The sequence below is a fragment of the Pogona vitticeps genome, chromosome ZW-PAR (genome assembly GCF_051106095.1).
Source record: "Pogona vitticeps strain Pit_001003342236 chromosome ZW-PAR, PviZW2.1, whole genome shotgun sequence".
Taxonomy (NCBI): Eukaryota; Metazoa; Chordata; class Lepidosauria; order Squamata; family Agamidae; genus Pogona; species Pogona vitticeps.
Genome location: NC_135800.1, coordinates 618,073 through 756,136, shown reverse-complemented (window position 1 = coordinate 756,136; position 138,064 = coordinate 618,073). Strand labels below are relative to the sequence as shown.

At 50.9% G+C, this 138,064-nt stretch overlaps 6 protein-coding genes, 2 long non-coding RNA genes and 2 other non-coding genes across 13 annotated transcripts; 4 read left to right on the top strand and 6 right to left on the bottom strand.

The window, feature by feature from the left end:
• Positions 1-22,119: 22,119 nt before the first annotated feature.
• Positions 22,120-31,402, top strand: EGFL7 (EGF like domain multiple 7). Its single transcript, XM_072985192.2, has 10 exons — positions 22,120-22,399; positions 24,095-24,168; positions 26,827-26,990; positions 27,392-27,514; positions 27,655-27,770; positions 28,729-28,824; positions 29,205-29,372; positions 29,982-30,052; positions 30,774-30,939; positions 31,137-31,402. Exons 3-10 carry the CDS (start codon positions 26,911-26,913, stop codon positions 31,157-31,159), a joined length of 843 nt encoding a protein of 280 aa, XP_072841293.2. The 5' UTR covers positions 22,120-22,399; positions 24,095-24,168; positions 26,827-26,910; the 3' UTR covers positions 31,160-31,402.
• Positions 31,370-46,969, bottom strand: AGPAT2 (1-acylglycerol-3-phosphate O-acyltransferase 2). Its single transcript, XM_020794887.3, has 6 exons — positions 46,540-46,969; positions 37,729-37,862; positions 36,607-36,782; positions 36,145-36,240; positions 35,080-35,152; positions 31,370-34,789 (listed from the first exon to the last, which is right to left on the bottom strand). The coding sequence occupies exons 1-6, from the start codon at positions 46,770-46,772 to the stop codon at positions 34,623-34,625; spliced, it is 879 nt and encodes a 292-aa protein (XP_020650546.3). The 5' UTR covers positions 46,773-46,969; the 3' UTR covers positions 31,370-34,622.
• A 3,959-nt stretch (positions 46,970-50,928) lies between these two features.
• Positions 50,929-55,821, top strand: DIPK1B (divergent protein kinase domain 1B). 3 transcript variants are annotated; one of them, XM_072985092.2, is made up of 5 exons: positions 50,929-51,122; positions 52,950-53,084; positions 53,799-53,906; positions 54,189-54,365; positions 54,723-55,821. In XM_072985092.2, the coding sequence occupies exons 1-5, from the start codon at positions 51,069-51,071 to the stop codon at positions 55,533-55,535; spliced, it is 1,287 nt and encodes a 428-aa protein (XP_072841193.2). In that variant the 5' UTR covers positions 50,929-51,068; the 3' UTR covers positions 55,536-55,821. The 3 variants fall into 3 exon arrangements, with proteins under 3 accessions (XP_072841193.2, XP_020650590.3, XP_078238835.1); XM_020794931.3 differs by lacking the exon at positions 50,929-51,122 and adding an exon at positions 51,823-51,900; XM_078382709.1 differs by lacking the exon at positions 50,929-51,122 and adding an exon at positions 51,824-51,926.
• Positions 55,822-56,728: 907 nt separating this feature from the next.
• LOC140703004 (small nucleolar RNA SNORA17) lies at positions 56,729-56,861 on the bottom strand. Its single transcript, XR_012082287.2, has one exon. It is a non-coding gene; the product is annotated as a small nucleolar RNA SNORA17 (small nucleolar RNA).
• A 703-nt stretch (positions 56,862-57,564) lies between these two features.
• LOC110079676 (uncharacterized) lies at positions 57,565-59,041 on the bottom strand. Its single transcript, XR_002300660.3, has 2 exons — positions 58,917-59,041; positions 57,565-57,710 (listed from the first exon to the last, which is right to left on the bottom strand). It is a non-coding gene; the product is annotated as an uncharacterized LOC110079676 (long non-coding RNA).
• Positions 58,111-58,250, bottom strand: LOC140703003 (small nucleolar RNA SNORA17). Its single transcript, XR_012082286.2, has one exon. It is a non-coding gene; the product is annotated as a small nucleolar RNA SNORA17 (small nucleolar RNA).
• A 1,174-nt stretch (positions 59,042-60,215) lies between the features above and the next one.
• On the bottom strand, positions 60,216-62,842 carry MRPS2 (mitochondrial ribosomal protein S2). Its single transcript, XM_072985093.2, has 4 exons — positions 62,776-62,842; positions 61,943-62,068; positions 61,393-61,522; positions 60,216-61,000 (listed from the first exon to the last, which is right to left on the bottom strand). The coding sequence occupies exons 1-4, from the start codon at positions 62,825-62,827 to the stop codon at positions 60,376-60,378; spliced, it is 933 nt and encodes a 310-aa protein (XP_072841194.2). The 5' UTR covers positions 62,828-62,842; the 3' UTR covers positions 60,216-60,375.
• Positions 62,843-62,858: 16 nt separating this feature from the next.
• On the top strand, positions 62,859-65,209 carry PIERCE1 (piercer of microtubule wall 1). 2 transcript variants are annotated; one of them, XM_072985095.2, is made up of 4 exons: positions 62,859-62,946; positions 63,698-63,876; positions 64,327-64,405; positions 64,752-65,209. In XM_072985095.2, the coding sequence occupies exons 1-4, from the start codon at positions 62,941-62,943 to the stop codon at positions 64,938-64,940; spliced, it is 453 nt and encodes a 150-aa protein (XP_072841196.2). In that variant the 5' UTR covers positions 62,859-62,940; the 3' UTR covers positions 64,941-65,209. The 2 variants fall into 2 exon arrangements, with proteins under 2 accessions (XP_072841196.2, XP_020650579.3); XM_020794920.3 differs by lacking the exon at positions 62,859-62,946 and having other exon boundaries at positions 63,597-63,876.
• An 881-nt stretch (positions 65,210-66,090) lies between these two features.
• PPP1R26 (protein phosphatase 1 regulatory subunit 26) lies at positions 66,091-72,793 on the bottom strand. The gene is made up of 3 exons (XM_072985091.2): positions 72,722-72,793; positions 67,519-71,266; positions 66,091-67,406 (listed from the first exon to the last, which is right to left on the bottom strand). The coding sequence occupies exons 2-3, from the start codon at positions 71,205-71,207 to the stop codon at positions 67,385-67,387; spliced, it is 3,711 nt and encodes a 1,236-aa protein (XP_072841192.2). The 5' UTR covers positions 71,208-71,266; positions 72,722-72,793; the 3' UTR covers positions 66,091-67,384.
• Positions 72,794-73,356: 563 nt separating this feature from the next.
• Positions 73,357-75,137, top strand: LOC140702981 (uncharacterized). The gene is made up of 3 exons (XR_012082261.2): positions 73,357-73,677; positions 74,665-74,792; positions 74,934-75,137. It is a non-coding gene; the product is annotated as an uncharacterized LOC140702981 (long non-coding RNA).
• The last annotated feature ends 62,927 nt before the right edge of the window (positions 75,138-138,064 follow it).

Below are 138,064 nucleotides of genomic sequence, written 5' to 3'. Positions count from 1 at the left end.
CGCTGGTGAAATCTGGGTATTTGCCCCTTTGTAGATGGCATCACGTCGTCTCGCCGAAACAGATACGGAAAACTGGAGTTATCTAGAAGCAGTCCAGTCGGACTTTTGAGTCCAATGGTTCGGACTCAAAGGAAGCCACCAGGTTGGGGGGGGGCTGCAGAGCCAGGAGTCCCCCTCCCCAAAGAGTTGAAGCCCTCTTTGACAGCCTGGGGTGGGTTGGAGGAGAGAGAGAGAGAGACAGCGATAGCCCACTGCAAGGCCATCTCTGTAGAGGCATGCCTCTCTAATTACAACATCCGAGGCAAGAACAGCAAATTGTTTGAGAAAAACGTTTGCTGGCTGCTACAATTACCCTAATTCCCCCCCCTCGTGATGATGATTTCCCCCCTATTTTTTAAAAGAAAACACCACCCACCCCACTCCCTCCAACGTTACAGTTACAGAGATGGCCCGGAGCCGCCCGTGTTCATGCGGGGCGAATTGGCACGCGGATCCCGTCTGTTTGGACTCCTGTGGGAACCTGGCACCTTCTCCTACAGGTGAACGAACGGCTCGCCATCCTTTCCCAGGTCTGCGGATCTCACCTCGGGGCCCAGAAAATTAAAAACAGTGCCCCGTCTCCCCCCCCTTACCCATCTCCAGGAAGAAGAAAAGAGGCCCTTGATCTGCACCGAAGGGCATACAGTCGGACCCCCGTAGCCATGGGTGGTCAGCTCCAAGCCCACCCACCCCCCGCGGATGCTGAAAAGCATGGCTTGTGACAGATACTATTTTAATAGTATACACTATCCACAACATAGTCTCTGGGTCCCTCTGGTTTTCCGGTAAAGCCAGCTTTAGAACTATATATCTTTCTAGGATTTTTCTTTGAACATCTTTCATATTCCCAGACCGTGCCTAACGATCCCGCGGATACGGGGGTCCTATTGTACGTGGGTTAAGGGTATGGGAAACGGTCTGTCCTTCCCCCACAAAACGGCCACGTCTCTCTTCCACACGGAGAAGACTTGCTTTGCCTCTGGGGATGAACCAAGGATGCCCGCAAAGGGAACCTTTCAACTTCGGCAGTCCTTCAGAGGGAGAGCGATCTCCTTCTCCTCCTCCCAAGGAAGACGCGCAGGGCCCAAAACGGAGCACCATTGATCTGTTTTATCAGCTCAGCTCTCGTGGATCACGCCGGCCGGTTCTCCCGACACCTCTGGCTTTCATTACCCTCTACGAAGGTATTCGTGGCTAGAAATCATCCATCGCCATCCTGCTGGATTATTGATTATTGTTATCGTCCTTATTATGCACGGCATGGCATGGACTGTACGGATCAGGCGTTGTTGTCCTCGACAAAAGGGCCTGTTTTAGAAATCTGTTCATCTCTAAGGCGGCGCTGCATTCCCGCTCCGAGTTCTGCCCTGCTGTTGTCACGTAAGCTGGAAAGCCGAGAAGACGGAGGCGCGTGGGAAGAAAGACGGTTCCCCGAGGGAGGCTAATTGCTTTATTGTCACGCACGGCGCACGCTTGAAAGCTGTAGAACTCCTTGCCACAGGGTACGGGAACAGGCTGCCTACCTAACAGGGCGGCTTCCAGGCCTGCCTCTCTGCTTTCCGCTTTGCCTTTTCCCTCACTGCTGGGAAATTAAGGAGACAAAGCAAGACGCAACTTTCTAAAGGCCAGTGTGAGGAACACTCCCTTGGGCGGTCGGTTCAGTCCTCCACAGCCACACATGGTTTCCCCACATCTCTTTTCTAGATCTACAGGTAGATTGGTCTGCTGCTTCCTTCCTTCGCGCTCTTCATTTCCTGCTTCTTTCTCCTCCTAGCTGGGGGGTATGTGTGTGGGGGGGAAACACAGATTCTCCACAATGACTTAGCCAACCTACATACGGAACAGCCTGCCCTGCTTGCGCCCACAAACGGTGGCTGCCCTCGAGTGCTCTGGAGATGCTATCTTGCCGCCCGTGGGGAAAGGAAGATGCAATCGCCCGCCCAGCCAAGCTCTGTTCATGGAACGTTCCCGCTTGCCCTCGGCCTCAGGCGGCAAAACATCTGAGGCGGTGCCAGATGCAGCGAAGGCGAGGAAGCCGGTCTTCCCCCATCCCGGCGAGGAGGAGCACACGTTGCGTCACCCCCCCTTTCAATAACGGCCCTTCAGGCCTCGACGTGCAGTGGTTTCGGCTCTCACGAGGTTTCTGTTACTCGGAGGAAACAAAAGGGAAGAAATTAAGCAGAAAACCAGAAGACGCCAGGGCACGTTGGGGATGACTCAGGCGTCCTTTTGTGTTCGGCTGCGCTGGGTGCCCGCCAAATATGAGGGGAAACTAGTACCTCTCAGGGTTTGGAGACTATACATTAATTAAAGCATCCAAGAATCGCCTTGGCCTTTTTTGCAGCCACATCGCCCCTGTGGGCTCTTATTCTAGCTGGTGATCTACAACCCTTCTCGTTCGTAATATTACTAAGCCAAGTCTCCCCCATCTTGTAACTGTGCATTTTGGTGCATGTTTTTTCTCTCTCTCCTAAGTGCAGAGCTTTGCACTTATCTCTGTTCCCTGTCCTTCTGTGGTTTTCGGCCCAGTGCTCCAGATCTGTCAAGATCTTCTGGAATGCTCTTCCTTTCTTCCAAAGGGATCAGCTCTTCCAGCCCAGGGAGAGGTGGGCTTCCCGATCCTGCTTGGCCTTTTTAGGGCCGCTCCCCTCCCGCTGCCCTCCAAGCTGGGGCCACGATCCTCCGGGCACCTCTCGAGGAGCTTCTGAAGAAGCTTCCTGGAAAGAACAGGCTGTTCTTCCTCGCCTCCACCCTCAGCCGGTTCGCCCCGTGCGAGCGAGCGAGCAAGCGAGCCAGGCGGCTGTGTCAGCGGAGGGAAGCGTGACACCCAGGGAAGACAGGCCCTGCGGCCCGGGTGGGGGCCAGGGGGTGTGGACCAGGCGCCTGGCAGAAGACGGCCCGAGCTGGTTTGGAGTCTCGCTGTGGGCACGAGTCTCCCTCGTGAGGTAGCGCAACGCCCAAACGCCGCGGCCCTTTCTCCCGAGCGGCTCTGCCTCGTGGAGCCAACAGAGTTCTGGACGGCAGGCGCTGTGTTGCAGCCACGTGTATGCCGGTGCTTGACAAGAAGGCTGTGGGTGATGGGCACTGTAGTTAGACACCACTGGAGGTTCCCTGGGTGGGTGCCTTTGAGAGGAAGTGGCCTCGTCCATCCGGGCGCAGCATCTCCGGATGAGGCCTCCCCACCCACCCGAGAGGGTGCCGGTGTGGTCCCCTCTGGACGTAGCTGGGCAGACCGTGTCAGCGTGAAAGACACGCCTGTGGTGAGGGAGGGCTGGCGTTGACCCAACCCCGGCTGGGAAAAGGAATGAGGTCAGTCAGGGGCGTGTGATGTCCAGAGGAGGCAGAGCAAAAGAGAGGCAGGCCCCCGTCCACAAGGCGAAATGTGTATTTCTTACAGTACTGGAGAACTTTGCCAGGGCATGCCCGAGCATCATCCTCCCCCCAGTCTTTCAGCCACAGCAGGTGGGGAAAACATGTTCGTGACCAGTTCTGACAACTGGTTCTCTCTCGACAAGAGCTCTTGGGGGTGGTCAAGATGGCGCCCGGAAGGACCTTCTGGAGCCCGCCTTTCCAGCGGATGTGCAGCCGGTTCTTGGTGGGTGGCGTTGACGGCTTCCTTCTGGGCCACAGCCCAGATGCGCTCCTTCTGGAAGACACATGTTCTGATCCGAAGGGCTTCCCTTGCTGTGGACCAAAGCCACGGAAAGCCACTCCGATCCATTATGGGGGAAACCCCTCAACGAAGTGTCCCCTTGGTTGGCTTAACCTAGGAGAGGGGGTTCCTTAAGTCCTGAAAAGCACCTGATGGGCGCGGTATGAACTTCTGGCCTCTCCCCTCGTTTACAAATCAGCTTGTTTTTGTTTTGGGTTCAACTTAATGACTGGGTGGGTTTTTTTCACACTTATAATAATCAGAACTGCTAGAGTTGGAAGGGACCCTATAAGATCATCCAGTCCAGCCCCAGTCAAGGAGGCCCACTGGGGGAATCGAACTCCCAACCTTCGCAGCCAGAAACCTAAACCACTCAGCTGTTCAGCAGTTCTTTGCCCTGTTTTTGCCACCTCATATTATTGTTACTCGATATTTGTAACTATTTTATGGTTGTTGTTATTCTTTTTTCTTCTTCAGTTGTTTGCTCTTTAGACATTATGTTTCCTTTTCGCCGTTTGCGTGATTTATTTATTTTTTTCCATCGGGTTTGTTGTGTCGTTGTGGCTTGTTTGCCACTCGGAGGAGTTGGACGGGATGAAACTGTGAAAATATAAAGAAACTCATAAATAAATGAGATTTGCTGAGCGTGGGCAAGAATTTGAGAGCCACAAGCAACAAGGTGCCGGATTTTTAAAAAAAATTCCCCAGTCCGGTTGAAGAAAGCCCGTAATTGGACACAACCAGCTTTCGAGGTGGACTAAGCTTCGTAAAGAGAGATCCGAAGTCCTGCAAAGCTGGAGGCGCACCGGCCCCCAGCGCTGCGACTCGGTTTCTGCGGAGAGAGCAGCCTCCGCAACTCCTGGGCATGTTGTGGCTGGTTCTTAGACGGAGGAACCTCGGAGGGACACGGAAGCCGTACTGCGCTCGTTAGGCTTCGGGCTTGTTCGGGCCGGTCCTTTGCTGATTTACGAATCTTGGACAGTTCCCAAGACTTGTTTGCTCTGGGACGCTCCGGTGGAAGGGTGGAAAGCAGCCGGGAGGGTTGGCTTGACCCCGCAGGTGGCTTGAGTGTCATACAGACCCCCCCCCCCCTGAGCTGCCTTTGAGGTGTGGCTGTTCCCAAAACACTGCCCTTTCTTTAAAGGGAACGCCTTCCGGTTTTGTTGCGGTGACTTTCCCCAAGTCCACGGGGAAGGGGGCGCTGAGCGCCCCCAAAAGTATCCGACCTGTTTGGGTCGGAGTCTTTCAACTGTGTTCTGGGACTTCCTTGGAATAGCAGAACGGGGGACACGGGCCTGGCTGGATTGCTGTAAGATGCTGTACCTGGGGCTGCCCCTGGAGACTGTCCAGAAACTTCAGCAGGTCCAAAATACGGCAGCCGGGAGCCTCTTGCTTGCTCTTCCAGCAGTGCAACCCGTTTGCCCTCGCCGTCTTGCTTAAAGGCACAAAGACAAAACATGGCACACGCCTTGCGGGGACTCGCCAACGCAGACGGGTCTCTTCCCTCCGCGACCCCGTTACCTTTTCCCTTTCTTCTGTTGGTTGATGAGCGAACCTTTCTTTGCCCTTTGTGTGTGTCCCCCCTCCCCCAAAGTGACTTAGAAATGTCGCTTTTAATTCCCTGCCATACGTGGGCCGGAGGAGGGAGCGTGGGTCGGAAGGAACTAATTATCTCAAGCATTCGCCACGGCATCTAAACAACGCTGGGCGCAAAGGAAGCCATGTGCATTCAAAAATATCCTCGTTCCGTCTCTAATCCCCCCCCCGGTCCCCCATGTAAGGGGGCTCAGTGGCTGCCCTTCAGGAAGGCTGCTCTCCCAGACCGTCAGCTCCTTCTTCTCCTGACCTGTGATCTGATGATGAGCCTTCAGGATCATCATCCTCCAGCTGCAGAGCAGGAAGGGACCCTGTGTAGATGATTGAGCCCAGCCCCTGCTGAGGAGGGACCCACGGAGGGAATCGAACTCCCAACCTCTGGCTCTAAAGAGCCCTTTGGGGGCTGGGGTTCAAATCTCCCCGGTGTCTCCTGGTCGAGAGGGGTGGATGGGGCCCGGGAAGGTTGAGGTGCGGCCTTGAGTCCACCACCTAGTCGCAGAGCGCCATCCAGAGGAGGTACTGAGAACATTGCACCTTGGAAACCCTTGGAGCGCTGCCATAAATCAGAATCAATCTGACGGCACATACCCGTATTTTTCGCACCATAAGACGCACTTTTTTCCCACAAAACAGGGGGGTGGAAAGTCTGTGCGTCTTATGGAGCGAAGAAAACGGATTATATTTTCCTGTTTTTTTCTCCTAAAAATTGGTGTGTCTTATGGAGCGAAAAATACGGTAATTATTAGTTACTTTTAGGAGAAGAAACAATCATTTCCTCTTGACTCGCGTGGGTAAAGTATAATTTGGAAATTTGGCAAAGGGTACCGGGGTGCGTGCGTCCCCAGACTTTTCCCCAAGCACAGGATTCGGGTCAAAGGAGGCAGACAGAGGAGGCATACCGGAATAAACCTAATCTTGCTGTCTTGACCGGGGTTGCTAGCTCTGCCGGTCGGACTCTGGCTCATCCTTCAAGAAGACTCCTCCGGTGATGGGCTGCTCAGCTGCCACCCTTTCCATAAGCATTTCCCGGAAGGACCTCCTCGGGAGCCATTGTTTGACACCCAAGTAACATTGACACTTCCTGATTCAGAGGGAAGGGAAAAGAAAAAAAAGAAGTCAAACGGAGCCTCCTCGTTGCACAATTGTGCTAAGAATAAACACCAAACAGGAGCCAATTAATCACAAGGCTGCTTTGTGGTTAGGAGCCTCTGAGAGAGCGAAAGAGCTGATTAACAGGCGGAGAAGATCAGGGACGAGCAGGAGCCTTGCTCAAAGGGACGTGATTCTGAGTGAGCCGAGGACGCTGCACGACTCACCGCCGCTGTATGACTCACCGCCATCGGGACGCTGAGCGGAGGAAGGGCCCTGTCCCCTCTCCCGCCCCGAGTCGGGGCCAGATCCTGGGGCTTCGGGGGGCCTTGAGCTGTTTGCAGGCAGCTCCCCCCCCCATTGCTCCAGGCGGCATCCCTAACAGGCACCAAAAGGGTCCTCATCATCTTCATCATCCTCATGCAACTGGGCAGGGGACCAGACCGGCCCTTTCATGTCAGCCTGGGATCAGCTGAACAGGGTCTGGCCCAAGGCCACCCGGGCTGGCTCTCCTCCTGGGAGGGATGATGGTGGGGAATCAAACTCCCAACCTCTGGCTCTGAGCCATCCATTTAGCCTCTCTCTCTCTCTCTCTCTCTCTCTCTCTCTCTCTCTCTGTGTCTGTGTGTGTGTGTGTGAGAGAGAGAGTGTGTGTCTGTGTGTGTGGTCATTTCACCAGTTCCAACTCCCCCAGATCTCCAGAGTCCTAGTTCTTCGCTCTATCCACTAGAGGAGACCACCCTGGGAACCCCCTATAATCTATAGCTATAAGGGAATAACAATAGGAATCTTGTGCACCATCCAGTCAGTTCTCACTTTCTAGGGTGTTCCAAATAGAGAGTAATTGAGCAGTGGTTCCCCCCCCCACTTCCCTTCCTTTGGGGTTAGCCCTCAGATCCTCGCTGGGCAGCTTTTGTGCAACCCCCCCCCCCCAGGCTGGCTCTCCTCTCGGGAGTCACAGACGGGGGGGGGGGGGGGGAATCAAACGCCCAAGCATTTCCTTCAGATCTGTGCTTCCTTTCAGTCTCCTTTTACTGACAACGCGTTTTCCTGGTCGCCTGCCATCCCATTTCTTTCGGGCCTGAAGAGGGTTAGGGTTAGGGATCCTGTCCGCCCCCCCCCCAGCAGCCCCATTTCCCTTCTCTCAAGGGTGCAGACAGGAGCTGGGTCTGTCTTTAGCTGTGGGGGTCTGTGGGGGGGGGAGAGGAGAGGTCTGCAGGTGGAGGGTATCAGCCTGGACCTCTGGAGGAGGAAGAGGAGAAGAAGAAGAGAAGAGAAGAGGAAGAGGAAGGAGAGGAAGAGGAAGAGAGGAAGAAGGCAACCCAGCCAGCCGCCCCCTCCCTCCCCCCCCTCTTGGAGTGCCATTAAAATGTCAGTCATGTTGCTCCATCGGGGAGCTGCCCCATCCTGGTATTTTCTCACGCTCGGCTGCTGGCAGACGGTGTGCAGGCAGCAGTGCTGGGACTTGCCCGGCCCTCCCTCCCTCCCTCCCTCCCTCCTTCCCTGGCTCTTTATCTCCTCCATCCAGGCCCCCCCAAGCTGGAAAAGTGGCGAGCAGGGACTTGGGCTGCCTGCACAGCGTTGCAACGGGGGGGGGGGCAAGGAGCGCCTCGAGGCGCCTTCCCTCCTTCTCTCTCTCCTTTCCTTTCCTTTCCTTTCCTTTCCTTTCCTTTCCTTTCCTTTCCTTTCCTTTCCTTTCCTTTCCTTTCCTTTCCTTTCCTTTCCTTTCCTTTCTTTCTTTCTTTCTTTCTTTCTTTCTTTCTTTCTTTCTTTCTTTCTTTCTTTCTCCCACCTGCCAAACCTGACTCTGCATGGCCACGCTCCTGCCATGTGCGGGAAGGGGGGGCTGCCCGGTGTCCCCCCCTCTCATTGCCAGAAATAAAATCTTTACACCCCTTGCCCCCCCCACCAGCACCTCCACCTCTTCTGAAATACATACATTTGTTCTGAAGCATCAGAAATTCCTCTTGGGTCCTTCCGAGGAGCAGAGAAAGAGAGAAAAAAGAACTGCTGAGTAGCTCAGTGGCTTCGGTAGGTTGGGAGTTCGATTCCCCCACAGGGCCTCCTGGAGAGGAGCTGGACTGGATGATCTCGCGGGTCCCCTTTTCTAGCTCTGCAGTTCTATAATGAGGATTAAACTATGTCATGTTTTGAGGTGGGTGCAGCACATCTAGCTCATGACAGTCCTTTTTTAATTATTATTTTTCAAAATGATTTTTGGCCACTAGAGAACACGAGCATTTCAGTTTACAATGTATTTTTTTGTAATAAAAATACTGGCATGGAAAAATGGTGGCCCACCAAGGCCCAGGACAGATTTGTACAGCCCCCTGGACCTCTGAAGATTGCCCATTCCAGCTTTACATCGTCTGACCATTTTATTACAGGAATATATGATTTAAGACAAGATGTCCCTGAGATTGCGCCGAGGGCCTCTTTCCTTGCCGCTACAAAGATTCAAAGCATAAACAGAGACAGCCTGTCATTGGGAGAGGAAAATCCTCAACTAACAAAAGCATCTGAGTGTCCCAGCAGGAACGCCTGCCATTTCCAAGAGTTTCCAAATCAGCTTGCTTTGGTTTGGCGATTGGTTGTTTGCAAATAAAAAGGAGGTGCCTCTGAATCCACGTACCTGGCGCTTCAATCGCACGCAGGCGGCATTAATGAGAATTCAGCTCTAATTATAGACTATCTTAAAATGTCTATTGCTGAGAAAGGAAGCATCACCTCTGTGAAAGCCGGAGGGCTGGATTCCCTAAAGGATTTCTGCTCTAGTTATTTCTGAAGACTCAGACCTCGAGATAGCTTCCCAGTGGATAGAGCAACAGACTTCGGAGTCAACTTATAGCAATCCTAAGAGGACTTTCAAGTGAGATATTTAAGGAGTGGGTTTACTAGTTCCCCAATGAATTCGAGCAAGGATTCGAATCCAGAGTCCTGGTCCGTTACTCCACTCCACCACATCAACTCTACCCATTTACGAATTGACCGAGATCCAGAACGTGAATAGGACCCAGGTGAGGCCAAGCTGGGAGACTTTTCGAAGTCTGGAGTCGGCCTCCGTCCTGAACCGGAGGGCCCGACGCACCTCCACGGTAGACCTGGCCTTCTCCCAGGCTTTCCTGCTGATTTGCACCGGGAGGGAAAAGAGCTGGAGAGGACTGTTTGGATGGCAGAGGACCAAGCGTCGCTCGGCACCCCCTGACCTCCATTGTCTCAGAAAGAAGGCCGTTCGGGCACTGGGAGAGTCCGATAAGCGCTGTCAACAGGAGCAGAGGGTCACCCCTCGGAGGGTCAGTGTCCGTTGGCCTCTCTGCGTGTTGCGTTGGCCTCCTCTCTTTCCTGTGCGGAAGAGCCAAAACAAGACTGCATCGCAGCCCCCAGCGATACTGTCCCAACGCCACCTCCCAAAGTCTACATCTTCCCATTTTTTGCCCAGTGGATGTTATTTCTGGCCAGGCTGAAGCCTAAGACAACACGGGGGGGGGGGGGGGGGGGGGGCTGGAAATCTGCAGCGGTTCAGATGCTACAAGCCAGAGAGGTGGGGAACTTCCTGGACACTCGTTATCTTAAACGTGGAAGATGAAAAGGCAACAATAAAAGAAGAGGCAGAGATGCATCGCCTCTTGTGGAGGCATTTGAAGCTCCGATGCGTTTTTTGGCACGCATGCCTTCTTCAGGAGCTGTATGTGGAAATAGAAATAAATTAGTTTGTAAACAAGAAGCCCAAGGGCAACTGTTACTCTCTAGAAATACCCACGAAAAGTTGGTATATAGCCTGAGGAAGATGAATTAGCATTGAAAGCTTGCTTAATTTTTTTTGTTTTATTTCTTAATGGACTAATAAAGGTATCACCTGTTCCCGCATTTATATTGTCTATAACTCTTAGTCATGTTCACATCCATTCAGACAACATTGCACGGATGCATCTTGCACCAGTCTTTCAAAGCATGATCTATATACGCTTCTTCTCATAGCGATGATCAGCCAATAGGCATCGATAGCAACCTTCGCGATGCATACGAAGATTTTACAGAGGGGAAGCCAGGGCCGAGAGGTGAGGGCGGGCCGGCACGGAGTTAGGGGAGGATTCAGGATTCGAACCTGAGGCCCGGCCACAGGTTCTCCATTTTGCATCGGGGGGGGGGGTCCTCCGGGCTTTAGAACATATCCTCAGGCAGTGGGGATCGGGGTTTGGGCACCTTGAGATGATCAAGGACAGATCCTGACCCTCCTCTGGAGGGCAGCCTCTCAAGTATTTAAAGAGTGCGTTCCTCTCTCCCCTGGGCGTTCTTTTCTCAAGTCTATACCTGTCTTTCCTCCGAGGGCTTGCTTTCTGCCCCCCCCGATCCTCCAGGTTGCCCTCCTTTGAACTTGTTCCAAATTTTCAGCATCCTTCTTCAAGAGTTTATCCAGAACTGGACACAGGACTCCAGATGAGGCCTCACCAGGGACAAATAGAGGAGACCTAGTCTCTCATGGGATTTGGAGACTAGACTTCTGTTAATGCATCCTAAAATAGCATTGGCCTTTTCTGCAGCCGCATCACGCGGTGGGCTCATCTTCGGCCACGTGAAGGCTTTGCGGGAGTCTGGCAGCACATGCCTGGGGACACATGAACTAGTCTTATCTCCGTACGGGCCACACATCCCTCCGCATTCACATGAGGCGTTGGCCGATCTGGTCTTGCTCCCGATACGCCCGGGGTTCAATGCAAGCAAAAGGTCAACATGATCAAGATGGCTTTCTGAGGAGACCTGGATGCTCCGGCTGTTTTCAGTTTGTGGAAAAACAGCCTCACGCCTGATAAAAAGAGCACCAGTTAACGCTGGAGCCCTGACAAAACATAAGGGTTGTCGTAGCCTGTTTCAAACTTCAAAGGAGAGGCAATTAAGGCGAGGAGAGGAACGAGGGGGGGTGCTAATCTAACAGCTGGCTAGTCTGATGGGCTCAAGGAAGTGTTTGCTCTGGTCTGGTCTCCCCTCCCTTCTGTTTTTATTGGGGGGGTTTCCTATGAGAACTGCAGCGATAGGGACCCGGCTTCGTGGCCTAGGAAGCCGACCTTTCTGTCAGCAAATAAAAAATGTGATTGAAACGTCCCCTCTATAAAACCATTAGGCGAGATGGAAACACAACAGAGGCGGCTTTACGACCAGCTCCTCTCCGCTGGGTTATGATACGTGATTATTGCCCCGTTTGTTTGCCGTGGGACAATTATGAGCAAACAGCAGGTGAACGTACCTGGAAAGCCACCTGAAATATTTATGGCCGCTGATCTGAGGATCTCGTGGGAGCCTCCTGATAGCGACGGGGCTGGAATAGGACCCTAAATATATTATATTGGAGGCTTCCCAGTGGGGTGCCTGCCAAATGGACTGGGCTACGACTCTCCGTGTCCTCGGTTGGGCATGAGGGCAGTTGTAGTCCAAGATGTGGGGCTTGGAAAGTCTACATTGTCTTTGTGTCAGCATGAATGAGACTGGCGCATGGCCGCCAAGGGTCCACCACTTTTTTTCTTTCCCTTTAGGGAGCTGCAGATCTCGTTCTCCTGCTGAAAATTGTCCAGAAAAGCAAGCAACTTGAAACTCACCAACTGTCGCCCGCTGGAGGCCTCAGAGAGTGACTAGTGAGCATTTGAGTGCATGAAAGGGTGTGTGTGTCCCAGAACCTTTGAGGATGCCTCTGCCCTGCCGACCCTGCCGCGGAGCCGCCTGAAGACGGCGCTGCTGCCTAGACCAACTAGACCACTTTTGACTTGGGCTGGTGTGCATGAGTCTGCTTTCCACGCAGGCCCTTCGAAGAAACCTCTCTGTTACACTCGGCTTGCTGGGCTGCTCCCCCCCCCCGGCTCATGGGCTCCTCCGAGGGGGCTTGAGGTGAGCCCCAAAGCTTCTAGGGGAGGAATAAGGGCCCAAGCGTGCAGGCTGTGCACTGCCCTTCGCACCCTGCCTTCGTTGCTCCAGGCTGGGCGGACATCTGGGATGTAAAAACATTCCATTGTTCTCTGAAGCTTCCCTTTTGAAGCGCTCATTCATCCTCCCGGGTCTCGGCATTGATTGGCGGCTTCGGGAAAACACATCAGTGTGTGTGTGGGGGAGGCTCTCCTCCTCCTCCTCCTCCTTCGGCTTCATCAATGCCTTTCCCACATCAATCCACCTGGTCCCTGGATAACCACTCGCTCATTATGTGCTGCTCATTTGACTCCGGCAGGTGGCGGGGGAGGGAGGGAGGGAGGAGGAGGAGGAGGAGGAGAGCAATTTGGCAGCTCCATCTGGTGAAACCACTCTGGTGGAGGGGGCAAAGTGTCCCAAACTCAGCCCAAATCCTTCTGGCAGGGTGAGAGGACATCCTAAGAGTGGGTGACGTAGAAAGCTAGGGTGGGAAAGGTCTGCACCAGGGATGCTGGCAAGTCTGTGGGTCCAAGTCCCGAGTTCGAATCCAAGTTTTTGGGTCTGAGTCTCAAGCCCCAAGTCCCTATTAAAAACAAGGTCCCCCCCTCCAGAAAAAAAGGGAAGGGTTTAGGTGGGTTCTGAGTTGTGAGTCTAGTCCGAATCATTGGGGGGGGGAGTCAAGTCCGACTCGAGTTGCAGAAGTCTGACTTGACAATGAACCCCACGACCGGAAGGCAGCTGGTTTCCATTTATTTTAAATATTTCTACCCCGCCGTTCTCCTTCAAAAAGGGCCCGAGGTGGCTCACATCACTCAAAGACAATATTTAAAGCTAAAAATGGCAAGTATACGAATACAAAAAAAGGACCGAACAAACGCCAAACTTAAAAAAAAGGTAAACCAAAGCGGCACCCCCCAAAAAGACACGTTCAAATCAATAAAGGTGCCACCAGCCATTAAAAAAACCCCACTCGGGGTGGGGTGGGGGTGGGTGGGCAGGCGCTCAGGGGAGGCTGGCCTGGGTTGAAAGGCATCGGCCCTCGGTTTTCAAACCACCTCCCCAACATCAGATCTATATATCGACCTATACAAAAAGTGTAATTGCGCCCTCCACCCCCTGATGCCCGTTCTGCAAGCAGCGTTTCCCCCTAGGAAAAGACTGAAGAAGATGCTGGCTTTGCAGAGGGAAGGGGTGGATCCAGCTGGGAGCTTTCCCCAGGCTGAGTCAGCAGCCAGCCCAAAGTGGAAGGAAGCCCTCCTCCAGTGGTCCGATGCTGCCATCTCGTGGACAGGCTTCCCAACGGCTCTGAGCGGCTCCGGTTTAGAGACCTGGAAGGTGATCGGGAATATCAGAAGGCGCCCAGATGGGGCAGAGAGCTTGCAATTTGGTTCGCTTCTGGGTTTGGTTCGCCGTACTTTCCAGCGACAGCATGTGTTTGAAGCCGAAATGGGTGTGAACTCAGAGGTTCGTGCCGGTTCGCACTTTTGTGCGAAGAGGTGTTCAGCGCATCCTCAGCCCCGACTCCTCTGTTGGGCGCCCACTCAGAGGCAGCGCCCAGAGGAGGCAGGGCTGGAAAGCCGGGGTGCTGCCTTTGAGCGGGCGCCTGCCTGAGGAGGCAGGGCAGAGAAGTGCCCAACGCCAGTTCGGAGGAAGTACGAAACGGCGTGAACCACCAGTTCGTGCCCACCTCTAATTTTAAGCCAAAGTGACCCATCCCACTCCTTTGGCCAGCTCTTCTGCTCTTTTCTGGCACAGCGCTACGGCTGCATTTTATTGGGAACAACTGGAAGTGCTCCCGATGATCCCGTTCTGCCGTCTGTGTGATTGCTTAATTTCCTCCCAAACAGAGCGATGGGTGACATTCTCTTCATTGATGACCTGAGGGGGGTTGTGACTGTGGGAAAGACAGGGAGGAGACCCTTGGCTCCATTTTCCTCCCCATTTTTAAAAAATCTCCCCCTGCATCTCTCTCCTGCACTCGTCCGAAGTGCAGGCCACGCACTCTGGGCTTAAAAATCACCAGCGAAGGAGATTTTCCCCCAAGTTCTTCTGGTTACCATCCCCAACGCGCCTATAGAAGCAAACACGGTTCTCCGCTTCCCCACGTTCTCCTGACCCACATTTTCCCCCACGGCTGACACTGAAGTGTAAGGAGAGCATGATGTTTGATTGCTCCCGGTGGGTGCCCCTTGTGACTTCTCAAGCTCATTTGTGTGCATGTGTGCGTGTGTGTTTGTCTCTCTGTGTGCTGGTGTGTGTGTGTGTGTCTGATTTGCTACGGACACCCGGGCAGCTGTGTCGGGCATGGCAGGTCCATCGCTAACTCAAAACATCTGGAGGCCTCTTTCTGGAAAGGGGGGGCTCTTGACTTTTGCAGTGTGTGCATGTTGGGGGGCTGGCCCATGAACCAAGGAGGCCCCGCTCCGTGGGCTCTCGTGGGGCCCCCCCCATTTCCTCCCCGGGTGAGCCACAGGCCCTGAGATATCAGTGATTTATGAAAGAAGCCGAGGGAAGGGCGATGCTGGGAAATGCGAACGGAAACGTCTGCTGAGAGAGATTGGGTCCCTCTCCAGCCGGTTTCCCCTCCACAGCCTTCAACTCCATGCACCTCATTGTTGCTTTTTGGGGGGGGGAGGTGGGTGGAAGGGGGAGGGTGACATCCTGTCTTTTCCACTGCCTTGGGGGGGCGGTTTGACGGTGTGGGGTGGATATCGAAGGGTTGGGTTCAGTTTTGCACAAAAACGATAGTCGAACCTACGATTTAAAAAGTGAGGGTGGGAGCACACAACGGAATTTTATCTATTTATTTAAAATATTTCTGTCCTGCTTCTCTCCCCCAAAAGGACCCTCTTATATGCCCACGTTGGATCGTAGCTCCATGCTGCAGCCACACGACGCGCGGCCCTTCGCGATTCATTTCGCCAGCCGGAGGGGTAACTGTGGTTTAATTCCCACTCCCCGGGAGGAGATGGCTGGAGCGAATTTTAGTTCTCAGGGCTATTTCACCCTGTAATCTTTGGGTGTGGAATGGTGGCTGGAAGATCCAGCCGAGAGAAGGATGTTTATGTCGGCACCTAGCGCCGAGCTTCCAGCTTCTTATTCGGTTTAAAGAGTGGTCTTTTAGACCAGATGGGCGGGGTATAAATCAAATCAAATCAAAAAATAAATTTATCAATGTTTCTTGCTGATTCCCCCCCCCCCCTTTGTTTATCTGTGTTCGCTGACCAGATATGCTGACTCTCAAACGTTTATCTGGGTTTTCATATTATAACTCTCTGGGTTTAAACCTTTCTAAATCTTCTTACAAGCCGACCGGAATCTCCACTTTTGAAGGTGAGAAAATGGGATACGGACCAAATAAAAATATAAATAGGCCGCAAAGCCCCCACCCCCCAGGAAAGTCCGACAGTCTCTCTCGTCCTTAATGAGTTATCCTTCTTCCTTGGGGTGAGCGCGGTGGTGTCAACCAAGGGAGGGCAGAAGTGGGCACCGGCTTGAGCAAAATATAATAACATGATAATCCTGTAGATGCTACCGTAGGCTGGATTCTGGTGTCATCGCACTGTAGCATTGGTCACTTCACGAAAGCAGAGGAAACATCCAGCTCCTTAGCCACGGTGGCTTTTAATTTAATTTTCTGCCCTTGGGTTGTTTTTTTAGGAGAAAGGTGGGGTCAAAATATTTGAAATAAATAAATTAAACAAGGCAGGGCTCAGACGCCCGCTGGCCTCACATAAGGAGCAGCATCGATGTGCTTGTCTCTTAAAAGAAAACAAGTTTAGGTGGGGCAAAAAAAGTTGCATTTCAGGCAGCAAAGGCCTCAGGGGCGAACGTGGCCGACCCTCCGGCCGTCTGCTCCTCGGCCAAGTGGGGAAGGAGCCACCAGGCATTCAGGCCGGCCGGCCGAGGTCCCCGCAGCAGGAAATGAAGCTTTTTTTTCCATGGCTCTGGATGCAGTTGAGCAGGAAGGCCTGAAAAAACCCCAGGACAAAAGGCGGAAAGGGGCCCGAGGATGGCTCAGGGAGTTATCTCCGGGCTGCACTCCCCGAGGCTGTTGGCCTGACAGGATCTTTGGGCTGTTTCGCTCCAGAGAGGCAGGAAAACCTCACGTCTCCCCCCCCCCCCCAGGCTCTTCCTGCCTCCGCTTAACGTATACAGTGAGGTTTGCATGGCGTGAGGACGGGGGGGGACCTCACCAAAGGGGCTCCCGCTTTATGCTGCTTAACCTGCAGCTTCAGCCCCATGGCAGGCGAAGGAAAGATCATCACCCTCTTACAACGGCCGAGCTGGAAGGGACCTGTGAGGTCATCCAGTCCAGCCCCTGTCAAGGAGGACCCAGTGGGGGGAATCGAACCTCCAGCCTCTGACTCTAGAGGCATGAACCTCTGAGCTATCCAACCAGCTACGTGACTGAATTATCCCAAATTTGGAGGTTTCTTGTTTCAGCCAGGTTTGCCAGGGAGAAGGAGGTCCCTTTTCTGCCACGATGGGTTTCAAGTGTCCTGGCTTCATGTCACAACGGTCGCCCTTCGGGTAGGATGTTTATTGTGGACAGAGGTGGGGACTTAGGGGGAGCAGAGAGGAAACACTTCGCCCAAAATAACGGGGAAACCCACACTCCTCAACCCTCTGAACGACGTCCATCCTTTCTAAGCTCGGCACAAACTTGCTCCAAAGGAGAAGTGCTCAGGAAAAGCATCAGGGATCGGGGCCCTCCTCCACTTGGTGGCCTCTTTCAAAGGGAGGTGGGCGCTCTCCTCTCGGTCCCCAACGGGGTCGAAGGAAGAAAGCGTCAGGGTCCTAAGCACCTCGAAAGCCAAAGACCGGCCTCGCCCTGGCATGCGTGCGTGCATGCATGGGAGGATCCTGGTTCGATCCACGCCGCAGCCCTGCGAGGTGGGCCAATGTGACGGAAGTCCTTTTAAAGGAGAAAGACAGGGTGAAATTATTTTTGAATGAATGAATGAAGGCGTGGGCTGCCCAAAACACACCCGGCAATTTCCCGGATTTTGACATCACTCTTTGAGGCGGCTTCTCCCAAGCTGATGTCCTTCGAGAGGACTAGAATTCTCATTGTCTCCAGCCTACATGATGGGAGTTGTAGTCCAATGCATCTCGAGGGGGCCCAGTTGGTAAAAAGCAGCTTATGGTCGGAGAGGAGGGGATGGGACGGGACAGGAAGGGACAGGAAAAGATGCTTCTGGAAGCAACCCTAGACAGAGGTGTTTCCTCAATATTCAGATTTAGGCTGAATATTAGGAAAAACATCCCAATTGTTAGAGCAGGAACGCATGACCTCCAGAGACGGTGAGCGCTCCAATGCTGGAGAAAACTGGACATCCCTCTGTCTGATGTGCTCCAATTTGGATTCCTGCCTTGAGCAGGGAGTTGGACTGGATGGCCTTCAAGGCCCCCTTCCGGCTCCAGGATTCTGTGATTCTATGATTCTAAGATGGTCACGTTCAGAGATGCGGGGAGTTTTAATCTGGTCGTATCGGGGGATCAAAAATGGGGACCCAGACACCATGAGATGGTTTCTCTCCAAGCCAAATCCCGACTTTTGACCAACGTCTAACGGGCAAGGCGCCTTGCGTTACCCCATGAGCTTGTGGGAACTGTCCACACCTCGGGGACAGCGTGCCCCTGACGCTCCGAAATTCTGTGATTCAGCGTGGTGGCTAGAATATTCTGCCGAGTCAACCCTTCCCTCCCGGTCTGGCGTTTTCTGTCGTTGACAAGCAGGGAAAGAAATCTCAACATCCTTGACGCAGCTGTTGATTTTCCCCAGCCGCGGTTTGGGGGAAATCTAAGGAAATATTTTGCTTGGAAGGAAAGAAAAGTGCTAAAAAAAAAGAGAGTTTGTTTGCAGTGGTTGGGAATAATAAATCAAGCAACAAACTCCTTCCCTCCTTCAACAACCCCAGACCAGCCAGGGAGAGCGCTCGTGACTTGCTGAGCTTACAAGGGAGAGGAGCTCTGGGCGTCTGTCCAAGGCCTCGCGGGAGGAGAACCCGTAGAACTAACAATTGGGGTGCAAAGCATCAGCATCAGTTGAGTTACATCAGGATAGTTCCTCTGTTTTACCCAGGGGCAGCTGAGGGACACAGGCAGCCGTGGGGCCTAAAGGTACCCAATCATGGAGTACAACAGTCTCCTGGTGTAGGGCAAGGATGGGCCAAGGGACCTCCCCAAAGTCGGAAAGCTTGCCTCCAGCTCCCGAAAGCCCTCCTTCCGTAGTTGCAAGTTTTCAAGGGAGCAAATTTGGTTTCGGGACGGTCCTACCCTGGAGTAAACGACAAGCGTAGAACGAAGAGGAGAAGGGTTTCGGCAGCTGGCGGAGGGTGGAAAGCAGTATTCACCAGATTATGGTCTTCTGGTTAGCTAAGAAAAGCACCATCTGTAGTTTTAAAAGCTGAAATGGACATGATCCATGAAAGCTCACATTCGAATATAATAGCCTTTAAGGTTGGTCTTGTGTTTTTTGTTGTTGTTTCTTTCTTGTCTGCTGTTTTTAAAATCCGGTTCCCTTTTCCATCAAAGTCTCCAAGCACCGAACATGAAGCTAGTGTCGGATTCCTTAATTAAACGGACCCGTCTCCGTTTTGCAAACAGAAGGCCTGGTGAGGAAACCGCTTCCTTAGGCAATGCTTCGCGTCCGTAAGAATAATGCTGCTTTATGAACAAACAGAAAGGGGGGTGGGGGTGGGATGAGGAAAACGGGTGTCATTAAGACCCCAAAAAGGGTTGATTAGGATCGCTGAGTGGTTTAGCGATCTGGCTGTGGAGCCGGAGGTTGAGAATTCGAACCCGCCACTGGGCCTCCTTGACAGGGGCTGGACTCGATCCGTAGGGTCCTCTGCAGTTCTAAGATGATGATGATGATGAGCCTACAAAGCATTTAGTTGAGATCCCCAAGTGTAAAGGTTGAGTTTTGCTGCTGTTCACCAAGAGGTGACATTTTTGTAAGAAGTGGCCGTGTTCTGTTGTGTTGTTAGTGTCTTACACACTGCAACCCCTGGATCGCCCAACATGGCGGTCCCGGTTGCCAAGCGCCCCCTTGTTCCAGGAAAAAGGCCTTTTAAAGCTATATTTGTGGAGGCCTCCACCGCCGGCCAGCAAAGGTTTCGCTCCCACTTCCGTTGCGAAGAACGTATGTGTGGGTTGTGTGTGTGTTGTTTTTTTCCTGACGCAGTTCCCGCTTCCTCAACGATGAGATTTTCATTGTTGTTCCAAATGGGGTCCCAATCTCCCTTTTGCATTCGCTTCCTGTTTCCTGATGGAGAAAGGAAACAGATTTCCGGCACTGTGGATCGTAAATGCTTTAATGGAAGGCTGAAGAGGTTGGGCGAATTTGGGTATGCGCTACACGAATCCGTTCCTTCGCTTGCAGGAAATCAACAGCCTCAACAACCACAAAGTTTTGAATGAAGCATGGCAAAGATTGTGATGATTCCCCCCCCCCTTCCAGCGTTGTGAGCCTTTGCATGGCTTCTACTCAACCGACCCTACTACGGGGGCCCCTGGTAGGCAAGCTTGCTTGCAAATCAGGAAGTGTCCATTCCCGAAAATAATCATTGTTAAAAATACTAACTCTGCATTCTTGAGAAGAATGGACTCCCGGGGGGGGGGGCATGGCGAGGCGAGATAAGGGGTTAAAACCCCAGTGACTCATCCAGTGGGCATCCGTGAGATCCTTCCTATCATAAACCTTGGAAAGAAAGAGGACAGGGCTGAGGAGCTATCATCGGTGGTTGGGTGATGGGTTCTGTCTTTCTTTCTCCTTTGGGTTGCCATTGATTTTTTTTAACTTCCTCCTTTGCTATATTTTAAGGCCGAGTTCTCCTTCCATTGCGAAAAGTCAGCAGGAGGAATTTTAAAAAAGGGAACAGAACCCGCTTGGTACAGAACTTGGTGGGCCGGTGAAAAAAAATGAGAGTTTACTTCTCTTCCAGGTGTATGGGAGAGAGGGCCAGCGTCCCCCAACGACTCAAGTCCTGCTCTCGTCCGGGGCTGTCTTGGTTGCTGTCCCACCATCCTGGGGATAATGGGATTTGTGATCCACATCACTAGAGGATGCCAGGTTTTGAGGGAGGATGCTTCCGGCGGTGCCTGCTTGCCACGCTCCCTTGGCTTGCTCCGCACGACACTTTTTTTGGAGGGGGGTCTAGCTGGCATCTTTTGATCGCCCTCCAGGCCCATCTAAAACTTTGAAAAAGGGGAGGGTTTTTGATCAGGACGGTCTCTGGTTTGGTCCAGAGATTCCGAGGAAGAAGACGAGGCTGAGCTGGCCACTTGATCTGATGGAAGGGGCTCATCCTGACAGCATGTCACTGACTCTTCTTATTTCGAAAGGGTCAGCCCCTTCTTTGAAAAAAAAGTGAATTCAGTGGGGAGCCGGACAGCCTTTCCCTCTAGAGAGAGGGAGAAGGGGGAAAGGTCATCCGACTAGGGGCCAAAATTTCCCTTACCTAAGCGATTCTTCATTTCTGGCTGCATGGCAGTTGTGTAACAATCAAGGAAGTGGTTTCTCGAGAGACGTAACCATGCATTTACTCTCATTTTCTTCCTCTCTGTATGTGTGTGTGTGAGAGAGAGCGAATGGAGAGAAACAATGAAGGAATGATGATGATGATGATGATAGGTTAAACTTTGTATCTATTATATGGCCAGTCAATGCTTTTAAAATTTTGATTGACTGTGCCAATAATAATAATAATAATGACAAACCTTAGAAGGGCAGAGCTGGAAGGGGCCCTACCGAGACCATCCAGTCCAGCCCCTGTCCAGGAGGCCCCGTGGGGGAATCAAACTCCCAACTTCTGGCTCTGCAGCCAGATGGCGAAACCACTGGGCTATCCAGCCAGCTAAATGACTGACCGCTAAAAAATTCTGTGGGGTCCGGGGTAGAAATGAACCAGTTTGGCCCACTGACCACTGGAAGGTGTCTGACCGGAGGCTGGAAAGTTCAGTGGTTTGGGTCTCTGGCTGTGTAGCCAGAGGTTGGGAGTTTGATTCTCCCACGGGGCCTCCTTGACTGGGGCTGGACTGGATGACCCCAGAGGGTCCCTTCTAATTCTGCAATTCTAAGATTATTGCATTGTTATTGACACACACACACACACCCCATGGTTCTCAGCCCATCTCACTCAAGGGACCTGGTCTCCGTCAAGAAAAGCCAACTTTTCCAGATTGTGACAGATTCCAGCGTATGCGGCTTCCCTGGAGGCTTTCAAGAGCGGCAGGATCTGTCCTAGATCGTCCCAGAGTACAGGACACACGAGAATCGTAGCCCGAACTCAGCTGAATCTCAGGGAAAACTTCTGAAAAGTTAGAACAACATGGCAACGGAAGCCATAACCTCGGGAGGTGGCGTGTGCTCTGACGATGGAGGCCTTCAAGACCCATGGGAATTGGCACCACGGACCCCTAGCCGGCTGAGCCCATGGATCTAAGCAGGCTGGTCTTCCCTACGCTTAACAGCAGAAGTTCTCCGGTTGGGAGGGAGGGAGGGACTCTTCTCCAGCGTTGACTCTTGGGCCACCTTTGCCTGGAGGGGCTTGGGGCAGAATCGGGGCCCTCCAGCCTGCAAAACGGGTGTGGTTGCGCTGAGCTTTTGGGGTGAAATTTGCCCTCCCCACCTTTTACTCCCTAGCGCCTCTCCTTCCTTTCGCCAGTGGCCTGCCCGCCCAATTCCCTCCTGGGCCCTCCACGTGTGTAGGGCTCGGGCGTTGTTTGTTCTGCTCACCCCACCTCTTATCAGCCTGCAACACCCGCAGGACTTCCTGTCTGGAGGGTCCATCCCCAGCCCTGATTTATACAGGAAGGAGGGCATAAAAAGCCACCCTTCCACCTCCAAGGGGACCTCCTGCCTCCAGCCCATCGTCGCCGCCAGCGTTGGCCGACCTGGGGGGGGGGGGAGAGGCGAAGAAGAGTGCAGAGAAGCAGCCCCGGGCTGGGGAGGGGAGAGGCCTCTGGCACCATGGAGATGGGTCCGAAACCTTCGCCAGAGTCAAGGGAAGGCAGACTCCAGGAGCGATGTGTGGGGAGAGGGGAGGAAGCCCACCACCCTCGGCAGCAGCATCAGCATCAGAGGGACCCGGCCAGCTGACGAGGATGCAGCAGAAGCAGCAGGTAACGGAGAAGGCTGGGAGATTTATTGTAACTGGACCACTTCGCAAGATGATGGTTTCATGGCAGGTTGGGTTTCGGCTCCTTCTTCCTGGCCTGCCCCACCTTTGGAAGGCCATGCAGAAGAAGCCGATGCCTTCAAGAAGGAGCCTCTGGAGGGCTTGGGAGGGCGGGGTGGCCGTTTGGAAAAGAGGACCGGGCTGCTGTGGGGATCACGGTTGTAGGAAAGGAGGCCCTTCGGCAGGGGAAGCTTGCAGGAGGAGATGCGCCCTGCTAGAACGGCCTCTTCTTCACAACCACGAAAGGCGCAGGAGAATGGAGACTTTCACCCCCTGGCTCCGTGGTCAGGCGAGCCTCCGGCAGGGCCGGCCTCCAGGGCTGCTGCACCTGAGCCCCGGCCGCAACCCGGTTGGCTTAACAGACCCTAAAGTCAAAGGGGGCATGCTTTCATTTCCTTGCGATGCTGTTCCCAGGGACGGTCCCACAGCCACCCAAAGTGGCCGGCGCTGTCGGGGCAGACGGTCTGGCGCAGAAGGGACTGGACCGCGGAGCATCTCCGGACCCAGCCTTCTCCACCGATGTGTCACAGAGCAAGGTGGCCCTCGGAGGGTGGGTCAGAAAAGGCAGGGACGAGAGGCAGGAATGCGTCCTTTTAGAGAAAAGACCCAAGGAGGAGCCGAAAACAGTGAGAGCGAGACCTTGTGACGAAAGGTCCTCCGGGCAGAGAAAGCAGGGCAGAGGGGCTGGTGGAGATTTGGAGGTCGGAGAGGGACAGCTAGAAGACCAGAGTGGGGCCCACGGGCCTTTTTTAGCAGCAGGGGGGCAGAAGGCATTTCAGCCGGAGGAGGAGGAGATCCTGGCTGGAGAGCCCTCGGCCACATAAAGTTGTGAAAGGTGCCGGCACTTTGCAATTTGCTCTCCGTGTAGGGCCACCAGGTGAAAAAAAGACGGATCTTGTTCCTGCGTGGGAAAAGATCTTCCAGTCCTCTGGTATTGAAAGCGACCCCTGCGGAAAGATCAACTCTTTTGGGGGTTCGGGGTCCTGTTTGTTTCCCTCTCGCGACATCATGCCGGTCAATTTAGGGGGATCACTTTCTGTGCTTTTATCTGTATCCGTTTTTAATTTTGCTGTGATTGCTCAGTCGCCCTGTTTTGGGAAGGAAGGTTTTTTGGGGTCCAAGGTTAACCTGACGCACGCGGAAGGAAAGCTTTGACCGCCAAAGGGAGGGCGGCTCCTGCCTTTCGCATAACCCTGTGGAAACGGCCACAAGGCTAAGAGGCGATTTCCCCTTTCTGGGCTGCAGGCTGGACTGGATGGCCTCTAGGACCCCTTCCAATTCTTTTACAGTTCTGTCATTTCAGGGTGGAACACCCTGGCTGCTGGGACAAGAGAAGGCTATTCCCTAGCTCAGGGGGTTTAGGTCGGGAATTCGATTCCCCCCTGGCGCCACTCCTGGGCAGGGGCTGGACTGGATGACCCCACAGGGTCCCCTTTTCCAGCTCGCTGGTTCTAAGAGGATTAACATTTATATTGAAAGGGTCTGCAGACCCTGAGCTGCCCAGGCACAGACAGGATCCTGGCCAAAAGCCACGACGGACTGAAAGGAGGACCCGCCCGCAGGAACGGGGGCCTCATCCTGCAAACCTTTTCCGGGCGGCGTCTCTTCTCACTCCCGGTGCTTTCTTTCGCCCCAGCAGTAAGAAGCCGAGAAGCCGCCGGAAAGGATCGGGTCCCTGTTGGCGACCAATGACCGGCCGAGACGAGGCATCCGGTGAGTCCCGAAGGCTCGACAGAAAGGCCTTCTGCGTGGGGTTCCTTGGCCTCCCCGCAATGGGGCTCTTTGTGTGGGGCGGCCCACGGCTCCTGCCGTTCCCGGCCGGCATGATGGGGTTTGTAGTGATGGCTTGGCTGGTACTCCTGCGGCTTCTCTGAGCAGCCGCGGCGACCGCGTTTCACTCCCGCGCACGCGGTGGCCGGAGGGTCCCCGCTTGCGACCTCTCGTTCACACGTGCACTAACTAACTCGGCCGAGAGTGCACGTGCGTAAAGCGAGCCAGGCCTGGGGGAGAGCGGCCCCCCATCCTCTCTGTCCCCCGCAAATACAGCCCTCTCGCCTTCCCTGCCCGGGCAGCCGTAGCCTAGCTATCTACTTCCTCCGCGTTTTAGACGGCTCCAAGTTCCTAGTCCACAGGAGCCCTCAAATGCCATTCATCATTCCTTCAGATCCGTGTGTGTGTGTATTTGTGTGAGAGTGTGTGAACTCAGGGGGTGGGGAGGCGAGGCTTAGGGTCCCCCTCCCTTCTCCCGCAGGTTGCCAAAGTGGGGGGGGGGGGGTCTAATCCTTTCCGCGGAGATCCGGAGATCGAAAGGAAGGGTTTCCCCATCTCTTAAGCCCCAGAGGTTGCAAGGGAAGAAAGCATATGGGGCGGGCGGGGGGGGGGAAGAGATGAAGAAGGGTAGGGAGCCTCCCTCCTTCCTTCCCTCCCTCCCTCCGCGCCATCATCATCCCCCCCAGCGTGCCTGCGCGCCTGCCTGCGGAGCCGGACCAGCAGTGAGTAGCTGCCGACTTTGCACCAAGCAGGGAGGGAGGGAGTTAGCGGGGGTCCTGGGGTCGCCCCCTCCCCCGTTTAGTCTCTTTGCCCCCCCAGTCGCCCCCCCCCCGGAGGGTTTGCAAAAGCCAAGCCCGGTCGCTTTCCAAGTTTTTTTGACCATCCAGGATCTGCCTGGAGTAGCCGGCGGGGGGGGGGAAGCAGAAAGTGGGGGGGGGGGGAGAGAGAGATAGATAAGAGGGTCCCGGGGAAGGGGCGAGGGGGGGGGGAGAGACCCGCAGGCTGCAGCATTTGCTTGCCTTAAGCAAAGAAGCCCGCCCGCCGGCACAGGGGACTCGAGGCGGGGAGGGGGTGCAACTCTGGGGCGCCGCGGGGGGTGTCCGCAGGCCGGCCACCCCCATCCCCACCCCCCAGGCGAGGGTCTTTCCCAGATTCCATGCCCAGGAGCTGAGCAGGGGCCCTTCACGCCCGGCTCCCCCTTTCCTCCCTCCCCCCCCCCAGTTTTGCAGGAGTTTCCAAGGTGTTCCGCTTTCTTCTTTTTGCAAAAAAAAAAAAAAAAGGGGGGGGGGAAGCCAACGGCAGGCATCCACCCCCACCTAGTGGCAGCGGGAAGCAAGGGACATTGAATCCAAGCTGGTCTCCTTTAATTTGGAGGGGAGCGCGTCTTTCCATTCTTCTGCCCTTTGAAACTAGCCCGCCTAGGGCCGCGTTTTGTAGCGCTTTTTTGGGGGGGGGGGTTCTTGGAGAGTGAAGGGCGTGGAGGGAGCGGGTTCGAGAGCCACCCAGGGCTGCTGCCTTTGGCCCAGCAAAGGGCCCCCCGAGGTTGGCCACGGCTTGGTTGGCAGGCTGATTGTTTGCCACCAGGCATCGCCCACCCACCCCCCGGGGGTGATTCTGCAATTCGGGGGCTGCCCACCCTTAAGGGGAGGACATGGTTCCGTTTTGGTTCACCTCTCTGTGGGTCTCCTAAAGAGAAGGGAAATCTGCTTTCTTCTGGCAGAAGTGGCTTTGTTCTTAAGCGGCCTGTGATTTCACCCATCTGCGACTCAAAAGGAAGCCCTACCCAAGGGTGGCATTAGGCCAGGGGGTTCCCATCCTTGGGTCTCCATGAGATGTTTTCATTCCCTCTTAAGATGCGCGGGGCGGGGGGAACCCCTCTTCACCCTGTAGTAGTGTTTTTCCCTTTCTCTTTGGACAAAGGTGTTTCGAAAAGTTCTGAGTGTTCTTTCGAGAGAGTCAACACAAAAGGAATTGGGAAGAAAAAGTCGTTCCCAAGTGTTTTGCGCTGAGGGCGAGGGTCACCGAGGAGTTAACCCATCTTGGACGGCAAAGTTAAAAAACCAACCAGCCCTAACGGCTACTTTTCGAGATGGCCCTGGACGAAAGCAGGGACGTCCCCCCCCTCCTCCAAAGAAACGCCGATGAAAGCCCTTGAGCGTTACCCTGACGGAGTGGGCAAAGTAGCTTACCTTGTTGGTCTGAATTGGCATATTGTTTGTTGCACGTGGGGAGACCTTAACAAGAAGAAACACACAGCCTGCTCTGAGCTAGAAGCCCCTTTTGAAAGCAAACTTTCGCCTTGTTCTCTGAGTAGTTTTACAGGAGTGCCCCCCCCGCGGAGGATCGGGTCCAAGCTGAAAAATGTGGATGATCACAAACTCTGTTTCGGCAGCGTGGTCTCTGGCTCCCTGTAGTGGCCACTTCTGAGATCTTCATCCTTCTTCCTAGGATTTTTCTTTTGATATATTTAATGTTTCCAGACCACCGGTGTGAATCAGCGGATATGGATCCCGTGGATACAGGGATCCTCCTTTACTCGGTCTGGGATCTCTTACTCCCAGCTAATTTTGTTGGTCTTTTACCTGAACTTTTTCGTTCTAGGTTTCACGGAACAGGCTGGAGTAATCAAGTCTCTGGTCCTTCCTGCGTGTCGCCGTGGAGCGTGGCAAAGGCAGAGCATAGGAGATGTGGGGGGTGAGCTGCCCCCTGGCTGGGTTTCTCCTGATCCTCGTGGCCACCAACGTAGAGCGTTCTTCAGCATCCAGGTGAGTCCTCGGCTTCTGTCCCAAGTTCCCAAAGGTTTGGACTGTAATTCCCAGAAACAATATTGAAAAATTAAGGAAAATAATCTGTCTTTAAGAAATCGCTCTTAGGTCTTGTGGGAGGAAAGCCAAGACGGGGCCAGGCGGGCCTCCAGTGGGAGGGAGTTCCACCGTCTACAATCAGCCACCAAAGAGGGCCCTCTCCTCTCCCGGCTCCCCACCAGAGGCGTTTGTGAAGGGGGTGGGACTGAGAGCAAAGGGCCACCTCCCCTGAGGATCGTAAAGCCTGGTCAGGCTCACAAAGGGAGACCCGCTCCTTGGTGTCGCTTGGACCCAATCCATTGAGGGCTTTGGAGGTCGGAACCAGGATGCGGCGGGATCTGAGATCGCTTGCTCGCTTGCAGGCGCCGGGTGTGTTCCATGGAGGTGAAAAGCCGCACCGTCTCCTACCTCTCCTCTCACGCCCAGCCCGTCTACCAGCCCTACCTCACCTTGTGCCAAGGGTACAGGTTATGCAGTACGTACAGGTAAGGGGGCCTTCCCGGGGCGGCGAGATGGGGGGGATCCTTCCCCCATTGGACGTAGCTCTTCAAACCTGTTTATCCATTCCGTTTCTCCAGGATTTATTTTTTAAAATGTCCTTTTCCTCGCCCTGTAATTCCCCCAGAACTACCTACAGGGTCGTGCAGCGCCCAGCCTATCGGCAGCTTTCCCGACCCACGCGCGTCTGCTGTCCCGGGTGGAGGCAAGCCGCTGGGCGCCCGGAGTTTGGGTGCAATACCGGTAAAACTCTTGATTTTTAAAAGAAATTATTTTTCCAGAGGGGAGCCATTATAATTGGGAGTCTGTTACAGGAAAAAAAAAACTGGAGTCTGTGGCTTTTCCCAATTCAGGTATACCCACACTGAATCAGTTACCAGACAGGACCTCTACACTGTGGTCAATCCCATAGATTTAGTGGGTCTCCTCTGGTTGGGTGTCCCAGCGAGATCCAGGACAGAGATGTGTTGTCCCTTAAAGGGTTCAGCAGTTTTATTTGACTTCAGTCCCTGTGGACCCCAGAGGCATTTTTTAAATGTTTATTTACATTTACACTTAGTAAATATATGAAGTGCTTAAGAGCTTGGGGGTTCAGACATCTGGCTGCGGGGCCAAAGGCTGGGAGTTCAATCCCCCCACTGGGCCTCTTTGACAGGGGCTGGATTAGATGCTCTCTAAAGGACCCCTTCCAGCATTCTAGTTTTAAGAGGGTGATGAAGATCGAGCAAAACTTTTCTTTTTTTAAAAAAAATCACGTGTCCCTGTTGTGTGTTACACACACATTTCTTATGTTTTATTTGACATGCTTTATTAGGAGGGGGGGGAAATAAGCCACATTTGATTCAGTTTAAATATTTTTTTAAAATTGTCTTGGGAATTATTTGCATGAGCGGTGTGTAAATATGGACGATCACGACTGCTCAGAAGTGTCCGCTTCCCCCACATTATTTAGAGGTAAAAAGAAAAGGGAAACCCCCTTTTAAAAGTGCTAATTTTGGCAGACCCCAGATTTGCAAGGATTTGAGGACAGTTATTTTCAGAATATTTCTTGCGAGTTCGGAACGGTCCTGTTCGGCTGACGTGGCATCTCCTCGTGACATTTCTAACGTCTGTGAAGGAGTACTTTTTAAAGAAAACTCAAAACGGGATCGTGAAAACGTGCCTTCGCGGTCTCTGTTTGAATGCTGACTTTGTTTTTCAGCCGTTTGCCGACGGCGGTGCCAAAATGGCGGGACGTGCGCCCTCCCGAACAAGTGCGCCTGCCCTTCCGGGTGGACGGGAAAGTGCTGCGAGGCAGGTAAAGTCTCCCGTGGAGGTGTGCGGTTGTGTTTGTTCCCTTTGGAGTGCAGCTTTGTAGAGTGGGATCCTCTTATCCGTGGGATCGGTATCTGCTGATCCACTTATTGGCGGGCTGAAAATACCAAATCGAAACCCTCAGAAATACCTATTGATCTGTATTTCCAGGGTGTATTGACCAGAAAAGGCCATGCAAGGGAGCCAGAGACCATGCCATGTAGAGTGTTTGATACATATGTGTTTTTCAACATCCTTGGGGGGTTGGAAGCCACAGATCCTGTACCTCCACCCGGGAGTAGCCAGATGTGTTCTGCTCCGCTGATCTGATTCCTAGGAATGGCGAGGTCCTCTTTCCTCACGCCTCTCTCCCTCCGGTTTCAGATGTGGATGAATGCGCCGGAGGAAGACACGGCTGCAGCCAGGCGTGCCTCAACGTGGCCGGGAGTTATCGCTGCGCCTGCCAGCCAGGTTACGCACTCCAGGAGGACGAGAAGACCTGCCGGGCCCTGGAAGTGCCCACGGAGGCCCCCGCCACGCTTTCTGGCACAGGTGAGGTCAACCAGGACCCGGCGGTTTCGTGGGAGGAGAGAGACGCAGCCTGCTTGGACGGTCCCCTGCCGAGACCCAAACCCCGCCTGTGTCGCCCTCGTGGGACCCCCCCCCCCGTGGCGCGCGCCTTGCAGAAGAGACAAGGACCCGCCCACGCTGCCCGCGGCTCATTATTACTTTTGGTACGCGCTGTGCCACTTCAAACTCGTACCGTGAGTAATAATGCGCGGAGGGCCAGCACTGAACGCCGGAAAGACGCGAGCCGTGCGTCGGCTGCAGCTGCCGTCGTCCGCCCCATGGAGCATGGCGGGCATCGAGCCACGAGGGGCCTTGAACGGGAGGAATTAAGGGGCCAGAAGCCTCCAGAAGGGCCCCCCCTCCATCCTTCCGGACGGACAGGGTCTAGGATCCACACCTGCGCCATCTGTGTTGTGACAAACTCCAGCGGAGCACCTTGAAGGCGACTGAGGGTCACCCTGGATAAACTTCCACAGGGGGGCAGCCCCGAACTCTGAGACGCCTGGGAAGGGGGGGGGAGACCCATTCGAATCACGGGGGGAACATCAGCGTCTCACACGGGACGTTTCTGCTTGCTGTGAATTTGTGCAGCTGGAGCCGCCAACCTGAGGGTGCAAAACGAAGTTCAGGAGCTGAGACGCCGAGTGGCCGCTCTGGAAGAAGTGAGTCCCCCTCCAGCACGGGAGGGGAGGCGGTGGGGGGGGGCTGGGGTGGAGAGAGGTTGCTCCCCGGAAGCGCCCGCTGGCCAGAGATTTCGAGAGGGCTCCCGCTTAAAAGAGGGCGGCCGGCACAACGAAACGAAAAAGCATGCGAGGTGCGGTCAGCGTTTTGCTAAGCAAGGGCCACGTTTTCCACCAGGGCATAACCATTGGCACATGGTCAACGGTGCAGTTGTAGCCTGGGGGGTGGGTGGGTGGGGTTTGTGTCACCCTCCCCAAGAGGAAACCACAGGGACTTTGGGGTGGCCAGCTTCCCCCCACCACCTTACAGGCTTAGGTTAATGAAAAAATCAACATTCCTCCAAAAGCATCCTTTAAAAATACAGTAGGACCCCTTTATCCGCGGGATTAGTATCCACTGATTCACTTATTCACGGTCTGAAAATATTAAAAGAATCCTAGAAATATATATTTCTAAAGGTGATGTTACAAGAACCAGCCACTAGAGGGAGCCAGAGACCTTGCTATGGATAGCAATTCATTACTAAAATAGTGTTTGCTATAATCTGCGTGTTTCAGCATCCACGGGGGGGGGAGACTTGGAATTGATTCCCCCCCCCCCCAAGAATACGAAGTGTCCCACTGTATTCCAGGCAGCGCTCAGAGAGGGAGGCAGGATCAGTTCAACCCCTCATCTTAGTTTCTTTCCCCCTGTTCTTGGTAGAAGTTTCAGCTCGCTTTGGCCCCCTTCCTGAAACTGGAGACGCCAGGATCGGAGGGCACTGCCCACGTGGACCCCATTGGGCTGCTTGTCCACTCCTTGCAGCAACTGGACCGGATTGACTCCCTCAGCGAACAGATCTCTTTTCTGGAAGAGCAGCTGGAGACGTGTAAGTAGGCGCAGCAGGATGTATATGTGTGTGTGTGTGTGTGCGTGCGTGGCCCCCATCGAAAGCAAGCTACTTTGCAACTTCTAAAGCCCTGAAATAGGCTAGAGAGTAAATGCATGTCTTTTACTGTAGAAGATAGCTCTGCTTGTCATTGCAAAGCTGCCTGCTGCATCTACTCTATTTGCATCTTTGTGCAGGTTCGTGTAAGGATCGACGCTGAGGAAGATGAAGGAGCAAGGAAAGGACTCATGGTGCCTCCCCCCCCCGCTATCCCGAGCTGGCAGGGCGGGGGCTTTGCTTAAGCCCCAGAGGTGCTGGGCTTTTCCCCGTGGAAGGCAAGCGGGGACTTAAAAGCAGCGGGCAAGGCTGTCGTCTCTCCCCTCCCCCCCCAGCACTTCACGAAAACAGACCAACACACAGGAGCCACGGACCTCGTTAAATAAATTTTGCTTTATAAAAACCAGTTCCACATAACGCATTTTGGAAACATCAAAAAACCGACAGTAGGTAACGACCCGTTTTGAAACAAGGCACTTTTGGGCTTTTCGTCTGTGCTCGACGTGCGTGTCGGGGGGGGGGGGACACACACACATATCCATGATCCACCTTGGGAGGAAGGGTTATGTGGGGGGGGGGCTTGAGCCACTCTCTGGAGACCAGCCTGTGATAAAACAGGGGCGAGTGCGTGCTACATGAAGGTCTGTGCAATTTGAAGAGTAATGTCCCTTCCCTTGATGCCGAAGGGGAGAAAGGCTTTCCTCCTCCACTCCTGGTACATAGGAAAGAGGACCACCCTGGCCTTTTCTCCCAACAGAGTGCGGGGTGTTTTGTGGGTGTGCGTGGGCGTTTTTTGGAAGAAGCTTCTGTGGTGGCAGAAACAAGACTGCTGGTGGGGGGTCCCCCCTTCGGTCACCTTTGTGCTAACAGCAATGGGGAGCCCTGCCATTCTGGAAGGCCACAGGGTCCCCCCCCCCATGCTGCAGAGCATGGGCCTCATCCGTGCTTTACTCTTGCAAAGGCACCCGCCCCCCGAGACGCTGGGGTGAAGCGCCCATTGTATCACAGGCCCTGGACAGAAAGCTGCCTAGAGTCCTTCTGGAGAAACCCGGGACTGCATAGCCCATGTGCCACTTATTCCAGCTGGAAACAGTGATGAGAGGGAGAGATCTGAGAGGGAGGCCGTCTGCCCCTCCTGCCCAGGCAGGGCTTCAGCTGTTTTGCTCCGGCAGGGTCTTCAAACCCAACACAAGAGCCTCCAAGAACTGGGAAATATTCGGCCAGCTTCCGACAGATCTCTGGATGGTTCAGACTGTTTCTTCCCCCCCTCCATTTCCAGATTTTCTGGCCCCATGAGCTGTCTTGGCTGTAGCCGTGCAGCTTTGGCATGAGGCCAAGGGGGGCAAAAAAAAAAAAATCAGTCCCAAATCCACTGGGGCGTCTCGGTACCCCCCACTTCCTCTCCATGCTGGAAATGGAGATGTGGTCCTCTCTCTTCCAAAAGGGCCCACGGACCCTCGAGTTTTTGCACAAAACTTCGCAATTATTTCCAGGCTTTGAAGGGAGATGGGGAACCCTTTGTGTGTGCCCAGCCTGAAAAAAATGGCCCTTAAGGGCTTTGCATCCTATGCCATCCACCAGATAGGCTTAAAACGCAGGAACTCTTGAATACAGTTCCACCTGCCCTCCGAGAGGCAGATCTTCTCAAACATGGATGGTCTGTCGCCACCCCTTCTTTCTTTGGGAGGGGGTCCTGCATCTGAAATAAACCCTATCATTTCTCTTGGGTGGGGGGGGGAGCTCTCCACCTAAAACAACCAGGACTAAGTGCTTCCGAGAATCCCTGAGCCTAATTTTGACCCCCTCCCGCCCCATCCGAATATAAAGATTTTTGCACGCAAACATATTTCCAACATCTGCACCTACTGCACTCTATAAAGAACTCTTTAGAAATTGAAGTAGCATCTTTTATGTACATAGACACCCAGCGCCCTTCACCAAACGAGACCAAAGGAGAAGGGGAATCCCCAACACAGAATAATAATAGCAGTAGTAATAATAATAATAATAATGATAATAAGAAAACTACAACCCAGATCAGGCTGGAACGCCTGCAGAGAAGCAGCGCCTCTTTCCTCTTGGTGCTCTGGAATCCTGTATGTTTTAGATTGCATTCCCTACGCCTGGGGCAGCTCAGGGGCCTCAATCCGAGGGTGGGTTTTTACCGCGCACAGCCCCAAAGGAAACCCAACGGGAGTGATTGCATAAACCCAGCTCGCTAGCGTGCCTTTCAGCAGCGGCCTTCGTCCTGAATCGTTCCGCGGAGGCCATGGGTCTGGCTGATAGAAAGCGTGGCCCCTGACAATCAAAAAATTGCAAAATTGAACCCAAGCTATAAATGCTGGCGAAACAGCCAGAAGAGTGGTCCTCAAGTCCACGGCACCCAACCAGCAGCTTTGCGCGGGTCAAAGGCGAGCCCCAACGCCTTTAGGGACGGAGCTCCCTAAAACCTGAGCCTGTGGACTATCATCCTATCTGCCCCCCTTCCTCTATCGGAGGTGTAGTGATTCCCACTGTGAGCCCCTTGGCATCTTCATAACGAATAAGTACAATTAAGCGGCGTGGAGTTTTCCTAAATCTGAACCTAAGTGCAAACTCCCATTTCCCAAATATCAGCCCTCGAACTGCGGCTTTGCGGGGTGACCGTACGGAAAACACGGGCGGTCCGAAGCGGCTCAGGAAAGCTTTCGGGGCCTTCCAAGTTTCATCCCCTCGTTTGCCAGACGGGGTCGGCCTTCCAGCTGTTTCGGCTCCCGAGAGGACAGTGAAGCAGCCCTTCTGAGGTCCCCAGAGAAGTCGCCTTCCCTCCCACCAAAGCCTGGGGAGGCCTTAATATTTCCACCTCCCCCTCCTGGCACCTTCCAAATCGCGGATTCCGTTACGAATGGTCATAGAGCGTGCCGCGCGGCTGCGTGGTCCCCGTGTGTGTCCGTGTGCCCAGTGGTTATAAAAGTACGTCCACGAGGAAACCAGAATCTCCTTTTTACCCAAGAAAAGGATCATTCCTGGTTCAACGCAGAATCCCGTTTTGAAATAGATGCCTCCCCCCCTCCACCTGAGCAAGAAATTGCTCGAAATGCTCGGGAACCGAGCTTCCATTCAACGGCCACCATTTTTCTAAGGGGACCTCTGGTGGCCACGGCGCCCCACGTTCATTCTGACGCTGCTTCGGTTTTCTGTGCAGTTCGGAAACGAGGACGAGGGATAAACGTCTCTGTCTTGGAAGGGACGAGGGAGCAGCCCGGGGGTTGCACGGCCCCGAGGGAACAAAAAGACCCATGTGCCCCTGAGTTGTACCTGCGGGAAAACACCTGCAGAGGAGAAGGAGGGACCAGGGATTGGGGACGGACCTCCCGTCAAATCAGCAAGAACGGAGCGTTCTGCTGGGTTTATGATTCCCAAGAGAGGGGCCTCGACGGAGGCTCTGTTCCAACCCCAGAGGGGCTCGTGGTTCCTGGGTGTAGATATGCCAAAGGGCCCCCAAGGCTTTTAGGAACAATGCAAACCCCCCCACCCCTGACCCACAGCAAGGGAGCAACGAGGGCGCCGTTTTTGGCAACCGTGAGAGGTCCTCCCGGTGGGTGGGTGAGCGAGGGCGGAGTGCCACGTTTCTGCCCAAAAGGTCTTTAGTGCGAAACGCTGGGGCCCCCTCCGTTGACTTCAGCGGGCCGCTCCGAGATCCGGAACAAGGTTTCCCTCATGGCGGTGTAGCACCGGTCGGTGAGTTCGTCCACGTCGGAAGCGGTCAGGCCCTCTGTGGGGACGGGCGGGAGGACCTCCACGCGGATTTTGCCTGGAGAAGGGGAAAGAAGGTACCCATTCATCTCGATGGGCATTCGGTCGTCTGCCAGCCGTCTCTATAGATATTGGGGGGGGGGGGAGGCGCCACATGAATAGGAAGGTGTCCTAAAGAAACATGGACACTGCTCTGTGGGTTGCTTACGGGTGTATGATCTCCAAAGGGGGGGGGAATCCACCCACCCACCCAAATGAAACACAAAACAAACCAAAGGGAGGGAGGGGGAAAGAAGGCTTTTGGAGGAGAAGAGTTAGAGAGAGAGAGAAACTTTCAGTTACCCCCACCTGATGTAAACAGATGCTTTTTGGGATTGTAAAATGAAGTGAAGGAAGAATACACCACGGGGACAACTGGAACCTGGAAACACAGAAAAAGAGACACGGATGGGGGAAGGTTAGCTACACCTCTGGAATGGGCCATAAAAGACTGGCTATCGTTGCTGCCGTAGACTGGCATCTTATGTGTGTATGTATGTAAAAGATTAACAATCTTTTCTCTCTTTTTTTGGTATGGCTCTAAAAAGACAGTCTTCAAGGGAATGAAGAATAAAATTGCAAGGACATATAAACCAGTGGTTCTTAACCTTTTTGAAAGAAACGCCCCCTTGAGCCATTGAGGAAGTTATCATCGCCCCCCTCCCCATGGTGATGATATTCATTCATTCATTCATTCATTCATTCATTCATTCATTCATTTATTTATTTATTTGAGACACTTAAATCCAATGACCCCTGAAAACAAAATTCAATTCCAAGAAAATGAAATGCCCCCAAAAAGTAACATTTAATAATTTAGTTGCAAGCGAATTTTAAGACGCAAAAAGAAATACAGTATAAAAAGGGCATAAAAACAAACCGCAATGCAGGAACTAAAAATTTCAAGACAAAAACTCTGAAACTAAATTAAGATTGGAGGAAAATATATATTCATGCACACTGTAAAAAGGCTGCAGCCATCTTCACAGGTTTGGCTTGCTCCGGCGCCCCCCTACTGCCCCCCTTCTGCTCCAGCGCCCCCACACCGCCCCTTTTCGTTCTACTGCCCCCCTGAAAAATGAAATCGCCCCCTGGGGGGCATTATCGTCCACGTTAAGAACCACTGATATAAACGACTCCCGGATTGGACTTAAGCATCATAAAGTCAAACCGCCTCAGTTTGGAGGAACTCCAGAAAACTCAACCAAAGTGCGGAAGGATCAAAGTAATTTCTAGGGTCTACGGGCTATTCTGGGCCCAGAGAAAACCCATTTTCAGGTAGGGGAGCCTATAATAAAAATAAACAGCCACCCTCCTTTTTTGGATTTTGTGCACGGAAAGGCCACCCATCCCCCACTTTCCCCCCTTCGTTACCTGTGTCTGGATGGCTAGATGGAAGGCGCCCTTCTTGAATGGCAAAAGGTCCCCGCTCCCATTCCGTGTCCCTTCCGGGTAGATCCACACCTTGACCTGTGGGGAGAAAGGGGAGGCCCTCCAGGTCAGAAGCCCCACGGCCTGCATTGGGAGGAGAGCCCCCCTCGTGTGATCTTCCCCGGGACACCTCCTCCCCTCGCTCTGTCCACCCCTGCAGAACCTCACCGTGGCATCCTCTAGCATTTATTCCCCCAATGGGCCTCCTTGACTTGATAGACTAAATTACTGACCCCTAGTCTGGATGTCTCACATCATCATCATCATCCTCTTAGAACTGCAGAGCTGGAAGGGACCCTGTAGATGATCAAGTCCAGCCCACTGCCAAGGAGGCATCCATGGAGGAATTGAACCTTTGGGGACATGGCTCAGCTCTCTGAACCTCCCCGCACGTGCTCCACTCACGTTCTCCGTCATCATGGCTTGTCCGACGTCTGCCATCACCGACTTGGCGTTGCTGGTACTTTTCCGGTTGATGAAGATGACCCCGCCCAGGTACATAATGAGGCCCACCGAGCCCATGTACATCAGCTCCCGCTTCGCGATCTGGACGCAGCGCTCGGGAAGGACCTCCATGAGTCCTGAGGAAAGGGCGCAAGCGGGATGTTCAGGAGGCGAACCCATGCTGGGGCTCGCTAGGTCCAGCCCAATCTCTCTTTCTCCCTCTTGCAAGTGATAATTAGGAAGGTGGCATCGTTAGGGTGGAACAGATACTGAACTGGCGCCGCTGATTTCCAGTGGCAAGACCCCGGCCCAACTTGCCACTGAGAGGGTACAAATTAGATTTATGTTTTTGTGATTAGACATGGGCACGAAACACAAGTTTGCTGGTTCGTGCTGATTCATTTATCGGCCAAACCGGTGTTCAGCGGTTCCTTTCCCCGCCTCCCCCATCGGGCGCCCTCTCAGAGTCAGCACCCCGGCTTCCCTGCCGTGCCTCCTCTGTGCGCTGCCTCTGAGAGGGCGCCTGCTAGAGGAGGCAGGGCTCTGAACCACCGAACACCTGTTTGGCTGAAAAACGAACTGCCACGAACCGACGAACCAGCGTCTCGCGCCCATCTCTATTTGTGATGCTTTACACTTCTTTCAAATCGGTGTCAAGGTTTTGGTAACCTTGATAAGATGGAAAGAGGGACTCCAGAGACTCTTCTCGTGTCAAAAGCTGGGAGCCTTTTTCCAGCCGGCGAGGACCAAATTCAATGCCAAAGGAGGGCGAGATCAGCATTTCTGTCGTGGGAAGTGGCAAGGCAGACGGAGGGGGATGAAAACACCCGTCGCTAGGTAGATCTTACAAGAAGCGTCCCGGCTTTGTGGCAGGCAGAACCCGCTGGAAAAGCCAGAAAACCACTCACATGGTGGATGATGTCCTGACAACGAAATGCCAGAGGGACAGATTCAGCCCTCAGGTCGGCTGGGTTTGGCCACAGGCTCTAAATAGTCACACTTGGGATCCCATGAGGGGCCCCGAAGGCCGCCCATAGCAGGACTCCAACCCTTTGGGGGCCCGCAGGCCTGAACGCTTCTCACCGATCATGTCCAGGATGCTCTGGTGATTGGAGATGATGACGCACGGACCCTCGATCTCGAAGTGCTCCAGACCCTTCAGCTCAAACCTCAGGCCGTAGATGTACTTGAAGGTCCGGACGACGTTTTTGATGATCCTGCGGGCGGATTGGGGAGGGAGAGGAAGGGGAGCCGTGTTTAAACCCAGGAAGGTTAAAAAACCCAGCACACAAGAGTCAATTCTCCGCCACAAAGCTGCGCATCTTCCCGACAGACGACCTGCTTTCTGAGCAGACCGAAACCACCTCAGGCGTCCACGGGACGTCTCCGTCCACTTGCCAATTTCAGCCTACAAGGAGTTGAAGTCAAGGCTCTCGGCATTTGGATTTCCTGGAGCATCATTCTCCATTCTGCAAATTCTATCCAACACACACACACACGGACAGGCCACGGCTTCCCGTTTAAAAAAAGAGGCTCCCTAACTCGAAGAGGGACAGCTTTCTTTCCGAACAGGAACTTAGGGCAGAACTAGGCCTAGGCGAGCCCATGAAGGCTTGGTAGCTAAGGCCTTTTCTCCAGGTGAGCCAAAATTTAGGTGTTCTTAGGTGCATGTTTATCAGGTGGAATCGAACATTAGAAATGTGGGGTTTGGGGGGGGGATAGATCCTAGATTGGGCTGCAAGGTTTCCCTACAGACTGGGGCACACAGATAGACAGAAAAAAAGAAACACACGCATACATGAGTGAAGAAAGAGAAGAAGTGGAAGAACCCCACTTTCCAGCCAAAAAAAATGACACTTTCTTTGCAAAAACAGGGCACACTTCCCTATCTGCTGTGTAGCCATCATTTTTAAAATCAATTTCAAACATGCCAAACTTGTTTAAAAACCAGTTTTTCCCCCCAACGTGTCACCACACCCTGTTGCACAAACACACACTTTTATATACAAAACAAAACCTTTCCACCAAGGAGACACACAGGCCAATGAGCACACAAATGCCATTAACAAACACTGATTTACACTTCTCCACCGGCACACACTCACACACCCGACGATCCACTAAATCCTGCCACTTCCCAGGCGAGGAAACACAGATCTACACCTAAAATGTATACTGTATATAGAGTACAAAATAGCCACAGATGGTGTCAGACTTTTCGAGGTTCCCCCATTCATGGGGGTCGCTGGCAGTGACCCGACAGGCAAACCAACAATGGAATGGATGACGGGTCGCTTCTATTGTGTCTTTTAGGCTGCTCACCATTATTTTCCGACTGTCAACCAACTAGTCAGGATCAGCAGAAAGTCAGCCCACGGATGTCGTGATCTGTGAACAATTCGGAGGACGGCTGCAGAAACGCTCACGGCACGACGACATGCCGCGGCATGCCCCCGTTCTGCCAGCCACGTTTGTGCAACCTCTCCGAGGTGGATTTGGGAATCCAATTTTCAGTGTCTGAAGCTACACATTAAATCTGAACTAAGTCACGAGACAAAGCTTTCTGGAAACTTACTGGGAGGGAGCACTTCTGAAAGCCACTCCTTGGAATATCTCACATACTTTGCAAAACCCTTCCTGGGTTGAGAGACGTTGGACGCCACTTCACAACACACCCCACGCCCATGAAACGCAAAGCTTCCATTCCTTTCCCAGGCTCTTGGGCAAACCGGTCGTGCCCGCCATTACAACACCCCACGAAAGCCACGTTTTTTTATAGGGACTTGAACTTGGGGTTTGAGACTGGGTGCCAAAGACTTCTCTGCATCCCCCGCCCAGAGGAACCCCGTGGCCAAAAAGCAGGAATGACTGACGGAGCATCTTTAGCAACGAGGACCCACTGAAGACACACGTCTAAAGAAATGCAACAAGCCGGAGAGAATGGGCCTCCCTGGGTCTCTTTATGAACACCAGTTCCTAGTTACTATTTTCCTGAAATAAATTTATAAGGGCATTCCAAAGCATTTTGGAAGAATTTTGAGGACCGTGTTCAAGGAGAGGCGTTTCTTTTTAAAAGTACCCAAAAATAAGTTTATTACTTGCTATTCCTACAGTATGCAATGCAGTTAGAATGCCATCTGTATCTTGTAGATGACAAGACACGTTTTCCTGTCAAAAGCTTGATCTTTGATTGGTTTTATTAGTTTTTACTTGCAAGTTTAAAAAAAAAACTGGGAAGACTTTTGAGCCCATTCAAGTCTTCAGCCAAGGGAGGGGCAAGTTAACCATTACCAGAGGGTCCCCCCCTTCACACACAGACACACAGACACACACACACGTGTGTGGGCCAGCCACTCAGCAATGGCCTGAAATGACTCAGCGACACCTTGTCCTCCTCACCTGAGAGAGGGCAAGGTGCACTTTCGAAGGCATAGATGCTGAGAGGGATGCCGCCAGACACACACACACACACACACGTGTCACAATGCTCCATAGTGACCCCTGAAACAGGTCATGCGCTGGCGCCCTTTGGAAAGGCGCCCATTTTCGGAGCATGCCGGAGACACCCGCCCTGCAGAGATCTGGGTTGCGGTCCTGATTTTGCAACCACGGTGTTGCGCCTCCTGGGGTCTTGCGGCGGGGGGGGGGGGAGAGATCAAAGCAGGCCCAACCGAATGGGCGGAGGAGAGCCCTTTTCAAAGACTTGAAACATCATCCTTCACAGGAAGGGCGTGACTCGAACTCCCAACCGAGACCCCCCTGACCTCTCCCTGAAGTTAATTCCCCTTTGGCCTGAAGAACGGACCTGAACAGTCCACTTATACTGTACGTTTAAGTCAGGCTTTCCTCGTGTGAACTCAACTGCGGCTTACGTGACGCGACCTTTTCACTTTATCCTTGCACCTTATCCTAATAAGATCCATTCTTATCCTCCAGAGCTAAATGCAGAGGCCCTTCTGCCTCAGTTTACTTAACGCTCACGGGGAAGAACATCTGTTTATGTCCTGCAGAGACAGGGGTTGGGTAGAGATGTCGAGGTTTAGGGGAAAAAACCCTCAAAGCAAACTTTCTTGGAAAAAAAATGGACATTTGTCTTCTCTTTTTTCTTGTCCTTCCATCTATCCATCTAGAGCTCCTTCCTTCCTTTTTTTCTTTTCTTTTCTTTCTTTTTTGGCCCAAGGACAAAGTTTAATTGCTTTTATTTTCAAAGCCCTCGGAGGGCAGAAGGAGAAGACTTGGACGGGTTTCTAAAGCCGGAGCCGAAGTTCCAAGGACCTCGAGAGGTGGCCCTTCCCGTCTAGGAGCAAACAAACCCCGAGAACATTGCGTTCCCCCCCCCCACATCAACCGGGACAAACTCGCTTCCTCAAAAGATGATGAGGAGAATGACTTTTGTGCCACTTGACTTTCCCTTACTTTGTGAAGTCATGGCGTTGAGTCACCGTCTAATTGTGGCCTGAGCGAACCTTCACCCCGGACGGAGCGGAGGCCGGCTGGGTCCACGCTGCCGTCACCCACCCACCACATTATGTCTCTCCTCGCTTCCTCCGCTGGTCGGCACATCCCTCTCTCTTCTGGGGGGGGGGGGAGATAAGGTTTCACACCCCAAATGGCACAGGAGAAAGGGCACCTGGGGCGAGCAGAGGCGGGCTTGGGCAATCAAACCAGCCACCTGATACCGACATCCTTCGTTTCCCGCACCAAACGGGCAAAGGGGCCGTGGAAGAAGGGCCCCTCGCTAGCCTCGTGGTTCCTTACGCAACATACACGGGCGTTCCTTCTGCAAACACCCACGACTGGAGATCCGTGGCTTGCAAAGAACCGGCGGCCCAGATCCTGCCGCGTGGTTACGCCCACATTGCTATGATAATTAACAGCGGGGATCTAATGAGGAATCTAAGTAGGGAGTCACTCCTTAGAGACGACTTAAAGCAAGGGGGTGGCACCGGGCCTCTTAACTCCGGTGTAGATTTTGCCCCCCCCCCGGGATCTCTGGCCACCTTCAAAGGCGTTGCTTTGGCAGAAGGTTTGCAGGGTTACCAACCAGAGGGCTCAGCTCGTCCAAAGCCTGACTCGCCTGCGAGGCTGCACGGTGGTGGCGGGTTCAAGTCTCGCTCTCCCACTCCAAAGGGATAAAAGGGCACTTTTGAAGGGAGCTCGCAACAACTGCACTGGCATCAAGAGGCCTGGCAGTGCTGGGTAGCTGACGCCAGCTGACCTCCGGCTAGCCTTCCTCACGGGGGGCTCACACGAGGGAGAAGTCAGGACCGAACTGAAGAATGACGAAAAAGATGTATAATCTTGGCGCTAGCAAAATCGACAAGGGCCACTTCCTTCCTTGTGCCAGCCTCACCCTTGCCTTGGCCGGCTGTCGGAGGCCAGAATTAGCCAGAGGATGCTTTAGGAGGCAACGCTGGATTAACCCCCCCGCCCGGGATTTATCCAAATCCCCCAGGGTGGGGCTATTTCAAGCCCTCTGCGTCTGCAAAGGCCGACACCAAGGGGGTCGTGGTGGAAGAAAGTCACCCTGGCACGCCGGGAGAACGGTGAGGAGGAAGCCACCGACGGGTCGTCGGCCTTCCTCGTCCGGGCGTCGAGAACATGAAAAACAAAAGGAACCAGGAATCCGGTGGCACCCTGAGACTCGCCTGTTTTTATGGAGCAGGAGGCGTCCTTGGACTCCAGCCCACCTGCTGAAGAAGCTGCCTGCAGTGCCCAGAAGCTTACACCGCAGAAAAACTTTGCAAGCGTCTGGGTGGGGTAGCCGGGAGGCCTGTTTGGGCCCCTTCCCGAGGATTCTCCCTCCCTGCCTCTTCTCTGCCTCCCGCTTGGCAGCCTTTCGTGAGGCACCGCCGCCTTGCCAATTCGGAAAAGAAGATTCGTACGCTTAACACGCTGCACCTGGAGAAGCCTCTTTACCGGCATTTTAAAATGTCCTTTAAAAGAAAACAAGCTGGACCTTGATCGTCGAGGCCCTTCTCAAGGAATCAGTCAAAAGCTACGAGGACGTTGTCTCCGGCGTTCAGGATCAAACCGCAGAAGGCCCTTCGGCCGGGCAAGGGACATACAGCGTGTTCTTAGAGGATTACTCTCCAAAGCCACTTAAAGGGGATCAAGCCTCAGGAAAGGTGACCATATAGCTAGGGGTGATCTCCTCCAATCCCAAAATTAGAAATCCTAAAAGCACCGCCCGACCTATTTTTGCAGAACCTATTTTCGTAAGCCGTCGTCCAACTCTGGAAATCCAAGTATTTCCCCCCCCCCCCAGAACCACATAAAGGGAATTTCCAGGGGCCTGACTCTCTTGCAGAACAACAGCATGGGTGGCCCTCCTGAACCTTTTTGACCCAAAGAGGACTCCCAAAAGTGCACAGCGAGCCGCCACGATGGGAAGGAGCGTCTCAAGGTCTACTCAAAGCTGACTCAAACCACATCCTTGCTCCGACTTTCTTTATATAAAATAGGGAACACAAAATTTCCTGGTCTCTAATGTCAGAGGAAATAGGCTTCTTCCACGAAAGCTTGCCTTCAAACAGAGCAGTTGGTCTTTGAGGTGCCACAAAAGCGCTTTTACTTTCTTTATTTTGTTTAGGTCATGAGGGGCGAGCGCAGACTACCACAGCTACCTTGCATTCCAGCCGCTGCACGGCGGGCAAAGTAGGTGTGTGTGTGTGTGTGTGTGTGTGTGTGTGTGTGTGTGTGTGTGTGTGTGTGTGTGTGTGTGTGTGTGTGTGTGTGTGTGTGTGTGTGTGTGTGTGTGTGTGTGTGTGTGTGTGTGTGTGTGTGTGTGTGTGTGTGTGTGTGTGTGTGTGTGTGTGTGTGTGTGTGTGTGTGTGATGCAGTGGAAACCCAGAGATCTTTCTGGAAACTGTGTATTTTCAGAAGAATTGGGGAGGCAGGTTTCGGGCATGGTCAGGCATACGAGAAGCGGGATTTTAATTCTCAAAGCGATGTCCTTTACACCCAGACCGGACCAGTGGACACCTCGGGGTGCTAGGAAAACACACCCAGATTTGATCACACTTCTCTCCGCACATGACTGCCAAACGGTGAACACTAAAACCACAGTCGTTGAGGGTGTATAATCAAGATGTACTTCCCCTTTTCATCGTTAAGCATCCACGGCAATGACTCCTATAAACCTACCAAAAATAAATAAATAAAATAAAATCGCGGGACCGACAGGGGAGCAGAACGCTCTTCACATCCCTCTGCAAGGTAAGCAAAGAGGGATCAAATCAGGTCTTGGGGGGGTATGTCACACCTTGACCGTCACGTCACCCTACATCTGCAGGACAGGAGGGGGGCGGATCCTGCTGCTCCAGTGGTGACCGGGAGGGGCTCTGTTTGGCCTGCCTCCGCGTTCACCCGCACGCAGCCCGGACTGAGCCCAGGCACGGCATCCTCGTGGGTGTCGCTCAGACCTGGGTGGCATAAATTGTTCCCATTATCTCTAATATGCTAGGCCTGCAGTCCATAACCGCCGCCTCCAACGCACAAGGGAAAGCGTTCATAAAGAGCTTCCTTGGATTTGCACAAGTCTCAACAGCAGCGGGATAATTAACAAAACGCAAACTCAGATATAGACCAAATACGGAGAAAACATTAACATAATCCAGGTCTTTCTTGCTGAGCCTGAAATAAATGGCAGGGAGGAATATAACCAGGATTCCAGGAAAACCTTGGTTTTGAAAGCGCAGCAGGCCTTTTAACTGCATCTTCCTTTCTCTCAGTTAAATAAACCAGGAATGGTTTGGTTCATTCTTTACAAACTGGGATTAAAAACTATCACACAAGCCAGGATTACAAACCACCATCTTTTGCAAGCCAGGATGATAAAGTATAATCCCTTACAAACCAGGATTATACAAACCAAGATTATAAATAATCAACTTTTACAAACTGGGATTCTACCCTCGTTCTTGCTTTACAAATTCCAGCAAACTCTGTGGCAATGAACTAGGAGCCCTGGTTTAGACCCACGTGCCCAGCCGACCATCCCCAGTTCCTTTAGCAGCTGGACCAGCCGAGAAAAATCAGAGCACAACGAGTGGCATTTGAAACCTTGGAAGGTCAAAAATAATCTATAAATAATAATAAAAATAAGAAGAGATTAGATGCAAAATATAATTTCACCAACATAAAATGAAACTCAAAAGACATCATATAGACATGTCAAAACCATAGTACGATTGACAGACGCCAGCAAAAAGAAACCGCATAATCTATTAAAAAAAAGAATTGCTAATACTGCAGTGGAACTAAGAAAAAATATATTAAGTACAGAGCATTATGAGGTGGGTACCTTGCTGTTTCCAGACAGTGGAACTCCCTGCCACTGCAGGCCAGGTTGGCCCCATCTTGGCTGCCCTTCCGCAAGGAGGCCTCTTTTTTCAGGCAGGAAGCTTTCCCTGTGTGATTGCTGGCTTGAGCTGGGTTGGGGGGTGTGTGTGTGTGTGTGTGTGTGTGTGTGTGTGTGTGTGTGTGTGTGTGTGTGTGTGTGTGTGTGTGTGTGTGTGTGTGTGTGTGTGTGTGTGTGTGTGTGTGTGTGTGTGTGTGTGTGTGTGTGTGTGTGTGTGTGTGTGTGTGTGTGTGTGGTTTTTTTTTTAATCTGTTGCTTTTAAATGTGTTTTTCAGAATAGTTTTGTTAACTGTTTTTAACTGTTAACTGAAAAAAAAAAAGACTAAATATTAGATCCGAATCCTTGGACTGCAAAGAGCAGGATTTTCGCAGGCCGCAGGGCAGGTAGCAACAACGGGAAACAAATGGGCCGCCTGCCATGAACTCCGTGTATTTCTTGCAGCTGCAGAAGGGGGTAGCCGTGTTCGTGGGTGTAAAGCATGACAAGTGAAACCAGAAGGAAAATTAAAAGTTAAGGCAGCACCTTAAGGACGAAGGTGTATATTTTCTTTTTAATGTGAACTTTTGTAGGCAATTCCGGCCCTTATGTCTGATGAAGTAGTGGTCTTGTCCACAAAAGCTTCCTTTTAGAGATATATAAATATATTGTGGCCAAGCCCACTACTTCATCATTATATATACACACAAGTTAGGCTTTAAGACGCCTTTAGCCTTTTTGTTACTTTTTTTGTTTTCCCCTCTGCTGGTTTGTTTGTGTGCAAAAGGGAAGTTTATATTGTAAAAGGGGGAGTTTATATTTTTGAAACCTCTGCACGCCTAATCGGTTGGGCCGGCTTGGCACCAGCTTCATTTGCACCGGGGCATTAATTAATGCATTTTTTTAAATCAAGGCCGCTTTTACAGAGACCGAAAAGGGCCCAGTGAGGGTGTGGGAACCGGCTTTCCCCGCGGAAGCCGCTCCCAAAGGGGAAAAAAAGTTTGCAACTCTTGTGCCATAAGTTTGCCTGCCTGCGCGACCCCCCCCCCCAAAGTTCTTCCCCCCACCCCACCCCCGGGCCGGGTCAGAGCCAAGCCTCGAGACCCCCTGGGGGGGCGGGTTCCACGTGTAGGACCAACACGCAAGCCGTTCCCACGCTCCCGGAAGAGGCGCGTCTCCAAACGCAGGTTGGGGCGGGCGCACCAGGGGAAGGGAAGGGGACGGGTCGGCCCTTCCCAATCCGGGAAAGGGCAGGGCTGGGGATCCGGAAGGGAGAGCAGCCCCCGGTCCAGGCCAGCCCCGGCCCCGTCCCGGCGTCCAGCCATGCGCCCTGGGGAAGGGGGAGACTCGTGCGCAACGTCCTGCGCGCCCTTGGCGAAGGTTGAGCCTCCGGAGAAGGAGGCAGGGCGCCCGCCCCCCCCCAGGGTCCCTCTCCCCCCCCGGAGGGGCTCGTCCCGGGCCAGGCGCGCCCCCGTCCCCCTCCGACGCCGGGGTCCCCCCCAGCCACCCCTTTCCCCGGCTTGGGCACCCCGAGGGTCCCCCCGACGGGACTCACGTCATGTTGCGGACGGTGCGCCCGCGGTTCCAGAGGAGGCAGGCCGGGGCGGTGAGGGCGGAGGCGAGCAGGCAGAGGAGGCAATAGGAGCCGATCCGGAGGCGGAACCGGAGCCGGGGGCTGAGCGCCGCCGCCAGCAGCACCAGCGCCCCCGCGACGCCCCACCAGGGCAGCAGCCCCTCGGAAGGGGGGGACGGGGAGGACGAGGAGGAGGAGGAGGAGGAAGGGTCCATGGTGGCCGCCTGCGGGAGGGGGAGGGGGTCCGCTGCCCGCGATCCTAAGCCAGGCTCCCGCGCCGGGAGAGCTGCTTCCGACGGCCAAGGAGGCGCGCAACCAGCCGTGCGTCTTTCCGTCCGTCCGTCCGTCGGGCGAGCGCAGCGGAAGGGCGGCGCGGCCAGGAAGGCTCAGCACCTCCAATGGGGGGGGGGGGGGGAAGAGAAGCGGCTCCGCCCGGCCCTTAAGGGGCGGAGGATGGCGCGCCCGCCTCCCTGCCCTGCCTTCCCTCCGGTCCGCCCGCCCTCTCTCTCTCTCTTGCGCGCTCCGCGGAGCCGCGCCGTCCAACTTCTCCTCTTCGGTCCCCAACGGCTGCGCGGGTGCGGAGGGCGGCGCGCGGCCGGTCATGTGCGCGGCGGGTGGGGGGGGAGAAGAGAGAGAGGGAGAGAGAGAGATCCGTGACCCCCCCCCGGGCCGCCGCCCCCGCAGCGTCTGTGCCCCCACGTGCGAAGCTTAACACCTGGGAATCTTCGCTACAGAGCAAGTTTGCAAGCGGTGAATTAATTTTACTTCAAACGACCTAGAAATTTGCAGGGGTCTGGATTGTTGGGGGGGGGGTCTTTAAGAATGCCTTTGCGCTCTGTAGAAAGAAGTCCCGGAGACCCCTTGAGGAGGATAGTTACACCTGTGCCTCCTTTTTGTGTCATTACAATGACACTTAAGGTGACCATAATTCCAGTCTGATTGGTTTGTAAGAGAAAGAATGAACAAAACCCGCATTTCTTGACTTTCGTTGGCCTGAAATTACAGACTTGCCTATTCAGCTTTCTTTTCCGCACCCCTATTTTACGACCCACCAAACAGATCAACAGCAAACAAACAACTCCCTCCAGTGGAAAGAGAGGGAAAGAGACACTCGGCCAGGAGGCGGGGCTGAATTCAAAGGCTGGAAGGAACAGATTGGTTAGTGCTGGGTAGATTGACAGACACCCCCGTCTGGATAGGCCCCTCCCAGTCAAACAAACTACAAGCAGAATGCAAGGTTGGAAATAAATCTCCCAAGAGAAACAGGTGTGTGTTGTTTGGCTTTGGGAGAACTGATCTTTTTTTAAAATAAAGTTTTAAATCTGTTTTTTTTTAAAAATCCTCTTAATTAATTTTCAGATTTAAAAATCTGTCGTTGGCTATTTTAATTAGTAAACCAGATGGTATTAATTGATCGGTGGGTTGATTAACTAACAGCCGTTCCTGTCTTTCTTCAGAAGCAAAGTCAAGACCCGGCTATTCGGGCGAGCTTTCCCTCCTTCTGTATCCTAAAATTCACATTTTTACCATCTCGGGTTTATAGTGCATGCTTATGGGTTTAACTGTTTTTGAATTTGTGATGCCACCCCGGGGCAGACCTTTGGTCCAGATGGGCGGGGTAGAAATCCAATAAAATAAGTCGCTGATCGCACTTGACATTTGTAACGACGAATGGAATAACTCGCATTGCGCCTGCCAAAAACTGTTTTCTCTCTCTGTTCTAGCCAGGAAATACGGCTGCCAGGTTTGCCCTTTGGGTCTGTGGCCTCCCCAGTGGGTCATAAAGCAACAGGTTGTGTCTGTTTTGGTTGCATCCTCTCGGGCCCACCCGTGGCACAGTCTAAGTCGAGACCGCTCTCCTTCCCCGCTAAAAAGAGGAAATCCAGAGACTTGGGTCTCTCTTTCTCTGTGTGTGTTTTTACCACCTTTCTTAAAGAGGATTGAGCTGCTAAGCTGCTTTAAAAGAGATGCAGAGGCAGCCGTTTATGCAGAAGGCAGAGGCGGTCTTTTTTCCTGGGCCGGGCTCATGATCCTGGCCCCGGAAGGCCAGCTTGGGCGCTGGGGTCGGCACGGATCTGTTCGTCAAACCTTCAGCGGATGTCAGTGGAGGCGGAGGAGGTTGGGGGGGAGCGGTGAACCCGGGCCCATCCAGGAGGGGAAAGGATGATGGTCTTTGAAGGGGGACCTGGAGGCCATCAAGTTCAGCCCGCTGGCCCTTTCGCAACTTGGCCTATTTGGAAATGAGCATCTGCAGGAGTAAAACGGCCACCGGGCCGATCTCTTTGCAGGCCAGTCCTTCCCTCCCAACCAAACGGCAGCATTCAAGCCTTAGGGGAGGCAAAATTAAATTAGTCAGGATGATGCTTCTCCAGAGAGTCTCCGGCAAGCCACAGACGGCGGTGAGGGAGCTCCTCTGGGGCCGGGTTCGATTTTCTCTTCTCCCAGGGCCGTGGAGTCGGGCCAAGAAAGAGGCAGGACGGCGATGGAATTACACAAAGCAGAGCCCGGCTGTTTTCACTTGGGTTCAGGCGCACGGCCGTCCCTCTCCTTTGCCGGAATATAATATCATCCTCTTACCACCAGGGTCAAGTTGGACAGTGACTCCACTCCGTTCCCCCCCCCCCAAGGATTTGGATTCGACTTGCAAGTTGGAACCCACCCACCTCCTCCCTTTTTTCTGGGGGGGAAGCTTTTTAAAAAATAGGGACTAGAGATGGGCACGAACCGGTTCGTCAAGGCGGCAGCGCGGCTGCTGCTGCTCCCCTCCCTGCCTCCTTGATCCTGACCAAGATATTAGCAGGGGGTGGGGAGCAAGCAAGCTGGGCCTAGTGAGTGCCTGAGTGAGCCAGAGGAGGGGAGCAGCACCACCTCCCCATGCTGCCGCCTTGACGAACTGGGACGAACCGGTTCGTGCCCATCTCTAATAGGCACAGGCTCGGGACCTGGTACCAAACACTCAGAGTCGGACCTGGGGCCAAGATGCAAAGACCTGCCACCATCCCTGCTTACCCTACCATGTCAATTTTAATAACGGCAATTATTGGGGGGGGGGAAGAGTCCTTCTCTTGAGCATGAAGTGCCATCTAGTGGATCTACTGGGAAGTCCACTCTGATGAGCCCTTCCTAGACTTGGGGGAAAATATGGAACTACAGAACAAGTGTACAGAGATGGCCAACTCATAATTGGTCAATAGTAGACCATTATTTTTGTGGCACTCTGTTCTGGAAGATGGGGGTCCCATGGCCCCTCGAGTCTTGTCTCCCCCCCCCCCAGGCTGAACAAAACAGCCAGCCTCTCCTTGGTTTGTCAGACGGCTTCAGACCTTCCGATCTCCTCTGGACATGATCCACCCTCTGAGGGTCCTTCTTGAAGGACTGCGCCCAGAACAGGGCAAGGATCCGGAATACGCAAGAGGGACCAAGCCTTCGGAGTGGGACTTGGGTGTTGACTGAGGATGACTCGCTTCAGATGCCCACTCAAGGATAAGGATGATGGCTTGCCTTTCCACAAACTACCACCTCTCAGCCGAAGCACTGAGGGATGGGTGAAGAATCACAGAGTCGGAAGGGGTCCTCAAAGGCCATCCAGTCCAACCCTTTCTCTGCTCAAGGCAGGGGTCCCAATCCAAGCAGATCGGAATGAGGGTGGTCCAGTTTTCTCCAGGGTGGGAGCACAGACCACCTCCCGAGGCCAGGGGTTCCATCATCATACTGCTCGAACAGTGGAGAAGTTTTTCCTGATATTCAGCCTAACCCTGGCTTCCTGTCGCTTGAGCCCATTATGACGTGCCCCGCCCTCTGGGATGATGGAGGACAGATCCTGCCCCTTCCTCTGGAGGGCATCTTTTGAGGTCTTTGACAAGCGCTCTCCTCTCTTCCTTCATTTTCTCAAGGCCAAGCAGGCCCAGTTCTTTCCCTCTTCGAAGACAAATCCTGAGTTTTTCTGGAGAAAATAAAGTGTAGCCACAGGCGGATAAGCGACTCCCGGAGGGGGGGGGGGTCATTGAGCCTGTGCAGGAAAACCCACCGTCAGAACATGCCAGACCCAGGAGCCCCCCCCCCCATCTCCTCTCTCTCTCTCCGATGGGGCCGCCCTCTGCACGCGCCCAGAGGCCCCTTCGTCCTGTCCATGGGCAGGCGGGCAGGGCTGCGCTCCGGGGCCGGCGGCAGGAGGAGAAGGAGACCCGTCCCCCCCCAACTCCCCTCCTCCCAGTCCATGGGCTCCCCCGCCCCCCCCCCCCGCCCGCCCGCCCGCCTCTCTGCGCGCCCCCGCCCCTCGGCGCGCCCCCCGCCGGAGCGCTGCGTCTCCTCCTTCCGATGCAGCAGCCGGAGCCGGAGGCGCGCTCGGAGCCGCATCCGCGCGCCCCCCGCCGCCGCCGCCGCCGCCGCCGCCGCCCTCCCCAAAGCCGCCGCCGCGGATTCTGGGCCCTCCGGCCGCCCCCGCGCCCCCCTCCGTCTGGGGAGCCCCCCGACCCCGACCCCCGCCTCCTCGGGCTGGGGTCGGCGCGGGGATGCGGCGGCTGCGGCGGCTGGTCCTCTTCTGCCCGCTCTCCAAGGGCCTGCAGGTGAGGGAGGGGAGAGGCGGGAGGGGGGACACTAGGAGGATGCTGGCCAGGAGGCGGCCGGGGAGGGCCTCCCCCTCCCCGGAGAGCGGCTGGCACAGGCGTGTATTTGTGCGGGTGCGCGCGTGTGGAAGGGATGCTCGCGGGGCGGGGGCGAAGGGCCCGGGGCGCGGAGGGGGGGGGAGAGAAGACGGGCGGGCCTAGGCAGAGCCGCGGGGGTCGAGAGAACCCCCTCCCCTGCCCTCCCCTCCCGCGGGGGGGGGTGTCGCCGTCTGGCCACCTGGGCGTCGTCGGAAGGTCGCGGCTTGCGGTCCCGGGCGCGTCGGTCCGTGGGAATGCACCCGGGCACGGGAGGGTTGCAGCCCTCGGAGCGCAACTTCGTGCCCCTTTCCCCCCCCCGGGGGGGTTGGGCACTCCGGCTCCGGGCCAAGGCTGCCCCGGACTCCCGCGTGTTTGGCTGCTGCCTGGGGGTGGGCAGGATCCCCCCCCCAAGACCCTGCCGGGCGCTTCACCTGCATCGCGCCTGTCGGGTGGAGGGCGGGGGGGGGGGGGAGAGCCATCATTTTTGGCACAGGTCGGCACCAACATCTGTGGGACAAGCCAGTCCAGGTGGAGAGGGGCCAGGTCCCCCCTTGGCTTCAGTGGGTTGGGCCCAGCTGGAGGGGGTTAAGCGCCACCCAAGATCCATCCATCCATCCATCCATCGGCCTGCTTTGGGGCCCTCTCGCCACCAACCGAAGGATGATGAGAACCGAAGGATTTTGGTTCTGGGATGCCGGAGGTGAGGAGAACAGGGACGAATTTCAGGTGAGGGAGTCATCAGGAAACACCCCCCCCCAGCTATGCCTTACACAACCTTGACACCCCTCCCAGTGTAACACCCCTGGAGTGCAGAGTTAAGAGAATTAAAAAGCCAATTTCTCAGCTGGGACGAGCTCTTTTCTTGCTGGCCGCGTGGAAGACCTCATCTTTCTCCGAGGTGTTTGGGTGAAGGCCTCCCCCCCCCCAATGCTTCACCTCTGGCATCAGAGCTACCAGGGTGCGGATCTGTCTGTCCCCCCTCTCTCAGGGCCAGGCCATAGGTAACTCACTGATTGCATTCATATCATCATCATCAGCTGAGAGGTTGTGTGACCAGCCCAAGGTCAGCCAGGGAGCTGCATGAGCGGCTGAGGATTCGAAGCCAGGTCTCCTTAATTTTGGTCTAATCCCTTACCCAAATCATCATCATCATTGTTTTAGGACTGCGGATTTGGAAGGGATCTTCTAGATCATCAAGTCCAGCTCCTATCAAGAAGGCCCAACTTCTAGCTCTGCGGCTAGAGACCTAAACCATTGAGCTAACCAGTCATCTAAATTTCTGACCCTTCATTTGGGTATTTCACACTGTCATCATCATCATCCTCTTGGGACTGCAGAACTGGAAGGGGCCCCTCTAGAACGATCCCCGAGAACAACCCCTGGCAAGAAGGCCCAGGGGCGGAACCGAACTCCCAACCTCTGGCTCCATGCGTAAACCATGGCGCATCTTGCAGTTCATAGCTCACATTGGACTGGGTAGCAAGCAGGATCATCCTCTTAGAACGGCCAGACCTGGAAGGGACCCTGTGAGATCATCCAGTCCAGCCTCTCTCGAGGAGGCCTAGTGGGGAATCAAACTCCCAACCTCTGGCTCCATAGACAGAGAATCCAAGCCACTGAGGTCTCAGTGAAAGCTCACCCGCGGGTCCTGCTCCCCGAGGTTTGCTTGTCTCTGTTCTAATTCTCTTCTCTGCTTTGTGTCTCTCTCTCTCCTTCCGCCCCCCACCCCGTTTTCCCCCTCCCTCCCAGAGTCGCCTTCCTGGCATCAAAGTGAAATACCTCTTCTTCGCCTGGCTGGGCATTTTCGTGGCCAGCTGGATGGTCTACATCCACTACTCCTCCTACTCAGAGCTCTGCCGGGGCCACGCCTGCCAGCTGATCATTGTGAGTCTTCCGGGAAGGGAACGGGGGGGGGGGGGGGGCGGCAGAGTCTTTACAGGAAGGTGTGCCTGTAAGCACACGGAGGGCAGAGGGTGCCGACAGGGAGGGCTGCCCTCTGCTCCCCACGCCCCATGTGCCTGCCCCCCCAAAGGGTCTGCCTTGGTCTCAGGCCTTCCTTTCCTGGGCGGGTCAGGGAATGACCAACCACCCTCTGATCCAAGCTCCCGTTCTGCTCTCATCAGCTTCCGGGGGGGGGGGGATATACTGGAGAAGACCGCTTTGGTTCCTCCATCCTCCTGTGAGTATTACACGAGACCAAGCGTTGTTCTACCCACTTTCCGCCCTCCCCCAACCCTTGCTGGCCTGCTTGGATGGCCCTTGAGGGGAGAACTAGGAGGAGAGTCCGACAGCTACCCCCGCTTAGAAGGCCCCCATTGGTGAAGACGGCATCAAGAGGGATGTAGATCTCGTTGATTCCTTGCGTCTGGTTGTTTGGGAGTGTCGTGATGGGCTGTCAAGTCAACTGGACTTGTAGTGACCCTAAGAGAGTTTCCCTCTAAGAAAGCACAAATATAACAGTTTGTGTCTTTTGTGTATTCATTTTTGTAGATGCAGTTGTGCTCCTTGTTCTTTGGCAAGGATGGGTCCATCGCCCTGGGCTCCCCAGGGAATTTTGCTAATTTAGGATCTCTCTCTCTCTCTCTCCCTCCCTCCCAGTGCGATCAGTATACTAAAGGAATCATTTCTGGGTCAACGTGCAAGGACCTCTGCGAGGACCACACCTTGGTGTTCCAGCAATGCTTGACATCTTCCCCCACCCAACAGGTAAAAGGTGACCAGGGGGCTCAGGTGTGCGATGCCACCAGCCACTTTGGGCTCCCACCCCAGATTCCTCTGGCAGAGCAGGGACCTTGCGGGGGGGGGGGGTTGAACAGCCGAGGGACTTTAAAAAAGACCCAAGTGAAATGAGCAACCATTGTGTGGCCAGGCGGAGACCCCGGGGGGTGGGGTCAACACCAGGCCCCACTGTGCAATTCCAGCTAACCAGCCAAATCTTGTCCAGCTCCTTAATAGTCACTGGTTGCTTGCTTCCCCCCCCCCTTGCAGGTCTACAGCGGACTCTGGAAGGAGAAGGAGGTAATCATCAAATGTGGCATCGAAGAAGCCTTGAAGGCGGACGGCAGCCCAGAGACAGCCCCCAGGAGAGACGTGGTTCTCTTCAACAAGCCGACCCGGGGGACCTCCATGGATGAATTCAGAGAGATGCTCCTGGACTTTTTAAAAGTCAGTGTACAGTGGGACCCACGGTATAAGCATGGAGGCTGAAAAAGGCGGATGATAGCAAATGCTCTAAGAACAGTGAATTCTATACATAGTGTGGTCTCTGGCTCTCTCTAGTGGCCAGCTGTGATTACTATGTCATTAGAAATCTATGTTTCTGAGAAAACCTTTTTTCCAAACAGTGGATAAGTGAATCAGTGGATACTGATCGCACGGATATGGGGGGTCCTACTGTTGGGCACCTCACCATGGGAATGAATTAACCAATCCAGGCGGCTATCAGAGAAGCCCCCAGCGGGTTCACACAGGCGTTTGCAGGAGATAAGACTCGCTCATATTTGGTTTTCTTTGTTTCCGCAGTCAACTCTCGGCGACCAGGCCTCCCTCGCTAACCTGGTGAACAAAATCATAGCGATGGCAGATGTCAGTCGAGACGGGAAGCTCTCTCTGGCGGAAGCGAAATCCATTTGGGCCCTTCTTCAGCTGAACGACTTTCTGCTGACCCTCTCCCTGCACGAGAAAGAGCACACCCCGAGGCTGCTGGGACACTGCGGGGATCTCTACGTCACGGAGAAGGTCCGCCACACCTCCCTCTACACGGTGGACATCCCACAGCTTCTGCAGCCGCTGTTGCCTTCCGCCGTCCACCGCATGGTCCACCAGTGGTTTTCCCCAGCCTGGCCCCGGCGGGCCAAAATCGCCATCGGCCTCTTGGAATTTGTGGAGGAGATATTCCACGGGACGTACGGCAGCTTCTACATCTGCGAGACGGGCTTCAAGAACGTCGGCTACAACGAGAAGTACGACTTCAAGATGGTCGACCTCCGGAAGGTGGCCACGGAGATGGCCATCCGGGGGTTCCTCAAGGGACGCCACTGCGAGCAGAACGCGGACTGCACGTACGGGACGGACTGCGTGGCCCCCTGCGACAAGCTCATGAAGCAGTGCAAGAGCGACGTGGTCCAGCCCAACCTGGCCAAGGTGTGCGGCCTCCTGCAGGAGTACCTGCTTCACGGGGCCCCGAGGGACTTGAAAGAGGAGCTGCAGAAGCAGCTGAAAACCTGCATGACCCTGAGCGGCCTGGCCAGCCAAATGGAGGTGCACCATTCCCTGGTGCTGAACAGCCTCAAGACTCTGCTGTGGAAGGAAATTTCAAACACCAAATATTCATAGAGGTAACAGCAGGGGGGCTGGGGGGTGGTTTGGGAAACAAGGGTCCCTCAGAGGAAGTCAAGAGCGACAGATCCTTTCGTTTAGCTCCCCTCGCTTGGCTGCCCCCCCAACCCCCCCCCAGGACTGCACCTTAGACCCATCTGAGGATCACAGAATAGAAACCACAGAAAGCGCCCCCAAAGGTTTGCAAACGAGGTGGCCTCCTCTGTCGCTGACGAGATAAAACAGCAGAGTACCTTGGAGAAAGACTTTCCGATGTCAATAAACCACGTTTCTCTCCTTGTTCTATTTAAGTTAGTTCCTTGCTTGCAAAATGTTTGGCTGATCCTAGAGCAAAACCACCGGCAGTTTCCGATCTCCTGCTTTTCTCAGAGGGACCCTTTCGGTCCGTTTCGTCTCCTGCCTCCCTGTGGACTTAAGGTGGAAGGAGAGAGACCTTCCTTCGTCTCCGCCTGTGGGCTTCTTTGCTGGTTTCTGACCCATCTCTTGGGAACCACCGGCCAGGTCCAGCGCTGAAAAGTGGGCAGGGTCAAAGGTGAAGCAGGGAGAGCTCCCCACCCTCTTGCCTCTCTCTCTATGCCAGCATTATCATCTCACTGCTCAGGCGCTGCGTTTGTTTTTCCAATTTCAACAGCCAGCCTTCGTTCACTAAATGCCAGAACCCTAACTTAGATTGTGCGTTCCACGCACAATGTAAGGAACCTTACGAGGGGATCAGGCACCATTTGCAGCCTGTTCTTATGGAGACTCCCAACCTTCTCTTGGGACACGCCCCCCCCCCCCCCACGGACTGGGCTTTTCAACTCCTGCATGGCTATGAATCCCTCGGCCCTCCCTGACACAGCTGCTGCTGCCCCATGTCAGAAACCCCAACCCTGTGGCCAAGTAAATACAAATACACAGAGAGAGTGGCAGTGGCTTTATCTCACAATTCTGTGAGCAGACGTGGAGGTGGTTGGTGCATTCCAAAGTCCCAAGGGAAATCCTTCGTAAGGCAGAAAATTGACACAACATGGGGGCACATTTCATTTTTATTTAGGCAAATTAAATGGAAGTCAAAAGAAAGCTGCATAAACACAGAGAGGCTGCGACTTCCTAGAAACTGGTGTAGGCAGAATACTTGAATCCATAGTATTCCATTTCTCAACAGATTTGGTGTGGCAGGGGGAAAAACATGAATATGAGTTTGTTCCTTTGTCCAGCTGCCGTCATCATCTTTCACCCCTTCTTTAAGGGTTAAGATGTTTAGGCAGCCGTCGTTTCCTCTCTGCCTCCTTCTGGCATAAAAACGACACTGCAGTCGTAGTTACGTCTCAACGGGGCAGCCCACCCAAAAGCCCTCATGCAGGAAGACCAGGGTGTCGGGGGGGGTGTCAGTTCCAAGCCCCACCCGCCGCAGATGGCCCAAAATATAGAATTGGAGATGTACCTTTCATAGATTCCCCTTAGCAGCTAGCCTTGTAAATACTGTGAAAATATGTATAAATACGCCTTTCTGTTCTGGCAATTTAATATTTTCAGGCAGGAGAAAAGTGAATCCGTGGCTGCTGATCCAGTGGATGGTGTGCGTGTCCTACTGTATTTCCACCTAGCAGAGACCAACGACACCCAAAACACTCTTTACGATCTGCCCTCCCCCCGCTCTTTCCTTCTCTTCAAAATTAATGTGCTGCATATATTCTATATGCAGCCAACTGTATTTCTCAGGACTAGTAATACAATTCATACATTGTCTGAAAGTTTAAGCATCACAGCAAAAAACCCACCCAAATACTTTTTTGCCTAATCTGCTCAGTGGACACTTCAATTTTTTTTAAATGTTGACATGCCACATCAAGCTGCTCCAGGCTTGAACGGAAGATCAAAGATCAAAAGCTTTAGGGCAGACCTACAATCAAAGAGATAACATGTGCCCACTGAGAGGAATTGTGTGAATGAAAAACCAAGAGCTGATTGGTAAAGGGAGGGGGGGGAGCGCTCATGTTTTCAGTTCTTAGCACCTGGAATGAAAAAGAAACTGAACGGGACATTTACATGGCAAACATTTGTCCTTTTATTCCACGAGGGCAAACTTTGTGACACTCTCCAATTTAAATGTGTAGCAACTCACACTTGTAAATTGTTCTCAGATACGACCGGACCTTGTTTTGGCTTGCAACAGCACACAGCGTGGGCCTGTAAATAATAATTTAAAAAATTGTCATTAATAACCCGAACAGATAAATGGCTTTAACTACCACTCAGATCTTTCAGAGTTCCACAGTGCAGCATGAAAATCATCTTGCATTAATCACAAATAGGGTAGGACCCTCTGTATGCACAGCAGATGGTTCCAAGCCCCCCTCTGTGGATACTGGAAAATGTGCACATAAACAGCATCTCTGGCTCCCCCAGTTCTGGTCATTTCCTCTTTCTAAATATATATTTTTCTTTCCCTATTTTGAGACTGAAGGTAAATGAATCAGCGGATCCCGCCCCCGCGGGCAAGGGGATCCTACCTTGGTTTGCACAGACTGCCCCAGTCGTTTTAGTCTTTAGCCGAGGGTGGGGGTGGGGGAAAGGATGAGTGTGTGGCTTTGTCAGGCTAGAAATCATTCAAAGTGCCCACGGGGTGGCTGTCAGGGCACTGAGCGTAGACGTAGCCTGTTCCTCTTTGCCACCTAATGACGCAAACCCAGCACAGCAGCCGGTGCTTGCAACGCCTCTAGGGGCAATGGGGGGGTCTCCGCTGTTGCAGGAAGGGGCCTTTCCTTGCCCTCCACCCGCCCCCTGCACCCAAGCGGGAAGACCCACTGCTATGGCTGCCTTTCTCTTGCAAAAGAGCACTTCAGATGTCCTGGTCAACGAGGTTACCCGAACTGGCCACTAGAGGGAGCCGGAGAAAATGCTATAGGGAGCGTTCAATATCATCCACGGTTTTCAGCACCCGCGGGTGGGCTTGGAAGAGGCCCCCAGAGAATAGGACGGTGGTGGTTTTCTGATGCATTGCAATCATATATCGCCGATCCTCTCTCTATCCCCAGAAACTAACTGGGCCAAAAAGCCACGCAGGTGGAAACCGTCCTCTTCCCCCCCCCCCCCAAGCAAGGCAAGGGATCAAGTAGCTCGTGTTGGTTTCTTATAAGCCTTTCCCCGTTCCTTCCTTCTTCAACAGCATGCAGACAACTCCCATCATCCTCCAGTCTGCCATCACATCTGGGGCCATGGGCTCTGCGGTCTTGCCTCCCACACGTGGCAGAAAACAACTCCCATCATCCCCCAGCCTGTCGTGCCATCCGGGACGATGGGATCTGCAGGCTTCCCTGACCCGGCGCCCTCCGACAGACGACAACAGCCATCATCCTCGCAAACAGCCAGCAACAGGAAAAGCAACACACCCACCTTGCTCTCCACGCGCAAAATGGCCGACGCACTCCGCGTCCCAGGCTTATATAGGCCGGCGTGGAGCAAGAGAACGCATGCGCACCGACGGGAAGGCCCGAGGGACGAAAAGGGTGGAAGGTTTAAAAAAAGCAAACACCAAGAAACCATAGAGCGTAGGAAAAAAGGAAAGAGAAGCATCTCCTTTTTGTAGCGGGCGAACTTCCGGGTTCAGCGATGAGTGGGGGGTCCGTTTTAAAACCGCGGTTTTTAACCGGAAACGGAAGTGAGGAGAAAGGCCGGGGAAGTGACGGAGGGAGCCACGATTTAAAGTGATACGCGCCTTTATTTACTTCCCTGGGAGAAATTGATGCAGGGCAGAAGCCCTGGGAATAAGTCAGGAGAGGAAAAGAAAAGAAAGGATCTTGCCCAACCCTGGTGGGAACAGGGTCAAAGATCTTCTCAGGGAGCAAATTAAAAATAACAAGCCTCCCCCCCCCAAACTGACCCCCCTCCCACCCCAAATCCAGACCTTGGTAACAAGGAAGGTGTCAGGATACCTGCTGCTCACGAGGTCTGCAAACATCCTGGGTTTGTTTATCCCTTGCCCTTCTCTAACATACCTTTCCTCCCCGTCTGCTCAAAGCAGCACACCGGGCTCTCCTCCTCTTCTCCCCCCTCCCTCCGCCCTTACAGTCACAACAACCCTGCAGGGTAGGACAGCCTGCGACAAAAAACGAGGGAAACCTCGACCGTCGGTGCCTCTGGGAGTCTAGAGTAGTTCTCGAGTTAGGAAACAGGCCTTGAGGATAACTAAGTCATTCTGGGAAAGTTTATTTGAAAGGATTTTAAAATCACCAGTTTAAAATGCAGTTTTTAAATGCATGCTGTGTGTTGCTCGTTGCTTTTTGTGGCATCTTTTAAGAAGCCAAACAACACAGGCTGGAAAACAAAAGCAGACCCTGTTCAAGATTTAAGTTTTTCAGGAGCTTAGGAAAGGGAAGCTATCCCACAGATGAGGGGCTCCTACTGTATATAACATGCCCCTTGAGAAACCACCCTCGTTTTAATAAAATGAGGGGGAAAAGGAGGGGGGAAAAGGAGGCAGACACCGTTGCAGGGGCTCCCAAGCTGGCACCCTCGGAACAGCCCCACATGTCAGGAAGCCACCCACTTCCCCAGCCCAGGGCAAACGACTGACCGGCGCCTATGCCCAGGAGCAGGCAGCCAAGGCCGGAGAATTCGTGGTCATCATGGCTTAAACCCTGCAATTCTTGCAGAACAAGCCATGGCTGTTCTAAAGCACAAGAAAGAGAGGCCTTCTGAGAAAAATGGCAACTTTACTGCAGGTTTTTACAGAGAGCAGAGGCATGGCATGGGGTCTGGAGCAAAACGTGAATGTCCATGGAGGTGGACCTCCGAACACAGCCGAGGGAGGACAGCGGCTTCAAACGGGTTGGGGCCACGGGTCCCGAGCCATTCAGCCCACAGAAGGCGGCGGATCTGCTTCGCTTCGTTTCATGGTTTCTGGGCTTGTGGGCGTCGGAAGGGGCTCCTGGCGCCCCTGGCTGGCTTCTTTCTGCTGCAGCCCCAGCAGGGCCTCCATTTGCTTCCTCTTGTCCTTGGCCCTCGTGATCGTCCTCTTGAAGAGCTTCAGGTACAGCTGGACGGCCGACGCGCTGTCGTCGTTCCCCGGAATGGGGTACGTGATAATGGAGGGGTTGCAGTTGCTGTCCACCACCCCCACGGTGGGGATGTTCATCTTGGCCGCCTCCGCGACGGCCGGGTGGGGCTCGAAGGCGACGCCGAGGGTGCTGAGGAGGATGACGAGATCCGGCAGGCGGACCCCTTGCCCGTACTTCAAGTGGGCGTTTGTGAACAAGCCGGACACCCAGGGGCGCGCCATGGCGTACTCGCCACACTCCTCGGCCACCTTCTCTATCTGGTAGCAGAACTGACGGTTGCGGCTGACGAAGAGGATGATGCCCTTGCGGTAAGCAATGTGGGCGACGAAGTTGAGGGCCAACTGGAGGTGGGCCATCGTCTTCTCCAGGTCGATGATGTCCACGTCTAAGCGGCAGCCAAACAGGTACGGCTCCATTAACCTGCAGGGACAGAAGGCAGTTCTGGACACCACGCTTTTTAAGGAGGACGCTGGCCAACTGGGACCAGTTCAGAGGAGAGCAAGGAGGATGATCAGGGGACTGGAAACCAAGGAAGAAAGACAGAAAGACTTGGGCCTCTTTAGCCTTTGGAAAAGAAGATGGGAGGAAGGATGGCGGTCCTCCAGAGGAGGGGGCAGGATTGGTTCTCCATCATCCCAGAGGGCAGGGCCCGTCATCATCTGCACAAGCGAGAGGTAGTCTGATTTGTGACCTGGGCCTGATTTTGGCAGAACGCTGCAAAAGCCCCCCCTCCCCAGAACTTCTGTGGGTGAAGAGGAGTCAGGAGGTGCCCACAGGCCAATTCGGATCAGAAACGCTGCCGGACGACTGACCTGTGACGACAGCCCTTCTTGTGGCCGAGATGGACCTGAGCCTCAAAGAGGTCCCGCAGGGAGAAGAGTTCCTGGACGTTGAAGAAATCCTTGTGCCTGAGGGGTTCCTGCAGAAGCTTTTCTTTGACGTCTGGAAGAGGGAAAGGAAACCCAGGAGAAGCAGAGGGTCTGGATGAGGCCAGGGACTGAGGGAGCTTCCGAGGAGGCGGCCCCTAAAATGCTCTTTGCCAAATGCCCCCCCAACCCCCCCCCACCCCAGGGCCCAGATGACGGCTGATGGGATAGAAAACCATTCTCTGGTTTCACACTGGAAGGAACCCCTTTTGGGGATAAATGCCAGACGGGATGTGGCCACAACACAGACTAGCCGAGAGCGGTACGAAATTTTACAGGGTCATTGTTTGAGCGGCATAAATTGGACCCCAACCTTCTGCGGAAGGCCCGCCAGCCTCTGCTTCTCCCCCACCGCTTCTTCCTGCCCCAAATGGCACACAGACACACACACCCCTCCCTGTGGACCCCCCCACCCCCGCCACGGCCATGGCCATACCCAGCGCTCCCGTCGCCTCTGGGGCTTCAGCTGGCCTTCTGGACGGGGTGGCGACGGCCCCATAGAACCTCGGGTGGGCGAACAAAACCCCCGCTGAACCCTGCAGACGACTGAACCTGGGAACGGCTGCTCCGGAAAGAGAAGAGAGAGAGAATTTTTTAAATATTTGGACTACAAGGTCCAGAATCCCCCAGCAGGGAGAAATAAAAGAACCCGGGAGCCAGAGGGGTGGAAAAAGCACCCCTTGGGCACACACTAGCCATCTTCTGCTGGCCGGGGCAGATGGGTGATACAGCAACATAACCCATGTGGCAGTGTCATCGCCCCCCCCCGACCCCCTGAGGATGTCCTCCAGACCTGCTTCCTTCCGAAGTGGGGCTGGGCTTAGTGATGGGGGGGCCACGGATGGTCTGGCAATGGAGAGCCTCCTCCTTGCCCCCCCCCACGCCGCCTTGGCGCTTCAGGGACTACAACTCCCATCCACTCCTGGCATCCCAGCTCAGGGGCGAAAGCGGGGGGGGGGGAAGGAAAGAGGGAGGGCTCCGCGTTCCCTGCTGGCGACTCGCCCCAGACCCGGTTCTATCCTCCCTCCCCCCCCCCCGCCCGTCTCAGCCCCTCCCGGCGGCCTTTCTCCGGGTGGGTGGCGAGTTCGAGTCCTGCCCCTGGCAGGAGCCCGGGTCTTCCTCCTCCCCCCCCTTGCCCCCTCCACCCCCCGGAGAAGGGGGGGGCTTGAGGTCCGGGCCCTCCCCACTATCCCACGCTGCCTTGGCCACGACGGAGCCCCCCCACCCCCCAAATCCTCCTCAAGCCCCGGGAAGGAAAAGGAGCCCGACCTGCCCGCCAGAGCCTCCCCGCCGCCGCCGCCGCCGCCGCCGCTGCAGCCATGTCGCCCAGATCCGGCCCCCCCGGGAAGGAAGGGAAGGGCAGGGAAGGGAAGGGCTTCCGCTGAGGCTCGCCGGCTCCCCCTGCTGCTCCCGCCGGGCTAGGGTCGGTGGCGGATGATGGTGAGGAGGAGGATGATGGGAGCCGAGCCGCCCTCCCCCCCCGCCCGCAGCCCTGCATCCCAAAACCCCCCCGGCCAGGGGAGGAGCAACCGAGGGGCTGCCTCGGGCCAGATCCGGAAAAGGGGGGGGGGGTTGGTGGATTTTAGGACGGGGGGGAAGAACCTGCCTCCCCTTTTGCAACGCGCCCCGTTGGTCTCCCTCGGGTGGGACGGGGCCCCGGGGGGGCGGGGGGGAGAGAGAGAGTTTGGTGGGGAGAGGAGGAAAGGGGGGTCGCCCAAGGCCCCTTAGCAACGGATTCGAACTCCCGACCCAAACTGTTCCCCCCCCCCGCTGCTGGACGCTGCCCAGGGAGGCTCCCATAGAGCCCCAGCCGGGATTCGAACCCAAGCCTCCCCTAACCCCCAGCCCGGCACTCCTCGCATCCTTCACAGTCCGGGCGAGGGGGGGAAGGGGGCTCGGCTTTCTCCCTCCCCAAAGGCGAAAGGGTTGATCCGCCGCCCGGGGGGTTGCGGGGGGGCTGCAGGGGTTGCGCCTCTTCTGTTCACAAGCGTTTTCACCAGGCTTGTGCAAGCGGGGGGGCGGTCTCCGGGGCAACCCCGGGGACTGTTTCTTTGCGAGCGCCCGTCTCCTAGCAACCCCCCCCCCGGGGGAACTCCCCGCCACCCGGTCCACCCATCCATCCTCCAGCCGGCCCTCGGAGGTGCCCTGACTGCTGGGTCCTGTCCGCCTCCCCCCCCCCATCATGTCCCAGGGAGAAGCGCCTGGCCCAGAAGGCCCCCTAGCCCCCCAGCAGCAGCAGCAAAAGAAGGAGGATGATGATGATAGAGGGGAGGAGGAGAAGACCCTGCAGACGAGGACCAGCGACTTCTACCGCATTGACCCCACCTTGCCCTCCCGCTTCAACCACCCAGGGATGTTTCGGGGCTACAGGTAAGTGGGTTGGGGGGGGGGACCAGAGAACATTGAAAAGCGATTTTATCTGTTGGCCGGACGCACAATTTATTTATTTTAAATGTTTTTTTATCCCACGTTTCTCCTTGAAAAGGACCGGAGGTGGCTTCCGACCATGAAAGACAATTCGTTAAATTTTAGAGTTTACAAGGAGTGGTCAACGTCATGAAAAGACGATTATTTAAAACGATGAACAAGGAGACTTTTTATACTATTAATGGGCGAATTAAGACAAAGATCAATGCAGTACCTATATCATTTTTTAAAAGAATGCGTCCAACAGCTCTGCAGAGCGGTCCAGCCTCATTTGCGCATTTTCCTCATTTGCTTTTTCCTCTCTTCTCCCGTGGAGCCGCGGAATGGAGTTCGAATCCCAGGTAGGCTTTTATACGTCCCGGGTCGACCGATGGATGCTCTGGTCTTTTTCAGAGTGAAGGAGCGCAACCCGTTGTTCTGGACCACCAACATGGACTACGGCAGGAAACCGCCCACCGTTCACGAGATGCCGGTAAACGAGGGAGTCGTCGCGTTAGGCGGTGCAAGGTTTCCGGATGCATTCCGGAAATCTAGGGCCTGCGTGCAAATCTTGCAAGAATCCTTGCATGCATAACCTTTAAGAGTTCTTCTGTGTTGTCCTGTTACAGAGTCGGGCTCCGAATATTTCTCCTGGCCCCAAATCTTCCTACTGCATCTGAGACCCCCTCTCTTCTTGGGGTTGGATCGGGGGGCTCCGTCGAAAGCACCTTTGGTCCCCATCATTGGGGCAGGCGAGGAGAGGTTATGGGCCCCCGAGTCAGGCGGGTAACGCCGTTCCTCTCTCGTGTTATATATATATATATATATCTCCTCCACAGACCTGTTTCCACACCAGTCCGCACGCCTTCTCGGACACGCTCATCAAGTTCGGCATGTACCGGAACAACGGGATCAACACCTTCGTGGAGAAAAGCGACGTGACCGGTCCCGACAACCTCATCACCGCCTTCGACACGTACAACTTCCACCCCAGCTACCGAACGGGTGGCCCGTCCTTCTGTGAGTAGGAGACGACGGGGGTGTGTGTTTGTGTGTCCCCCCCCGCTTCTCCTTCCTTCCCGCGGCTTCCTCCTGGTTTTCTTCCTCCGAGAGGAGCTTGGAACGCATCGTTTTCCACGGTCTTTCGATTGCAATCTTCCTCTCCCATGGCTTGTCGGAGAAATCCTCCCGGAATGTGCTCCCAGACTCCCGCAAGGATGCTTGTAACATGTTGTGCCCCCTCCCCGGGGGGGGGATACACAGCTATCTCTGCTAATAAAACCTGCCTTTATGTTGAGCAGAAGCATCACCTATCATTACCCGTTCTGGAGCCCCCGGAGTCTCTGCGTGCTGTTTGACTCCGTGCTTGGGGAAGCAGGAGGACACGCTTTCTGGATGCAGGAGAGCCAGGATGGGTGCCTGGTGCTATCTCCTGGTAAGGCTGGGGAAGGATTCTGGCCCAGAACCTGCCTAAGGCAGCTCCACCTGTTCTGTTGATTTCCTCCACGTGGCACCTATGGGCACCAAGGGTGCGTGAGAAAGATGCCAAATGGCTTACCAGGTGCCTTGCACTCAACCAAACCCAGTCAGTTTGTAGGGTTTAGTTTTCTCCACTGTGCCTCTCGAGTCCCAGAAGACCAGCCTTCGGAGTGGGTGGGAGGCCGGGTTCAGCCTCGGGTCTTCTGCCACTCCAGCTTCTGTATGATTTGTGGCTTGGCTCCCCTCTTAAAAACCTTGTCCTTTAGGAAAAAAATAAAGACACCATTGTCTCTTGAAGCCTTCCGAGGCAAGGTGGGGAGGGGGCTGGGGGCAGACGACACGAGAGATGTCGGTGAGTTTGTCACTATCACACACACACCCCAACGATGTTCACCTCTCGGAATTTTAAAAGAGTTAGCAGTGGGGCGAGGGTGATCTTTTATCTCTTACCATGTCCATCTCTAGTATTTTCTCCTTGTGTCTAAGGCACCATAAAATTGCAAAATATTACTTAGTATGAGGACCGTTGCCCAGATAGATTCCGATGGTTTCTACACATGCGTTACCTTTCTCTGTGCAAACATCTGAGCCCAAGTAGGAAAAGCAGCTTTGGGAAACAGACTTGCCTGCATTAGGAGAAACTAATTTATTTATTCTACTTATTCAAATTTAAATAAATAAAATGACTTAGAATCCATCTCGATTTCATGGTTCGTGAACCGAACCCAGTTTATTAAATCTTATAAATGTATGAATGTACATCGTTTCTTATATACAAAACAGATTTTCTTAATTTAAAAAGTGCTTCTTCAGTCAGACAGCATTGAACTCACAAGCTACAGATGACTGCGACTGAACGGAAAAATGAATTAACGCAAAGGGGGAGGTGGTGGGTTTCCACGCCCACCCTCCCCCAACCTCCCAAGAGGGAACCCCCTCTTTTTAAACATTCAGGTTGATTCAACAGATGTCCAGCAGAATTCACACTGAGGACAGACTAGTAAGATATCTAGAAGAACATTTTAACCTTGGAAATGTAGCATTAAAAATAAAACAACATATAATGCCACTTGAAATGCACAAGGCGGGCTCCCAGTTCTGAACAGAGAACTGCTTTTCTGAATTCACACGGGGCCTTTGAGCCAAGCAGCAGGAAATGACATCAGCCCAACCTCTCCTGGAAACAGATGGATGGCCCACACTCCCCATGGCATCCTGTTCCTGACTATGGCAGTACTACAGCAGGACTCCCGTAACCGCGGGATCAGTATCCGCGGATTCACTTAGTAAGGATCTGGAAATATTAAAAATATTAAAAGAACAATCCTAGAAATATTTGTTTCTAAAACGATCAGAACTGGTGAAGGGAGCCAGAGACCATGTAATGGATGTGTTTTTCAGCATCTGCAACAGTGGGGCTTGGAGCCAATGCCCCAAAGATACGGGGGTCCTATGGTAGATTATGTGCATGGAGCTCTCTGGATCGAGGTGAATGAGGAGACCTTACTATTCCATAAATACAGGAGAGGAAGAAGCCAGAAATCAGAGAAGGGGAATATATCTGATATTAGCTTCAATTCTGTGGCACATCCAACAGCAATTGGCCCAATTAAGTCAGCTCCACCTGTTCTGCAAGACTTCTTTCACCTATGACTGACGCTGCTGGGAGGCACTATTTGTGTTTTCTACTCTTAGGCGTGCCGTCGTTTAAAGGATAAGAGACCCCGGTTATCTCCATGGTGCACTGAGGGAGACACGTCAGGCATGCTCCCGTACGTTGCTTCAAAAAGATTTCCCTACAGCAGTTTTCAAGTAATTTCAAAACGCCATGCTGGAAGAGGCACCTCCCATAAACAGGTAACAGGAGACACATTTTTCGTCATCGGCGTGCGGGTGGATCCAGGAACCGATCAGGATTCTCCCCAGTTCTCTTTCTGCTTCGGGTGCTTTGGAGACCCCGACAGGATGGGCGGCTTTACTCGTGGCACAGATATTAATCTCCATGTGGAAAAGACCTTTAGGGAAGATTAATCGCAGCGTCAGTGTGAAGAGGACAATTTAGGAGGCAGCTCCTTTTCTGAACCACCTTTGAAAACAAAGAACGCTATAAAAATTAAAAGGACTTACAAATTGGAAGCTTTGCTTTTCACTAAACAGCGTGCGTACTCCTCCATCACCCTGTCTATAAATTCTGCAGAACCTCCTTCTAAAGCTTTGAGGGTCGGTTCTTCGGCTGCCCTGCCTTGGTCGACCCCTGATGTCTCTCTCGGCGATGAGTCACAAATGCAGTTGGGGACCTTCCCTTCCCTCCCACTGGTGAGGGGCTCCTGGACTCTCCCTGTCTCTTCCTCGCTGGGGATTTCAACCGGAGATAGTCCTGTACTGATGCTGACCCTTCCTACATCAGCCGGAGGCTCTTCTGACGGAGAGCCGTGGCTGGCATTCCCCCGGCTGCAAGGCCCTTCGACCCCCAAAGGCCAAAGTTTGGCTAGATCCACCATTTCGTTGCATAAAGCAGTGACCTGCATTTTAACATTCCTTTCTGATACGGAGGTGTGCAACCCTTCTGCACCACACCTCGGAGAGAATCCTGCTTCTTCTGCGCCTGCCTCACTCCCGGAAGATCGGGTCCTTCTCTTCACGGCCGTTTCACAACTCTCTCTGCACTGAGCCGAGGCGGCCACACCGCTTTGCCTCTTGAGCAACGCAGAGTCTGTGCTCTGCCTTTTCCCCCACCGCACAGCTTTCTTCTTAGACCGAGTGCTTCTCAGGCCTGCGATGAACTTGCTGGAGATTTTGAACTCACACGTGGGCTTTCTTTTTAAAGGACACAGGGACTTAAAACAACTTTGCAGTGTAGGACCCACGGCTTTCTCCTTTGGAGGTAGATCTCTCTGACCAGGCTTGCCGCCGCAGATAACCTTGCCCTCTACCACAGTCCTTTGTAGAGGTGAGCCCACATCTTGTGCTAGACCGAGTCCTTGGCGTGCCTCCAATGTGACCGTCGCATGGCTCCATGTATCTCCCGCGTATGTTACTGTTTGTGCACCATCAAGGGAAGCGCTTCCCCCAGTTTTCTTCCCAGATCTTTGGGAGCCTCTTAACCCAATAAAGGGCTGACACCTCTTGTTCACTTTTCTCCTCTGTTTTGACAGGGAACTGCCCTGGCACTTAGCTTCAGGTAGAGTGTTCTGGGGTTTATCGGTTTCTAAGGTCTCAGCAACTGCATTGGCCCCAGGTGTCTCCATGGAACATGTGGAGTCTTTAGCCTTTTCGGCCAAAAACCTCTGAATTTCTTGCTCAATGCTGTCATCACTGTCAACGGAGCTACTGTCATCGGTCAAAGATCCAGCCGTCCAAGGGCTTTGAGGATATTTGGAGAAATCCTTGGTGTCTGGCCCAGAAAATGGTTTCATCTGGTCGTCCTCTTCTTTAAACCCATAATATGCAACGTGTACGGTTTTTGCGTCTTTTAATTTCCCCTCGGCAGTGCTCTCAGGCGTTTCCTCTGCATCTTCCTCGTTCATCTCTCTTCTACAACCTACAAGGCAGCTTTTTAGCAAGGGTAGGGTTTTGGGTCTGCAGGCTTTTTCTTTCTCCTCAAGAACGTGCATCGTTTCCGTACCACCAAACCTGACTTTTTTCTTACACTGAGTTCTTGGGTCTTTGGCTTTTTTCTTCTGCTTCCTCTTAGACCGCAGGAGGTCTTTGATAGCGCTATCCAGATCCTCGTCACTGTCCAAGGAGCTGCTCTTGTCACCTGCCCTGTATTTCAGTGGGTTGGGTGTTGTCTTTTTCACAAGGTTTCTAGAACTAAGCAGCCCCCAAGAGAAAGGATTTGCAGCATCTCTAGGACTGATAGGGACTAGCGCGTCTTCTTGGCGCGGAGCCACTCCTGCGGCGTCACCTTCCTTCCCTTGCTCAGCCGCAGAGGATTTTGAATTGATATCATCCATAGAGCCACCATCTGTTTCTGGCTGTATCCACGGTCCGGCTGTGTGGGGCACGGACATTTTGCTGTCTTCTTTACACCTCCTTTTCCCACTCAGGGACAGTTTCATCGGTTTGGGCCACGGACGCTTGGCGCTTCGGGCCTGTTTGTCAGGTTGACTCGAGGACGGAGGGCTATGGCCAGAGTGCGAGGCCTCCTTGGATTTTGCTACCAAGCGCTCCGTCTGTGCTTTGACAGCCAAAAAGGCTTGTATCTCTTGTTCAATGCTATCATCACTGTCCACAGCATTGCTGTCACTCTCCGGCAGAGCGGCTGGCCCGTTCTGGGGGCAGAAGACCGGTTCTGTTGCAAAGGATCTGCTCTCACTTCTCACGGGGGGAGGCAGGATGGTTTTTGAAATGTCCAGGATAGCTTCTGCGCACATCAACTCCGCGGCAGTGTCTGCTCGACAATAGGTGTGGAGCAAGACTGCACGTTTGTCCCGGTTATTTTCTGGAGGGGTACAGCTTGTGCCTTTCTGCAGCTCGTGACAAATCAGGGTCCTCCTGTTTAGCTCTGCCGGCTTCGAAAGGACCGGCCTCCTCTTTCTGCTTAGAGTTTTCCTCCGGATTTCTGGCAAGGCACTTTTCACCGAAGGGACGGCCAGGCTCGCAGTTCTGTCTTCTACCAAACTCGGCTGGTACTCTCCGTTCTGAAAAGAGAGGCATTCTCTTTGGGCGACTGCTGCTTTCCGGACTTTCTCAAGCTGGTACAGCTGAATAGCTTCTTCGATGCCATCGTCGCTGCTCGAATCAGACGGATTTTTGCTTTCAAGCCTTTGTCTGCCTCTGGCTTTCCAAGGCGTTTGCCTTTTCTCACCTTCTTCGCTTTGTTCCAGGGAACGGCCAGCCAAGGATGTTTTGAAGTGTGCCCGGCTTCTCGTTTTGAAGTCTGCAAGCTCGTCGCTGGATTTTGACTTCAAACATTTAGAAACCCTGCTGCCTTGTGGTTCAGGGTGCTGCTCTGCACAGAGTAATTTCCGCCCTCCCCTCAGAGAACTTTGGATGCCCCCGCGAGTCTTCCCCTTCTGACGCCTGACTGTTGGCTTTCCTTGGGTCTCTTTTCGATCAAATCGCTTATTCCCCGCGGTTACATCCCTCCTCCTTCCTTGCTGCTTCTTCTCACTTAAGAATTGCTCGATCTCGGCTTTTATGCTTTGCTCAAAAGAATCGTCGCTGCTCACACTGGAAGGAGAGGGAGCCCATTTGGTGCCATCATCTTCGGAGTGCTCAGAAGCCTGCTGGTGCTGCTGCGGGATCCTAGCTGTCTCAACAGTTGCACGAAACACACTACAGACGGGGTCAAGTGACGGGTGTCGCTGCTGGGCCTGCTTCTCTCCTACTTCTCTCTTGGCGTGGCTTCCCAGCGGCGGCACACTCTGGCCCTTGCTTTTCAGGTACTCTTGAATGGCTTCCTCTATGTCTCTGTCCACAGAATCGTCACTGTCGGAGATCAATGAGAGGGGTGCATATTCCGAGTTTTCCTCCACTTCCATGCCATCAGAGTCAGCCGGGCAGTTCTGCCGGGTGTATTTAAGGCGCCCTTGCAATGTTTTGACGCCACCTCTGGGTTTGGGGCCTCTGCCTTTTCCTCCCTTCGTTTTTTTCTGCAGAAGGCGCCCGTAGGCATGGTTGCTGCTGCTCCGAGATGCCTCTTCGCTTTGCAGGTTGTTTATGATCATCTGAACCTTGGCGCTGACGCTCGTTCTGGCAAGGTCATCTTCGGACTCGGAGAAGCAAATGGGGTACCGGCAGCTTCTAGAATGGGGGAAGGGCTCCCATTTCCTCGGAAGGGCCACCAAAGGAGAGGGGTTCACGAGGAACATCTTAGCAGGGGAGCAAGGCCTGAAAAGCCAGTCCTTTTCAGGTGAAACGCTGGTCCATCCTGAGGAAAACAAACAAAACAGGGGGGGGGGGGGTCAGTGCCAGGGTCCCGATCGGATACCAAGCCAGACTGAATGCCTCCAGATTGTCTCTGTCCCTCTGAACGTAAAGTATGGGGTGGCCGACACAGATCAAAACAAGATGTGGGGGGGCACCTTCTCCTATACAGACCACCTTGTTGTTTTGAGGGAGACAGCTCTGCAGCCCAATGAAAATCAGAAACAACATAGAAATGGTCTAAAACAAGCCAACAAGCCTATTTCTGCATCTGAAAGATCAAAGACCTGGTCCCCTATTTCACTAGGAAATCCTACATGTGATATATTTTAACCTAACCCTCTTTAAAGTTACGTTTTGGCTCATAATTGAAGCCACTTCCCCCCCAAAAAATGTGTAGCCTCAGTTGATGGACCAGTTCAAAATGTTTATTATTCAGTTTAATTTGCTAATTTATGCCCTTGATCATATCACATTTATTTTTTGTTATTTTCTTTGAATGGTCCAGCCATAATTGGTCAGATGGGTGTTATAAAAAGCAATCCATCATAATGTCTGATGAAGTGGCCTTGTCCACAACAGCTCACGTTACGAAATACAAAAATTAATCTATCTCTGTTTCTGACCAAAGGCTTTTATAATATAGAGAAAAGTAAGTAAGTAAGTAAGTAAGTAAGTAAGTAAGTAAGTAGGTAGGTAGGTAGGTAGGTAGGTAGGTAGGTAGGTAGGTAGGTAGGTAGGTAGGTAGGTAGGTAGGTAGGTAGGTAGGTAGGTAGATAGATAGATAGATAGATAGATAGATAGATAGATAGATAGATAGATAGATAGATAGATAGATAGATAGATAGATAGATAGATAGATAGATAGATAAGTAAACTTTAAGGGGAGAAAGACAGGGTGAAAAATGAACAAACAATAAATGAATGTTAAGGGGGGGAAGCAGGGCAAAATATTATACATAAATGAATGAATAAATAAGTAAATAAACCTCAAGGGGAGGGGAAGGCAAAGTAAAATATAATAAATAAATAAGTAAATATACATAAATAAATAAGGGAGGAAACAAACTCCGAAGGTGGGGCGGAAAGGCAGGATAAAAATGTATTTTGAACGAATGCACGAATGAAGAAACGAGTCAATAAATAAACAAACTTTGAGGAAGTGGGGGGGAGGGAGTTTGAGAAATATTCCAGACCAACATATAAGCAAAGCCAGGCTGAATGGATGGGAAGGCCAGCCTGGAGGGGCCCCCTCACAAAGCCCCCCCCGACATGGACCCCTCTTCCCCCCCCCGAAATCCTGCCTCCCCCTCCCACAGAGGGGGGACCCCCTCCCCTCCCTTTCCCTCCCTCCTGCGTTGCCAAGGCAACGGGCCGGGCCGGGCCTACTCCCGCCTGGGCCGCCTCGGCCTCGGCGCCGGCCGGGCCCCGGGGAGAGCAGCCCGGGCGACGGCCTCACCTCTTCCCGCGGCGGCGGTGGCGGTTGCCGGGCCTCAGGCCGAGCGACCCCCCCCTCACCCTTCACGCTTCCACCCCCCCCCCGAGGCCGCGGTCCGAGGGGCCGGTCGGTGAGGCAGGCGGGAAGCCGCCTCCGGCCAAGGGGGCTCGGCCGCTCTCTCTCGCCGCCTCCTCCTCCTCCTCCTCCTCCGCCGGCCTCGGGAGCGCGAGGGACCCAGGCGCCGCCCGCCCGCCCGCTCGCCTGCCCGCCTGCCCGCGGGGAGGGCTCCGGGGCCGGGGGGCGGGGACCTCGGCAAGGCCTGGAGGCTCCGGCCCGAAGGTCCTGAGGGGAAGGGGGCGAAGGGAGGAAGGAAGGGGCTCGCCCTCGCCCCCTCAAGAAAGGCCCTGCCATTGACGACACCCCCCTCTCTCACTTCCAGCCCCACGAACGGGGACTCCTTTTCCCAAGAGGAGACCCGTATCCGCGGGGGATCGGTCCCCAGACACCCCCTCCCCGCGGATGCTGAAAAACGCGGAAAGCGCGAACGCGCCCCCCCCCCCGGCTCCCTTCCCCCAAACCCCCACCCCGCAGGGGCCCGTTCTGTTCGAAACAAAAAGCGTGTAGAAGTATTTTCTGAGGTGGGGGGGAATGGGGTGTTTTTTTTTTAATTCAGCCTTTTCCGCCTTCAAATGAAATGAGTCCGTGGTTACTGATCCAGCGGATACGGGAGCCCCCGCTGTATTTGAACAGGGCTGCCCCGTCAACCTCTCGGCCTCCTCCAGGCCAAACAGACCCCTTAGGCCATCTTTATCATTTGGGACAAGGCTCCAGGGGGTGGAGAGAGACCCTCACCCCATAAATCGAGGCCTTGGTCTGCCGAGCCCGAGGTTGGGAGTTCGAATCTCCCTGCTGGGCCTCCTTGGCAGGGGCTGGACTGGATGATCCACAGGGTCCCTTTCCACCTCTACCGTTCTAAGGTGGTTATTATTATTATTATTATTATTATTATTATTATTATTATTATTATTATTATTATTATTATTATTATTATTATTATTATTATTATTATTATTCATCATCATCATCATCATCATCATCATCATTATCAATATTCCATGGTGTCCTGAACGGGGTGCCGTGTTCCAGGTGATGTCTCACCCAAGCGGGTTCGGCGGGTTGCTTTCTTTCCCTGTTGGATCTGGACACGGCCCTCCTATTTCGCCACTTTTTTTTTTTTGCGGCTTCATCCCGCTATTGACTCTTTGTTTATCTTGCAGCTTGTCGAGGCGCCCAGATCTTTTTCACATGTACGGCTGCCAGATAACAGATGGGAGAGCCGTGTGTGTCAGAACTTTAGTGTGTGTGTGTGTGTGTGGAACCTCCCTCCACCCCAAGCGTTTCAGAAGAAGAGGATCATCCACCGCAGGCGCCAAGTTCTCTATTAGCCTGGCAGCCTTTGTGGGACTGGGAAATACCGACCGCAGCGGCTTATAGGGCAGCCGCCCTACAGTGGCAGCGAAAGAAACGGCCGTAGTTCCTGTTTAGGTCATTTTATTTCCATCATGCCAGCTCACATCTGGAGCGAATCAAAGACGAGACATGCTCACGGCGGCATCCATGTTGAACATGTCGGAGTCTCAGGAAAAGGTGATTTCCCAATGAGACATTCCCACGACATTTGGTGCCGATTTTAACAGGATCTGGCGTCCACCAGAGCCACCTAGAAATTCATGTCATGGTTTCAGTTTCTGTAATGAGATTTATTGGAAATGCAATAAGGATCTCCATTTCTGCTGTCCTTCCGCAGATACTGAAAAATGTGGATAATAGTGAATGCTATTTTATTAGCCCTATACACATAGCATAGTCTCTGGCTCCCTCTAGTCACCGGTTCTGGTGATTTCGTCTTTAGAAATACGTAAATCTTTCTAGGATTTTTCTTGGAATATTTTTAATATTTTCAGATCATGGACAAGTAATATTGATCCCGTGGATGCTGAGGACCCAGTGCAGCTCTTTTTATTTGGCGTCTGAAGGGGCTTGCAAACCACTGGCCCCTTTGAGGCTGGGATGGAATGAGAGCAGAAAAGAGGTAAGTGTCCGGACAAAGTATCCTGAGAAGCAGAGATAAGCACCAGCCTTTCGAGTCTGTCCCTCTTGCTCCCTTTTAGTCCACCAGGATGAAACAGAGAAGTAACCGATTAATGGCCGTCTCTTGTTGCATCCAAACTAGGAAAAGCTGCTTAGGATCTTTGAGATGAGGCAGAATATTAATCCGTGGTTTAATTGAATGTTACCAGCGTGGGAAAGTACCTCGGTGGAGATCAGCGGAGTAAATCAGCAGATTCCTCTACGGTAGTCATGACTGAAACTGAGGGAAGGAACAGGTAAACCAGATTAATTAAATTAATAAATTAAATTGAAGCAGTTGGCTCCCATCTCCACCCAGAGATGCTGCGGGACGGACAGGGGGGGTCTCACGCCCGCCTGGTTGCAGCCCCATAGTAGAGCGTTTGCTTTCTGCGTAGAAGGTTCTCCGTTCCAAACCTTGGCTTCTTTAGTTAAGCTGATCAAGTATCAGAGGTAAGAAGCCTTTTGTCAAGTTAGTCAACCAGTCTGTGCTGACCGGTAAGTCTCACCATTTCAGTTGCTTGGGATGGAACCTGGAACATGTTTCGTGAAGGTTCACCTGGGGTAGATGTACGGCCTTATTCTGCCTCTGTTGGTGGAGTGTAGGTTTGCCCACATTTACCTGGCTTGGCCCAAGAATGAAACAAAACCCTGAGCTTGTTCTCCCGCTTTGGGTCACATTTTTACCTGTTCTGTGCAGTAAAGTGGTACCAATTCTGGATGACCTTTGATGAGTCCTGCCTAGAAAGTCTCCTGCCCTGTGCAGGGATTTTAGGGCCTCGACGGGAGAGACTTTAATGCCCCTGAAAAGGTCGATGCCTCCTTCCTGACGACCCACCACCGACACACTGAGGAACATGGACCGGTCACAGAGGGAGGCTCCAGCCCACGAGCTGCCTGGCCTTCTCATGAAGCCAGCAGTTTCTCTGCCGGCCGCTTGATGTCAGACTTTTAACATCGACGCTGATCTGCGGCTTCCAAAGCAAGCTTGCCTGAGAGGGAAGGGTCCAAGCAGGAGTCTGGCTTTTGGCAGGGGAAGCTCGAAATCCAATCTGATCAAGAGCAGTGTGAATAAATAGCAAGAACAGGGTGGTTGGTCTAGAACAGTGGTTCTTAGCCTTTGTTACTCAGGTGTTTTTGAACTGCAACTCCCAGAAACCCCAGCCAGCAGGGCTGATGGTGAAGGCTTCTGGGAGTTGCAGTCCAAAAACATTTGCGTAACAAAGGTTAAGAACCAGTGGTCTAGAACAGTGGTCCCCAACCTTGGGCCTCCAAATGTTCTTGGACTACAACTCCCAGAAGCCTTCACCACCACCTCTGCTGGCCAGGATTTCTGAGAGTTGAAGTCCAAGAACATCTGGAGGCCCAAGGTTGGGAATCACTGGTCTAGAAGACAGGAGACCCTCTCTAAGTGGACGGAGGCGGTTTGTGTTCCCTCTGGAAACCTTTGAATGCTGCAGAAGGATTGAAGGCCGGAGGGGGTGGCAGGAGATATGCTATGATCCAGATGCCCTGCACTGTTCTGATTTTTTTCTGGGGGATTCTCAGAGAGTAGAGGGCAAGGATTAGCTTAGCATTTAGCCCCCCCCCCCCAATATACCTCTCCAGGCATTTCCTGTCCTTCTGGCTCAGGAAAACTCAGAAGCCCAATGAATGCAGAAATATGATGCTCGAGATGATGGGGCTGAATTTCTTTGCACTCCCTGGGTTGGCCATTGAGGCAGTGGGTTCGTGGGCCATGGTCCCAAGTACCGTTCTCATGCAGTGACAACAAACACAACAGCCCTCCGGGGTGGGACCTTCCCAAATTACGCCTGGAGAAGGGCGGATAAGAGTTCTTCCTGTGGCCGAGGCTCCTGTGCTCTTTCGTGAAAGCTGAGATCCTGGCAGCCTTCCAGCGTTGTGGAACATCTTTATTACCCCGAGAGAAGAGAGAGAGACCCTGCCGGCTAATGGGAAGGACTCTTTTTAATTGCTTCTCCTTCGTTCCACCAGGATAATTTATATGAATGTCACCAGCACATCTGTTCAGAGGCGGAAGTCAGGCAGGTCCAGCTGAGCTATAAAATTGCATTCGGAGTGGGTTTATTTCCAGCATCGAGGGTCATGGGAGTCAACTCTGTGCAAAAAGAGATGTAAATTCTCCTCCTCTGACCCTTCCTATGCAACATTTCCCCCCTTTATTGCTTCTCCGGACTGTTTTAAAAAGAGCAGGCGGGTCTGGGGCCATGCTCCTGTAAAGGAAACCAGGTGCAGCTTCTCTTGATGGTAAGCAAGGGATGAGAAGATTAAATAAGGATGTGTGCTCTCTTCTGTTTCCAGATCTGTTTGACCTAGGTGGCCTGCATCAAGCGGGGTGGGTGGGGTGTTTGTGTGAGCCTCTGAGTCATGCTTCTTCCCTCTCATCCCTCTCATTTATGCATGGAGGGCTTTGCTTAAGTCCCAAGAAAACTGCAAGGTACAGCTTGAAAGCGTTGACGGGAGTGGGGTGTGGGTGGAAAGCAAGACCGGGCATCCCAGTCGCTCGTTGGGCGTTTGGGACGACCGGCCTCCTTTTTGCTGGTCTAATTCAGCGCTTGGATTGTTGTACCAGCACTTTGTGCAACAGGAGGAGCAAAAAAACCCAAAAGCAACAACTGTGGTCTAGATTTCAAAAGGCGAAAAGAAAAGATGGGGCAAAGAGATGCATGTTTGTTTATTACATTTGTGTGCCACCCCCATTAGCACAGTGCACTACTCTGAGCGGTTTACAGCCGGCTAAAAACAGAACAATAATAAGTCGAATTAAAAACAACGTAAACAACACTCGGAGAACCAACACCAAGAGGCAGAAATTTGAAAAAGAGGATCCTTTAAACAAGCAGAGCAGCAGAGGAGCCCCTTAAACAGGGTTGCCGAAAAGGGCTTGCCTCTCTGTCCACCGTGGTTTTAGAAGTGTCGGGAGAGAAGGAGCCGGGCACCGCTCCGCCGGGAGTTGGTTCCCGAGTGTGGGTGGCCCAGCAAAGAAGGCCCTGCTCCTAGTGGATGATGTCCTGCCCTCCCTTGGAGTGGCAGCCCAGAGGATGATGGCCTCGGAGGGAAGGGAGAGATCCCTGCATGTTCTCCCGGCCTCCTTGGTCGCAGGTCAGGGTAGCCACGGAAGGGCGGCTTGGTCTCCACTTTAATCGGGGCCACCTTCTGTCGGATGTTCTGCGGCCTGTAAAGGAGAAGACCGACCCGAGAGGCTCAAACCCAGGCCCTCTTTGCCGCCGGCGGTCCCGTGCGGGAAAGTCACGCGGAGAGTCTCCCGTGCCGTTCTCGCCTCCACTCCAGAGAAGAAGCGAGGCAGAGGCTCCGCGTTCAACCAACAGCAGGACCTGGTGCGATTCCATTCTGCCTCCTTTGCTATTTCTGGAGCCTCTGTGCTCGGCACATCGTGTCCTTGCAAAATGTTCCTGAGAAAGGCTCTTGTCATTTCACCAACAGGAAGAATGCCTCCCTCCTCCGTTACCCCCCAAAGATCTCTCTCTTGCAGAGGAGAAATCGGTGGTGGATTGGGTTCCCAGCTTGGGGGGGGGAGGAGGCAACCACCCTCACAGCATCTGTTCCCTTGTCGTCTTTTCACTACTTTCTGAAACTGACTAATTAGGGGGTCCTCCTGGTTTGTTACAGGAAGAGATCTGAATTGTTTGCAAATTCCGAAATACTGTTAGATCGGACAGAAGATGAAAAGGCCAGCCTGGCCCGTATAACTGAAACCTGGGTGTGAGAGAGGAAGGGATAGCAGCGCTTTCCCAGTTATGCCTCCCCCCTCCCCAGATATCCAATTGCTGTAGTCCATAGAAATGCCATTTACATCAGCAGGATCGCTGTCCTGGGCAACCATGACAAAATGGGGCTGTGTGGCTGTACCACTGTCCCCATGAGCATGCCTCTGAGCATGCCTTGAGGTTTCCCCGACCTTTACCTCTGGGGCATCACAATCTACACGTGACAACACAGTCGGCTGGAGCAGATTTGGAGTTCACGGCTGCTAGGGGCCTGTCCCAACATGCCCTTGGGCCCATCTATGGCGCAGGTCTCACATTCAATCTGGTGTTTGTATCGGAACAAGGAACAAGGAACAAGGAAAGGATGATCTGAAGGTGGTGAGCCTTGAGTCCTGCCTCTTGTTATGGTCAGATCAAGTCCTGCAGAGATTTGGACTCTTCAACTAAACCCCTCCATGTGTAGGAAGGACCTATTGCCATGGTCTGCCCCTGAAGGCAGATGGATCTGACCCGTTTTGAAAACGCCCAAGGGTTTTTTTTTTTCTGGCTGATGCGGTTGACGCTTCGGTCAACACTCTGGCCACCAATGGTATTCATGACCCTAAATGGCCTTTTTGATGCAGAGCACGGCCTCCTCCATGGTATATGGAGAACTTAGAGTTGATGAAGCAACAAGGAGCAAATGGGGAAAACGACCCCTTAGAATTCATCCTGGGCGGCTGTCGAGAAAACATCCAGAAGATATTTTAATAAATTCAAGGCTTGACCATCATGGCTCTTATAATCAAAAGAGGAAATGACCCTGGAATCAGCTACTCACTCAACATTCATGCGTTCCTGCAAGAGGATCACAGACTTTCTCATCTTAAGGAAGCCGTTATAAGGCCCATTCCACAGAAATCCAATCTAGGAACTGAGATGATCTAGACGAGTGATTCCCAACCTGGGGGAGAGAGGAGAGTGCTTCTCCAAGACTCGGAAGGTCGTCCGACAGAGGAGGGGCAAGATCTGTTCTCGATGATCCCAGAGTGCAGAACGTGTCATAATAATGGGTTCAAGCAACAGGAAGCCATATTTCAGCTGAATATCAACAATTATTAGAGCAGTAGGAGGATGGAACTCATAAGTTTGGGAGCTCCAACCCTAGAGAAACCTGTCAAGTCTGCTTTGATTTAGATTCCTGTACTGAGCAGAGGGTTGGACTTGATAGCCTCGTAGGATCTTTCCAACTCAATTATTCTATAATTTATTAAGACAGACTCATCCCAATCCTTAATTAAGTCCCCGTCGCCACTTCGCTGGTCCGAGTGCATCTTTTTTCCTCATGGCTTCTACCTGTAAGCGAAGAATAATGTCCGCGAGGTGACCTGGGTTTGAAATCTCTCTTCGCTCGCCTCCCTGTTGCACGGGAGAGGGTGCAGCGCTTCCATTCCTGGTGGAAACTGACAGTCCTCCTCGCGGCCCTTTAATGCGTGCTGGCGCGCAGGTGGAGGCTGAGCAAGGACTAAATTGGCAGCACAAGCCCCTTCCTGACATCCCACGGCTTCATTTGTAAGAGGAGAGCTTCTCATTAAGCATATTTCTGACATTTGGGGGGGGAAAATGGAAGGTGGGGGAAAAAAAGCCCAGAATGATAAGTGTACGTAGCGGATGGCGCCGGAGCATTCAGCAGTTTCATTTCTCCAGGTTGGAAGGCCCCTTTCCAGCCCAATCTGATGTGCTACGTCCTTTCAGATGTTCTTTATAGTTACCTAGCTTTGAAACTCAGGGGGCATTTTCTATTTTTCATAACCACTAACTCCCCCCCCGCCCCCAATTTCAAAGCAAAAAATGCAGTTCTCGATCCAGTGATTTGAAGTTCCCGTCCTGTACCCACAGGATTGTTGAGGCCCAGTAGTGGCTTTTGCTGAAGACTGTAATGACTTGGGAGGGGAGATGGTCCTTTACATTCTTTACCCTGGTCTTACGTTACATACGGCTTATTATGCTACTAATAACAGTTGCATCCTATCGGGTCGATTCCGAGGAGCCACAGAGGAGGGGCAGGATCTGTTCTCGACCATCCCAGAATGCAGGACCGGTCATCATGGGCTCAAGCGACAGGAAGCCAGATTTAGGCTGAATATCCGGAAAAAAATGTCTTAACTGTTAGAGTAGTACAACGATGGAACCCATGGCCTCGGGAGGTGGTCAAGTGCTCCCAAGGCTGGAGGCATTGAAGAAAATGTTGGAGAACCTTCTGTCAGACCTGCTTTGATTTGGATTCCTGCCTTGAGCAGGGGGTTGGACCCAATGGCCTTTCCAGCCCATTCCAACTCCATGATTCTAGGGTTAGCATTGCATACAAATACAAAGCCCAAGATTTTTAGCACGTTGCCATAGTCTCTCGAGACTGAAGGATGCCTACTACAAAAAACGAGGCACAGGGCAGAGCACCCCAATCTGAAGCCTATCTCCTGTTTCTAAAGCAGGTTTAATGACAGCCCCCAGAGGAGTACCTGTGGGTGGTCCCTCTCAACACGTGCATGGATCACAGTGGCCGAGATGTCTCTACACAGGAGCAGCGGCAGTCAGCAGAGCAAGCTAAGGTGTCCGAAACGGTGCTTCTAGCCAACGGTAGCGAAAGGTCTGTGGGAGCATTCAGGGCTGGGACCTCCACCCGGAAGCAGCGACTCCGCAGCTTCCTCGTCCCGCTAACTTCTCAGCGCTTCCGTCTCCTCAAGGTTGAGTTCCAGCTGCCCTTTTCTGCATTACCTCCGGGAGGTTTGCCACACCCTGGTAGGACTGGGTCTTGGTGTGCCGAAGCCCACTTTCTGAACTCATGGAGGAGAGAACTAGCGACACACAGCAACACCTCCAGGCTGCTCTGTTGTGGGAACTATTGGGAATTCTCTTGTATGGCGGAGCACTCCATAACGTGACCTAGTTTCTGGTCGTCATCGGGAAGCTGTTTAAAAATATATATACTGTATTCCCCCCTCCTGCTTTTCCGGCCACCTCTCTGCCCGCTGGATAGTCTTCTGAATTCTTGCTGTTACCTTGGCCCTCCTTTGGGACAGGAGGTTTTAGTATTCTACCCCTGTCTTCCATGCTTTGCAAGCATTCCGATAATTATGACAGAAGAGGGACTAATTTAATCCTTAATTATGCAAATGTGTCTTGACAGGGATCTCAGCACAAGGTAGGTGATTTTTATTCATTCTTGGCACCTTCCCTTGCCTTCCCCAGCCCCTCCCCTGCCATCTCCCTGATGTCTGTCCCAATTTACATTTCGCGATAACTCCTGCCGTTAGCAATTTGATGGATCCTCTGCACCAAACACACCTGGAAGTCAGAGCCACCTGCAGCCGTGTCAGGAGGAAAGGTGATGTTTCGCCTCGCTGTCACAGCCGCCCCAGCAGCTGATGGACAGGCAGGTCGATGTATGCCCATACACGATCTCCTGTCACAGACATAATTAATATAGCAAAACTAGGTGAGTCAGAACTCTACAGCTTTTCGGTGGCTCAAACTTTGTTTGCTTGCTTCATCAAGATTTGCTTTTACGAGGTGTTCTGGGCCCCTACAGTTGCACAGCATCACATATGTCATCTTTTTAGTACATAATGGATAATAACTCTGTCCAGATCTGGGCACCAAGAGGGACATAATGGATTCAAGTTACAAAAAAAGGAGATTTTGACTAAACATTAGGAAGAACAGCAGTGGTCACTGGACGGTGGAAGTGACTGCTTCGGACAGTGGAGATTTTAAAACCACCCGTCGGGGACACTTGAGCCATGGATTTTCTGCACTGGTAGGGAGCCGTGACTCTTAGGGTTGCTTCCAGCTCTCCAATTCGACGATTTTGCAATTCTGTGAAAGAAGAGAAACGGGGAAAAAACACACACACCAAAACCCTAATAAGCACTAAGAATAATTTTAATGAAAAATAGCCCTAAATAAAGCCCGTAGGTCTTTCCTCCAGTCCAGAAGTTTATCACTTCTGAAACAGCTTGTTTACATGTTAATACCACTTTTCATTAAAAACCAGCCAACCAATCAATGCAGTCAGCTCTCAAAGGTCCACATGGTGGGCAATAAAAGAGACGCAGTGCTACCAATGGCTAAAAATAAGAAAACAGTAATGAGATTATAAAACCAATAGAGTAATTTTAAAAAAAGAAGAAGAAGCCAAGGGTAACTAACAGCATTAAGAGGTGAGAAGCAAATGAAGGAAATGTTCGGGCAAAGAAATATTGAGGATTCGAGTTGAAGGACTTACAGTCAAGTTGGACTTGAGCAGAACCAGCAACTTGATTCAGACTTGACTTGGGTCCCCCCACAATAAATATCAGACCCGGAGTGACCCATTTCTGCGGCTACTGTCCCATTCATCTGTGCGGTCACAGGGAAACTGACCAGGCCTCCCTCCCTCTTTCTCTGCTGCCTCCTTTACACTTCGTTTCTCTTCAGAACGAGAGTCTGTTTGGCCTCGAGGGCTAGTAATGGATCCTGCTCTTGCCTCTGCTGCCTTGAGAGCAACGGAGATAGAGAACAAAAGGACGGCCAGTTCTTCTGAGGCTTGAATAAAGAGATTTGGGTTGCTTCACACAAGGAAGAGCCGGCGGGATATCACAGACAGAAGGCCCTCGTTCTAGAGCAAGAGAAGGGAGGAGAAGGGGGTCACATCTTGGGGGGAACCACCTGCGAACAGAGTTATTTGCAATTCATTCTTTTTCTTCAATAACTTAGGCATTAGCTAAGTAGTTGAACGAGATATAACATCATTCCTCTGTCAACGCAACGGCAACTTGGAATAGTAACTCGAGTTGCTTTGTGCTAGCAAAGCAGGGAAGGGTTCCCCAGCACTGAAAGATCAGCAGGTTTTACTTGGGAAAAAGTAAAACCTGCTGATCATGCCATCCATCTCTTAAAGTTGGGATGAACTTTAGAGATCGATGGGGTGAGCTGCAGTTGGGGAACAATTGTGCACCTCAATCTTTAAGGTGACATTAACGTCTTTTGCTGGCGATGCCCCTGTTTTTAGTTTTATAGAGATTGCAATGATAAGGAACAACCTGATTCCTTCTTTCCATTGCTTACAGAGTAGTGTTTCCCAAAATGGGGGGGGGGTACCCTTCGATGATTCTATGAGTCTCGCGCCTTCCATAATGGCTGTGCTCTGCCCATCAGCCTGACTAGAGATGTTTGGTCAGAACGAGGTGCCGAAGGTGGCTTCACCCGATTGTACTCAATGGCGCTTGGGAAATCTGTTGTCTCTTATCTCCAGTTTTGCTTCTCCTGCTCAGGTGGGGTTTTGGAAGGCTGCGGTGACCCTAGCTGGATTTGCTTTGCCTCCTAAATCTCCCTGGCAGGCAAGCCTCCTGTTCATTAGGGGATTCGGCGAGGAGAGGGAAGAGACTCAAGGCTGCTCCTTCATCAGCAAGAATGAAGGGCTGGGGATTCAGTGTGGTTCAGGAGTGGAGCTGGATTTCTAATTATCCCTCTTTAATGAGCACCCAGCCTGTTTTAAGGGGTTCCTCTGGGGCTAAACACATCTCCAGGAAGCTTTAATTACTTCTCACGCTTCCATCCTCCAAATGCATCTAGCCCCTCTGTTTCTCCCACCTAGTTCATGCCTATTTTTTGGGGGGGGGGGGGAGGAAGGGAAGGTTATGATGATGATTATTACCAGGACTGGAGTCTAATTTGCTCCCAATCATCATTTATAGTCTGATCACATCTCTGGCAAAGTTAAGAAAGCTGAAATATAAATCAGCTGTGTGGTGATTGCAGGTTTATTTAGTTTTTTCAAGTATTGTATAGGAGAACATGTGTCTATGAAAAAGGTACAGAGCCTTATCAAGACTTTATCGAGTTAGCAATCAACATGATAACTTCTCTCCTCCATTTATGGTAAAGAGAAAATACAAAATCATTTCCTGCTACTCCCTGTGAACGAGGCAATATAAAGAAGAGGTGCTTTTGAACTAGATGATTGCCACAATAGACAAATGTTTGCATTAATTGTATGAATTTTCAGTCAAGTAACCAATTAATATAAAAGCAGATAGGTGGTGTGTTTTGTTATAGTTAATCAGTAAACATAGTCCCATGACCTAAGTTTTTAAAAGGAGAAATCAACTTTGAACCTGTCAGTCAGGTCCCAGTTAGCTGACTCTCAGGATAACTTCTTAACTCTTACCTAGCCAGATCTCCTGTTTGGGATTCTGCATCTCGTAAAGATACATACATACAAACATATAGATATACTGTAGATATATAGATGTTGATACAGATATTAAGAAAACTGTGAAATCACTGTTTTTTTGCTTTGTGGAGATGGTCTTCTTTGACGCTAGCAGAACTTTGGTGTGTATACCCACAGAGATTAGGCAGCCCTTGCTCGTGGACTGTGTGGTCGTGGCCCACCTGCCTTGATGGTTGGATGCGATGGCCTTGGGGTCTCCTCCCAGCGTTGTGGCTCTGTGGTTCCCTTCCCTGTGCTAAATCTTCTCCTCTTTAAGTCGCCTTGAGAGGCGGCTTGTGTCAGGGATTTATCTCCAGTGATTACCAGCACGTTAGTCAGATCAGGGCCGCTTTCTACCTTCTGCCTTGCGTCTTTTATCCTTGCTGCCTTTTCTTAGAGTCTCTCATCCTTCTCACCCTTGCGACAAGGGCTTTCATTCTGTACCAGCAACTTGATGCCTTTGATCTCGTAATGCGCCGTTATTTAACCAGACGTGAGCTTCCCCGTGGCTTCGTAGGCTCCAGCTGGGCTTCCTTGCTGCGCCGAGGCTGCAGAGGGCCTGAGATATGTTGATGGGAGGTTTCCTTAATTGCATGACAGACTGCTCGGTCCCAGTCTCTCCTTCTAATGGCCTGGCGTGGAGAGCTTGAAGCCATGCCCCAAATCTTCTGCTCAGCCTCAGGCCTCTGGAATTTAGGATGGAACCAACACTCGGATTTGTTCCATTCCTCACAGCTGCTGTCTGATTTTACAAAGTCAAAATCCAAGGAATTTGGTCCAGGTGAAATATGACGTTGTATTCCAGACCTGAGATTTCACAGATTCAGGCTGGTGGTGGAGGAGATCTTTCCAGTCCTGATCTTTCCTTCAAAGGTTGCTGTCCTCTGAAGAGGCCCATGGCCACAGAGACGGCCGAAACGTTAGGAAGAACAACCTTCAGAACATGGCCAAAGAGCCCGAAAAAACCCAGAACAACCATCTTTCCTCTTTCTTCTCCTCTGCATCAGGGGCCGTCCTTTTTCTTTGCTCAAGCTCGGTACCCGCTGAATTGGGTCTTTTGCTGCTGTCCTTGTTTTTCGACCTGGAGGCTGCCCATGTTTCAGACGCAAGTTGATGATTCATAAACTCTGGTATTAAGGAGGAGGCTGAGAGAGTAATTGACAACATTTACTGCTCCATTCATCACGATGTAGAGGAGCAACTCAGCAAAAGCAGAAAGGCGGAGGTGTTCGACGGGATTAAACATCCATTTTTCAATCCAAAAGACTCAGCCAATCAGAGGCCCTAATTTGAGCCATTTCGCTTCCCTCCCAACGGTTCACGTAAATAGCCAGTAAGCATCATGTTGCAAAGAAAGACACGCACGGCACGCCCTTGACAGGGGTTTAAAATGAGGTGTTTTGCACTAAGTGTCCATAACTTGCCTCTAGCCTTCTTTCAAATGGTGGCTGTGCTGTGCTCCCCTTTTGAGCGTGAAAGGAGATTGGTCAGGAAGGACGAGGGCTGAGACCTCTTTCTGAATACAGATGGCTTGGGGGTGCTGTGCACCGAGTGGCATGTGGGGCAGAAACACTCTAGATTCAAGTAAATACAGTACTTTCCATCTCCACAGAGGTGGACTTGAATGCCCACCTTTAATCTGAAAGATACATTCCTTCAAGACATTGTGATGACTTTAACTAAAGTACAGTAAAGTTTAGTACCCCCCCCCCAAGCAGTAGATACCTGGAGAAGTTGAAAAACAGCTCTGAGAATTGCTTTTTGTTTGGGTGAGAAGTGGTTAACTAATGGGAAAAAAAGAATGAGCTTCTTGGGTTTCTCCTTGCGTGATGTCACTTTGTGAATGGCAGTGAGCCCAAGAGGGGATCCTGCAGACCATCTTGACTTGCTGCCATGGGTGTCGTCAACATCCAGACTGCCCATTGGCTACGTAAAGCTTGTCTTCCTTTTTCCTGCTGGCAACGCGGGCACGCTGTTCTGCAGCAATATCGGTGCATCTCCCAGCTTTGCAAATGGTGGCTGCAGGAGCACCCTATCCCACATTCACAAGCCAGAAAGTTCTTTTTTAAAGAATCGGATAACAACATAGCAGGAACCATAATAGTAATAGTGAAACCGGTGGATTTAGATAAGGGATTTTTTTGAGTTAAACTTTAGGAAAAAAATCTTCTTAACAATCGTAGTTGTTCAGCAACGGAATGGACCGTTGTTGGAAGCTTTTAGGAAGAGGTTGGCCGACTGCCTTGGCTGTGGCTTTTCTGCGCCCCTGGGGTCCCCTTCCAACTCTCCGGTTCTATAATTCTATGATTCTAAGCTGAGTCTCTGCTCTGGAATCCAATATCTAAAAGGCACAAGGGCCGGCCCTTAATAGCTGCAAAAGCAAATCTTAGATTCATAGCCCTCTTCTTGGGAAGCTTTTCTTTTCTCCTGACATAATAGACCGGGAGGCATTTGGAGACGAATGACGCTGTTCCTTTGCAATCAATGGGACCCAACGGGGTGCTTGGGGGAGTTTTTTTTCTCTCGCAAAGGCAGACACCCCCCTTCGAATAACCTCTGAGTTGGCGCAGTGCAGTAGGGTGGGCCACCACGCGGTGCTTTTTCCATCTCTCCCTCCCTGCATATGTAAATCTAAACTGTCTGGGTAAATTTGCCATCTGTCCTTTCCCTGAGTGTTTACATGTTTTATCAGAGATGAAGATTGCTCCCAATATGGAGAGAGAGAGAGAGAGAGAGAGAGAATGACAGTATAGGGATATTTAGTATATAGCTTTGCTCTCTAGGGTCTCTTTCAGCTCAGGATTTGACACGGGGCACAGATTCTGCCACAGGATCCTTTTTTTGGGGGGTGGGGAAAGCAAGCAAGCAAGATCTTTATGTTGGAAACATAAACTCCAAGCAAGAAACCGAGTTTATTTTTTAATTTGCAAATGTTTCTGCCCAAATCGGCCCTCGGAGCCATCAGCAGCCATCCTAACAGCAGCAAAAGAATGCAACACTTAAAAGAATCTGCATTACTAATTTATATAGCACAGGAAAACAACGCGGAAAACGCCATCTGCCAAACTAGATTTGCACCGAGACAGGAAGGAAAGGAAGCCCGCCTTCCGGTCAAGGGGGGCCCAAGTGGCAGATCCTGAAGCTGGCTTGGGCCTCCAGATGTTCTTGGATAACAACTCCCAGAAGCCTTCACCACCACCTCTACTGGCCAGGATTTCTGGGAGTTGAAGTCCAAGAACATCTGGAGGCCCCAAGGTTGGGGACCACCAGCAAATTTTGAAAGGTGGAGATAGTGACCACAGGGAGGGGCAGGAGGATGAGGGCCAAAGGCCAGGAGGAAGAGCAGTCTTGTACCCCCATGCTTGCCCGGGGTGAGTCGGCTCCTGCGTAGGGCTCCACGCCATCCTGTTCTACTTCCTGGGTGCCCTAAACATGTGGCTTCAATTTGAAATAGATTCCCCATCGGTCTGAATTTCAACAAGACTTCCTTTTACTTCTTCTGTTTTTCCTGCCTTTCTCCTCACCCGGAGTGGCCTCCGCCATTCCTTCGCAGAACGAGTCCGTTTCTTCCCCGCTCTCCAGAAAGGCACAGTTACGGAGAAGCGGTGGCATTTGGGCCTCCTCTTGTGGACGGTCTGGAGGGGGGGGTAAAGCGAGAGTCACGGTGTCTTCCCTGGGGGAGTGACAAAACACAGCTTTGTTATTGTCAGCTTCCTCTCTTGAACCGGGCGATGGGCATCGATTTTTGTGTTTTGAAAGGGTTATTGATTGATGGTTTTATTCCAAACAGCAACACATGCAGGGAGAGCAGGCTGTAGAGACACCGATGACAAGAGGGACGGCTTTGGGGTCACTGTTTAGATCTGCTTGGTATCGACAGTCTCTTTATATTTCATATATGAAACTCTTCTAGATTTCTATGCATCCACGGTGTCCTGTTTTGCCTTTTGCAGGCGTGCCAGGATGTGGTTTCCAGGCTGGCTCATGAAAAATGCTTTCCTCCCAATTAGACCAGACACCCATCAGCAAAACAAACAAACAAACAAACAAACATGGGTGGGAGCCATGAGTATATTCTAAAAGGATAGTCTGTGTCTGTGCCGTCATTTCTGCTCGTTCATTTCTAAGCTGTGAAAGCTATCATTGAATCATAGAAAACTGAAGTTGGAAGGGGGCCCTACAAGGCCATCCAGTCCAACCCCTTGTTCAGTGCAGGACTGCCATCCAAGCAGATCTGCCAGGGGCTTATCTAAGTTTTTCTTGAAGGCCTCCAAGGTTGGAGCGCTCGCCACCTCCCAAGGTCACCGGTTTCCACTGTCGTCCTGCTTTATCCTTGATGGAGGCGAGTCTGCCCGGGATTCACCAGAAGCAGGTATGGCTGACGATCATCCTCCAATGAGCACAGCCATTGCTAAGCATCAGGGCCCTTGGGGGGGCGGTATTTACTTTTTCCTGGATCTTGTTGCTTGGCATGTCAGCAGGATCCCATTCCCTGAGATTTTTCGGGGCCTTCTGACGTCACAGGATAAGCCGTGATGGAGGCGGAGATGGGGCAGCTGATTTCGGAAGCCAGCACAAGAGGTGGGGGAAATGGGCCCAGAATATGTGCATATAGAAACCCTGCTTCCGCTCATTATTTTGAAGAGAGTTTACAATGTGTTTCATCTGCCAGCATTCATAGATCTTTGGATCAGAACCAGCTGTAAGGGTCTTTTGCGAATTTTCAGCATTCTTAATCTTCTGTTTTGCATTCAGAGCGTTGTGCCTCTAAATCAAAGGCAAAACCAAAAAAACCTCCCCCCAAAAAAACCCACCCCATCCCAAAACCCCACCACAAACACCCCTCTTCTTGCTAATTTCACCACGGATCAATTTAAAACCACAGCTGCTGTCTGCCTAATATTTTGAAATAATTTATGATTGGCGGCTTAATTCTTCGGCGAGCCCACCGGCACTAAATGCAGTGACTCATTCAGAGCACGCTCCCGGTTAGAGAAGTATTTTCAACACAAGCTTGTCAAATGGCTCTTCACTGTATGGGTTTGTACTGTTGGATGGGGAAAGGCGAGGCCGCATGAAAAGATAGCACAAATGAGTTATTTTTCCCTCTGTCCAATTCAAGTGTAACGTGCTACAGGAGACGGCCAGCTCTGCCCCGGCTCTTTGGGATGTATCACTACGTTAACACAATACATCCAGAAATGAAACGGTTTACCCTGCATTTCTTGAACTCCATTCATCACAAAGTTTAACCTCCGTCTCCTTCCACTGGAATCACATTGGCATAAACTCGGGAAAAATGCTTCTGTTTTTTTAAAAGAGCAGCAGGCATGGGGTCGTGTTATAAATAGTATTTATTAAGAGGTTGTAATATTGCAATGATAGGGGATGATTACTTAGATGTTCTGTTGTTTTAACACAGCAACTGTTTTCTGCACAAGCGTTCAATGCACATCCCTAGTAGTTGCCTCTAGCGGTGCAACCTCGAAGAGCCGTCATGGTGGAAATAGGTGGGAGCGCAATCCTGGCCCCTGGCAGGGATGGGGGACTCAAGTCGTGGGGCGCGCTGTCAACTTGGACGTTCAAGCGACTCGACTCGAAATTGACTTGGGTTTTTTCTCCCCCAATGACTTGGGCTCAGACATGACGTGTGATTTATATTGTATTACATTATATCACATCACGTCATATGATATAATATTAATAGAATATTTACAATAATGAACAAATATAAACAAATGTATCATATATCATATCATATAATTATTTCTGGCGCTGGATTCAGTTCATCCAGAAAAGGCAGGAGAAGGGAATCAAAGCCTCTCGCCTTGGTTGGCTTTGAAGCTTTGAAGCCTTGAGCACCTGATCTTGGAATTGCAGATTTTTCAGGCCTCCTGCTGCGTCTCTTCAGCATGCACCCCCATCTTCTCCAATTAGAGCTTCAACAATAACCAGTTTACGTGCTCCATGGGTAATGAGCAATTGAATTAGTAGTTACAAAGTAACTCTTAGGTGCGATGAATAGTTCCTAGTTACCTTCAAAAAAAAAAAAACTTTTCAAGGGCAGTTTAAGGCATTTTTCAGACAAGATTTTCCCCCAGGTTTTATGCCATCTTATCAGTCCAAAAGTATATGGGGAGCACTGTTATGTGTATTTTTTATAAAGGGGGGGGGGGGGCAATTTGCTATATCAGAACTGGGCACTAGAGGGAGCCAGAGTGTTTACTAGTATACCCAGCCTGTTTATAACAGCAATGCAGTGTTTTAAGGCTCAGAGCCAGGATAACTCTAATGATGCCCAGAAGCAAGGAGGTACAGTAATGCAACAAGATCTGCTGAAAACACACCAAAAAAACCCCTCTGTTTTTAAAAGCAGTCTCTTAGGAAACAACTAGCTGCTAAGGAAGGCATTTTGACAGGACGTTGCACGTTTAATTGTTTTCTAATATCGCAATTGATGGTGTTTGAAGCTGTTTCAATATTTGTTTTTTTTAATGCTTTGTAAGCCTCCGTGGGTCCCTTTGTTGGGAGAAAGGTGGAGTATTAAATAAATAAGTAACACTCCAAAACGAGTCCCTGCTTGCTCGTTTTGCGAGCTTCTTGGTTTGCAGGAGACACGTCGGAAGAGGGGAGGTGAGCTAAACCCAACATTAAGTGCTCCAGTGACTGTCAGATGAAAGCCATCGCATAGCCAGGGAGCCCCGTTAAGAAGCGCTAACGAGCTATTTCTGGGAGGCTCAGTTGCCAACAGAGCCCATTAAGGGATTGGAGACATCTTAACTTCAAAGTTTTCCTTCTAGTACCACCTGTACAAATCGACTTTTTAATACCGAGAGGATACTCATCCAGATGTTTTGTTGGAAGGGCACTTGAAAGATGCTCCTGGTCATTTTCAGAAGTCCAGCTTGGCAGCGTGGTTAGAATCAGGAAGGGAAGCCGTGGCGTGTCGTGGGCCATGAGGCAGGGCGCGTCAGGATAGCTTTCTTGGCGGGAGTCGTCCTTTTTCCTCTTCTGTTTCGTGGCTGATCTCCTCAGGTTCCTCGTGGCTGGTTTGAAAGACGCAAGACACCCAGCAGTCCTCAAGCTGCTTCTCGCTTTTTTTTCTGCTCTGCGAGTGAGTGATTGCCCAAAGGTCTGTCTTTCACAGATTTTTACATCTTGAGATGGGCACGAAACGAGCCACGAAGCCAAAATCGAGCTCTTTCGTGGTGTTTCGGGGAAATGTACCTGGCCAGAACAAAGCGTAACCCTGAACTGTTGGCTTTTTGTAGGCTTCATCTCAACCACCGAGCTATCCAGCCGGCTAAATAACTGGACCTTTCACACCATCGTCATCATTTTAGAATTGCAGAGCTGGAAAGGGATCTGTAGATCCTCGAGTCCAGCCCTTGTCAATGAGGCATCATGGGGGGGGGATTGACCTCCCCATCTTTGGCTCTGCAGCCAGAGACCTGAGCCACTGAGCTATCCTCCCAGCTAAATTACTGAGCCCTAATTTGGACGTTTTACACCACCGTCGCCATCTTAGAACTGCAGAGTTGGAAGGGACCCCTATGAATCCTTGAGTCCAGCAAATGCTTTCTTGGCTAGCTAGTCTGTTTGTAATGGAAGGGGTCAAGAGGGCTATCGAGTCCATCTCCCTGCCTAAATAGAAAAGCAGAAAAGCCACAGTCAAAGCTTCCTGGGCGGGTGGCACTCAACCTCTGCTTGAAAATCTCCAATGGAGGAGACTCCACCACCCTCGGAAGGACGTCGACCGCATTGCAGGACAGCCCTTTCTGGAAAAGAGGTTGTCCTTTACGCCAGCTCTTCCAACTTGCCTTGTCTTTGTGATTCTTCTTGCAAATGGTTCAGGGTTCGAGTAGTGAAAGGGCCGCCTTCTCTCACATCCTCCTCCCTGTCCAAGTCACCAAAGGGCAAAGCGGGCATGGCGGAGAGCTTTGCCACTAGCAGCACATCTCTCTTCAGGGGTTGCCTTCACAGTTTTCTCCTGGCGCCCCAACAGGTTGTAAATTAGGTGTGGCAATAGATGTCGAAATTACTCAACGCAGAAATGCCTCTGCATATTACAGTTACCACATGGTGCGTAGGAGGATTGCTCCTTCAGCTCTGCCTGTGCTCCACACCGAGAAAAAGCTGTGAATGTTGAGCATAAGTGCAAAAATTAAAGAAACACCTCAAGTCTCATGCGATCTCTCCTTCAAAGGTATCGAAATTGAAGCTCCCTGCAGCCATGCGATGGCAGAACGGAAGCTGCGCTTCTGTGTGATTCAGGTCTCGGCAGGAGCGGGCTGAGAGGATCCGTGAGGACTCTTCCAAGTCTTCAGTTCTACAATTCGACATTATTCTGTCCTACCCAAGGGTCCTGTTGAAGCCTCCAGCCTTTCAAAAGCTTGGAGTGTTCCGTGAAGCCCAGCAGGATCGTCAAAACTGGAGATTCATGTTGCCCGATCTTGGTGAGAGAGATTAGAATACTTGTCTCAGCTCTCAAGGCTTTTTAGGCGGTGCCCTGATTCAAAGCTTGGATGACGGGCAACACTCTCTCCTTGATGAAAGATCCCACCGATTCTATTTTGGGACATTTCCAGCATTGTTACTAGGTGATGATTGTAGAATCCTAGGGAAAGCAGAGTGTGCTTGCTCTCGACGCTCCCTTCTTTTCAAGCATTTGAAGGCAACACCTTGCAATTAAAACCTTGGCTGAAATAATACTCTGGCTTTAAAGGTTGCACTTATGCTACAAGAAGACCCAATGTGATTTTGTGCAACCCACCAACCCACCAACCCACCAACCCACGCACCCACCCACCCAACCAACCCACCCACCCACCCACCCACCCACCAACCAACCAACCAACCAACCAACCAACCAACCAACCAACCAACCAACCAACCAACCAACCAACCAACCAACCAACCAACCAACCAACCAACCAACCAACCAACCAACCAACCAACCGAATGTGCACCTTATTTAATTTACTGTCATAGGAACATGGGAGGTGGCTTTGCCTGGATCCTGCCCTGGCCCAATTACATGTTGTGAATGAGACAAATGGATTGCACCATAAATGCTTCTTCTGGAAATGTTCAGACTATTATAAAAGATCCTCCCTTTTTGAATTTGGGGGGGGGGGGTTCAGGGAAAGGAGGCAACGGGACGGGACCAGAATGCATCTTCGTACCCCCTTGAAACCAGCACAAAATAAGCACCTTAAACTGTAAATAGCAGCTGGAGGTTTCCTTATAAAATATTGAGGTCTTGAGATTTGTGGGAGAATGGCGCATGAATAAACCATGCCGGCTGATCCTCGTGTTTGTCTGCAGCGGTGCTAGTGAAGGAAGGTGCTTTGGGACCGAGCGTAAGACATACGTGCGTGCCTGTAGATAAATGCAGCCGTTTCTGCCCATAAACGGTTTTCCTGAGGATACTGGCCTCCAACAAGCAACGCATCACTCCTTACCAATCTCCTTGATCAGCTCGAGATAGCTCTTCAATTTTTTTATTTTGGGCTTTTTATTAGAATGAGTGGAACTTGTGAGAGAAGGAGAGGGAGTGAGGGAGAGAGATTTTTAGGATATTTGGGCCTGGGTGTGAGACGTGGATGATGAATGGATAATGTCTGTCCGTATAGTTTGCCCTGTGTCTTGGAGAAGACCGTCAGAATAATTATTTAGGGGGGGAAAGAAGAAGTGATCAGATTGATTGGTTGATCAATTGACAGATTCGGAGGTGAGTAATTAGCCTGGCATTAGCCCAGATGATGCAGAAACAATGGGGGGGCCAGGTTAGTTAACCCTGGGTTTGTTGGGTTCTTGAGACGTTACCCCCCTGACTTTCTCACTTACCTCTTCCTTTGTGCATCCTTGATTCTTTTTATTTTGAATTCCTTGTTCGAGAACGTTTTGCCATGCACCTGAGTTTTGAGCGAGAGCTCCTAATGAAGAAAAATACCCACTGTTCTAAGCCTGGGCGTCAGAATGTCAGTCAAAAACATGCTTCCATATGTTATGTTTTGCATCTAATAAGTGATGTGAATTAGACTGTACATCTACACAACATCAATCTAGGTGAATAGGAGTAAACCATCGACGACAACGTATCAGTGATATGCAGCATCACATATCCCACACTACACACTTAACAGCTGGTGCAAACCCTTCAGAACCATCATCATGTAGGTTCTGGGGGATGTTCTCGTAAGCAGTCTTGCTGCTGTCTGTTGCACTCTGTGTAATCTTCAAGGTTAGCCCCATGTAGAGTGCATTGCTGTAGTCTAACTGCACAGTTACCAAGGCTTGGACTGTTTTGGACAGGCTATTCCTGTCCAGGAATGGACATAGCTGGTGAGCCGGTTGAAGCTAGCCCCGGGCACTTTGAGCCACTGAGCTTGTGTGAGCCTTGAGTGACAAAGACAAATCCAGGGGTACCTCCAGATGACTCATCATCTCCTTCCTAGGAGTGCAACTCCACCAAGAACAGGTCTTCTGCCCAGCTGAGTCATCCCTTGGACCTAGCAAGGATGTGTGAACAGAGTATAGGGTATTCAAACATAGGGATGATTAATAGCCCCTGTGTGATTAATGACTGCATTGAATTGTGATATATAAGTCCTTGGAATGCCAAGTCCTTGGGGAGCTCAAGAAGTCAAGAGCTGCAGCGTAGACCAAGAGACGAGGAAGATGATGCAAACTAGCCAGGTGCAGATATTTCTCCACTACCGTCTCTCGGGGCTCCTGAGAAGTGGAAGGCATGCAAGATTGCTGTCAAGGCACTTATCTTCTGGATTTGCTTTTTCTCTAACAAAATAGTTACCTTGATTTCTCTGTATTCAGATTCTCGGCCCTGTTGCCAGCCTCTGAAGACCAACGCTTGGCCCTATTCTGGCGTTATTCAGATCTTTCTGATGCTGCTGCAAGGTCTCCTCCTCCTAGTTCCAGGGCAAGCGGCTTCCCAGAAAACTGGAACAATATGGGACAGAAAGAGAAAGGGGGTCGATAGACAGATGCAATGGCACCGAGCTAATCAACTGGGTTGTCTTCGATCTGAACATACTTTTTCTTCCAGAAGAACCATTAGTCACTCCTCGGAATATAAAACACTTTTGATTGCTTGGAGAAAGAAGGAGCCGTAACCAAGCTCGGTACCTTTAGCCTTTCTTGAGATCCTTTCGCGGCTTAATTCCAGACTAACATTGTTCTCTTTTAATGATCAATAGCAATTACGAAGTCATTTATATCCAATAAAGTTTGCAGCAGGAGGCCTGCACGAGAGCGCCCTGTATAAATTCACCCCATGAAATGGATTAATAAAGCATTATGATAAGCAATCTTGCTATTTGCATGAGCACGGATCTGAGGGGCTAATTGAAGCAATCCAGCAAAATGTCAATGGCTTCTTTTTATTTTTTTTTAAAAAGCCTATGAAATATTCATTAAAATCAGACATTTGCATGGGAGGCCAATTGTTTATTTATATGTTTTCCTTTGGCTTTTCCAGAACATTGCTCATGTTGCCATAATGCACAGCATGAGCCCTGGGATTTCTATGTTGAGGGCCTCGTTCTGGAATTCTTAAAACTCTACAGGCTGCTTTTACTTCCGTTCTGTTCTCGTTTTTAGAAGTGCACAACTAGAAGGCGCCCTATGGATCGTGGAGTCTGGCCCTTCGCCGGGGAGGTGCCCAGTGGCGGAATCGAACGCCCCACCTCTGGCGCTGCTCGACCCCTGAGCTATGTCTCCGTTTTGCTCCAGAGATGGTCTGGCCAAGAATGGGTGTCCCTGGTGTGACTTCTTCACGAGAGCTGATGAAACAAGAGTGTGAAACATTCTCATCCCATTGACTCCTGAGGGTCTTGTTCAGTAGACAGCATCCTTCACATCTTTTCAGATACATCTCTGGAAACAATATGGGATAAAAAAAACTTGCTGAAAGAGATAAAACCGGAAGGAAATAATTGTCAGGATCTGGGCTATTTCTGTGCTTTCTGGGAAAGCACTATGAGATCATACGTATATGGAAGCCAGATTTAGGCTGAATCTCAGTTAAAAACATCCTAACTGTTAGAGCAGTATGATGATGGAACCCATGACCTCCAGAGGTGGTGAGGGCTCCAACAGTGGAGGCCTTTGAGACAAAATCGGTCCACCCTCTGGCAAATCTGCTTTGACTTGTATTCTTTCCTTGAGCAGGAGGTTGGACTGGATGGCCTTCGAGGCCCCTTTCCATCTCCGTGATTCTGCGATTCCGCGATCTCTGTGAGAAAAGAGTCGTTTCGCTCAAGCCGTAAAAAGGATATACGGTTTTAATTTGGGGACAGAAATGCAGGCATCTGCCATGCGATCAGCCTCTGTGCATCTTCGAACTAATTAGAAGTGTAATAAGCTGGAAGCAGTTATGCCTAATTAGCCCTCCTGATAGGATGGCCCCATGTCCTATTTCAGGAAGGACCTCTTTGTGAATTGCTGGCAGAGAACAAACTCTTCTTCTGAACGTTTCTGTCTGGTTCAAGTCAGACTGAAAGAGAAAGAGCCTGAAAAGGAGGAGGGGTGGGGAGGGGAGTGCCTTGGTATACTCAGCTGGGGAGAACCCCTTGCCTGGTGGCCCTGGTGCCAATTCCTTCCTTCCTTCCTTCCTTCCTTCCTTCCTTCCTTCCTTCCTTCCTTCCTTCCTTCCTTCCTTCCTTCCTTCCTTCCTTCCTTCCTTCCTTCCTTCCTTCCTTTTTAAAAAAGCAGCTTACTGCCAGAACTATTGCATTAGGTCACACACAGAGACACACAAGGAAAAGGTAACAAGATGAGGAAATGAGAGGAGGAAATCTCCAAATGACCCTTGTTTACAGCTTGTTAAGTAGTTCTTCTGCAGGCATACCTTCTGTAGTGGGTTGAGTGAAACAATGTCCTGTCTAGCCAATTCTCTCCTCTCTGTGTGTGGCCACTTAATACAAAGGCCAAGAAGGGACAAGTCCGTTCTGCTACCAGCCAGTTTACCGCCCCCTGCTGGTTGCTTCAAGACTTGGTTGCTGCATTTGTTTGTGGATAAGGCGGGCTTCTCTGGGGGGCCCATTCCACAATAGGGTGCCATCAAGAGAAAGGCCTTCTCTCTACTCAGTTATAGTTGTGGATGGTGGGAGAAGGCAATCTTGGCAGATAATTTCAGATCACATGCTTCTTCTTCTTCTGAGGGTTGACAAGTCCCCTAAAAAGAGACCCTGACTCCTAAGTCACTCCCTTCTTTTGTGCATCTGCAGGTCACACTAGAAAATCTTGGAAGGATTCCCCCCCCAAAAAAAGTCCATTACCCCAGTCAGTGCCTGTCTTTTTGCCAAGACAGCCCTTGGGCTGTAAATCAATGAGCAGCTGCCGCTGCCCTCTTTCATCCCCCCCCCCCGCGGCGAGCTGAACGAAACAATAACGCTCCACCGCTCCTGGCCGAGAACACCTTCATTTGTCTTCATTGTAGAGAGATGTGTCTGGGAGGTCTCTCTGGACTCCTGCCAGCTGCCCTTCCTCGGCACGGCGAAGTGGCTAAGAGAGTGAACTTCGCTTGGAAGGGAGCAAAGATCATGGTTTCCAACAGGAGCCCAGCGGGTGGATGAAATACTTGAGGAGTCTGAAGATGGCTTTCTTTCCTGCTTCTCCTTATTGCCCATCCTCATGGTTTCCTGTTGGCTTTTGGTGCTTCAAATACCAAGGACTCGGTGCTGAAGATTAGCCCATAGCCGTGCTCCCTTGAGGCCCGCCTAGTCTTGCTTTGACAAGCAATTGACCCTCTTCCAAGCTGGGCGTCCCCCAATCAAGAAACGGATTCTGCTTTGCTTCTGAAATCAGACTGGATCGGCCTAGTCAAGGTGGTGCTGAAAAAGGCACAGGAGAGGATGAGAAGCCACCTAATCCAGAGTCGGACCCTTGACGTCCATCTAGGCTTGGTTTGACTCAGAACTGGAGTCTCTTGGGGGCTTCGGGCGGGCTCATCTCCTCAAGAAGGGAATCAGATTGGCCTAACATCCACATACGATGAACCTGAAAAGCCAACTCATCATCTCCTTCGTCCGTATCTCCTCCCTACTCCATTCCCCCCATCCTGGCACTCTCCAGAAGCTCTCTCTTTTTTTAAAACAACACACATCTGTTTATTCCCACTAGCAAAAGTGGGACTATTCCTTGATTTACAGCAACTCTGCACCACGGTTTCAATAACATTTCGAAACAGCGTGCACACTTAGCAGCAGCTCAGGGCACTTAAAAGCAAGTAATATAACAAGCAAATAAGATCGGCATAAACAGCACACAACCCGAAGCCACCAAACTAAGGCGGAACTGGGTGTACGTGTGCGTTGAGACCCACTCACTCCCATTGTCTCTCCAAAGGATCTACTTCCCATATATTAATACTGTTCCAAACCACTGCATAGATCAGTGGGTTTGGTCCCGGGCCAGAGGTTGGGGGTTCGAATCCCCCACCGGGCCTCCTTGATAAGGGGATGGATTTGATGATCCAGAGGGTCCCTTTTCCAGCTCTGCTGTTCTAAGAGGATGATGATGAACAGGAATGAAGAAGGTCCTGGAACATAGGAAGGAACCTTCTGCTAAGTCTACCTCCCCCAGTATGCTCTCCTCTGGCTGGTAGCCGCGGCTCCGCCATCTTTCAGCCCGTTTCACCGGGGATGCAAGAGGCTTGGGCTTAGAATGACTTGGGGTAACCACGGATCTGGGCCGGCAAGTCTGGCAAGATCCAAAACCCAAAAGACTTGAAGAAGAAGCGTTACTTTCTGATTCCAAGCCTTGACTCTGCTCCCCCAGAGACATTTTCCACGTGTCCCGCCCGCTGACGGGGTGAGAGGCCCGGCGTGCTATTTTGGAACCATCCAATTACTTCCCAGCCTGAATCGATACCTGCTGCCTTTGAGATCTGAATTGCTTTCTCCTTCCGGATATTGTCAAGAGTCCCTGCGGCAGACGGGGAGGCGTTTAGAAAATGCCACGGCCGATCCGGGCGCTGGAAACGGAGGACAGCCTTGCCTGCGTGTGAGGTTGCCATTCGGTGTCCTTAAGTCAAACGGCCTTAGCTGGTAGAGGAGACACGAAGGAGGGTGGAAAAATGAGATTCAGAAGACAGCAGATCGCCTCCGCTTCATGCTTCCTTATGCAACGGGAAGTACTTTTGGAGAAGTGGGTGTGTGTGAAGGGAGTCTGTTTCTGCATCTGTTTTCTCCCTGCTGGAGAATGTGGGATGTAGGTGAGGGTGTGGAACAGAAGGCAAGGTGCATTTCATGTTAAATAATGAGTATTTGCATGCTAGAAAAATACAGTGTTACACCTCGACAATATAAAGCCCCCTCCACTAAGCAGCAGCAACAACAGCAAACCAGCACTGGGGGGGGGGGGGGCGGATAAGAGAATGGCATTAAACAAACAAACAAAAATGTGAAAAGGCACCAAAATAACGAAAAAATGCCCATTAAAGAATAATTTTTAGAAATTACAAGACCCCCTTATTGGTGGGATCAGTATCCGTGGATTCACTTATCCACAGTCTGAAAAATATTAAAAATATTAAAGGGAACATCCTCAATATATATATTTCAGTTCTGACGGTCCCAGAACTGGCCACTAGAGGGATCCAGAGACCATGCTATACACATAGTATTCATGCGAGAAATATATTTCTGCAATGTCATTACCAGAACTAGCCATGAGAGGGAGCCACTGACCATGCGATATATCACATTTGCCATTATGTTAATGTTCTCTATAATCCAAGTTTTTTTTGTTTTGGCCTCTGCAGGGCTTGGAACCGGTCCCCTGCGGATACGGGGGGGTTCCTATTGTAACTGGAAAACTGTTATTAGTTGCTTAAAAAAAATAACTTCATAAACTGTGGTTGTTACTTACTGTCAGGCCACCCCCACCTGGACACTTAAGTTGCCCGGATGCTGGATGTGAACTTGGGGTGAGTAAAGTCTGCGAGGCCCTGGTTGTCTCCTCTCCAGCTGGGTCTTCTCTGGACTCCCCCACCTGAGGCCAAGAAAGGGAGGTGAGGCTCAGTGGGTAGAGTGGGGAGGCAGGGCTTGGCCAGGAAAGTGTGTGTGTGTGTGTGTGTGTGTGTGTGTGTGTGTGTGTGTGTGTGTGTGTGTATTCCCATATGTATATATATAGTACAATGATCACGTAGTACAAAACCCCCTCTAAGCTTCCAATAATCTAATTCCTGCAGGTTTCTCTAATTAGGAAACTTGGGTGAACGAGCCTAATTAACAGTAATAATAGGCGCAGAAGCAAGAGCAACACAATCTGTTGTTGTTTACATGTGTATTTAGTGTGGATTTTATTGGCCGTTTTAAACGCAATGCCTGTTTAATTCTGCTTAAATATTCGTACACTTACTGTCTTCCGCTTTTAAGTATGGTCTTTTAATTGTTGTCAGCCGCCTGAGGTCCTTTGAAGGAGAAAGACAGGATAAATATATATCTAAAATCAATAAATGAGGGATTTCTTCATGCTTCTTGGGGCATCAGCGTTCAAAGGGGTCATCCGGGGTCCTAGGATGGGGGAAGCAGACTTGACAGGTGACCATCTTGCGCTGTATCGGAAGACGGGGGTCTAAGCATCCTGCGATGCACCCGCCCGGCCCGTCTTTCTGCCTTCCATCATCAGACGCTCGTTTGCTCTCTCTTCATTCTTCTCGAGACTGACAACATGTTGGTTTCAAAATCAGGGGCAAAAGGATCGGCTGTCAGCTGCTCCGGCTTTTCTGACTGCCGAAGGAATTCCAGGGCACGGTGGCACCATTATTTTTGTGTTGTCTTCATTTTGCTTGTTGTCATTAGTTGTGTGTGTGTGTTCCCTGTTTTAAAAAGAAGGAAGGCGCTTTCATGTCTGCGGCAGTGTTTCCCTGCAAGCGGCGAGGAAGAGAAGCAACTCACAGGGGACCACATCTTTTTCGGAAAAAAAAAAATCTGGAGAGTCTTCCGAAAGGGGGAAGAGACGGAGCAGAAATGTCGGAGAGGGTTTGGGAGGAGAAATGGGTATGTGAGGAGACAAACTAACACAGAGTGGGGTTCAAGGGAAAGAACTGGCCTGGATTGCCGTGATAGGTTGTGTCCCCCCCCCCCACTTTTTATGGGGAAAAATAATTTGAAATCTGAGGTGGTACTGCCGAAAAGAACAAAGGAAAACTCCAAAGGGTGCCTCGGGGTCTGCACTGGCTCCTTTGCCACGAGCGATGCTTTGCGAACCTCAAACAACATGTCTGATAAGCTGCTTTTGGGTTCCTTGATGGATATCTCAATTTAAGTAGGCCGGCTCGCTTTTGTTTAATAACCCTCCCTTTGCACATGTTCTTCTTAAATCATTGTTACCTTTGGCGATACGCTGTGTCGTGGCTGAGGAAAAGGGGAGAGCTGCTATAGATTGACTTAAAGCATTCTGAAATCCTGTAAGTGTCATTTTAAAGAAAGGGGGGGAAGGAAAAGAAACCCTGTTAATGTAATCTTAACCAATAGAAAAACCATCCTTCCTTGAGAGCACCCTCTTGAGTTCATGACAGCCGTGACATTGAAGAAAAGAGTTCAGAAGGGGCTTCCCCCCCCCCCCCCCCGACTGCAGGTTTCTTGATTCCGTCAGAAATTAACATATCAACACTTGGGCAAGTAATCTGAAGCACTTGGGGGCGAGAGACAGAAAAGGCTCAGGCATTTCTCTCCTTTCTAAATAACCTCTGGTTTGAAGTGCTGATGGTGCCTCGCTCCACATTTGCTGTGCCGTGAGAGATTTGGCCAAAAATGGAAAATGCTGCAACAGAGACCTACCTTAACAAGCTGCAAACAAGGCTACTTAATCCATTTCCTCCTCCCGGCATGGCCAGTTAAATCAGACAGACCCAGGGAAACCCATTTTTTTTTCTGGGATGACTTCACAGTGAGTGCATTCGCATTTCTCTAGCTGTGTCGTTGCATAACAGATGGGGCATAACAGACCTGGAACGACTTGTGGGGTGGTGGAAGAAGAAATGCCGGCTCTGAAGTGAGGCAAAACAATCCTGAAAGAGAAGGAGAAGGGGTTGCTTAGTGGATGCTCCTTTCTGAAAATGTATTCACAGGATGGACACCCATAGCAATGGATTGAATATCAGCCAAGGCTTCTCAGTGAGGCTCCCGGACCAGGTCATCCCTGCTGAGCTGATAAAGGCAAAGTGTAGTTGGTAGATTTGCTTATGGACAGAGAGCTTTTTGCAGTAACGATTAACTTAGGAAAAATTCTTGTCAGCTGGGGAGAAGCAATTATCATACCCGTGTATGAAAAGGGCAATAAATCAGACCCTTTTAACTATTGCCCATTCAGCTTATCGTTCATGGCTGGCGAGCCATTAGGCTTCGTGCCTGCGCCCGAAATTGAAAGACTGGCCGTGCAAACCTTGCTCCACAGTAGATCGCTGCCCGACCTGATTGCATCTTGCAGAAAAGTATTCACAGCTAAAAGATGGGAGGCTGTTAGTCGCTTTTGTTGAGTCAAAAGCCGTGCTTTAGAAATCCCAGGAAATGCAAAAGACGAACCTGAAGGAGGCTAGAAACTAGAGACATGTACTGTCTTTTGGACAAATGTGTAGAAATGCACCAGAGGGAGATGAAGCTGTGTCATTCTGGGGCAACTGGGGGGCAGAGCCAGGAGTCCCTGGCCACCTCTGGGACACAAGCCAAGCCAAGCCTGCTGCCTACAGACTGCCCCATACCTCTTGAAGCACTTCCATTATGTAGGTGACACCTTGTCTACCCCCTGCAAAGTGGTTACTCAATTTACTGACCTCAGAAGGATGGAAGACCAAGTGAACCTCGAGGCGGCTCCCTGGGATTGAACCCAGGTTGTGAGCAGAGTTCCGACTGCAGGACTGCAGTTGAACCCCTGCACCCGGAGGCTCCTTCCCCCCCCCCCCATCCCAAAGGTTTCATCCAGTAGGGATGACCCGTGCTATAGAAAGCCACAAAATTGTTCTTCCGGGCAGGCTGCCTGGGCTTCTGTCTCAGGTCTGATCATTAGCCGGGTTCCCCACCATCTTTCCATCAGCCTCCCGAGGCAAAAGGCACAGCGAGGCGTCGCGCTCATGCATATTTAACAAGCGACTGGTGCTGCGTGGGAGAATCGGCCTGCGCTAAAAAAAACACACACACCCCAACATCACACCACCGGATGATTCACAGGTTTGCCTGAGTCTCACCAACTTTCTTGCATGGAGAAAGGGACTCGTGGTCACTCCCTCCCAGCTGGTTGGGTTTCCAAGGGCCTTCCGCACTTCGCCACCGTATAGAGGAAGGGCAGGATCTGTTCTCGATCGTCCCAGGGTGTAGGACACGTGACAATGGGCTCAAGCTATAGGAAGCCAGATTTCAGCCGAATATCAGGAAAAACGTCCTAACGGTTAGAGCAGTAGGACAACGGACGCCATGACCTCGGGAGGGGGTGAGCGCTCCAACGCTGGAAGGCCTTCAAGAGAAATATAGACAAACATTCATCATATCTTGAGTTGGATGCCTGCCTTGAGGAGGAAATTCAACTCTGTGGGCCTTAGAGGCTCCTTCCAACTCCTTGATTCTAGGATTCTTTCCTCTTGCTCTCCCGGAGACAGCAAAGCAAGAAGTGTTCCAGGGGAGACTGAGGGCCGTTCTAGGTGAGCCCACAAGGCACCATAACCACCCAGAAGAGTCGCTGTTCATATTTTATTAAATGTCTACCCCACTCATCTGCTGGCAGCATTGCAAACTGAGTAGTCCCAGTTTCCTCCCGATTCGCCTGGCAGGTGGGAAAGGAGGACAGAGAGAACCATCAGGGTCGCCTTGATCGTTTTGAGAAGATGGGTATAGAGAGGGATTGTTAAAAAAAAGAATAGCTGGGAAGTAAGATTTAGAATAGCCCTTCTCTCTTCCAAACTTTGGTTCCTGAAAGATTCCTAGATGTTGATAGGAAATTCAAAGCTTTGAAAAACATTCATTTTTTAAAAAAAATTGCTGTTTCTAAAGATCTGCTGTTTCGGAACGTTTTTCTTTAATCAAATCCAGCCCAAAGGAAACCCGGCCGACGGGGAAAAAAAGTCGGAGGAAGCTGGCAGCGCCCTGGCTGCCCTTGAGACTCGGACGTCCGTGGCCCCTTAAATTAGATTTAATAAATACCTAATGAGGAGATGAGAGCCACTCCTGGACCCCTGGCGCTCTCTCTGGTGAGCGACACGCCGTGGAATGTGCAACCTGGCGTGAATAATTTATAGCCTGCTAATGCGCTCAAATCCAAGGGAACACATTACTTCTTAATTACTGGCAGTAGGAGGTGCCACGATCCGTGGCTGGAGGAAAACAGAGAGAAAGATCATCAAGAGGTGTCAGGCGCTCCACTTAGGAGGTGGTGTTGGTCAACCTCCTTCGGACTGGTGTGTGCAGGATCCGTCCCTTGTAGAAGGAAGCTGCGACTGTGTTTCAGGGGTGGCAGGACGGGAGGATCCAGAACAGCCTTTAGGCAAGACACTGCTCAGAACAGCTTGGGGTAAGACCCATGTTTTGGGGGGCGTAAACGGCTTTCCATCTTTCAGCGGTAGGGCAGTCACTCCGACGGATGGAACGGAGCGGGGTGTAGCCGGAATCCGTGGCGCTGGTGTCTCCTCCAGTCTTGTGTCGCCAGATGAAGGCGGTCTACGAAGCACGTAGAAGATCGTCCCAAGGGGAGGAAGGTCCTCCGTTATGGAAGCAGTGAGTTACCCCAGTACTCTACAAGCAGGAATTTTTCTGAGAACACACGGAAATTTGCATCTGTTGGACGTCTGCCTGAAGATCCACAACACCATGGCTAAAAACTCCAAGACCACTGTCAGTTAGAATGATCTTCGAACTGGAGGGTTGGAAGGGACCCTATGAGATCATCCACTCCAGCCCCTTGTCAAGGAGGCCCCGTGGGGGGAATCGAACTCCCAACTTCTGTCTCCACAGCTGGAAACCTCAAACTCCCTAGCTTTCCAGCCCACAGGATTCCTGAACCCTAATTTGGATGTTTCACATCATCAGCACCATCAGTCCTCATGCAGAATTAAAGACGGGTTGAGGGCCATCCCAGCTCAGTCTGGGGCGTCACCAGCCGCACCGTGAGAACGTCTTCCTGAGCCGCTCTGCATATTTATGCTTTTCAGCTCAGGATGCTAATGTGTTTTTTCCCCCCTGCTTTGAATATACAATTTCATTCTTGACACTCTCTTAAAAATAGATGCAGCAGAAGTGATAAAAAGAGATTTAGAACAGATTCAAAGGCTGCTCAGGTTTTCTCTCCCCACCCTCCCCTACCCCACGATATAATATCACAAATTATTGGGAGGCTTGGTGGAGAATAGCAATGAGAGCGGACGGGAAAAGGAGCGAGAGCCGGACTTGCCTCTAACACAGACAAATTTGATGCATTCGAGGCTCGTTTCGCTGCCACTACGACTCATCAGGAAAATTCTTCTTTGATGAGATTCTCGCCTCAGCCGCCACCCCACAGCATCTGTAAAAACGCCGCTCCCACAGAGCAGGCATTGTTTGGGTGAGTGAAAGGATGAGGCTGGAATGGTCGGGTTCAAGATGCTAGTCCTTATGGCCCACTGCTCTCCTGGCCGGACCAGAAGACCCAGTCCTGCTTCTGGCTTCCACATCAGCCTTATGCGCCCATTTACACTTCACCCCGAAAGGGGACTAATAAAGGGACTGGTTGACACCCCATTGCCTGTGCTAATTTATAGACTCCTAGAATAACAGAGTTGGAAGGGATAGTGGCCGGCCTTGAGGAGACAATTACCGTATTTTTCCATGTATAAGATGCCCACATGTATAAGACGCCCCCCCCACTTTTCTAATCCAAAATTAAGAAAAATAAGTGGGGTTTAGCAAGTGTAGGGGGAAAGGGATCAAAGCGCTGCAGGATCGCTTTGATCCCTGCTTTCCCTTCCACTTGTTTTTGTCAATATCCTGCATAGAAGTCCTGCGCTTCTAATGATCAGGACGGCTGGGCCAAAGTACAGGATGCCTCGCAATGCGGCCTGACGAAGAAATAACCACACCAGTAATCAGATTGGCTGCTCTCCCCGTCCCCTGTTGTGACCCTGAAGGTGATGGCGGGGCTATTACAGACCTTGTTTCCACCGTCTTTCCTGCACTCGCGTCCTCATTTGTGAGCTGGCAATAAGGTTGATTCGATTTCCAGGGGCAGAGCAAGCAACTTCTGTCAACGTGGAGAGTGCATAATTTATAATTTGTCTGGGAGCAGTGCAGCAGAGGGTCCGTATATATATATTGTCTCCGTATATATACATCTCTCTCTTTGTGTCTCTGTCCCTTCCTTATAAACACCTTTGGTATAATCCGGCATAAATCATAGGTGAGTAAATAATTCATAACGAAGCGGGCGGATTCTGTTTTTCTGAATAGGTGGGGAGAAGGTGACGAGGGAGAGGGAGAGAGAGGAAGATGGAGCGGCATAATTTCAGCCCATAACAACCTGCTGGTGGAACATCATCTGTTAAGGCCAGGTGGGGGACTTGTTGGGGTGCTTTAACATGCAAAGCGAGAGAAAGATGGGGGGCAAGGTTGTGCAAAATGCGTTCCCGACGACACTTTGGAACAGAAGTGATTTTTGACGACAGGTTTGTGGAATGAATGACTTGCCCAGAAATGGGAACAGAAGCGTTTGGTTGAGAGTTTCAGGATCAGGCCAAAACCTCGCCAAAACCCCAGAATAAAAAAGGGGGGCTCGGCAAACGAGGCCCCCCAGGCCCTCCTCCTCCTCCTCCTCCTCCTCCTCCTCCTCCTCCTCCTCCTCCTCCTCCTCCTCCTCCTCCTCCTCCTCCTGCTCTTCTTCTTCTTCTTCTTCTTCTTCTTCTTCTTCTTCTTCTTCTTCTTCTTCTTCTTCTTCTTCTTCTTCTTGTTCTTCTTCTTCTTCTTCTTCTTCTTGCAATTTGGAGACTTCTTTGAACGCAGAGACGTCAACACAGTGGCACACGGGGGGGGGGGAAGGATTTTGTTTTAAAGCTTTTGGCTCAAAAAGGGCAATTCGACTTCGAGGAGATACAGAAAGTGGACAGGGTCATCGGAAGAGGGCAGTAAACTGGACGTTTGTTGGACTCTTGAACATTGGATAGCGCTTTCCGAAGACTTGAACCCTCCAGAGGAGGGGCAGGATCGGTCCTCTGACATCCCAGAGGGCAGGGCACATCATCATAGGCTCCAGGGACAGGAAACCTTCTCCGCCCTGAGCCCCACCACTGAGCAGATAGCCGGAGGAAGACTCCTGTGTAGCCTCAAAGCTTGCGAACGGCATTTTAAATGCAGTTGGGCTTCTCCTTTCTTGAGATCCGGTTAACCCACATCGGAGGATGATGGTGTTTGCTTTCCGAATACCCTCCCCAGGATTCTTAAATGAAAAGTAAACCAGCCTTTCAAAGCCCTTTCTTTCCCCCCTTTTTTCCCCGGAGTGGTAGGCGTTATTATGAAACATGGGTTTTCCTTATATCATTTATAATTTAAACAACAGGAGGCTGGTTTCCATGGTATCCGGGAGAAGGGTGCTCTTTACTGTTGACAAAGCAATGTTTGATCTCAGCAGAATTGAGAGTTCTCTTGTTCTCTTCTCGGGCTTGGGCAAGCCTCCCCACACACACCACACCACACCCCCCCGCCGCTCGTCCCCGCTTTCTTGATGACTGGTTCCCTGTCATTGACAATTACTGTCGTGTAGATCAGTCTGGGCCAAGATCCAAGCGTCCCTTCTGGCTGTCCAGGAATGTTGGCCAAGTGTTTGAGTCCAGGTCCCAAGTTCGAGTCTGAGTCTTGGACGCCAAGTCAAAAGCCCCAAGTCTGAGTCCCCCTTAAAGCTTATGTTCTAGGGTTCTAGGATTCACTTCTGCCTTGAGTCGTTTCCAAAAAGGGGTTCCCCCCTCTCCTCTTTTTCTCCTATGAAGGAAAGCTCGGGAACTGTCGGGGGGGGGGGAGTTGCTCCGGGAACTTCAAAACAGGACGAGGCTCAGGTGGAAGGGAGGGCTTGGCAGAGCCCCGTGTATAATTCATCTCTCCAAATGCCCCTCTTAACAGGCACAACATGACCTTCATCTTTAATTAATTCCTGGTGAAATATTTACACCTATTACACCCGACATAGAAGCTTTTTAGCTTTCCCCCAAAGCGGGAGGCTCCAGCAAGGGTGGGGGTGGGCGAGTGAGTGAGTGGGGGGGGGGGAGCACCGATCCTGGAGGTGCTGGAGGGAGAATATCGCAAGCAGGCTGATTTTGTGCTTACGCAGACACTGAAAAGGGGGGGGGGGGGAAAGAAAGAAAGCAACATCAGATGAATCTCTCCGCTCTTTAATCTCCAGCCATCCAGGAGCAAATAATGTATCTTCCCAAGCAACCAGGATTCAGAGCTCTTTTTCATTGCCCAAGTAGGACAAAAACATACACACAGGCCAAAGAAATACTGGGAGACGATCCTTGTTACAGTGGATAATTTGGAAATACAGTAGGTCCCTCTATTCACACGATCAGTATCTGCTGTTTCAGTTATCTGCTGCCTGAAAATACTAAATAATCCCCTCCCAGAAATACATATTTATACATATTTCCAGGTTGTATTTACCAGCATGGGCCACTAGAGAGAGCCAGAGACCATGCAATGTATAGCGTTCGCTATTTCCGCAATTTTCAGTATCTACGTGGGGAGGGGCTTGGGATTGATCCACCACGGATACAGCGGTCCTATCCACTGATTCACTTATCCACAGTCTGAAAATATTAAAAATATTCAAAGAAAAATCCTGGAACTGTTTCCAGAGGTGAAGTTCCCAGAACTGGCCACTAGAGAGAGCCAGCAACCATTCCATGCAGAGTGTTGGCTATAGAAATGCATATTTCCACTATGTTGTTACCAGAACTGGGCACTAGAGGGAGACAGAGACCATGCTTTGTATAATGTCCACTACTAAACTAGAGGTCTCTATAATCTGCATTTTTCAGTATCCGCACATGGGCTTGGAACAACCCCCCCCCCCCGGATATAGTCATAGATTTTACATTTTCATAGATGATTGTGAGTTTCATTCCTGCATAATACACGGCTTTGGCGAACTGAAGGAGGAGGTACATAATTTGCTTTGTGATTAATGCACTTCATAAATGGGCACCCCCCTCTTGTGGCTGTCGTCTGTTGCCAGTTCTGATCCGTGGCCGTTTATTTGGCCAGCTCGTTTGCCCATTTGCTCCAGTGCTTTCTAGTTTTTATTATTCTTAGCAGAGAGAGGAGGAGGAAGCAAAAAGCTCTCTCTCTCCCCCCCCCCCCAATTCCCCCCTTTACTGCTGCTTGGATATCATGAGCGTGTGTGGGATGTTCGGAACAGAAACAGAACATCAGCTGAGAGAAGGCGAGAAAGAGGGAGGTGAGGATTAAATTATCACTGATCTGGCAATAGACAATCATTTTAATGGTTCGTTTACTCAACACTGTCTGCCCGAATGTACCAGCCTCCTCTCACAACGGACAAGGGCGGTGGTAGTGGTGGGGAAACAGGATGGCTGCCAAGACTGCAGCCTGGTGGAAAGCAGAGAGAGAGAGAAAGAGAGGAACCTGGGGCCACCGTCCTGGCCCTCCTAGGAAACACACCGTCCCGGATCGCCTGTGAAATAATGATCGACCAACAGGATCACTGTGGAAATGATCCTGTTGGTTGAGCATTCTGGGGAAAGTTGCTTAAAAGGGAGGCGTTTCCTAAGAGCTTGGTTGTTCCTTTTTGTTAGTGGCACGTAATGGAGAAAAAAACACAATAACACAGAAGCACGGGGAGATCAGCTCAGTCTCTTCTGCAGCAGGCTCAGCCCCCCCCCCCCATTTTCTTTTGCACACAAGCTGGCAAGATAAAATCACTCTAGAAGCCTCGGAGGTAGAAAAAGCCATCTTTGCTTTCAAAATTAAAGCCCAGGTGGCTTCCTTTACCCCCAACGTGGCATGGAAAAAAGAGGATGTTGGCAGCCGAGCTAAGGAGACGATGGACCGAAATGGCTTAGAAATGTTCACCCAAAGTGCCGGCGTCGGAGAAATGTGCTCCTGAAGCATGGCTGGTGTTGTCTTTGCGTATGCATGCGCACAGAGACACATCAGGCCAAAGGGCCTGCTGGTGCTCTCTGTAAATGAATGGCCTCATTTTAGGAATGCGGTTGGGCTCCCAAGGGTCACACAGAACGGGCTGGCCACAAATGAAAAGCCAGGGCAAGGCACGAGGCTCTCTCCAGGAGGGGTAGGAAGCCAGCCACTCATTAGGAAAAAAGTTCACGAGGTAATTTGCTAATCTGCTCCACGGCCATTCCGAGGGAATTGCATTGTGCGCTTCTCGCATCCGTTACAAAAGAGAGAACGAGAAGGAGAAAGAAGATAATGGGGATGATGATCATGATCTTAGAACGGCAGGGCCAGAAGGGACCCCAGGGATCATTGAGTCCAGCCCTTGGTCAAGGAGGCCCAGCGGGGGGGGGGATTCGAACTCCCCACCTCTGCCTAAGTCATTGAGCTCTGCAGCAGTTCTTAAGATGCCTAAGCAGGCAGAGACAAATGCTAAGCCCTTCGTCTGCTTGGTGGGTTTTTCTCTGCCTCTTTTGTTCCCTCTAAGTTGGAACTCGTCGTTCTTCAAGGCCAGACTGGAATCCGGGCCTTTGTGCCTCGCACTGTCCCCAGCCCCACATCAAGATCGGTGGCTTGAGACAGCCCCGGGGTTTCCTTTATGAAGGAAAATAAATGGCATTCCAGTAGGAACCCCAGGTCTGCGGCATCAATATCTGTTGGTTCATTTATCCATGGTCGGAGGATATTTAAAATATTAAAAGAAAAATTCCCAGAAATATATATATATATATTTCTAAGGATGAAATTCCCAGAATTGGCCATGAGAGGGAGCCAAAGAACCGTGCTATGTATAACATTCACTAGCGAAATAGATTTCCACAGTGTCATTACCAGAACTGGGCACTAGAGGGAGGCAGAGACCATGTTATAACTCGAGTTCACTGTTATAATAGCATTCGTTGTAATCCATATTTTTCAGCATCTGCCAGGGAGCTGGGAACCGATTTTTCATGCTACGCCATGCTCTCTCGTGCTACTGTGAGGTTATAATCCCACTAATTTATCAATTTTTCTTTGTCCAAATGAAACAAATGCAACGTAATATAGACTTTCCTGTTTTCTTTCTAAGACACTGTTTTCCCTTTCTGTACTGTTCTAGGGGGGGAAATGCACATTTAGAAAGATGAAGGTCAATGGAAAAAGAATGTGCTCATCACGATGACCATCAGCTTGGAAATGAAGTGCTATGCCTCGCAATCCCCCCCCCCGCAGTATTAGGAGAGTGATCCAATTAATATTTATGAAGGTTGAGCCCTGCCTAGAGGAGATAAGGTGGAGTTGGAAATTTACAGCATGAGCTAGTGTGAGAGTTTTATTTTAAGGCAGAAGATGATGAACCTCTTCCTGGACAGTTTCCCATGGGCCAGCGGTGCACTGATGTGTATCCACTAATTAAAAAATCTCCTGTGGATTCGCTCCTATGTAGATTATCCTTGAGCAGGAAAATCCAGCAGGTGTGTTATCACTGCTGGCCCAAAACTTGAATTGTATGGGAAAAAACAAAATAAAAATACACACAACATCAAGGGTACTTTTACCTGTTCCTGTGCCAATGAGATCTATGCCATCTTTTGCCAACAACGCCCCTCTGCACTCTACATAGATAAACAGGACACTCTCTAAGCAAAAGAATGAATGGGTACAAATCAGACACCAGAAAGGGCCATACACAAAAACCTGTTTCATGTTGTTTTAATTGATCTGGGCTCTCTGTGCAAGATCAGAAAGTTGCCATTCTGGGGAACTAAAATTACAGGACAACAATACAGAGAGAAAGAGAAAGACAGCTGAGATAAAATATATATGTATGTTTAGAACCCATCTCAATGGACTCAACATCAGCCAAGGATTCTAAGGACATTACCTAATATAAATATTGCATCTGCTGTAAGGCCACCCAGGCTGGCTCTTCTCTCAGGAGGAACACAGTGTGTGGGGGGGAATCAAACTCTCAACCTCCAGCTCCATAAGCCAGAGACCAAACTGACTGAGCTATCCAGCCAGCTAAATAATAAACGGTAGCAAATAAACATCCATTCCAATTAACTCACAAAGGCACAGATGCATTCAAACCTGGGGCTTGATTTGGAACTGAACTAAAAAGAGGAAAATAAAGGACGATATTTTTTTCTCTTTCATTTTGCTGGGGCTTTTAATGTACGAAAATTTAAACTCCAAATTAAAATTAATTGTCAAAAACATTCCCCTCCTTTCAAGGCAAAACATCATTAGATGTTAACGCTTATTAGCAGTTAACGGAACGGGTTAACCCTTTCTCCGCTGGCGTCTCCATTGCTGCCGTTTAGAAACGGACAGAACCTGCCAGCATGTGTATATCAAAAGTGTATATCAGAGATGGAGTGGAAGCTTTCCTGAGGCTACTTAGCAGCCGTGGAGGATGGCAGGGAGAGTAGATGGTTACCTCTTGGTTGCCCAGAATCGTTCTGGCCCCTGTTTTTATGAAGCACACTCGAGGTTTTCCATCAAAGCTGCCAAGGCCTGCAGAACTGGCCAGTGCCAACGGGCCTGCGTGCCGAGATAACATCCATCTGGTGGCCGGTATTAAAGTAGTCACTTTTTTCCCTATTTGGGGAGTGAAAACAAGGGTTTCTCCTGCCAAGCTGCGAGAACACGAACACGGAAAGCAAACAAGGGATGATGAAACTAGGCAGTAACTTTGGGATGGAGCTGCCAGCCCTTTCTCGCTGTTTCAAGTGCGCATGGATTTGGCGCTTTCAAGCAATGGATTGCAAGCAATAGCGCAGTCACGCGGGCCAAACGAACCCCAGTTCTATCGATTCTGCTGTTATTTAAATTGTTTGGTAAATTTCTGTTCACATGATGCACAGGTACCATTGATCCACTTGGCCAGCCAATTGGGTTTTTCCCCAACTTGCTGGCATGGACTTTTTAAAATAATCTGTTCCCGGGCTGCTTCTGTTGTTATTGTTTCAGTATGTGTGGACGTACGGTGCGATAGAGCCTAGCTAAGGTGTGTTCCCTTCTGGGGGGCTTCCTGGGTGCGAGGCCGAGGCAAAGAGCTGGTTTGAACCGGCTTCCCCTACGATGCACTGTATTTTTCTGGGTATAAGACTATACTTTTGTCTAAAATCTTTAGACTAAAAATTGAGGGTCGTCTTATACACGGAAGTAAGCTGAGGAGAGAACAAAAACAAGTGGAGGGGAAATCAGGGATCAAAGCGATCCTGCAGCGCTTTGATCCCTTTCCCCCTACACTTGCTAAGCCCCACTTATTTTTCTTAATTTTGGATTAGAAAAGTTGGGGGTATCTTATACATGGGGGCATATTATACACGGTAAGTAATGAGCTTGTGAAGTCGCTTCACTGTGTTTTTGTCATTTTTTATTGTGAGCTTGCGATAGGATAAAAACCAAGCCCAATCAAACCCATATTTTGTTGGCTGCCTTTCTCTCGCCAGCTGGTAAGAGTTTAACGGATGCAGAGAAACATAACTGAAATCAACACGGCAACTTAGACTTTTTTTTTTAAACAAAAACCTGGCCCTCTGCATGACGGGCAGCAAACAATAGGCTGGAAAACAGACATCATGGCGCCTACAGGAGCTCTGAAAGCATTTCTGGTGCTTCGTGCCAGCCCTCTGTATGTCTGTAATAGACTCCCTCTGTGCTTCACGCCCAGACCACCTTCCCCTCCACTCCACCGCAGGAGTGTGTGATTTGCCCTTGAGAGTCAATAAACATGACCCTCCAGACAGAGGTGTTCCTGGTGTCCATTATATAAGACTGCAGCTCGGATCCTGAAGCAGGAAAGGGACAAGAAGGATTATCCAGCCCCTTGCTTGGGATCAGGGGGACCGGGGTGGTCTCTGGGAAGACTGGCCCTTGATAGACACCCCCACGGCTGCTCCCCCTGTTTTCAGGTATGCCGATGTGACAGTACAGTTGTTCTTATTATTCAAAAATACCAGGCACAGACCATCAGGATTATAAAAACATGGACTGGTGTTGCATAACAGATACAGGTTTTAACCAACATCCTAAGTATCTGTTAAATATCGGCGCCGTAGGCTTGCTGTTCCTAATATTGCCGTTTTTTCCCAGCTCTGATGGTGTGATTTTTAAGATCTGCCACTGCTTATAATACTTTGTTAAGTTTCTTGATATTGTTCCCAAAGCCCCGATGAGGATGGGGACCCCTGAGGTACGTTTCATCCACAAGCATTGTTATGAGAGTTTCAGTGGTGCCTTGCTTAACGATTACCTCATTAAACGACTAATCCGCTTGACGATGAGGTTTTTGCGATCGCCTTTGGAATGCATTGAGCAGTTTTCAGTGCATTTCAGTGGGCTTTTTTATTTCGCTTGACGAGGATTTCGCTCTACAGCAATTTCGTTGGAACGGATTATCCTCGTCAAGCGAGGCACCACTGTATTATTATTTTGTCATAATAGTGGGACAGGACCAAGATTATAAGAGGGCTGCAACTACAACATGGAACAGTTGGAGAGTTCAGTGATTTAGTGATCTGGTTGCAGAGAAGGATGTGCCCCCCCCTCTCACTCTGCCAAAGCCCGACTGCTTTTTAAAAGGCTGCCAGCACAAACTGTTTTAAAGTACATCAGAGCTTATGTCATATGAGGGTCCGGCTACAGTAGGAAAGACTTCGGAATTTGTCTGGAACGACAACAGTTTAATCCGAAGATTTTCTTTAACGATCCCATGAATACTAGTGGCAGGGAAGGAGGCTTTTAAAAATATACTGTATATATTTAAAACAATAGTGAGTTCAAATATTATTTTAAAACCATGTCGGGGAAACTCAGCTTTGTCTTTTGCAATTTTAACTTTAAGAAACTCTCTCGGTCCCTAACAATTCAAAGCACTTCTACAATGGAGCTCATATTGTTTGTATTCAATTAATTCGTTTTTTGCCCTCCCGTTTAAGGGTGCCCGACCAAATATGTTCAAAATTATATCTCCCATAGCAACATTCCGATTACAGCATTGCTTCCAAGATGTTATATAACATCGCAGCTATAAATTTAAACACCGTGTCCCTTCTTTCCGGCTCCTTACCTGACTTCTCGAAAACCTAGCCAGCTGTATAAAATCAGCTCGAGCCTCTAAAAGATATTTTTCGGTTTTCTTTCTCTCTCCCCCCCCCCACTCTTGCCTGTTCAATCTGTCTTCAATTATTTGCTAGGGCCCCACAGCCCCCATCTGCCCACGGAGAACAAAATCGCTGGGTAACACAGAAGGTGAATTATATAAACTGGGCATTTTGCCATTGCTTTTAGCATTAAAAATGTTTTACCATTTAGATAATAGATGTGATTACCGCAGGACGCGCCGACCAGATAGGAAGGCGGAAGAAACAGGAATTAAACCCGGGGTTTCCGAACTAAAGATGGGCCTGAACCCGGAATTGTGAGTCCCAATCCAACACAACCGGCTAGAACACACTGCCTCCTGAAGTTGGAATTTGGGGCAAAACAAGAGATTTTTAACTGTTGTGCCGAACTGTTTTGTGACAAACGAGCCTGCCAGGCACCTTTCCATGGGTTTGGCCCATGGGTTTTGACTCTGAGCTGCGGTACGTATTTTTTCCACATGGATGTATAACTCAGAGTGATCCATCCTCCCCATTTCCTGGATAAATATGCAATTTCAGGGGAAAATCCCCGCCTGCGTATGGAGTGGAAAGCCACGGAGACGCAGCCACGGAGGAAGACGGGGTGGGGAGAGAATTGGAATGGAAGGAAATACGGTCCCCGTACCGAGCAGGCAAAAGCGGGCAACAATCAAATCGAATCCTGAGTACAACAGAGGCCGTGATTTATGCTACCAAATTAAATCCTATTTAATTGCAGCCGTCTTCTGGGAAGACTCATGTTGGGTTCAGTCTTCCCCGGCATTCGGGGAGCTGAGCTGTGCCTCCCCATCGAAAACTGTGACAGTTGGAGGTGGCCAAAGAAGAGGATAGATAGAAGCTCTCATTGGTGGTCCATGATCTGGCTCAGGACCAAATCATTAAGAACTTGGAGCCCAAGTTCTCGGTCACGCTGCCTTCTCCATCTCCATCGCTTGCCCCGGTGCTTCCTCCTGGTCATGCCCCATGCTGGTCGCCCGTTCTCCTTCGATGATGACCTCCTGGGGGCACACAAGGGACAACACAACCCTGGACTTTCCTCACTGGGCTCCCTAGGAGGTGCGGGACGAAGGCGGGCAGTCCACTGGTTGCATATCTACCCTAAGTGTTTGCCCATCATTGGCAGAGCTGGTTCAGTGCAAGGATTCCAGCCCTCTGCCCCCCCCCCCCACTTTGGGCTTCTTGAAAGACGTCTTTGTGGATTTACCTTTCTGCTTTGTCTTTCCTGCGACCCGCTCTGGGGTGCAAACCGGGTCTCCTTCTGGAGATCGTCCCTGCAACTCGAGATCGAAACGCCTCCCGCTTTCTTCGCTGCCCGGCTCGGGAGATAGATGGAGGTTCCCTTGGTGTATGAATGAGCCGGCTCCTATTAATGAATTCAAGAGAAGCCATCAAGCTGATTGAGTTGTCTAAAAAGTTCCCATCAAGCGATTAGCCCCAATCACCACCAATTTGCAACCTCTAATCATCCTAATTTGTGCACTTGTTGATCTGTATGAATGGCAAGCGAGGAAGCGACGGGTTGCCAGTGAGGTGCCGAACCCTTTCTGCTGTGCCCGCCTGCTTCACTTCTCTTTGCCTTGCAACGCCTTGCGTTCTCTTGCTGGCCAGAGCAGGCCTGCGGGCAGAGTTGGACCACAGCACCGCACCAGAGAGGAGGAACGAGGTCTGCTCCTCAGGAAGGATCCAGAACATAGTCAGGGATTTTGTCTGCCTGGTCTCAGGGCACCAGCTGACATTTTGTGCAACTGGCCAGCTTTCTCGAGGATCCAGGTGGGGAGAGAAATCTCAAGGGGGGGGTTGTGTGTGCATGTGTGAAATAGCTTTAACCCCCACCCCTCCATCCCCACTCCTGACATGGTGCTCAGGCCCAGAGAAAAAGGATTGATACCTTCTCATGCTTGGCTAATGAAGTGGTTGGGCCAAAGCCGAAAGGATGCTCAGCTGTGGACGTGCCTGGAAGTGAAAGGAAAGTCCGATGCTGCAAAGAAAAATAATGCATAGGAACCTGGAATGTCAGATCTATGAACCTTGGGAACAACAACAACATGCTTGGCAAGCGCACCAAAAGCCGGGCGGGAGGAGAGCAGGGGTGTTGGCGAGTCTTTGGGTCGAGAAAGTCCACCAAGGGCAGACCCTTTGGCACGTGGCTCAGAGTGGGACACCTCGGTTCAAGAACTGGCCAGCCCTAAAGCACTCCTGCCTCCTTCCCTTCCGTTGCTTGTTCAGTGATGGGTTGGGAGTGAAATATTGGCTTCCTTGGCCTGTTGGTGATGTCTCTGCAGGCGGAATGCTGGATCGCCTGCCGGAGGCAAGGCTCGCCCCCTGCCTCGCTCCCCAGAATGTGGAGAACCAGACAGGAAGGAGCAGCGACTGGATTGATGGCTGGAGATATTCGGCTTAGTAGGGATCAGGAAGGAGAGGAGAGGAACACGGAAGGCCCTCCAGACATGGCTGAACTTTAGTCCCCATTAGCACTAATCAGCTGGCCTAATGGTGTGCCGGATGGAAGTCATAGCCTTGGGCCAGGAGACTTTGCCTGGAGCTTCTCCTTCTACCGCTCTCTAAACGACTTGCAGAATCCTCCTCCTCCCGGGAGATCAAGCCTCTTCGTTTTAATCACCCGCCTTCTCTTTTCCCCTCTCCATCTTGCTTCCCTCGTGCAAAAGGGAAGGAAATCGGGGTGGGCCATCTGGCTAAACCCCGTTCGGAGAACGGGTGCATGAAAGGGACCGTTGCTACTTTCAGAAGCGGACTGTGCCTGCATATAAACAAAAAACAAAGTCTTCCTTTGCTTTGCACTAAAAAAAGAAAAGAAAAGAGAAATCGAGATCCCACTCTGGATATTTTCTCAAGCAGCAGAGTCCAAAAAGCAATGGATAGATCTTTCCCCATCGAGGATGGCCAGGCTGAAGATCCTGGCTCTGAGCAAATGCACAACCCACCGGATGCCCTGGATTCCAATTGAAATCCAAGTATCCCATAAAAACGGTTCTCATTTCCTGCTTTTTCTTAACTAGGAACTCCGTGGTTGCCTGAGAGTCCTCACTCACGGTGGTATGGAAGCAAAGTTCACCTGTGGTCTCTGCCCTTTGAGACACGGAACGGTGACCTGAGCCCACATACCCGTGGCAGCAAAGTCAAGATGGTCTGCAGGATCCCCTCTTGTGCTCACTGCCATTCACAAAATGACACCACGCAAGGGACGACCCTGGAAACAGACTCCCTTCTCCATCCGTTAACCATTTCTCACCCAAACACAAAGCCATCATCAGGGCTGTTTCTCAACAAGGGTGAACGGTCCAGTTTCTTAGTTAGATTTGTTCTCTTTGGGTTGACCTTGCATTTGAATTGCCTTATGGAATGCAGAGTTGGACCATCACGCACTCCCTTGCAATAAGAGTGTTAAGCTAAAATGTACCGAGTAAACTCTAATTGGAAAGATCTCTCACAGAAAACCTTTGTCCCCACCCTTCCACCTTTGGGCACTCGCCTCCCGAGATCTTCTCTGGAACCGAATTTGGCCCTGTGGCTGAGCCTCCCGGCGCAAGGTGAAGGAGGCAGGGCCCTCTTTAAGTCCTTAGCCCTGACCGTTCTGTCGGGGAAGGGTCTTTTCCGCTCTCAGCCTCTTGCTGTTTCCTGCTCCCGTTTCCATCCATTTCCTCTCAAGTCTTCGTTTGAAACGACTAGCTGCCGAGAGAGAGAGTCGAAGAGGAAGGAATTATACATCTTTTATGAAAAAAGTCACACCGGGGCTGGAAGAGAGAGAGGGAGAGAGAGGGGAAGGGAAAAAAAAAAAAAAGACAAACAGCAAGACATCAAAGAGCTTAATTCCCAGTTAAATATAGCAACCTGAATGTGATGATCTTGTTTGTTCAGAAAAGTGGAGTGACTTTGGCTTTTTGTGTGCACAGCGGAATTTAATCCAGATGGGTGCTGGATGCATGCGCTGACCCTGCCTCGGTGAGCTTAAGGAAGGAGTCCATCATGAGATGCTCCTGCCAAGCCAGGTGTCACCCATCCTAAATGTATGCATCTGATTTTTTTCCCTCCCTGCCTAAATCTTGCTGGAACCCCTTTACTTCGTTGCTGTCCAGTTCTGCAATTTGTTGCATTCATGTCCGATCCATCTCTTCTGTGGCCTCCCCCACTTGGGTGTCGTCCAAAATGTTGGACAGCACGTGGCCTGGGACAGAACTCCGTGGCACCCCATCAGTTGCTTCTTTCAAGGCTGACCATCCAGCAATTTGGGATGCAGTTGGGTTAGGGTGACCGCATCTATTTAGGAGCCCTGGATTCCTTTTTCTTAAGAAGTAGCCTCTAAATTTATCTGAGTGTATCTTCGAACGTCCTTGAAATCCAGCGCTGAGCTGGGGTTTGCACTTAGAACATCCTTGAGAGGCTTTTATCCAATGGACCTGATTTTGTTTTGAGGTCTCTTGGATGCTTGGCTTCCAGTTAATCGCCGAATGACCTTTCAGATTTGGTCTACTTGGGCTTGACTGTTAGACCCTGAAGAGCCCAGACCGATGCCATCTCTGTATTGTCTCCAACTCCTTTGATGGCGTTCGTCGCGCTCACGTTAACACACGGGATCCCAGCGGATTGCTCCTCCAGAGGCCCAGCCATTGAAATGCCAAGGATGGGGAGTACCAGATGCAGCTTCCATGAACTACCCATGAATTAGTCAACAGCCTGTTGTTTTGGCTCTAATTTGCCCTCCTTGATTTTCTACCTTTGAGGTATATACACAGTAGGTGCCTTCCTTTCTGCCTGTCCTTTATGCAGCCTGGCCTGCCTTCGCTTTCCTCGGTCTTTCTTCGTTTCTCTCCCGATCACAACTCAAAAGACGATGTCTGGATGCGGTTGGCATAGCAACCCTCTCTTGCAGTGCCAGATGCAAGGGGAAGATTTTTTTCCCCCTTGCTTTCTTTTTCTTTCGGTCCAAATCCACTCACCTGAAACCTTGCTTCTAGGATGAAATGATACAAGTGCCGGTTCTTGTCTCGGCAGTCAATGACTCTTGAACCCCAAGAGGTTTATTTCACAGGCTGGTTCGAGAGGCTTGGAAATGACATCCAGGTCCCAACCGTCTCCCACAAGGCTCGGCAAGGAACAGATTTGTCTCGACTTGGCAGGGGAAAGACTACAGAGCAGAGTGGGTCCCTAGATGTACTTGGACTACAACTCCCAGCAGCCTTCACCACGAGCTGTGCTGGCCAGGATTTCTGGGAGTTGTAGACCAAAAAAACATCTAGGTTACCCAAGGTTGGGAAGCACAGCGGTAGACCATGGTTTGGTCTGTTCAGCTGATCTTCCAGACCATGATTTGGAGGGTCATCTGGACCAACCCAAGGATGGACTCTCATGGTGTCAAGCAGTGTGCTTCCCAACCTTGGGTCCCCAGATGTTCTCGGACTACTGTGCTGGCCAGGATTTCTGGGAGCTGTAGCCCAAGGACCTCTGGGGACCCAAGGTTGGGAAGCACTGGTCTAGAAGGAAGAGATTCCAGTTTTATCCTGGTCGTGATTCTGCCCCCCAAGCTTTCTTTTGAGCGCCACTAAGGAGCTCTCCAAGGTGCTAGGAAGAGGGATACAGGATCTTGCCTAGGTTCTGCAAAGTTCAGGGGGAAAAAAACATTTGGAACAAAGTCAAACTTTTTGCCATCAAAATCAAACCCTTTGGCTAGTGAGGCTTGGGAAGGATGTGTTGTTGGCCATGCTCTACGGGGAGATGGGCTCAGATCCCCGATTAGAGGTGTGACAATAGGTCTTCTTCCACTCGAGTCCAAGTCATTGAAAGAAAAAAAATTAAAAAAACCCAAGTTGGTTCCAAGTTGAATTGCTGGTGTGACTGGAGTCTGACTTGACAGCGGGTCCTGCAACGCGAGTCTCCATCCTTGGGAGTCCGCCTTATCTGCTGTTTGGCCGGAGCGAATGGAGGAAAATATTGAATTTGCTAAAATGTGCTTGTCAGGTATTTGAGGTGGAAAGGACTCCAGGTTTACCAAAAAATGGATTGCAGGAGAAAATGAAACTGACAGATCCTTCTGCCCACCCCTGGAAGCAAGCAGGGAGATTCTTAAAAGCTTCTTTCTGGCTTTGGTTGAGGAAAATTGACTTGGAGAGAAGACAGATTCTGTGAGCACTCTTAAATGTACAGTAACGCTATGGCAACGTTTTGAGGAGAACGTGTTGGTTTTTTTTCTTCCCAAAGAGAGGAGCTGAGTGGGATATAGGCTCATGAATGACACATAGCTTGCGTCCTTCTTTCTTTCCCATCGGCTGATGGTTTATGGAGTCACCAGGGTAGAGTTTGCTTAGCTGCAGAAGGACAAGTGGGATGGAGAAGACGACGTCTTTGTGACCTGAAAGCTGCCAAAACGAAGACTTAATTGGCAGAAGGATGGAAAGAAATCAGAGGGGCCGCAGCTGCATTTTAGCAAATAAGTGATGGGCTGGCGACCAGCAATGGAGCAGTTTTTAAGAATGCCTTGCAGCTGTTTTGAGGAACGAAGACTTAGAAGCTTACATTCATGAAGCCGTAATGATTTAGCTCAGGTGCTGGTGGAATGAAACCACCTCCAACTGAAGATGCTGGGTTAGTGCCAAGGGTAAGACCCATCATTATTGGCCTCCCAGATGCCAGGGATACTGGAATCTTGACTGCTAGTTTATAATCCTTTTTTTAATGTCAGGATGGTGGACGTTCTTATTCAGACTTCCAAGGCTTTACAAGTTGCGCCGCGCCAAGAACCTCTCCAATGAGAACACTGGCTACTCTTTTTTTCCGTTTGATTCAAGCGACAAGAACCGGCGTTCTATAGAGGCTGATCAACAGTCTTCTTTTTTGCTGTTTTTAGGAAGCACAATTAAGACAGAATCACGCAAAACTGCCTTTTACTAGCGATGAAAGTTGACCTGGGACGACAAATATGTTTATTTTTATTCAAACACTGGTGTTGTCGATTTAGCTCAAGTTTGTACGGTATTCATTGGCTATTGTGGTGATCGTTTTGTTCGACTTGTTGTTATGCCCTGAGACGGGTTGTAAACTGCCCAGAGAGCATTCTCATGAATGGGGTGGTATAGAAGTAGAAATAAAATAAAATAAAATAAAATCAATCAATCAATCAATCAATCTTCCTATACTTATAATATTAGAGTAATAATCATAGAACAGCAAAGTTGGAGGGGACCCTCTAGATTGAAGATCATCCAGTCCAACCCTTGTCAAGGAGGCCCAAGAGTGGGGAATCGAACTCACAACCTCCAGCCCCACAGCCAGAGACCTCAACCGCTGGGCTGTCCAGCCGTGGATAGCATATCCAATTGCACACACATATATGCACACACCGACACCTACAAACGTGTCTAAACCTACGTTTCTGGAATGGACGGCAGATGCCAACACTTCCTTGTTCGTTCAGCCGGAACAGAAGCAAAACCCAGAGATTATTTTAAAAAAGGAATTTAGACTCAGAGACTTCAGGAAATTGGGAATGTGGCGCATGTGCCGTGTTAAAGGACAGCCGTGAAACTCCTGGGCCGAATTTAGATGTAATGAAAAGAATAACGGATAATGAATACCAGGGAAGTGTGCAGGAGCTTAATTAGCGCCGGTGTAGCTCTCCAGAGCTGGTTTACGTTGCCTGGAGTCATTTACTGGCGATGATAGGAGAAAAACAGATGGGAGAAATCCTTGGTTTATGAGCGCCGCAAATCCAGGGGAAATTATGCCCTGGTTGCAGTGATTTTTAAGGCACACACAAAACCCAAAAACACCCTTCCTCTCTTGCTTGTCCTTCCTCGCTTGTCCTTTCGGGTCTTGTTTGGGAGGGATGGGGCAGAGTGAGCGAGAGCCACTGTGGTTGAAACCGGATTGTTGCACTCTCTCTAGACGTCACTATAAAGCACAATTTATGTAAGGTGAATTTATCGTAGACTAAAACCCCACTCTCCCAGAGACCATGGAATCTCTAGACTCATGGAGTTGGAAGGGGCCCTCTCAGGCCATTGACTCCGACCTCCTGCTCAATCAACAAAGATGATTGTATGGTAGAGTGCGGAGAAGGTGTATGTTTTTTTATTTAAAATCCTCTCTGGCTCTTACTCTCTTGTCACCTTCTGGGCTTGGATCAGGAGGCTGAGTCAACCTTGAATCCATCAGGATCTAAGGCCAGTCATGAGCAGAATCTTCAGTCCTGCGATTTAAACCCTCCACCCTTTGGTCTTACTCTCGAACAGACAGGCATAAAACCAAACTGGGATGGGTAAGAACTGCATCTTGCTCCGCCCCCTTTGCTTTGGCTCCACCCCTCACCCTAGCCCCACCCACTGGTGGGCTGTAGCCCCAAGACCTTCTCAAATTAGAATTTTGACCCCAGGCGGGGAATGCTCGGCTCTGCCAGTTTTGGTCTCTCTTCCCCTGTCAGAAAGGCGATTCCTCTTGCTGATGATGGTGATGATAATGATAACGATGCAACCCTTTTGAGGAAAAGCCTTGTGCGGGAGCTAAGACAAGCTACGCTGACTCCTTTATTTGCTATTCCAAGGCAGCACAATTGGATGGGTTTGCCACGGCGGCCCGGCTGAGATGAAATCTCATCTTACGTGATAGTTTTCCTTGTCTTGTATGAGCAAGAGATCGGAAAAAAAACAGCCAGCTCCGGTCGTTCAGCTCATCCATATTTGTCATTAGGATTGTTGTTGTTGCTGCTTTTTTTAAAAAAAGAAGTGAAATAAAATAATTCAAAGAGAGAAGCTCATTCTCTTTTCTCCCCCAAGAGCTGCGGCTGTAAGGAAGAAAATGGAAGATTATGTTGCTGAGAACGCTCAGGGGGGAAAAGCCTGTGTTTGGGCCGGGCGGTTTTCAATTTCTTTTAGCACAATCATTTTCTGAAGAAGAGGCGGGGTGGAGGTGGGGGAGAGAAAAAAACCCTCGTGCAATTAAGTCCAACAGTGTCTGCTCAGCACTAGCCTGACTGGGTGTCATTCGAACACATTGCCGTCCACCCCCCACCCCCCCTCGGTCCTGAGGGGATCAGGAAATAAACGGAAGGAGAAAAGAGAGAGGGGAAAAATAACTGAAAGGGGTAATTCAGTTCAGGAGGGATTCTTCTCCTAATGATTTATAGCTTCATTAATGACTTTGATTGAACAAACTATTCCCCCTTTTTTCCTCCTTCCTGCGTACCAAGGATGGAGACGGCGTGTGTTGAAAAGTTCCTTGGGTGTCATGTTGTAGGAGGTCCATTTGTCTTCATTTCAAGTCTTAATGAGTTCCCCCTCCCCGGGCGTCAGTCAAGGGGGCTCCAGAAAACTCCTCGCTCCTCCTTTTGTTGGGTTTCACAAACCTCCTTCCCTGGGCACGAAACTCAAATTTGCTAGGAGCGATAGGGGTGGTGGTGGCTAGAGTTTTTCTTGGAGAGAGATCCCCCAGACCAAAGACCCATTGGTCATCTGGGCACATTGCAGGTGGGGAGGCCGGATGTTACAAGCGCTTTGTGCCTCTTGGGGATTTTGACAAGTTTTTGGGTCCAAGTCCCAAGTCTGGATTTTTCATACCAAGTCCTGAGTCCAGGTCTTTGGATCCAAGTTCCAAGTCCGAGTCGTTGGGTCCAAGTCCCAAGTCTGAGTCTTTCGTACCAAGTCCCAAGTCTGTGTCTTTGGTTTCAAGTTATAAGTCCCTCTTAAAAACAAGAGATTTTTCCCCAGAAAAAAAGGGGAGGGGTGGGTTGCTTCTGAGTTGTGAGTTGAGTCCGAGTCATTGAAAAAAAAGTTCTGAGTTGAGTCCGAGTCGATGCGACGCAAGTCTGACTTGATGGCAAGTCCCTCAGTTTGAGCCCCGTGTCTCCTTATTTGCCTCCACGACTGTGTCAGACCTTTGGACTGGACTGCCGCTTTCTAGATCCCCCAGCCTGCACTCCCAGTTGTAATTCAAAAAGGCAACTTCCACCCACACCGGATAATGTCTCTCAGCCATCACATGAAGTCCCTGCTTCCTTAGCCCGCTCCCTTGTTATGCCTTTTATTATTATTTTTCTTCCATGAGGCACTGCTGTGAAGATGAGGATTGGAGGCCCTTGATCCCCCCACTCAGACATGGATTGGTCAGCGTTTCAAATGGAGGATCCATTCAAAAGAAGGATGGTCTCTTTTTGGCAGGAGAAAGCCAAGGGACCTTCTAAGAAGGTGTTCACCCTCTCTTGGATCAAGTAACTCCTGGATCTTGGTTCTTTATTCTTCCTTGAGAGATCAGTTCTGGGTGCTAAGTGGCCTTCCAGTGAGTCCTTTGTAGAGATGGGCATGAACCACTGGTTTGTCAGTTCGTACTGGTTTGTTTTTTGTCCAAACAGGTGTTTGGAGGTTCAGAGCCCTGCCTCCTCTAGCAGGCGCCCACTCAGAGGCAGCGCACAGAGGAGGCAGGGCAAGGAAGCCAGGTTGCTAACTCTGAGAGGGCAGCCGAGGGAGGAGGCAGAGCTGGGAACTGCCAAACAGGCTTTCCAAGAAAGCCCATCTCTGTGTTTCCTGGCCCATGAGACCCATGGACTGGCAAAAAAAGAAGCCTTGCCTTCATATCAGAATTGCTGAATAGCTTCACGTGACCCTTGTCATGTGATAACGACAGTGTGACTTTTCCAAGAAACTAATCAAGGAAAGTAAAGGGAAATAAATCAGGCAGCTCTCAAGAGAGCCGAGGGGAAGTCGGAAGATCCATCAAAGGGTTCAAAACTGCAAATATTACTATTCATGAACTGTAGAAAGCTGTCTTCACTCCGGCTCTTAATATGCTCCTTTGTAAATTGCTTTGAGATTTACGGCTGAGAAGGTATAAAGGCTAGGAACTGTTATTACCCACGGGTAAGATATAATTCAACACCAGCAGAACTGGCGAATGCAAGGAGAGAAGAAAAAATTAAAATTAGTGTTGAATAAACAATGGCTTGTTTTAAATATGGTCAAATTAATATGTGTAGGCTAGGTGCTAAGGAGCAGGGAGATAAACAATCGGATGCAGAGGTGGGCTGTTTTCTGACGATGCTTGTCAAGGATCTACTGATAAAACAGGCAGAAGGAGGAAGAAGTCTTTTCAGGACTCTTGTCATCAGAGGTAAGGCACACCTTAATGGACACAATCCAGCTGAAGTTCTAAATCTTTTCAGTCCTAAACTAATTTTAAGGGATTTATAGATGATAACCTTCACCTTGAATTGATCATAGAAACGGACATATTTGGACCAATTGAGGTTTTTATGCTGATTTCAAGGGCTGCCCTATGTAGACAGCATTACAGGAGTCTATTTTTTGAGATTACCGATGTGCAAACCATGGTCACCAAGCATTTCTTATCCAGGTAGGGGTGCAATGGGGGCAGTTGACCGGAGGTGAGGAAAGGTCACGCTGAACACCGACCTTTTACTGGCTGCAACACAAAGGTTCTGAGATCTGAGCTCAAATCGAGTGGAAAGTTCCTTAATAAAGCACCGTCTGTGCTCAAATGCCAGACAGCTGTGGAGCTGTGCTCATGGTGGGGGACCGGTTGCTAATGAACGTTGATGAACCAGGGAGGACTCTCATTAATGGTTCATCAGAAGGAAGATCTGTTCAAGGAGATGTTACTTCCTGGAGTCATTGGGCTGTCTGTTTTGATACAGTGCTCTGCATCTCAAGGGTATTCTCCTGTGCAGCTTCCACCGTGTCCTATAAGTGGCAAGCACAACACCATCACTGCAGAGTAAGATTGGATTTCTTCCTCTTTGTTTTCCTCCAAACCCAGAGATGGTTGTGCTTTTCTAGCCACTGCCAAAGAGACCTCCCTCTGTTATCCTGGGGTAGCCAGTCCAAGCGAAAAACCAAAACAGAAAGCAGTTAAAGATTTGGGATTCTCACATGTCCCTCCATGCTGACAAATCCCCCACTGGGTGAACATCTGCTGGGAACGAAGCAGGCAAGCCAAGCTTTCAAGCTTTAATTTTTCCTTAGGCCAGATGGACTGGAGGGTTTTGGATGGCGGTGATGTCTCTGTCATTACCCGTGGCTGGGCAAATAAATCATCAGGAGCTGTTTGCTTTGCAGGTGAAGCTCTCACTGGCACCTGCCTGAAGCCCCAAGCAAAAGATGGTCGACAGGGATGAGACTGCCTATAGCCAAAGGTTGGCTCACGTGGGTGTCTGCCTCCCGCCTTTGGGATGTGCCAGGTGCAAAGAAGAAGACAGGGACAACTTTTCCAGATGGTTCAAGATTCTTTCCATGGAAGATGAAAGGAAAATGCGTTTTCAAAAACTTTGGCATCTCTCCCCCCCCCCCCCTCATCTCGTTTCTCTCTTAGGGGTAGAAAATTATCAAGAAGTTCTTAAAACAGATGGAAACAGATGTGGTTAAGGAAATAAGTACTGACGTGGAATAGTTTATGGAGAACGAGAATTTAAAAATCCACCTCTGTCAGAAGAAAAGAAAATTATTATAAATTAAGATGGAGATGTTATTGGTGTCCTGAACTTTGTGTGAAGGTCATCTACCCAAACGAGAGATAATGTGGTTTTGTAAGGGTTACGGGGCATCATAAACTCTGGAGGAAATATATCTCGTCTTATCCTGACGATGGGTGCACCTATTTTAGTTATGTGGTGTGTGTTTTTTCCCCTGAATTGTTTTGAACGTTAAGATATGTGTACTTTTTTCTTCCATTTTTCCTTATGTTGTGCTTGTATATAGTCGTTATGTTGATAAAAAAAGGTTGCCATCTCTCATCCCTTTTTTCCAATCTTGGAAGACTTCGGCCCACATATCTCAGCAACGTTCCTCAGCAAGATTTCTGGTGGTAGAACAAATCGCCCACTTGTGACAAGGAACAAACGGTTGGCTGAGCCCACAGAGGAAGCGAGAGCCTTCAGTACCAGGTGTGAAAAGTTTCAGCTCACCCACATCAATTTTCTTGTTGTGAAGGTCGGCATGCTTCTTATGTAACCTACATGAGGGGAGCTATCTGAAGCTGTTCTGAGAGATTTCTTGTGCTCTGAAACTGCCCGCCGCGGTACAAAATTGCTCTTTTCGTCTTTAGAAGGCGATGCCGCAAACCTACTCCTCTTCTAGAAAATGGCCCACTAACGCCTTGTTAAAGGTGCCTGCTCTGTTTGACATGGCCAATGGGGGAGTTGGAGGGGGGGGGGAAGAAATGCCATAGAAGCTGTTTCTTTCTGGAGCATTTTAAAGAAGGGCCCACCCAGCCTCTTCTGGGAGCATGCAGGCGGCCTCCATCTTCAATAAATAAGTGGGAAGTGTGATGGTTTACCTGGTTCAAGGGTCCCTCTCTAGCCATTACCTGAAGAAGCATACTTTGCCAGATAGAATCCTAGGATGATGGAGTGGGGAGGGGGCCTCGAAGGCCATTGAGTCCAACCCCCCTGCTCCAGGCAGGGATCCCAATCCAAGCAGATCGGACTGAGGGTGGCCCAACACCACCCTTCTGAGGCTCTGAGATCTTCCAGGGAGACCCTCCTCTCAGCCTCACCACTGCAGCCTCCGAGGTGGACCAAGGGAGAATGTGAGGAAGCATCTTCTCCATGAACCCTTCCCAGGCTGGGGACGGTCTACCTCCCGAAGAGGCCAGATGGGACCCAACCCTGCAGCTGCTCCACCGGCATGAGAAAAAAAAACACCCTCTCGTCTACTCTAGGGCTGCGCGCTGGCCTCTGATCTGATTTGCAGGTCAATTTGAGGCTTTGGAACGGATCCAGACTCATTCCAGAGGGATCTGTGCCACATCTACTTTGATTTGTGCTCTGGATCCGAGTCAATTTGTAAGCCTCCTGTTGACGTGCACTGGAAAAACCACAATGGCTGTAACTTTTTTTTGGTTTTTGTTCTGTACTGATGGATGTGAAATGGGAGGCACGGTGGAAGAGAGACCGAGAGCATACAGAGCCTGGTCCTTTCTCTCTCTCTCTCTCTCTCTCTCTCTCTCTCTCTTTCTTTCTTTCTTTCTTTCTTTCCTTCCTTCCTTCCTTCCTTCCTTCCTTCCTTCCTTCCTTCCTTCCTTCCTTCCTTCCTTCCTTCTTTCTTTCTTTCTTTCTTTCTTTCTTTCTTTCTTTCTTTCTTTCTTTCTTTCTTTCTTTCTTTCTTTCTTTCTTTCTTTCTGTAAGAACAACATGACTCGCCTCCTCTCCTTCTGCTTGATCTCCAGAAGGTGAGAAATTCTCAAAAAGCAATTCTTGTACATAAAAATTCTTGCCTATGTGTGTCCCCCCCCCCTTCCGAGATTTGTACCACCCGGGGGTGCAACCTTGCAAAGGGAAACCACCCTATTGGCCCAGCAGCCCCTTGGGTGCAGCTACAAAACTGAGAGGGAAGGGCCCCCCCCAGGCTGGGGGCCGCTGGGGATTTGCCCCAGGGCTCCCGAATTTAGGGAACATCAAAATCTAGTGGTCAAGGGAAAATACACGGCCACCCCTAGTGGCCCAACTCATTACCCTTTTCTTGAATACATCATTTCCCCCCTTTTTCTTGGGGATCCCCGTTGGTCTTGGGGGGGTGCAGTGGGTGGGAGATGGGGCCACGTGCCCTGAAGGTCAAAATGGCTGGTTACGGCTCTCCTTACCTGGAGAGATCGAGGTCCAGAGGGTTTCTCCATGGGATCTGTAGCCTGGAAAAACGAGGCTCCCTAATTTCCCCCGGAGAGTCCCTGTAGAAAGAAGATCTGGACACAGCGGAGTTTTGCTGGAAGGAAAGAAACTCTTGGAATTTGATAAGGGAGTCTTTAGGGGATACGTGTGAGAAATCACGTGGTTAACCGGGAGGAAGCGGCTTCCTGGAATTGATCCCCTCAGACCAGCAGAAAGTTGATTAAGCGATTCGTACGCCAGGAATGTCTTTGTGCTGCAATCATATTGAGTCTCGATCGCCGTACACCGTGTAGTTTGTATGCCGTTTGCAATCCCGAAGATGGCGGGGTGTATTTTCCTTGTCGAAACCTTGATCTTTTATTGTCTTATTAAAGGTTTCACTTCCAAGATTTTTGAGTCAATTATTCGGTGCATTTGACTGGGGTTGGTCCACTTTTTCGGTAAGGCTCCAAGAAAGCAAAAAGGTTTTCAAGACTATTCCCGCTTCAGATTGGCAACCGACCCATGGAGAATGGAAGCATGATGGGGACTGGGAGGATCATATTTCCCCCCCCCACACCTCCCAAGTTGATACCAATGGGTTTTGAAAGGCCACTGTATTGTCTGTGGATAACAACGGTGTAAATTGTCATAAGGATCCAGAGGTACGAACACAATCCCAGAGATCACAAGTAAAATTTTCTATGTTAAAGATTTCAAAGTTTTGTTGTTGTACTTATTTAAAGTCCCCAGTTAAACTGGTTTAAATAATCAAACAATTAGCCTATTTCATAGTTTAATGTTATGTATAAATATCAGGATTATTCTACCTCATAGAATATTCATTGATAAATACTTACGGTATGACTTTATGGGCGCACTAAGTTGATGTATGAATCTTATTTTAATATTGCAACCATCTGTTGAGGGTGCAATAAAGATTTTGCCTGTCTGGAGAGAGGTGAGATGAGGTGCTTACGAGCAGGGGGTGTGCCTTTTGGGTTTTTAAAGGAAGAAACCCCATCATTTCTCCTTTCTGTGAGCGGCATCTGGGTAATCCTCTAAGCAACGTCCTGTTCAAACAGACATGACACCCGCCTGTTGGGTCTCCTCTTCTGGTGAGCACAATTTCGGTGTTTGTAAGGTCTTGCAGGTGGGACTGCCAGAAAGGAGAATGATGAGATTTGTAGCCCAACGAAAACCCAAAAGTCACCTCCTTACTTATGAGCTCACGCAGACGGTTAGGGATGAAAAGGTTTTGACGGGCGGTCCCCTTGTGTCCTCCTGTACCCCAAACCCTCTGGACCTCAACTTCAAAGATACAGAAGGGGATTCAAGATTTATCGACCTGGCTAGGCCGTGCAAAGATATATTACGCCAGGCTTGCATAGAAAGGAAGTAAATTTCAACCAATATGAGGACATTACCTTGAATTATATGCTGAGGGATATGAATTGCCCGGGGACCCTCGTAAGCCTTCCGGGAGCTCGATCGGATAGCAAGCCTTCCCTGCTTTGAAATGTGTTAATGGAATCTTTACCAACGATTTGACTATTCATAATTTATTATCTGCAGCGATTTGTCTTCTAAGGTAAGGAGGTGTGACAAGCCAGGGAAGACACCCAGCAGTAAAAGCTGGCGACGGGGATGGAAAGATGGCTGACGCGGCCACCCTTTGTGTCGCACCGAAATTTAGGCAAAATTAATCAATGTTAATCGCAGAGGAAAGAGACAGAGCGGAGATTCTGAGGACCGGCCGTGAAGCGAGAAGAGATACAAATGGGAAATAGAAATTATTTTGTTTTTTAAAGTTTGCTTCTAGTCAAGGCAGAGCAAGTTCATGGAAGGAAAGAGAAGAGGGTATGATTTCCTGGGGAAGGGAGAGAGAAAAATAGGAAGGAGGTGGGTACCAGTTTTTCCTGAACACTTGGAGCGCCACATGGATGACCTTCTGAGTCCATCCCAGCCCGATGGTCTTTTCTAGAGATTCCTGCCTTCTCGGGAGGTGGCTGAAGTCGGACAACCTCGGTTCCATCATTTTTCGACTCCAGACGTAGCTCAGTTTCGATTTGCTGCAGGACCCGCTTGTTCGTCTTTCTGGAGGCCTTTCTCTTGAGTCGCTCCTGGTCAGACAACGTGCTTTCCTATTGGTCTTAACCTAGGCCTAACATTTCTTTTGATTTCTTTCATCTCCTGGAAGAGAGATCTCTGTTTTCCATTTTTTAAAAAGCAGAATAGAGACCACCTCCGCATTTTGTTGGCCATTAAATACGATGGTCTGGGTTCCCCACTTGGGTTTAATAAAACACAACCCAGAGTCTTTCTGAGGTCCTACCTCTGACCCTTTAAAGACGAGGCTTCTTGGTTGATGGCATCCAAGGGGCAGATGATTAACCCCTTCCTCTAAAGGTGAGATTTGAAATTTATCCCCGGCTTCCTACAGAGAGGCTGCGTCCTGTGGTATCAAAAACAAGAGAGGAAGGAGTCGCCCACCTGCTTTGTTTTAACCCTGTTGAGCTTAACCAATTGATTTAATTATTTCAGAAGTGGTAACTTCCCTGGTACATTCATTGCCACCTGGGGGGTGGTATTTCTTAAAATAGCCCCCAAGCTCTTCTCGTAAGCTGCTGTTGGCCCCGCTTTATTATTTCACTAGAATAGATCGCTAGTGGAAGCATCGTGCTGCGGATTCTTAACCGCTCCCTGGAGAAGGAAAGTCTTGCCTCCGATGTCAGAAGGGCACTTAGGGGAAGTTTTATCTTTGGAGAACCGCTGGAGTTTTGTACAAGCAAAAAGATTTTGGAATGCTTGCAGGCTACAAGCATGAATAGGAGCCAAACCATACGATGTGGCAGCAAAAATAGGCAATCTGAAGACTTCGTTAACGGAAGTCTAGTTTCCAAATCCTGCTAGGTGTTAAGTTCCACTTCTGTTCGGGAGGGGTGAGGCATCCTCTGGAGTCCTCTGTCTGGTTCTGGACACCCAGCTTTAAGAAAGATGTTGACAAACTGGAATCAGTTCAGAGGAGGGCAACCAGGAGGATCCGGGGACTGGAAACCAAGCCCTCAGAGGAAAGGTGGAAAGAACCGGGCAGGTTCAGCCCTCCTGGAAGTCCTGAATTGCACAAATCGTGAAATGGCTCATTTTGTCAGAAAATTCGTGGAAGTTTGTGGTTTGCCGAATAGCGACGAACCACGAACCATCACAAATCGCTATTTTCCCAGTTTGGGCCCATCTCTAAACAGAATACAAAAATGCATGAAAACACTCTCTCGTTCTGTCTAGTGTCCGCTCTTGAGATCACAAACCTTGGAAACATTCATTTAAAAAAACAAAACAAGGAAATTTAAGAATACTTCCCTTGTTACACAGGTGTAGTTAAAGTATGAGATAAAAGACTTAAAATACCCATCACCATGTTTCTTGAAATGTCCTTATGAGTATGTTTTGAAATTAACTACGTGTTGCACCAATTAATGCAGATTTTACAGACTGCTTAAAAAGGGACTTTGTCATGAGTAATTGCTGTACCTCTTACCCTTAACGTAACTTGTTTGTGATGAGTTAATTCCAAGGTCTGAGCCTGCAATGGCCTATATGATGAAGAAGTACTTTATTATGTTAATCTCAAAATTTACTGCTGGTCGAGGAGAAACGCTTCGCCCTCTGCCTGATTCCTTGCTCTCGCTTCCCTTATTCGGAATCGATATCGCTGGCTCAAACAGAGCGAGCGAGAAAGTGAGCTCATGGGAAATGTTCTGTCTCATCAAGGAAATTTCTTCAGACCCCTCTGGGCTGCAGGAAGAATGAGTCCCACTTGTTCACTTTATGGGTGTGTGTGTGTGTCTGTGGGAAGAGCTTTAAAGGAAGGGGAAAAGAGGTTATTATCTAATGGCTGTTAATGGTAGCCAGTGCTGACACCCCTTGAATGCTAATATCTTGGCTCTCGGGTGGAATGTAAAGGCTTTTCCAGAATAAGTGATGAGGCATTTTAAATTTTTTGCATTCATAACCTGCGTTTCTTCCAGGGAACTCAAGGAGGCGCATGTAGGTCTCTCATTCCCCCCTCCTCAATTTCTCCTTTGAACACCCCTGTGAGGCAGGACAGAATTTTGCCAGCCTTGACGCACATTCAGTTCAACAGTGCACACTCCTCGTGGCCAATAGTGTGAAGGTGTGTCTGTTTGTGTGCCTGTAGGAGCATCGTTGCCCCACAAGCAACGAGAATCCAACTCATGACTGCATGGCCATCACCTTGGATCGGGGCCCATTCCTGCAGAGAGATTCTGATTTATGCCGAAAACGCGGCTGCAATGCCTACGGCCTCAACGTGGCATCAGATAGATCGCTCTTGCCCGCCTTGCCTTCGGAGGAGAATTTCTCCGTCAAGCTGTTAAATCTACTTTTATGGCCGCTATCCCATAAAGCCGAAACCTAATGTCGGCTGTATTTCTCCATTGGCCTGTCTCATTCTCTCTTCCCCTCTCAAAAGGGTCTGGGGTGGGCTGGGGGGGCTGGGGAGGCAACCCCCCCTTTTGCTTGCTGTTTCCCCTCTTCTTGTCATGGGTGTAGATCAGGGGCTTCAGAGAAATCACAGAAAATACACACATCAGGCACGAACACCCAGTAACTGCTGTTCAGAGATAGCCTGCCACTATCTAGGGAGGTTCTACTTATAAGATTCCCAAACGCTGAGTGAGCCAATGAAAGGTCACAGGAGAAACATGTGACCCCATCACACGGACATGACCTAGACTTATGATCATGCCCTCGTAAGAGTTGGGAAATAGGTCCGGCCACAGCTTCTCCAGTAATGCCATTTTGGGGTCCAGTTTCTGCCCTCCAAGATGGGCTTCTTCGGCCACCGTAAAAAAAATTCGAATCTACTTCTCTGCTTGCTTCTGTCAAGTGCAGAGAGACCGTAAAATGCACAAGCCCACCGTTTTATGAGGACAACCAATGCCATCGTAGGCGATGCTGGTTGAGGACGGCTTTTTTTTAAAATCCTCAGAAGGCCGGAACAGTGGAAAGTGCAAGAAGCTCTCCCAGAAGCGTAAATGTTTCATCATTCCTGGTTGTAAGTTTGACAAGCCTTACTTCCAGCTAGAAACTAGCAATTACTTATGTGAGTCAGGGCGTCTTGCTTTAAAAAAAGAATTAAAATACAGACGTCATAGAAGCTGAACATAACGACTCCTTGGGTGTTGAATTTCTAAATGCTCCTTCTGTTGAATGCACTTTGGATATTTGTTCCATCATTGTGGTTTCTTCCTTGGAAAGATTTTTTTGTTGTTGTTGCTGCATTTGAACACCCAGTCATAGAATCCTAGAATGATGGACTTGGAAGGGGCCTCGAAGACCATCCAGTCCAACCCTCTGCTCAGATGTATCCTGCACTCTGGGATGGTCAGGAACAGACGACCTTCTAGTTGCGTGCAATTGAATATTTTAAGTTTCTAATTGAGAGCCTCCTTCTCCCTCTTTACCTTTATTTACCATCAAACCTTCAAGGTAGAAATCCAAGAATGCAAGGCAGCTGGTGTCCCTTTGAAGCGGGGAGGGGGGGGGAAATCATATTCTGAAATATATATATATTTTTTGCTTTGCCAGCTCAAAGAAAAGGAATAAAACAAACTCAAAGCCAAAGCCGCCTCTTCCGACCACAATCGGAATGTGTTCAAGAAAGGAAGGAAACGGCTCAGATTATGATTTATGGCGCACTGTTGAGTTGGCTTGAGATTGCAGAGGGAAGGGAAAGTACCGTTCCAGAGATTCAGACCTCATATAGAATCTTTTATTTATATGGGTTTTTTTTTTTAAATTTCACAGATACAGTACTAAGATATTTCATCAGACATAGTAATCTGCTCGGAACTGGCGATTTTTCCTCCCCAGGAAGTTGTAACTCCCATCCGTGGATTTTCCTTCTCGTCTGTCCATGGAGAGATCTCGATTCTGAAAATTTGATGCCACTGCCGAGAAGACTCTCAACTTGTTGTCCCTCCGACCCTTCTCTGGGCGGCTTTCCTTCTTTTCCATCGTGCTTCCAGCAAGCGCTTCCATCCCGTTACCTCCATTGCTGTTTGATCCTGGGACGAAGGCTGAGAGGCTCCCTTTGCCAGCGTGAGTCTCTCGTGGGCCCTGGCGCTGCGTGGGCGGTGGCAGTCAATCACCCGAAGCTGCCGCGTGGGCCCACGGAGAGGTCGAGGCGACGGAAGGTGCTGCAGAGCGTGAAAACCTGGCATGTGTTTGGAAACACGGTTTGGATGCACAAAGCATGTGTCGGTTCTTGGAAGAGGACGCGTTGACATTTTCACGCTGGCTTAAGGACCGCCGAGAAGTTACAAACCAGGCAAAGTTTGCAAGTTCTCCAGAACTTCTCTGCTGCAGGGATAAATGGGCAAAGGAAGGAGGGAAAAGCCCTGGGAATCTAGCCCAACGAAGGGCGATTGTTTCCGAGACCAGACAGTTTGCAAATTTAGTAAAAAACCAAGAGTCAAGGTAGCAGGTCTCCGTCTCTTTCCTCTCTGTTCACAAAAACCTGGTTGAGACCTCTGAAGTTGCTTCGGGCAAAACTCACAGGCTTTTTAGTTGAGTTGGAGCAGAAAAACAGAGAGCGGTCAGACCGGCTTTGGCTTGGATTCCTGCGCTGAGCCCGGGGTGGGTCTGGATGACCTCTGGGGCTCCTTCCAATTCAATCATTCTAGGAATCCAGCAGCAAAACAGGAGACTCAATTCAGGGGTCACAGTTGGTCCACGAACCTCAATTTGGTAGGCCTGCCTAGTTGTTAGAGGAAATACACTCCTCCCTAAAGGTGTGATATATTCAGTTAGGTTAAACGGGCAATAAAATTGACTCTTTCCAAATGGGTGGAGACAACCGAGCTACCAAAGAGAGCACTTCCATATTACTCCAATTAAAAATGATTTTCATTAGCCAAACATCTAAGCGATCAATCTCTATCCTATCTGGAATCAGCAACATCCATTTAGCATGAAAAAGGCCGTAAATTGCCCAAACTGAAGCAACGTACCATATGTGGCACAAATTAATGCGACGTAATTGCAGAATAATTTACAGTAATTTGATGTAGAATCTCAATGACTGCCATGGCGGTAAATCTTCTTTTAACTCCAGGATTGGAAGAAAAAAAGGGGGGGGGCTACCATTTCCTTTCTTCCTTTTTTAAAGGAAAGTTCATCATTTTGGGAAGAATTACACTGAAGCCATGAAATGATACCACTCTGGGGAAAGAGGGAATTGTCCGCATAGCTGTGAACTCATCCGTGCTAGAACAGGGAAGTTCATGATGTAGTAGCAGAAATAAGACTTTTTGGAAAATTGTTATGG

What these genes read in the sequence shown, in the direction of transcription:
- MRPS2 (XM_072985093.2), bottom strand. Translation starts at nt 62,827, where the DNA reads ATGGCTGCAGCGGCGGCGGCGGCGGCGGCGGCGGGGAGGCTCTGGCGG. An exon ending in AGAGGCGACGGGAGCGCTGG is followed by an intron (nt 61,523 to 61,942) that starts GTATGGCCATGG and finishes TCCCTCTTCCAG; the next exon opens with ACGTCAAAGAAAAGCTTCTG. An exon ending in AAGAAGGGCTGTCGTCACAG is followed by an intron (nt 61,001 to 61,392) that starts GTCAGTCGTCCG and finishes CTGTCCCTGCAG; the next exon opens with GTTAATGGAGCCGTACCTGT.
- PPP1R26 (XM_072985091.2), bottom strand. Translation starts at nt 71,207, where the DNA reads ATGTTCCTCGTGAACCCCTCTCCTTTGGTGGCCCTTCCGAGGAAATGG. An exon ending in AAAAGCAAAGCTTCCAATTT is followed by an intron (nt 67,407 to 67,518) that starts GTAAGTCCTTTT and finishes TCTTCCCTAAAG; the next exon opens with GTCTTTTCCACATGGAGATT.
- EGFL7 (XM_072985192.2), top strand. Translation starts at nt 26,911, where the DNA reads ATGTGGGGGGTGAGCTGCCCCCTGGCTGGGTTTCTCCTGATCCTCGTG. An exon ending in GAGCGTTCTTCAGCATCCAG is followed by an intron (nt 26,991 to 27,391) that starts GTGAGTCCTCGG and finishes GCTCGCTTGCAG; the next exon opens with GCGCCGGGTGTGTTCCATGG. An exon ending in AGGTTATGCAGTACGTACAG is followed by an intron (nt 27,515 to 27,654) that starts GTAAGGGGGCCT and finishes TAATTCCCCCAG; the next exon opens with AACTACCTACAGGGTCGTGC.
- PIERCE1 (XM_020794920.3), top strand. Translation starts at nt 63,689, where the DNA reads ATGTCCCAGGGAGAAGCGCCTGGCCCAGAAGGCCCCCTAGCCCCCCAG. An exon ending in GGGATGTTTCGGGGCTACAG is followed by an intron (nt 63,877 to 64,326) that starts GTAAGTGGGTTG and finishes GGTCTTTTTCAG; the next exon opens with AGTGAAGGAGCGCAACCCGT. An exon ending in CCACCGTTCACGAGATGCCG is followed by an intron (nt 64,406 to 64,751) that starts GTAAACGAGGGA and finishes TCTCCTCCACAG; the next exon opens with ACCTGTTTCCACACCAGTCC.
- DIPK1B (XM_078382709.1), top strand. Translation starts at nt 51,861, where the DNA reads ATGATGAGAACCGAAGGATTTTGGTTCTGGGATGCCGGAGGTGAGGAG. An exon ending in ACGCCTGCCAGCTGATCATT is followed by an intron (nt 53,085 to 53,798) that starts GTGAGTCTTCCG and finishes CCTCCCTCCCAG; the next exon opens with TGCGATCAGTATACTAAAGG. An exon ending in CATCTTCCCCCACCCAACAG is followed by an intron (nt 53,907 to 54,188) that starts GTAAAAGGTGAC and finishes CCCCCCTTGCAG; the next exon opens with GTCTACAGCGGACTCTGGAA.
- AGPAT2 (XM_020794887.3), bottom strand. Translation starts at nt 46,772, where the DNA reads ATGGACCCTTCCTCCTCCTCCTCCTCCTCGTCCTCCCCGTCCCCCCCT. An exon ending in CGCACCGTCCGCAACATGAC is followed by an intron (nt 37,863 to 46,539) that starts GTGAGTCCCGTC and finishes ATCCGCCCGCAG; the next exon opens with GATCATCAAAAACGTCGTCC. An exon ending in AAGCCATGATGACGGAGAAC is followed by an intron (nt 36,241 to 36,606) that starts GTGAGTGGAGCA and finishes TTCTCCCCACAG; the next exon opens with GTCAAGGTGTGGATCTACCC.